General features: G+C 47.0%; 1 protein-coding gene across 13 annotated transcripts; it reads right to left on the bottom strand.

Annotated features, from left to right (window-relative positions):
- Positions 1-17,151: 17,151 nt before the first annotated feature.
- On the bottom strand, positions 17,152-80,168 carry JCAD (junctional cadherin 5 associated). 13 transcript variants are annotated; one of them, XM_052805231.1, is made up of 6 exons: positions 38,774-38,834; positions 37,458-37,652; positions 33,701-33,740; positions 33,382-33,603; positions 23,042-26,694; positions 17,152-19,010 (listed from the first exon to the last, which is right to left on the bottom strand). In XM_052805231.1, exons 2-6 carry the CDS (start codon positions 37,480-37,482, stop codon positions 18,976-18,978), a joined length of 3,975 nt encoding a protein of 1,324 aa, XP_052661191.1. In that variant the 5' UTR covers positions 37,483-37,652; positions 38,774-38,834; the 3' UTR covers positions 17,152-18,975. The 13 variants fall into 13 exon arrangements, with proteins under 13 accessions (XP_052661191.1, XP_052661203.1, XP_052661213.1 ...); XM_052805243.1 differs by lacking the exons at positions 37,458-37,652; positions 38,774-38,834 and adding an exon at positions 80,035-80,168; XM_052805253.1 differs by lacking the exons at positions 37,458-37,652; positions 38,774-38,834 and adding an exon at positions 46,468-46,560.
- Positions 80,169-124,835: the final 44,667 nt, after the last annotated feature.

Here is a 124,835-nt window from a genome sequence, read left to right as displayed (position 1 = left end):
GTGGAAGACCGAACACATAAATTAGTGGTTTCTTTTCTGATAATGTAAATATTCCCAAGAACACTGGAGATCCCAGCGAAGTCATCTGGACGGGGATATAATGCAGTGCAGATGTGAAAGTGCTTGAAGGGAAAGAGGGCATGTCCAAGCCTTTCCCGAGACTTTCCTAATACCCTTATGACAGTGATCTGCCTCAGTGTTGTTGTTGGCTTGGCTTGCTCAGCAGCCATCACAGCCCAGCTCCATAATTGAAGCTACAGGCCCAATTCATTAAAAGAAGATTTACTGGTGTTAAGAGGGTTTTGTTATAGATCTTGTTTTCATAAATGGGGCTCTACAGTGCATTATGCTTGTGATTTACAGAGGAAAGAAAAAACTCTGAATTATGGGGAGAAGTGCATACGAGCAAGGTTCTTGGAGTGAGAATAGTTTAGTATGGAAACAAGATGCGGATCTGGGGGAGAAGGAATTCAATCTCTTCCTATCTGCTGGTGTCCCAGGAGATGTCACAGCAAGATGCAACCGCACTGGGGTTGTTGTGGTGTTCTGTACACCACTCTGCTCCTGCTACTGTCCTGTGTGCTCCGGCAGCTCCAGGGTAGAGGTTGCAAGGTGCGGGGGGCCCAGCTCCCACTGCTCACTGCCTCCTAAGTGTAGCCTCTCCTGTCTCGGAGAACTGCACAGCTAAGTGCTAAGACCCTGTAGATGTCTTCTACACTTAGGGTGGCTTTCTAAGCAGACTTGCAAGTACAGCCCAGCATGGTTAGCAGGGGGAGCTGCAGCTATAGTGCAAGGGACTATGGGAGCTATAGTGCCAGAGATGTGCTAGACATCTGGGTATGGCATAATAAATAATGTTTAGCAAATAGAGACCTAGTCAATACGAGTAGTGGAGTCTTGGGCATGTCATGTCTCATCCTAAAATGGATGCCTAAAAACCCATGCTCCCCAGTTGCCCCCCTCTTTCCATTGACTACAAAGGGAGCCAGGGTGACTGGCCCCAGTCAAGATGAAGTCCCTCCACAGGTCCTGATTTAAGCCTAATTGCAATGTTCAAATCCTGGTTGCCTATGTGGCAGAATACAAACAGCATGGCTATGTACAGTGCTATCTACAAGGCAGGAGCAATACAACGCCTGGATCCAGATAGGGAAATCCTGAGGACAGACCAAAACTCTTCTAGTCCCCTTCCCCCTCCCCTTAAAAGAGTTTATGCCGATTAGCCTTTATGTCTAGAGTGTAAAACAATTGAGTAAATTATCCTGTTCTGTTACTGAACCCTTTAGGTTTCTGTTATTAAAAAAGCAGCTAAATTATTTTATCAAAAAACTGTGGAAGCTTCTAATTGTTATGGGTTTTGTCTCTCAAAATCAAAAAAAGGCTATCATGTAATTAACAAACCTAATGACTAATGCACAGCTTAGTATCAGCCCCTTCGGAGCTGCTCAAAATCCACAACAGCCAGGAGTTAACAGACCTATAGTAGTCAACAAGGGAAATTGCTGTATGTTTTGATTTATGATGCTATGTTATAATTATTTTGCTCTTGCAATACCTGATATGCTATAGTGACCTACAAGTGACACACAGCTCTTCCAGAGGGTGTCCTGTATGCAGCCAAGCGATTTCCCTGGCCAGATCTTGTGCATACAAACCATTTGCTGGAAACATTCAGTCACATCTTTACAAGTGATTCACTTACTATAGGGATATTATAAAGGCCAAAAAAGTTTGTAGGATTTTTAATAAAAAGGAAGTGTGAGGTGAAGCATTTACTGCCTTTAATTTAAGTTGTTCATGTTTCTCCAGCAATCAGGAGCTAGTTTCCAGGGGCCCTGCAGGTGTTTGAGTGCACAGTGGATTTGACAGGGTCTACTTTCGTGCCAAGCAGTAGATTTTTAAGCAACATTTGGAAATGTTCACAGAAAAGAGCAGTTTTGGATTTGTACAATGGGAATGGTCATGCACAAAACCTGAAGCTAAGTTTCACTTGCCCAATGGGAGAACAAGGAGCAAAATCATCCTTATGAGTCAGGAATTCAGTCAACTCAGTCACTGTCCAAATACTGCATACCAGATACAGGCTGCTCCCAAATTGCTTTTGACAAGGAAGTTATTTACAGAGTAATTTTGATTAAGCAAAGATGTTCTAAATGGTCATAATCTGCTTGTGGCCAATTCACAAAAGGAAAAAAAAGAGAACTCATCCAAATACAATCTTTATTCCAAGAAGTTTATTCTGTTCTAATCACATGGCAACAGTCAGGTATATGTACCCAGTCACACCCCACTGGCAAGCCATCAGCAATAGGACACCAGGAAAATCAGCCTTGATGCTTCGAACCCATGTCTTTCATTTGCAAACCTCTAAAGAACCATGTAGTGGAGGGGAAGATCCTGCATTTCAAATGCAAGCTGGCTGACAACAAGCAGTTAACTTGGACAATCCCCACAGGAATTGTTCCAGGGATGCACAGACGATGGCTGAAAACCATAGTTTTAGATCAATCATATTTGACAACCCAATTTCAGGGCTGGGCTTTTTCCGTGTTGGAACTGTAAAGTTAGAAACAGATTAACAAGCCTGCCTAATAATTGGCATTCCAGCCTGTCAGAGTCATATTATTGCACATAAAACTTCTGTTAGATAAACAATACAAAGGTTGCCAAGATGAGTATTCAAAAGCTAGGCAATACCAGAAATAAGGTCATTATGCTCTGTTTTAGCACTTTGAATGACACAGCCATGTTATCCTTCTGTGGCAGTCATCACTGTTGTGTCTGTCCTCCACAGAAAACAATTATTATTTTCAAGACAGTCTGTGAGATTAGCATTTCCATGAGTGAATATCCCATCTATACTCACCCATATAAATCATGACAGCCAGAGCTTGCCAGAAAATTGACTGCTCTGTTTGAAGTGTCTCTTACCTGATTTTTCAAGGTTTTTAAGCATGGCACCTGATCTGCCCAAAGCACAGCTCCCACTGGCTTTCAGTGGCACTGCCTACTTCTTCAAAGACTATTTGAATGATGTGCCCCATGTCACCCAGGGAGAGAGAGACAGGGACAATCCAGCTTTCTGGGTTGGTACTGTCCTTCCTGTTCCTGTGCTTCCTTGCCGCAATGTGCGCTCCCCTTGCATTTGTGCTCAGAGAGGATGGACTCTGGGAGGTACTAAAATCACAGTCTGTAAATGCACCTTGAAGACTGCTCTGGTGTTTCAAAGGCTGTTCTTTTGCTCCATGCTCTGCTCTATAGTCAGTTCTTTTGCAACACTGTGAGTCCTTTCCGGACTGTCACTCATCCTACCCTGCCCACCCCCCCAAAAAAGGGCACTCAAGAATTTCAGACCATGAGGAAAAAAGCATTTTCCATCCTTAACTTGGATCTTGGAAGTAGCTCAAGCTGGATGTCTGGCATGGAAAACCTCCTGCCCAAACATTTTTAAAAGTTTGGCAAAATCACAAACAAGGAAGAACCAGGGTCTTACGACAGGGAAAACTGTTCCACCCAAATAATGAGTAGAGCCGCTAGATCTCTTCAAAATAGCACTTGATATAAGAATCTATAAGAGTTTCTCCACATTGCGTTCAAAGCGAATAAGCTAAGGACTGGTGTTTTATAAAGACCTAGAAGGATCACAGAGAATCCTCTACATTTTCCTGTAGACGTTCACTGAGATTAGACTGACACCAAGAGTTGTACTGAACTAAATCCGCAGCCAAAAAGTGATAGTGTCTCTTGGTTAATGTGAGTAGCCAGTCTCTTCAGATTGAATCACTAGATCTCTGTTCTACACTAACAACCTGTAGGACTAATTAATGGACTATAATTGATCACTTATTAAATCAAGATGACAAAAAATATTCATACAAATCAGCTTCTTTCTTCCTGCAGATGGCTTCTTCAAAAATGCTACTGTTCATTTGCAGAAAGCCCTGGTCAGAAGAGAAAGGAAAAGCATTAGTTTGACACTGACTGTCTGTGTGAGCATTGTCTCTCTTCACCTGTTTGTCTGAGGGCTAAAATGTGGGAACTGAAACAGTGACTCAAAAAAGTTCTGATTTAGTTACCTAATGTTAGATATGCTTGAATTTTTATCATCCCAAATTCTGTTTCAGGTTCTTTGCTTTACACTCATCTCTATTCTTTTGGATTTAGTTTTCGCTGATACATGTTTTCCCTAAAGCCTCTTGCACTGCAGGAAAGAAGAGCTCCCTGAAGACGGTTTTTGTAGATCTTTAAAATAATACTGGCTTACACATTAAAAGACAGACACAGCTGCAGTGAAGGGTACTAGGCTTTTGATCTTGAAAAAATAAGAACCTGGGTTTAAAGAACGTTCATTTTATGCAAATAAATCTGTGCAGAAAAACAGTGTAAGAGAAATCTGTGCCCTTTAGACACCAGGGAAAGCAGCTGGCCTGGCTCGCACAGGAAGCAGCCTGCAGGTGCTGGGAACCGGCCAGAGGGTGAGATTCTCAGCTGCTGGACTCAAACCTGGCCTTTGCCACAGCAGGAGCAGGAGGACGTGCTTGAGGAAGCGGGGCTTTTGTGGTAGCTGTCCCTGGAGAGACGTTCACCCCCTCCTGGCTCCAAGTGCTTGAAGGGAGCTCCTTGGCTCTTTGCATCTATCAGTCAAATGCAGATACCTATCAGGCTGGATGTTGTGTTTGTCTTTTCTTGTGAAGTAAAACTTAATTTGAGAAAGGTTTGTTCAGAGGTGATGGCTCGCAGGTATTTCCCTGTAGGGCAGCTTGTGTTCTGACTTTGGTCAGCTCAGAAAGAAGTCAGGTAAATGCTTCTGGAGAGCTGCAGAGGAGAGTCTGATATATTACTCATTTGAAACAAGAGGAGTTTCTATTTGCAGGACTTGAAACCTTTTCTGTTTATTTCTCTTTTTTTTTTTTGTCCTACTGTCATGACTATGGATTTTCTCCCTCTTCAGTGTCTTTTATATGAATATCCTGCCTTATCATAGGCAGTATTAGAAGGTAAGGAGAGATGAAAGGAGTGCAACTCCCACGTGTTTCTTCCCACCCAGGCACATCTGAAGTGCTTGGCCTTCATCTCCCTCCTATAGTCTGTAAAACCAAAGGGATCAGTATAGGTAAAAAACGTTATGCTCTGTTGGGTGACTTGCAAAGGGCTGGCAATTCCAATAAGTGTGTAACGAGCCGAGGCTGACACAGCACAGGTAATGTGATGGCACTGTCTGCCTTTTGTGTCACTGCAGAGGAGGAGATGGACCGAGGCATCTGCCCATCTCCCAGCTAAGACGGGAAAGACAATATGTGTAGAGAGCTGGAAAACCAAACATTTTAAGAAAAACAGATGAGAAAGAATGGAAAACACACTCATAAAGATGTAGTGCTAGTACAACCTTTTCCTACCTTCAGATCTCAAAATGCTTCACCATTTTATGAGATGGAAAGCACACAAAGCCCATTGCAAAGTTCATCAAACCTGTTTACATCAGAATCGATGGTGAAAAATTACCTTCATGCTACTGCACTCTTGAAATGTTCCTCTTTCTTCCTCCCAGCTCATCTTGTGACATGTTTCAATATAAATGTCCCCTTCCCCACAACAGAGGTTCACTGAGTTCAAAGGTTGGAGGAAAACTAAGGTAAATTTGGGATGGAGATGGGTTTCAGGAAAAATGGGGTTAATTTGGCAACAACTCTTTCAAACTTTGAGAAAAATGTGTAAGTGATGGGTGAGGTTACAGAGCAGCTGGACAATTAATTGTTCAGTCCAGTGGGTGTTCCCAGTCATCCTGGGACCCAGCTCCCCATGAAAGAAATGCCAAGACACAGCTTTCCTCCTCCAGCATCAAGCTAACATGCCTAATCCCTTCCCAGCTATTCTTTAGCCATCTCGACACAATCAACAATCAAAAACAAAGCCAACCTCCACAGACTTTCATTTTACTCACTGCCTTCAAGCTATTTTCCACACAAGTGTGAAATGTCAAATTTGCCTACACTGGGTCTGAAACCACAGGACTGGGATCAGACAATTCAGTTGTGGTATCAAAGTCAGATGGGATTACGGGTTACATATTTGGGACCGGGGTATAGGATGGCTGGCATGAAAAGAGCTATGGAGCTCTGGCTGCTAGGGTTTGGCAAGTGGGAAGAAACTGTGGTTAATCCAATTTTGAAAACAGCCTCTTATTGCTTTGCCTCCATGAGAACCATCACTGGAATAAATGCCAGGTCTTTTGAAATATTCATTAAAAATAAAAGATTCTCCCTTGCCAGAAGCAGCCTGGAGTATGTAAATCCAACCTCATAATCTGGGTATGTACCAGGCAGAGCAGAGAGTCTGGCTGCCATGCATTGGCTTTTATTCTTTTTTGAGATTCTAGGTTATGTTTCAGTCTCTCCTTCTAAAAGTATCTTATTTTGTATAAATAATTTGATATTCAGTAAGAGTTGGAGAAACGTTGTCTATATAGGGCATTAGTTAGAGTAAACTGATTACTAATTACTGGCATCCCAGTTTAGAAAGAGGGAGTAATTAAAAACAGAGGGTTTTGGCCAGAGTGCAAGGTGTAAATGAGAACAAGCCAGGCATGACACCAAGGGCAGGGAGGAAGGATGGCTACAGGAGGAAAACAGGATGCTCTGAAGGGGTTTACTGAAGGGTCAAATGTTGATGATGTTTTGGCCAAAGCGGAACTAGAGGTGTTGTGTTCAGAACCAAGAGCAGATGTCAGTGGAGACAGATGTTTTAAAAGGTCAGTGGTAGCCGGTGAATGTGGTGACACTGCTGAGTAATTTCACGTATGTTTTGTTGATCGCTTCCTAGTCCTGGGAAATCCTCTCACAGTGTAGTTGTGGGTCCCCCACGCACCCACATGTCTCAGGGATGCTAGAAGGGCAAACTGGTTGATGGTAGTAGACGGACTGGCCACCAAGAAGAGCAATGCTGGGCCAGGTGCTGTATTGGGTGCCTCTACAGACCTGAAGGGAGCTGCTGAGGTCAGGTAAATGCTCCCAGGTAGGACTATCCTAAGGAAAGTCACAGTGAAAGTGGTTTCAGGACAGACGTGTATTGATACATGCCTCATAGGTAAATCCAAGGAGGCATGAGCTCCAGTGGAAGGTTTTTGGAATTTTTTGTCTCTTTCCGGGTCTGCCAAACGACGCTTCTAACAGTGTGTCACAGCACCGGCTAGAGCAGCAAGCCACCACACCGAATCTACCTGGCCTCCCCACCCTCATCTGCCACTGGCACTTTCTGCCCCCTGTCCAGGCTCCAGTTTAACAGGACTTGGAGCCCACCAGCTCCCACCTATCCCATCTGTCTCCCACCCAACCTCAACCTATCTCTGAATGCTCCTGCCAAATCCTATCGCCCCATCACAGCCTGTTTGCTTTTCAGCTGGCTCACAACCACCTTTAACCTTTGCTAAAAGGTGCCTGGCCAGCACACAACCCCCTCCCCGCTGCACTCTTCCCCGTCCCCCACACTGCTCAGTAACCCCAAGGCCAGGATGACGATGAGCAGGGTCAGGGTGGCGAATGGTCTCCCTGCCAGCTCGGCCTGTCGGGGCTGAGCCGCTTGGGTGGGCTGGTCATGACGGGCCCGGCAGCAGCTTTTCAAGGACCACCCCGCTCTGCCGCAGGGCCAAGGTCTCTCCTCCGCCTGGTAGTAGGTGAGCTCCCCAGGGACCCTCAGGACTACCACTCCTCCTGCACCCCCTGCCTCAGCTCTCCGCTGTGTCTGGGGCGAGGGGGGGGTGGATCCCCAGCACCCCGACCACGGTGTCCCCGCGTGCCCCAGGACCCTCCCTTCGCGCCTGCCGGCACCTCGCGGGGCCGGGGCCCTCTCCTTGGCCCTGCCCATGAGCCCCGGCCCGCGGCAGCCCCTCAGGCGCTGAGCCGCCCCCGGCAGCGCCCTCACCGCCGCCGCCGCGGCGCGCCCCGCAGGTGGCGCTGTTGCAAAGGCTGCCGCCGCCGGCGCGGCGGGAGGGTCGGTCCCCGCGGCGGGGCGCGGCTCCGGAGAGCCGGCGGGGGGGAGAGCGGCGAGGTCCGCTGGCCCGCCGCCTGCTCGGGGAAGCGCGGCCGGCGGCAGCGGGGACGGCGGGGTCTGCGGCTCTGCCCGCCGGGACTGCAGCGCGGTTTTTCGCAAGGCTGCGAGGAAGGCCTGAATTTACCTGTGTTTCCCCCGTTCTGACAAAGCCTCGCGATCCCGAGGGACGCTGGGGGGATCCCTGAGGAGGCTGTGCAGAGCAGGGGTGCCACAAGATGGGCAGTATTCTCAAAGACTTGGCAAACTGTGGCCTCTTCTCGTCATGTTTTCCCTTACATAAAGAACACCAATAAAACCAAAACAAAAAGCAGAGTAATTTTTCACTGACAGACTTTCTTCTGCGGAAAACAACGAACCAACCCTGGTGGCAAGCCCGAGGGCAGCCTTACCCCACATGAGAGACCTGCAGCCCCCTGGACACAGTGTTGACACGAAATGGCACCCTCCCCGGCAGTGGTGCCGCGGCTCCGGGTGTGGGAAACCCTGGTGTCTCCTCACAGATTTTGGCTTAGGGTCGGGGCTCGTCTCGAGAGGGATCAGGGCAGCAGGGCAGCCCTGTGTGGGGCAGCGATGGCTGCCAGCTCTGCGGGGTTGCAGTGGCGTTGGGGCCGTGGCCCAGCGGCCGTGCCTCTGAGAGGATTTGTGAGGAAGGGGCGGCAGTGCCTCGTTGTCTCCGCTTGGCTGCTCTGCGTGAGGGAGAGATGGGGAAGCGAGATCTGAGTCCTGCTGAAGGGGTGCTGCGAGCTGGCGGAACGGGAGGGGAAAGGGCCGACTCCCTGATGGGCTGCTGAGGCCCGTGAACGGTTGTCATGCCCTGCTGTGTAAAACAGGGTGGACACCGAAAGGGTCCCGAAGTTCAGGGAGACACACTTCGCAGCCCTGATTTTTGTCTCTGCTAATGTGTTCACCCTCAAGGGTGAAGAGTCCTTGAGGAGGACGTAGGGGAAAGAGGTCTGCCACTGCATTCCCAGGGGTTTCCACTGAAGAGCACAGTCAAACCCAACTGTCAGAGCAAGAGCAGTGGTTACAAACCACCTGTAAAGGGGACACGCAAACTAACAACCACACTCCAGTGAGGTTTGTGGGCTGACAGGAGGTCAGAGGTCAGCTGCCACCATTTTAAACAAGTTACTCTCCTGAAAGGAGCTTGGCTTTTTTACTGCCCTGCCTGCACATAATTGAGTTTTTTGTTTCCCTTCTCAGCTCGATCTCTTCGCTTCACTGCTCCACAGCTATTATGAATTCCTTCAGCTATTTATATGGTTCAAATGTACCTATGCTGCCTAAAAAAATCCTTAAGGCAGAGTTTTAGGAAATTGGTCAGAAGTCTTAGAAACTGAGTCATTGGGGATGGGTTGAACTTTGCTTTTTTCTTCCAGCTGCCTGCTGTGTGTTTGTCAGATAGGGATTGAACTGAGAAAGGGTCTTGGAGTTCAAACGCCTTCCCTGCTGCAGCAAGGTGGAGCATGGCACAGGATGCAGCTTATCACAGATAACAGCTGTGTGTATCAGGGGTCTTCACTTCCCTCTCCCATGCTGCTTGCTCAGTTCCCTGCCCCTCCCGCGCATGCTGCGTGGAGGGAGGCTGGGGTAGGATACGGTTTTCAGACCCATTAACAGCATTTCAGCCAGCTAAAGTCTGTGTCACAGGGCATATCCTGCTGATTCAGCAGTAGAGGGTAGTTCCTATCTCAGGGGGAAGGAGAATAAAAGAGAAATAAATCTCCTTTGCCTTAGGAAGCATGAGTTACACCTTTCAACCCTGTCTGGGTAAAATGTGGACCTATATTACAAAACTCTACTGCTTCACTCACATAGCTACAGAAGTGTAATTTCTAAGCAGTAAACAAAGCTGTACAGATATGTATGTAGTCACCAACATTTACCAACCACTGAATTATAACTTCAGCTGGAATAAATACTCTGCTCTGTAGATCTGTGTGCACACCAGGCTTTGGTTGTTGTGGTATGAAAGATTGGGGGTGGGGGGAATATGGAGGTGATCAGATCAAAAAAATAATAAAATTACTTTTTGGGGGGAGGAAGGGGGTTTTCAAAGAGCATTTCAGGAGGTTTGAAATGTATCCACAATTGTTTCATTATTCCCACTCCCCCCAAATCCTCTTTCTAAATCTGTTACCAAAAACATTATCCAGGGGTTATTAAAACACCAACACCATAGCCAATAATCATTTGCAATAATAAAAATGCAAAGTATGCAGCAATAAAAGGCACAATGTTCTCCATGAACATCCCCTTATTACAAGAGTTGACAGCATTCATGAATTTTGTTTTTCACTTCTCCAGGGGAATAAAGGATGATTTTTATATAAGGAATGTTTCTGTTTAAAATCTGGCCCAGGAGCTTGGTGGCCTCTGTTTGACTGTCCTGACTCACCTCCCCACAGTGAATGTGATTCTTGGGGGCAGGGGAAAGGGCCCTGTATTTTTGGCATGGTGCTGATATCCTTCAGGGGACCTTTGGCTGAAGTGACCGAATTATATGAGAGCTGCTTAGGGTAAGGAGGGTGTTACAGGAACATGGACATGTGTCTGCACTGAGAGGGAGAACGAGCTGAAAAGTAATGCAGAAAGAATAAAAAGTTTTGTGGGTATTTTTTAGCCTTGGGCACTCAAGAGGAGGCTGAGAAGGGAAGGAAGTAAGAAAAGCAGCATATCATGAAGCGAAGAGAGCAGTGACATTTTACAGCAGCCGAAGATCTCCTCCACAGTGTTTGTACTCCTTTCATGTGGTGTTATCAGAGTTCTTTGCAAGAGTTTATTATCGTGTTCTCCCAGACAGAAAGCAGACAGCCATCCTGTGACCCACATCCTGAGTTTTACAGCCCTCGTTGTCCTGTGCCATCTGGGGTATTTATAGTGTGACCCACCACTGGGAGAGCAGAGGACTTCCTTTATGCTCTAAACATTATGCTACAATAATAATGAGAAACTGGGACAAATGACAAGCCTTCCTGCCCACAAAATGTCATAACCCTGCCACTTCAAATGGCATGAGCTGGCTAGGTCACCATGCTGTTTGCTCAGCGGGTTTCAGGTTACTGGCTGTTGTTGCTGCTATAGCCAAACTGAGGCTAAAGGCTGTACCTGGGGCAGTACATGGAAAGAGAGTCTAAATACTCTGCAGGCTAAATGGAGGAGGGAAGGTGTAAGAGGAGAAGCTGAAGCTCCCGGGTTAGGGCAACATCTGTCCACCCAGCCCTTCCCAAGGACTGTCTGTTAAATCAACGGCAAAGGCAGCTACAGCTAGCCTTTGAAGTACACTGCTACAGAGCAGCAGTATAGCACCCCAAACAAATTTAAGGGTTTTTTTCCTATTGTTTTTTGCAAACATTTGCCATGATCTCGGTTATCGTTACAAGAAGTGTTCTTATTTTAAGGGGTAAAAGGAGGGAGTTGGCTTCCTTTCTTTCTGCATCACCCCCCTGAGGTAAGACACTTCTGCAGGCTGGCGTTAGCACCTCACTGCATAAATGGTGCAAAGGGATTCCCGGGGGCTGTTTTTCTCTCCCTCAAGAAAGGGAAGATTCCGAGCAGAACAGGCAGAGCTCATAGAGCTTTAGCTGAACTGGGGCATGCATACCATTGTTACCCAGAAAAGGTCAAACATGCTCTAGGGCTGTAAGAGGTCAGTGGGAGAGATAAAGAAGATGAGGTGTGTGTAGAGTAAGATAAGAGCTAAGGGTCTTCCACAATTAGCCCAGGGTCAGGCATGTGTGGGCTAGTGTGGCAAAGGGTGAGGGAGCTGGTGGCTCTCCAACTAGTGCTGGAGAGGTGGTGAAGGAAAGCCCTGCAGCTGGGAGGGGTTTTGGTTAACTTCACATAAACCTCCTGAGTGAGGGCTGAGCAGCATCCGCTCACCCTTAGCCGCTCCTCCGTGTTCCCACTGACTTGCTTTGCAGGCCAGGGTGGGCCTGAGCACTTACAGATTTGTCTGGAGGGAGCATAGACTATGTCGGCCAGCCCCTGTCCCTGTCTGGTGGCAGACAGCAGAACATCTGCCTGCCTGAAGTACGTCATGGGAGTGCTGGCCAGGTAACATCCAAGAGCAAAAGCGAGAGATGGCTCCCTGCTGGTGTATCCCAAGGGCCAGCATCAGCCTCGGTACAGCTGCCTACCTCTTTGCAGAGAGAGTGCGTGTGGGTGGGTGGGAGCACTTGCAGAAAGGTCTCTGCCCTCATGCCTTCACCTTTCCTACTGGGCTGTGTGTGTAGGTTCCCCAACACATGTCCAGCCCCTTGCTTTGAAGCATCAGGTCTAGGAGTAACAGGACAATTTGTCCTAGGCACCCTGGGGACTTCCTCCTTTTGAGGCTGATAGCAAATGGGCCAATTCTGTTATATGTATGGCTACTTCTGGAAAAAGTAATGAACAATACGTGTGAATTGATGCAGGGACCAAAACTAAGGTGAAGAGTAGAAACAAAAAAACCCCACCCATCAGCAATTGGAAGGAACTGAATGCCTGCCTTCTCCTACCAGCAGAAAAAAGTAGGAAAATTGTTTTCTAGACTCAAATTGAGTGGAGGATGGGATTATGCTGGATTAGAGATTTTTATACTTCAAGCAGGTGGGGAAGGAGAGGGTATAGTGAGATCAGATTGGCTGCATGATGAAAAGAAAAGGAGAGCAGAACTGCCACAATGATTTCCATCTTCAGCCTCCCGAGATCTGTTGGGTCTTTTGTTCCACAGGTTTGTTGTTGTTTGACAGGTGAGGAGTGCCAGGGTGAATCCATTGCTTCTACACAGCAATGTATGTGAGCATGACAGTAAGGTCTAACCTGCTTGTGAGCCAGTGACAAAAGACAGAGCTGCACATTCTAGCCATGAGCAGCAGCCTACAATTTGCCTGAAAAAAAAAGATTTTTTTTTTAATATTAACTTGATAACTTAGCTCTCTTGAAGTCCTATCAGCACAGATACAGAGCATGCCATTCTTTACTGCAATGTAGCCAAAGTAAACTGTCCCAGTGCCATATCAACCTGTGCAAAGGGAGTGGAAAATACTCATATGAAGTGGAAAATGCTCTGACACCATAGGTTTACCCAGTGCAAATGGCTGGTTGCCAGGCAGTAAAGGAGGAATGGACTCTTGCACAAAGGCAGAACGTACTCTAAAAGTAGCAAACAAACAGAACATAACTTGGAAATGAGTAACCTACAGTTTGTGCCTATCTGAGAAACTGTGGATGTGGAAAGTAATTTTTTCAAGTAAACACAGTTTCTGTACCTGATAGTGTAACAGGCCAGTCACAATGTCAGGTTTTGAAGTAGCAATCCCCTGGAGAATACTGCAGCCTTTTAACACTTCACCAATACGTTTATCTTTCTGATAACAACATCACAGAGGAGCGTATCCATGCAAAATCTTTATTTGGAGAATGTCTCCTCTTTACTAACAGCACCCCTGCAGTTTACATGTAAGCAAGCCCAGAAACACAGTATTTGCATTGTGCAGAAAAAAATACAAAGAAAATTCTTAAAACACACTCATCTTCTGATATCATATAAATTGTATTGTAATTGCTTACCCCTATTTCCTCTCTTGTTATCCCTCTAAATATGCCCTTGGGCTAGTTAGAGCAGAAAACCATGGCAATGACATAGTATTAGTTTTGGAGATAGGCCACAGTATCTTGAAAGTCAGTGTGGAGAATTATCTGCATTGTGTAAGGACAAAGACACAAGGATACTGACATACTGTCTAGCACATATATCTTTTTGTTTTCCTTCCAGGTTAGGAATGGCTTTGGAATTGTTCTGATTATTTTCTCTGCTGGTCCAGAGCTCGGAAGAAGGCTGAGATTGCTGCTGTTGAGGGTAGAAGGTTCCTCCTTCATTTTATAATCTGCATGTTATTGCGGTTTCTCTTGGCTGGGAAATTTCATTTTTATTTCTAATCTCAGCCATGTGTCTGTCAATTCTGACTTGAGTTCCCTTCACCCTCTCCCTGCTGTGCAGCTCTGCAAGCCATATTGCAAACATATTTTTCAGCATGGGTGGGAGGTACCATTGTGGGTTTGGGCTTTGCTATTGATATCAGAATTTCCCTTTTTCTTTGTTTGAAACATTTTTTTCTTCAAAAATAGAGTTGATGGTAAACAGCTTTCATTTAGTCCCCAGGGAGAGGTGCAGTGAACATTTTCATGCAAGTTTGAATAAGCGAATTAAATCACAATTTCCCAACTTTTCTAATGAATTCAATGATATAGTCATCATCTCATTAAATCTTCAGCTTGATCCTTTATTGGGATTATGCAGAAGAATAGAAGCTTAAACTTTGTAGACTCCACTTGTAATTAAATCTCACTCCAGTAAATTAGGACTGCAGCATCCTGGCTTATTGCCAGTGGAGGGAAATTAGGGGATCGTTTGATCATCGACCAAGAAAATACCAATGTTCACCAAAAGGACAGCTTTACAGAAAACATTCAAAAGGCTGACAAGCTGTCAATCCTTTCCATTCCTTTTAACACTGTTTTGTCTCTCTTCTTTGAGCTGATGGCTCCTGCCAAGTAAGATTCACTTCTCACATATACTTGCCTCTATCAGATCTTGAACCTGAACAAAAGTGCCCACTTTGCAATCGCAAGAACTTCTGCCATTTAAAATGCAAGAACATTTCACTTCTACTTTTCTCCCAATCACTCCGCTAGTTTTTCCTTTGAAAAGGGGCAGTGAAGAAAATACCAACATTTTAACCCAAAGAGAAGATCGAGCACCATAAAACTAACATTCAGCTGGCTGTCCATGTGGCAAAGGCAACAGAATGTTGACCCTAGATATTAATATTGATTTATGATATTAAACCAAAATATTTTGCCAAATTCTAATATTTATATGTAAGTAAGCTTGATGGGACTGGTTATTTTCGAAGGGTGACAGATCAATTCTGTTACTTGACCACTTGAAGCATATGCTGTCATTCACGCTTTTCAAGAGTTATTGGATGTTTCAGTATATAGACCATTTGCTCCCAACATCAGGAGCTGAGTCAAGGAAACTCGGATGGTTTCGATATGTGATACAGTTGTTTGCAGTAACAACTAACCTGCTGTAAAACCTGTGATATGAAATACAACAGTCTTTCTTAGGCCTAGGGAAGGTTTCTTGAGTTAGTAGCTGACAAGTGATGCTTAGCCAGGCATATTGCCGGGCATTTCAATTACCAGCGATCTCGAGTCATTCAGAGGGATGTCCCTCCTTTGCCTCCCCCATCCCACCCAGTTTAGCTGTGATGGCAGTGGGATTTGAAACACAGACTTAAGAGCTCTTCTCAGACCACGCTTCTGTCTAGTTCAAAATGCCTCTCGCAAGGAGACCGGAGTGGGGTCCGAAAGCAGCGATTCTTCGTGGAAACAAACTTCCAGTTCGTGCTCAGGGGAACCGCACGAGGGAGCGCTTTCACCTTCAAAACCTGGCGTGTGCCCCCCGGGCATCCCCCGAACACCTCCTCCCTCCGCAGCCCTCCGCTGCTGCGCCGGCGGGACTTGCCTTTCTTTGTCCGCATGGGCGGGCGAGTAAAGCTGGGCTGGGACGATTCAGTAGCCCCCGAAGCTCACAGGTGACTCTTCTTTCTCAGACAGAAGATAAGAGCCTGAAACTCTGGCTTCGCTGTGTACCTTCCTGGCACTTTAGCACTGCCACCAACTGCTGTTACTGTCACTAACCCCTTACGCTGACTCTCCATTCTGGATTTCAGCAGGCTAAATGGAAGGAGATGGCAGGTCCTATTTAGCTATGCATCTCCTGAGGAGTCTCCCCATTAAACTTGTTTGAAATGCATAAACCAGGCATGGGGTTTTTGCATGAATTTCTGAGAATGCTCGTGAAACCAGTATCTTCCCAACCAAGCACTTCGATAACCCGTCATCCAGCCTCAGCTTCCCTAGCTGCAGTAGTACAGCAACAGCACAAGCTGGATACATGACAGCTTGGAACAACATGATTTCTGACGTTCTAGCTCTGCTCTTCCTCCTGAGAATAAAGATAAATGCACAGTTCTTCACTGCTGCTCTGCAGTCACACAACTGCATTGCAGGAGGCACTGGAAACAGACTGCCACAACCTCCTCCTCTGCAGCCGCTCAGCCCTGAGCTCCTGCCCTTGCCATTACCAGTGACAGTTGTTGCCATGACAGTTTAATGCACCCATTGAGACAGGCACTGAAAGTCACCATTTACTGTTTTTTAACTACATCTGGTGTAAAAGGAGCTTGCTGTTGACTGCTGTTTGCAACTGGCAAAAGGCTTCTGGAAAAGTGTTCAGCTATGGTACCATCCAGCCCAATCCGATAGCTGACATTTTAATTATGGCATGGGTACTGTAGAAACACAGAGGCACAACCATTCATAAAACTGTACTCCATGTTTTTCTTAGTTGTCTGTATCATAGTATCAAATGGAACAACCAGTGCTGTTAAACACCATTTTTAAAGCAGTACTAACTGTAGTAACTCCAGTCTTTTATCCACTGGTTACTCACATACTACTGGAAAACAAAGCTTACTAATTTTCTAGGTTTTCATTTCTCATTCTTAGCCAATAAAACCTTCCCTGCAATATTGCTGCTTCCTATTTCTTTCTTTCTTTCTTTCTTTTTTTTTAAGATCTTGGCTGTTTATGTGCTTTGGAAAAGTAATTACTTGACATGACTGATGAAACAGACATGTTGCAGAATCAATTAATGCCCCCCCCCCCCATCAGAAGAAAATAAAATGCACAGAAAACTCTTGTTCCACAGAAGCATGAACTGAAGGTAGCAGGCCTGGTTATATGGGACAATTTACAGTTCTCCAGAAATCAAGGATAAATTAAAACTTACAAGCTATTGCTAGGCATTTCAGCTTTTCTAGTAAGTGGGATGATGAGAGTTGAAGCAGTTCTTTTTAAGAACTGTTTTTTTATGGGCAGAATTGGGGTGGGGGGAAGGGGTGAAACATGTTTTGTAGCTGTTTACTAGCTCCCAGATGTCCTAGATGGTGATGAAGAAAGGTGGATATAGTAAGAGTAGTGGGAACAGTTTGTCAACAAGTATTGCTACACAACATGCACAAGAGTTAATAAAATAAATTATACAACACATTTTCTTTTCAAACAAGCTTTAAATAGTCCATATGTAACAGAATCATGTGTTACAGACAAGAAATTCTTGCTGCCAAAACACAGGATGAGTGTTTTTCCCCATCGTTCTTTCCAAATTACAGACTTAGGAAAAAATATTTCAAGAAATTAGAAGATTTTAAAAAATAAAATTATGCTAAAACCCAGAAAGGTCAGTAGAATAGACCAGTGAAGTACATGAAAAAGTCATCAGAAGAATGTTAGTACACAGGTACTTACAAAAAACACACAGGAGTGGACATAAAGGCTTTAAAGACAAAGATACTATGCAGGCTAATTCAGTAGCAAAGAGCAGAATGCACAGGCTTTATTATGAACTCTGTAATTCATGCATTTGTGTGTGCAGATAAAATATACTTAAAGCCATGTATTTAAATGCCATCAAGAAGACACCTGAACTCCTCCCCAGCAACATCAGTTGACTTCAGGGAAGAATTAAACCCAGTTTTGTTTATTTGTATACACTGCCCTAATCCAAACCCATAATCTGTAAAAGGGGACAAAGTAAAAGAAAGAAACCAGGTATTTTATCTGAGCCATTCAGACACACCGGGACAAAGATCCAAACCCACTTTTTGGTAATCATGGTCACTGGAGTATAATGGCAGTGACACCAGCCTGGACTGTTCTCAGCTGTGTTTCAGAAAGTGGCTCCAAGAAGAACGATCCAAGGGTTGAGTGGGGAAAAATAGAAATTCACCCTGTAGTACATACATACATACATGGCTCTTTTCAGAACAAAATAAGGTGGCACTACTGAGTATGTGGCAATATGGAGTGTGCATTAAGATATACAAGTGAAATCTGCTTGGGGCACCTTCACTCAAAGGGATAAGTCTTCTTAAAATATAATAATAATAATAATAATAATAATAATAACACTTCTTTATACTTGCCACTTGTTAGCAATTGTTTACATCGTAGAAAAATAGATAGTATTCTGTAACAAGAAATATAGTTACTTTGTTAAAATGGGCTATTTTAAACCAGCTACTATTCTTTCATATAAAGAATTTCTAAACAGCAAAACAAAAATAGGTAATACTGAGTGCAAAACAGCCAGTGGTATACTTTGCATTGGTTTGAAACACTAGTTGCCAGCTACTATAATAATTACACGTTCTGTACACGGTACTACAAAAGTCTTCCATCTCTTAGAAGCTTTGGGGTTTTTGCTTTTCTTCTCTCTAGGTGGCAAGTAAGTATTTAATCCGAGAAAATTCAGACTCTGGAAGTCAAAAATAATTTCACAATCAGTCTTCGCTACCATTCTCTCGCATTCCTTCCCCCACGTAGTGCAGCAGCACTTTGTACTTATGGCCAAAAATCCCTTAAGTTAAACAAAGTTTAGACTGTAGATAGTTAGAAGTTTAGCTTATAAATTCACATTCTTTTAAAAATCATTTCACTAATCTCCCACGTTTACATTTACACCAAAGAGAAAGCTCAAAAGCCTCACTTCATGCATTTCATCATCCCCGCTGAAGACTGAAATAGTGTTCAGATAAAAACTCTTTGCCAACGGTAGGTATTAAGTCTTAACGCTACAAAGCCAGATGGTTCCAATGTAGAAGTCAGATTTTTCTGTGGTCTCCGCAACAGTTCCAGATACAAATAGCTAATTCCTAGTGGCAGTGGTAAAGGCATTATCAGTACACCATGAACACCACAAATGGAGGCAATTTCCAAGCATCAAAGAACAAAAAACCAAAAAAAAGCACCCAGAAAAAAAATCAGTGAAACATTCTTAGTAGAGCTGAAATCTTTGTATTCTCTTCGTTCATCTCACACCTTTTCAACTTTGGTGGGGTCATATGTATCTGAAAAAAAACCAAGAAAACACTATTAATAATGTATTGTGAAATCTATTCAACATCATTGCTAGCTGCAGAAATGAGACATCTTTTCCCTAGCTTTCATTAAAAAAAGAAGCTAATACTGGACTTACAGCCTTAAAGATACATACTACAGTCCTGACCCAAATTCTGTATTTACACCAGTGTAATTTGGGAGCAACTTGGATCAAATGCATGGAGATAGAATTTGGGAAGCCTTGGGTAGGTAGGAACAAGCACACTGAATGCTAAGTGATTACTTCTGGTTTTCAGATGCTTTGACAGGGAGAGAAAGACATAAGATTTGCTCCCCCTTGTACTGAACACTAAGGACAAGTAAATGCTTTAAGCATCCTAGCAGGGTGTTTAAGGCTGGCTGAAGAAGTGATGATGCCATCCAGTCATTAGGGTCTTTTCATTTGATTGCACATCCTTGGTTTCAGATAATTCAACAGAATGCAGAAAAGCACAGCTGTGTTGCATCACTATGGTCAGACTGTCTCGCTTCAGTCAGCAAAACTGCAGCTCACGTTTTGAACATTATTCACTAAAGCACTGGACTGCCTTACTAACATTGGTCTTCATTTTCAGCCTACCTCTTGTCAGTTCACAGAACAGGCCACACTTTTTCTTTTCCTGAATCCCCAAGGACACTCTTCTATCAGATTTTTTTATTGGATTTATCCCAGCATTGGCCATGAAGTGAGCAGATAAGAGCCTTTTCCTTCACCCTTGTGACTCTGGGATAGGACTGCGATGAAAGGGCTTTGCCTTGTGAGATCTGCCTGCCCTGTACCATCATGCACATGTCTGACTTACTTACCCTAGGCTCCTTGGGATGCACGGTCATGGCATGGAGGAACCAGGGCTATCTACAGAGGCGTCTGTAGGCACACAGAGGCCTGGACAAACCGGCACTGCAGCCTGTGCTATCATGTGCTACTTGCTGCTCTTATGCAACCTGGGTATTTGTGCTAACCTTAAACATCCCTCCTGTAGGCTGTACTCCCACAGCATCACATTTAAACAGTTGAGCATGAAAATAGTTGCACACATAAATATCACACTTTGGAGTAAAATGTTCACCCTCAGGACTTTCATGTTGATATGAGTGAATGTCTTCATTCAAACAAGCATAAAAATCCTCAGAGGGAAATTTTTATTCCCGTGTGCAAGTGTCCATCTCTAGCATCCAGACTCACATCAAGGGGGGACTGGCTAAGAAAGAACTTCTGCATTTGGACCCAGTGGGTGGATTCCTGGTGCAGGATCCTTTATCGCTTCTCTTGCCCACTCTTCTCAAATTGCTAGGCCAGCCAAGAAAGGAGTCTGTGCCAGCAACACCTGTGTTTTCAGAACTGTTCATCACTATTCAACCTCTTCTGATATTTCCAAACTTCAAGAACAGACACCACATGAATGCAAAAAAATCAAGAGGAAAAAAGTTTTTGAGGGCTAGTGCACTCCAGGATAACGCTGCATCTTTCTAAGCTTAATGCACTGATGGTGTGGGAAGATGCCTCTAAAGCAGTAACATTTTTTCAATTGTAAATAATTTGCCATCTAAACTGCTAGAACGTACAAAAATTCTGAACTCTTCTGTGTGAGGTCTACCTAAGGATAAAAATGGATTCACATTTCAGAAGCCTGATTTTCCTAAGACCAGACTCATTCACACTAACAGAACTCTCCACAAAATTGCAGGTACTCACTGTTTCAAGGAGTGGCAGGGGGGAGAAAATCAGGCCACAAGACATGGAGCCTCTGCATGGCTCAGTTTATTCCTTGAAAGCTTACCCACACCCTCAGCACCTAAACCAAGGACACAAAAGGGCAGACTGCCAGGCTATATAACAATTCTGGGGGGACAAACTTTGGAGTTCTAGCACTAATACAGAAATGTTTATTCAACATTTGGTTAAGCTTATTTGAATTGCTCTCTACAGAAACAAAGCCAGATCAGCAGCCTCATGGAAGCAGTCTTCAAACAGCAAAGGAGAAAAGACATCCAGTGCATTTGGGAACATTTGGCGATGTTCTTCTAATGGCAGTATTTGCATAGTAAGATCAGCTTCTTGCACTGAGTTTCGGCAGAGCTCTCCCTCTGAGAGATGACTGTTCATCTGCCAAGCTGCATTATACATGTGAAAACCTGCTTCTGCTAAGGCCTCTAGCCTCTACGACAGGCCCAGTCTGCAATTATAAGATTAACATCACCCTACCTCGCTCCAAATAGAATGACCTTTAGCAATATTTATGTTTTAAAAGCAACAAATACAATGGTTTTCCAGGATTCTTGTTTTGGCTTTCAATGGTACCAGTGAGCTAATCTGGAAGTTGGAGTGAGTTAACAGAGGAAGACACAACATTGGGTCTTCCTACAAACATGAATCTTCAGTCCTGCCCCATTAAAGTAAGGTGAAGATCTTGTGGCCGTCAACAAATCAGGGGTTTTTTTGGATGGGAAGAAGCCAGTGGAGGAGATGCCTTCCCGCCCCATGTGAGTGTGTGTTACCCTGCAGTACTGGATGTACACAGCAGGAAGGGACGTCTACGCTATCCAGTCGTGGGGAGGGCTGCTACATCTGCGCAGGAACTGCTGCAATGGGAACACACTGCAGAATACAAGCCTGGCATTGTCAGCAAGAGGGATAAATTTAGACCTAATTTACTGCAGAGTAACTCTCCAATGAAACACACACAATCTCTTTTGATACATCCCTGAAGTCATGTCACCACAACAGTTATTTTCTTCACTCCAGCAGAAACCCCAAGGGAGGAAAGCATATGAAATGCATGTGGGGCGTACTAGACCTGATGGGTACAAGAAAGCTGAATTAGCCTGTTTGGAAAATCTGGTCTAGAGAAATACAGTTCAGAGCAGCAAGAGACACAGAGCTGTGGGATACAGAAAAAGACATGAAAGGAAAGGCTGCAAGACTGCAGGAGTCAATACTTAGAACTCAGACAAATATTTCTCTTCGGATGGAAATACATAAATCCACTTTAAAGTATGGTCCATTTAATTTCACTCCCTCTGTACTGGAAAACTGTGAATAGATTTATATCAATGAGGTTTAATGAACAACCTGTAAAGATTTCAAGGTAGAGTGTCAGCTGTTACAGAGAGGATGGAAAAAGGAAGGAGGAAATTAATATTAATTTAACAACTTTCACACCATACATTTGCTCACTCCAATTAATTTAATGGACTAGACAGGTGGCCTGGGAGATTTATCCCTTTACACAAATCTATGGCAACAACTGATTTTCAGTTGTTCAACACAATGCCGTATGAAAACTGTTTCAGAGAGAGAACAGCTCATGTTACTTTGGGGATGCATATGGACTACACAAGTTTATATGCTTCTGAAAGATGAGGAACACCAAAAAAAAAAAAAAAAAAAAAAAAAGGTGTTCACTGAAAAAGTCAACTTTCCATTTGACCTGGGGATAACAGTTATTCTCAACATCTGATCTGGAAAATATTCATGAGAGAGAGAGAGAATTTTCCAGGCCCCTTAATGCAGCCATTTCCCAGAGGTTTCGCAGAAGAACATCAGATTTTTATTTTTAGTTTCTTCTTAACTCTGATATAGTATGTGTCTACTTAAGTATTAGAGAGGGAAAAAAATGGGTATTCAAGGAGAGGCTATGATTAAATCACATGTTCCCAAACACTGGCACTAGAGTGACTATCTTTGAACTCTGCTGTTTGAAGCTGGCCATTCCCTGAAACAATTAGACAGAGATAAGACCTCAGGGAGTGCTTCAGTCTCTGTGAATGAGTTTCAGTATCACAAGCGAGTTTTACAGTAACTTTTCCTAAAATGGGATCAGAGAACACTCACGCTATCTCTTCCACAAGGAGAGCAAAGGGGGTGGCAACCAGACGGAGGTAGTACCACCCACAGCTTGTTACTATTTGAGCAGCATTATGTGGGCATAAGCAAACTGATCATGGCCATTACATAAGGAAGCAGTACTCATTTGGATCCCCCATAATTGGGTCTTACCTAAAGAAAAATCTCTGTCGATCTTCTTCTTGTCCATTCCACCTAAATATCCATTTTCACTGAGAGAGATAACACGCTTGGAAACAGCCCCTGAGCTTGCCAGTTTGCTTCCTCTCTCCTCCTGTACCCTCAACAGCTTCTCCTCATCCACCTCCTCTCCCGAGTCTGCGCTCTTAATGCTCAGACGTCTCATCCGGGACACAGAGTCAACTTCTTTCATTCGCACTAAGCGATCCATGGCAGTCCGGCTAGGTGGAGAAGTGAGCTTGCCTTGGAGTGTCTCTATCACCTTTGAGGTGTTTCTCACTCTCTTTTCTGAATGCTGATACACAGCTGACTTGCAAACAAAGTTTTGGTCCTCACCTTGGCTGGGACTCGCAGGTTGTTCAAGAACTTGCTCAGTTACCAGTGTTTTAGTGCTGGCTTCCTGGTGAGTGGTCTGGCATTCATCAGGATATAAAGATTGGCCTCCCGCTCCCACAAAGAAAGCACTCTCTGTCCAGCCACACTTCCGTCTGCCTTCATAAGAACCCTCTTTTTTTCCTTCTTTGTCACTTACTGTGCTCCCCACTGATGACTTGAAGTCCTGGGCACTGTTTGCAGGGCGAGTGCCTGGCTGGGGCCCAACGTGGTCATCTGGAAGGAGAGACTCTACTGCTATATCTATACCTAAAATTCTTGCAGCTCTTGCCTGCAATGACTCATTCACAGGGATTTCCACTGCATTTACATTTGAAGAGTGATCAGAATTGTTAGCACCAGGTCCTGGGGCTACATCAAGTCCCACTGACCTCAAATCCGGCTCAGAGCGCCCTTGGTTCCTCTTTGTTAGTGACAAGCGTACTACCGAGCTTCTCTCTAATACCGTATCATTTGTGGGAGTTGCACCTTTGCTCAGTTTAACAAAGTCTAGGTAATTTTGGTCTTCACTCATCTTCTGCAAGACAGGGTTATTGAAAGGATTACTGTGACATGAACTGCTTGGGCTACTGGACAAAACTCTGTTGAGAGGGCCCACAGGAACTGGCTGCTTGCTTGTTCTGCTCTTGGCTTCCCCTGTCCTCATTTCTGTTATCAGACTTCCATCTGCTGGCCCGACTCCTTCACTGCTCCCTCCTGGCTGCGAGGAGCCTTGAGAGCCAATGCAGCCTGGCTCACCACCATGCTCCGTCCCCACACTCCAACTTTCAGACTTACTTTTAACTCTTCCTGACTTAAACACAGGCACCTCTGGCACAACCATTGCCGATTTCCCACCATGTTTTGGCTCCTGGTTTGACTTCTCATTTCTGGACACCTTCTTCTGCGTAAGGGCACCTGCCTGCGGAGAAGCCGCAGCACTTTCCAAATCTTCTTCACTGCTTGTGCTCTCCTCCTGCCCTTGCAGCTCTTTGTTAAAACTTTCCAGCTCACTTATTGCGTCCCAGGGACGGCGACTTACAGGCTTCAACAGGAACTGCCCAAACAGCTCTTTACTGTTGCAGGGAGCGCCTGCTTCTCCCTTAACTACATCCACCTTGGAAAGAATGCCAGTTTCCCTCTCCTGGAGGGGCATGGGCTGGCTCTGGTGGGCTTTTAAGGAGGGGGCCTGAAGGACTGAGGTGGCAGTCCTGGAAAAAGCACTGTTGCTAGACTGGCTGAGGTACATCTGACCCTTCATACCGTAAGCGCTCTGTCTGCAGCTTCTCTCATCAGAAGGTAACCCTGTCTGTTTTGACCCTGTCATGGATGCTGTACATCCTAGAAGCTTTGGAGACAGCAGTTTGTTACTATTGGGCTGCCCAGGCTTTGTACCATGTAAAAATTGTGGGCTTTTAGGTTCTTCGGCAAAAGTGGTCTGTGTCTGTTGGTCTTTGTACTGATCACCTGGCCAGGAGCCAGAGTATTTGAGCTCTCTGTGTTTTGTAGGCTGAATAAATCTGAGGTCATTCATTTGTTTGAACTCCTCTGGTCTCCACAGCTCTTGTTTTTGTAACTCATTTTTATTGGTCATGCTTCCTGTAAGTGCTTGTAACTCCAAGTCCGTTGAAGACATACTTAAGAGACTTTGTTCTTGCAAAGCCCCATTGTTATCAAACCCATTCTTATCAGGGCTCTGGGTTATGTTGTTGTTCCTATCTGTATCTGGCAGATTGGATTCTGATTTAACTGGGATAGAGACCAAACAAAATATAGTTTCATTCATTTTTTTCTTTGAACTCTTTTTGCTCTGCATCCCAGTTCCAGGTTCAAACTTTTTCACTTTTGTAACAGTCTCACAGGTGCTGTCCATATGTGAATTTCTTACAGAAAGTTTGCCTTTTGTGTACTCCGCGCTGGCTTCATTACGGGGGCTGTGATTAGTTGTGCTACAACTGTCTCTTTGGTCCGGCAAGGCACAGTTTTCCTGATCTCGGATGGATGGTGCCAACCATCTGTTGCTATGGGTGGAGCTATCGGAAGTTCTTTCTCCCTTTGCAGATTTGGACAAGTTTGATGCATCCAAAAAGGCACTGTTGTACTGTACTTCAAGATCTCTCTCTTGCAAAGCACCAGAACTGGGACTACATGCATTTTCAGTGTATTTAGCGCTGTCCTGCAGACCTTCCGGTGGTGCAATTTTAATATGTCGTATCCGAGGATCGTCAAAGGGAATATACTGAACAGAACGCAGGTAGTCAGCAGGGCGCCTTGCATGGCTTTGCTTCCCGTGAGGAAGATGGTTGTCTTTGCAAGGGTCACCCCCCGCTTCAAAAGTATTCACGGCTCGTCGTTGGCAGGGGACAACCCACTCTGCAGGACTCTGCTGATCGCTGCTGGCGTACGTGTCGGTGTTAGGCACTTCATTGAGGGGATGTGGGGTCATGTTTTGGTGAGGTGGGGATTTGTAAGAAGGAGGAGGTACGTAGACCGGGGGCTCCAAACCAGAGTCTTGAATGCAAGCATCTTGCCTTGGCTCATTAACTTTGGCTAAGTAGGAGATGGGTTCATCTTTGTGGTAGTGGTCCTGGAAACCCGTGGTTTCCGCAGGTGCCCTGGTCTGCCGCTGCAGTTCGTAGGATGGAGGCTTGAGAGGTCTCCCATACTTGGGTTTCACCAGGGGAAGGAAATGGCCTCCCGTTTCGTGGTGCTTGGCTGGTTCCACACTCAGTCTGTTTGGGAGATAGGAGGGGTTTTTAGTTACGCTGAGCGAGTTGTTACTGTTGGTCAGGGAGGGCATTTCCACGCACCTCAGGCTCTCGGGTGAAAGGACCCTCGGCAACGACTGCGATTTCCCCTTGTTGTGGGTGCTCAGTACACTGTCTCCCAGGGTCAGTGAATACAGCTCTTGAAGCAGCTTCTCCCTGTCACCCTCAGACATTTGCCTCCCCACCTTTTTTGGCTGGTTCCAGCTTTCCATTCCCAGGCTTTGCCATGTGCAGTCGCTGGGCACTTTGCAGCTCTCCTGCAAGCCGCTTCTTCTGCTGTACCCTGCGCCCGTCCCCACCTTCAGCTGACTCTCCTTGGGGTGCCGGGGTGCCCCCGGGGCTGCAGCCAGGCCTTTCATTTCCACACCGGCTTTCTGGGAATAGCCTAGGAGCACACTGAAGTCCTGTCCTTGTCTTCTCCAGTAGGCAAGATCTTTATCAGTCTTGGGCTGGGAAGACCATGCTAATTGAGGCCTGTCATAAACCCTGAAAAAGAAACGCAGTGTCACAGGCAGTTTGCACAGATGCCCTTTCTTTCTCTTATGGTAACGCCATTAGGAGGTCAAATGTTGAGTTATGCCAATGGGGTTTGTGTAACCTATTTGCAACCAGATGACTTTATGATTTTAATGAGAGGATTTAAAAGTCAGTCATTAACATGAGTAAAGGAAGGGACTGATGCTCTGCTGGCATGTTGTTAGCTATGCAAAGCTGTTAGAAAGAGAAACAAATGCACACAGTTACATGCTGTGTAAACATGCACAGCACTTCTCAATGGACACCAGAAAACCAGAAATTATTGTGTTGAACTTATTTCTGCGCTCTGCTACATCAAAATGTATAGATGTCAAGGGGACTACTGTGGTACGCAAGTTTAATAGGAATCCAAAAAGCAGAGGTAGGGAGAACAGGTAGAGGGCTATTTCATAAAATATATTCCATGAGGAACATGATTTGCATCCTAGTATAAAAGCCAAAATTAAACATGTAATTTCCAGCGTTGATTCCTGTTCATCTTTCCAAGGGAACAAATTTCTTCAAAAAGTGCTTTGGATGAAATGACATATGCCACAATAACGGTAATGTATCTGCACAGTTCTGATTAAGAAGGAACCAATATTTAAAATCTAAAATACCTCAAAAGAAGTATAAAATTCTTAAATAAAAGAGAGATTAACTCCGGCAATCTATTACTGAAATAGGAAAGACATTAGACATTTTATTGCGGATTAGAAATTCAGAACACAGATTTACATGAACAGAATAGGTTCTTTGTGTGTTCTGAACATTGTGTAAACTGGTTTATGTATTACTGCGGAACAAAATTGCTACCCTTCTATATAAATAATTAATCTTCTACTTGAACTGTGGTCTGCTATTCTTGTACCTAAGGTGTCCAACAATATAACTGCCTTTACACTGTGGCAGCCACCAGCATAAGACTGGAAAGAAAAATCAAAATTGACAGAAATAGGACAAGTATGTAGACAGAACCCAAGAATTTCTTTCTCTTCCCTTCTTCTCTCCACCCCAAGGTATATAAACAGTGTCATCTAGCTCTTTTTTACTAAAAACTATTTAAACAGTAGTTTGTGAAAACATAATACAATTCAAAATTTGGAATGAAAATTAAGCAATCCAGATCCACAGCAAATTTCTTTTATGTATATTAACTTCATCCTATGACTATAAAAGTTTAAAAACCAAACTGGGATATGGAGCATCTTGTTCATATTAATTCAACTGGATTAAGACTTAACATCTGAACAAAATGTTCTGCCTCTGAAGCACAAAGTACAGTTTGATTACTGAACCCCAGAAGGTAACAGACATCTTCAGTAATCAGTGAGATATAACAGGACACCTCCTATATTGGAAAGTTGATTGCAGTAACAACGAACACTTCCATGTCTCACTGCATGTGGAAACGTGCAGCTGAACATATGCTGCCTTCTTCTGAGATTATCAAATCTACCTTTTCACCTCATCCCCATGCGGCTATTGCACTATTGGCATCTGCGTTTACAAAACAAGGTGAGAAACAGGGTCTAGCAATAGTAAGGAGGGAATGGACAGATTGCTCTTTCTGTTTGATTTTATCCATCATTGTAAAAGGGTCTACAGAAATTGCAGGAGGTACAAAGTCATAGATTCCAAGATCAGAAGAGACCGTTACGATTATTTAGTTTGACATCTTGCTCAATGCAGGCCGTCAGACTTCCCTGAAATGATTCCTGCTTCAGTGGTAGCATGTCTTTTAGAAAAGCATCTAAAAATCTTGATCTTTAAATTTCCAGAGATAAAATATTGGGGCAAGGAGGTATGGTAGACAATAATACTGTTGCAACAGTTGCAACTAACAGCATGGGAATGGAATGGACTGGCTGTTTAAAGGATTTAATAGGAAATCAGGAATAGGGAAGGAAGCATTACTCAACTCTTTCCTAGGAAACCACTAAAACAGAAGAGTTTTGGTTAGTTTGCTTTTTTAAAAACAAACCAACCCCAAGCTCAGACATTCATTAAAGTAAATTAGCCCTAAGTTAGGACAGCTCCAGTTACAGCAAGGATGTTCCTCCATTTATTAAAAGCTGTTTAAAAGATTAAATATATTTTTAAAGATTAAAAGATTAATAGCTAGGCTCCAGTAATGAACTTCGGAACATGATACAAACCACCATGTAATCTGTACTATGTCATCATTGCAATGCGAGTGTAGAAAAGACATTTAAAAGGAGGTATTTAGAGGATTTTAAACCTGATCTTTCCTACAATCTGTTCACAAGACGGACAGTATCAGTCTCTCTAGCTCCTGGCTCAGGTGCTAGAGGTGGTTACACAGACAGCCTGTACTGTGGGCCCCGTAAATCTCTGGAGAGGATGGCACTGCACTGCACAGTGGGAAAGAGATGCTCCACAGTCTCCCCAAGGACCCTTGCAGCTTAGCTCCAGCCTGAAGACTCCTCTGCCCCCAAGGATAGCGAGCAGCTCCTGCACACCTGCACACAGCAGGTATGGCAGGCAGGCAGTGGGGCAGCACAGCACAACCACACTGCTTGTGGCCACAACTGCAGCAAAGAGTGCCTCCTTCCGGGATATATGACACTTTTGGGTCTTGCAGTCAATGAAGTGGTGGGAAGGGGAAGCATCCAAGAGCCACCCCAAGTTCAAAATGCTTCACTACAGCCTCAGCAATGCTACATCTCTAAATGGCGAATGACAGTCATGCTGCAGTCTTTGCATCCATTACATATTATCAATTAAGAGACCGCACAGTCCCTCTTAGCAGCAGCTGGTCTCTGTGCCACTACGCAATTCTGTCTCACTCCATGATGCACTGGTACTGGCGCACAAAGAAATGCACACAGCAGCTTGCAAGTGCTTCACAGCTGGGAGAGGTGCCACGGATGGAGTGGTCCCATGGGACCAACTGGGAAGATTTAAGTGCCAGGGACAGAGCAGTCCCATGGGACCAAGGAGGTAGATTTTAACATTATGAACTCCTTTCTAACAAACAGGCCTGCTTCTACTGAATATCACATTTGCTGTCATAAAGTGCTTTGAATTGATTCTATATAAAATTAACCTAATTAAAACTGTTTAAAATACCCCCAAACTGTTGCTAGCTTTATATGAATTTTAGGCCTTTGCAAGAAATGAGGCCATCAGTCCACCCTGCACTGGCTGCATGACCGCATTTCATTGAGCTGCCGCTCTCAGAGCAATGGGTTGAAGCTGCCCACTTCCCCTAGGGTGACGCTGGACCAGCAGGACCTCGCGTGATGCACATAATGGGGCCAGAAGTGAAGGAGTGTGGCACAGGCTTTGAAGTCAAAACCCTGCAGAATGAGACCACTGCAGGGCTATTTAGGGAGTTTCTGTCCCTGTTTCTGGCTGCCAGCATGCAAGCGGTAGGCGTTAGGCACCCAGTAGCTCAGGGTATGTGAGCTGCAGGCACTGGGGCAGACTGTGCCCAACGAGGAGGCGCTGTTAAGAAATTTCCAGGATTTGGCAGCAAGGGGGAAAAATTTTCAGAGGGCTGTTCTGGACACTGGCAGCTTCTGTTCTATTTTGAGATCCTATCCTCACATACGCTCTTCCGAGCCCCAACACTGGGAAACACCAGTACGTTTTTCTAATTTTTCCAGCAGGTGATCTTGTTAATGATGTTATCTATTTATCTCTAAATTTGCTGGCTACCAACATAGTTCCTCCCACACAAATAGCTAAGCAAAGTGCCTCTTCTTTCCACTCAGAAGAGAAGCAGGAGGGAGTTCTCCTTCTGTGAACTCTCTCATCTCTACCCATAAGGTCAGCTTTCCCATTTTCTTTGCCTCGTCTCCTCTTCCAAACATTTACTGTGTGGCCTCCTAATGTTCAGTTAAGCAAGGGCAGCCAGGACAGCCCTCCCACCATCTGCTCCTTCATGCTTTGCCTGAAGAATAGCAGGATGGAGCAAAACATCACTTCCCCGGCGCATCTCTCCCCCCTTGCAAGCAGCAGCAACGGGAGGTGAGATGTGCCCACATGCAGTTGCTATGAAGCCTCTCTCCTTCTCCTCAGCAAGGTTTGATCAGCAGAACAACCCTAATGAGTGGAGACAATACCATCATCCCCTGCCGTCATGAAACACCCTGAGCCCTGCAAACCTGTCTGCAAAGGCAGCAATGAGGTGGGCAACATCACTCACTACTATGGTGTTTGGAAGGTGATCTTCTACAGCAGTGGTCTGAGCAAGAGTGTGGTGTAGATAATTCCCTGGCTGAGGAGCCTGAGTCATCCTCCAAATTGCCGTAGAGCTGGTCAATGTCTGTGAAGGTAGTTGGGACACACTGCTTCTTCTGGCCCTCTCCTGCTACTGTGCTGCACTGAGAAGGCAGTGTCAGGAGATGGCTGCAGGAAGCCTGCGATGCCCAAAGAGCAGTGACTTCGTGCTGGACCTTGCTGGCTGGTTGTCCTCTCTTCTAGCCCAAATGGTCCCCAAGTCTCTGCAGTGTGCAGTTCTTTCGCAGGCTGAGAACTAGGACCCTATTTCCCACGACAGTCCAGAAACCAGACAGCGAGATTAAAATCCCTGGTGGAGTTCCTGTGGCCCACCTCTAACAGGCCAAAACACTCCAAAGTGGGCCATCACAAAAATCTTCTCTTCAGTTTTAAAACAGCTCGCACTTCCATGGCAGCCCTGTGCCTCACATGCTTCCCCAGGGCAGGTGAGTGGGTCTGGAGGGGGACTGTCACCCTGGAGCTCAGCAACTGAAACACAGGTGCTGCAGCACTGAAGCTGCAGACAGCTTTCCTGGATCTGGCCCAGGGAGCTCGCTCCTCCCTTCCTGTACCAGCAAGGCAGCGGCAGTCTCACGCTCTGCACCAGAGGTACCCTGCACACCCAGGGATGGCAAGAAAGTGATGGGTCACACAAAGGTTTTCCCTTGTTCATAGCTGCTACTGCCTTGCAAGAGTTACTGATAGGCTCACTGGGAATCAGTTTGCTGTGACCATAATAGTAGGAAAAGATTTCTATTTTTATGAAAGTGTGACAAAGCCATTTCCAGGGCTGTGTTCCCTTTTTCATGTGGAAAAGCCACTTTTTAAAATCAGGATATAATATTTAACTACGCTGTAGACTGACAAATTCCACCCCTTGCATTTTGAGATGTTAGAAAGAGACATTTAAACTGTCAGAGAGCATTATTTTGTGTTTAGCCAACACCAGCAGTTACAGATACCTCTACCATGCCTGAGACGTGGGGCAGACGTGCGAGCCCCTGCAGATGCACCCGGAGAAGTGGGAGGCAGGGAGGCAGCAGTCCTCCCACACCGCCATCCACCCACACAGGCTCTGCCTTACAGGGCGTGGGAGCACCAGCGCTGCGGCAGCTTCCAGCCTTGCACAGCCATGTCTTCTTCACGCCAGCGTTTCTCCACACTGTAAACTCAGCTCCAAGGCCAAGCGCCACCACCTTCCTTGGCATGCCTGCACACTCTCTTCCCCTGCTTCAAAACCTTTTTCCCTTTCATTCTTTTTCAGTATCTTTCCTCACTTTATTGCCACCCAGTTTACTTCACCCAACGCACACCACGAAGGATCCTCCTTATTACCTTTAAGCCTGTGTCCCCTCCTTCCTTCTCCAGAAGGGGTGGTTCCACCTTCACCACGGCTGGGACTTGCTGCCCTGGGATTGCTTTACAGGGCTCACATCTCTTCCTGCCCATTATCCTAGCTGGCAGCCAGGAGCCATTCCTGCTCCAGGCAGACTTGCAAGGGGAAGAGATATGAAGGGAAAGAGCAGACGAGCCCAGTAGTCAGGGGACACGTGCCTTTGCCACGTGTTACTGAAGGTCTTCATAAGAGGACAAGCTCCCAAGGTGACAGCGTTTTGCCCTGCTTTCGGTTTCAAGCCCACTGGGCAGGAGGAAGGGGCTTTTCCTTGTAAACCATCGTCACACTTGGGCTGGCTTCCAGTCCTGCTCTAGCCCCTTTCCTTTGTTCATCTGCAGCACTCAAATAGCTGCAGAACAATGGCCGAGCGGCAGCGTGTACACACAGCTCTTCCTGCCCAGCCTGCCCCAGCCCCAGCGCGCACGTACTCCGTTTTAAGCAAGCCACAGTTGTACAAGCACGTTTTATGGAGTGACGACAAGAGCTTGGAGATCTTTTAAAAAGAAACGCACAGGCACCTTCTCATGTTTACTCCACGAGAGCGGCCTTAAAAAACCAAGAAAGTCCTTGGTGCATGTAGGAACATCTACCAAGAGCTGCACATGGTTGAATCTACAGCAAAAAACAGGATGTGTATGTGGCAGATGAAGCTGGGTTCAGTTTTTTTAAAATGAAGAAAAGGAAGAGCTTTTGCCCCCTTTTTTACTGTACTTGGACTGAGCTTTTCTAAGCCCATCAGAAAGGCCTTTCTGATAGAGACCACAGTAGTAAATGAAATTTTCCCACACTCGGACACTTCCCATCACCCCAGTGTTCCCAAAGGCCTCAGTCTAGCAGAAGGTGAATGGATGTGCCACTGCTTCATGTGGACTTGCAGTGCATGGAAATGGTCACTAGTATGGGAGCAGGAAAGGATCACAGGAAGATGCTGTCAAGGGTTAGGGTCATGCTTAGTTATCTGTCAGGACCAAAAGGAAGAGAAAGCAAAGCCATGGCATGATGCTGAAACTTACCCCCCTTCTGAAGTATGAAAAGTGGACAAACCCTGAAGGTCATGGTGATAACCAGGACCAGCTTGCCTCCCTTGGCTCCCATGGCTGCTCTCAGTGCTGTTCGAGTTGGTTTTCACCAGAGGTTTCTTGCTGTAAGCCCCAGCTCTCGATTCTGCCTCAAACCCATTCAGCGTTCTCTGAGCAGATCTGTTCCCCGCGATTTCATGCCGGTATCCATCATACCTGTTCTCATATGAAACAGGGGGATTTTTTGACAATTTGTATCCATGAGAAATCAGGAGGTCCTCAACACTGAACATGTTGTGCTGGTTTCACTCACAGCTGTGCCATCAGAAAGCTCTTTCCAGCAGGACCCATCACTGGAAAACAAAACCAAAAACAAGCAGAAGGCCGCTTAAACAAGGAAAGATATCTTTGATCAGCTGGTAGGCTGCTGAAGATAAAGTCTCATCCCCTGGCCTCAGTCTCCTACCCTTATAATAAAATAGACGAAGCAACATGCATGCAGATGCTTATGAATCACGTGCTGACCTTCCCCAGACAATACACCTCCATGCACTCAGCCAAGCAGCAGATGTTGCGCTGCTGCTGACTCAGTCCGTTTCACTGAAGAATTCACTGGTGATTGCAGCTTTCAGATTTCACTAAGTGATCTCAAAAAAATCTTTGCACCAGAGGTAAGCCCACAATTTGAGCCAGGCATTTCCTTAAAAAACAGTTTTTCTCCAGTCACGGAGAGGTGTGCTCAGTATTACATTTTAAGTTGCTGGAGGAGGAGGGGGTGGATTACAGGGCAATATGCCTCTCCCTACAGCTCTGCATATTCCAATTAAGAAAAAATGTTCACATGAACAAGGACAAAATATGCATGAGAACAAAATGAATTATGCAACCACATGAGAAACCCAGGTAATATCATGCAATACCTCAGCTAAACAGTCCTTTTTACAGCTTACTTTCTTTTTGGCCTGCGTTGGCCTGCTGGAAATCAGTAATCCTCAATGAGAATAATACAAAACCTAAGATTTCAAGTACGCTTTATTTTTACAGTATACTTCCACCACGTAAAATGACTGGAAACAACCTGAGATGCCCGTGTCTATTGTGTCTCAGTGATTTCCAAGATACAGGACAGTCAAGATTTTTCTTCCCAGTGACAGCCCTCAATTCTGCACTGACTAGAGCAAAGATCCAGCAAACTCAATTAGTTGGTCAGAAACAATCTCTATTGTCTATGCCACTCTCACAGCTTATTATGGCAATTACAGAATACCCATTCTTCCAGAGTTTTAAAATGAGTGGAAGGTAATGGTCTATTCTGTACGTTGTGTATAACAACAGACCCATTCTGATACATTCCTTCTTGCTTGAACTGTGTTACCAGAAGAAAGAAATAAAAACAAGGTGGATAAAGAAGTGAAACACACAGAAATAGATTTGTTATGTAAAACATAAAACACTCAAGACCATTTTCCCTGCATGAAGAGTTCATTTAACATGCCTGGTGAGTACTGTGTCCCCTTAGTAGTAGCAGGTCTACCTGAGGGACAGGAGCCCAGCATTGGCAGCTACTCAAAAGGAGATTGTCTCTGCAAATATCATGACAAGCAAGTGCATTTTATACACTGGTTTCTAATGCTCTTCTTGGGCAAGAAGAAAGGGAGAACTCTCTTCACTGCTGTGTACAATAATTTACTTAAGATGGAGCAACTACTGAGATGGCTGCTGTGAGTTTATTAGTACCAAATCTCTCAGGCTAGGTATACACAGAAGTTGATGGGTTGGCTTAGAATATAAACTAGTTTCTGTGGTGCAGCACTCCATTTATTATGGCCACTTTTTGCCCACCCAGCACCCCATCCATTTTCTGCTCCCGCCCTGTCTCCTGGATGCTCTGCAGACTGCGGAGCCGGTCTGGCCGGCCGCTCCGGGCCAGCGTGGTCTGCGGCTCCCAGGCACACAGGGACCCTCCAGCCGCCTCTGCTCTGCACTGCCCACAGCAGCCACGGCGCTCGCCCGAGGACAGCCCACAGTGTGGAAAAACATGCACAATTTTTATGCAGAGCCACAGTTTAACTGGTAACCTGGAATGCTGCAGAAGTGGCTTTTCAGCCTGAGAGCCTGCTGAGGGCTTAAACCGGTTTGTCTCTAGAGCTTAATGAATCTCTTCCCTTTTCACACATGTAACACTACACACCCTTTAAAAACAGTGAAATAAAGCTCTGTGCTGAAGATATTTTAGGAGTATCCCTTGCTAGAACAGGACTCCAAATTCCCAGTAAGTACTCTGAGTAAGCAAGCCAGCAGTAAGTACAAGCAGGCAGAAAGCAGGGAGGAGCGGGACCCTTTCCTCTTGGAAGGAAGGGAAGGCTTTGTGGGTTATTTTTGAATGCTGACCTAAAAGGCTGATTTTCCATCCACCTGCTGCCCTGGACTGTGCAAGGAGCCAGGTACGAGCAGAGCAAGGGGAACAGCTGGCTGCTAGAGCTGTTCAGCTTCTAACAAAAGAAAGATCCAATGTGACTACCATAAACAGCAGAAAGCCCATCGGAGTGCTCGCAGGTGCAAGGAAGAAGCGTGCTTTTCCTCCTATTATTGTCAGGCTGGCTTGGAGCACAGCTTAACTCCCTCTCTGCCGCCTGCAGCAGCCATGGTGCCATCAGAGAGGCAAAGGCAAGTGGGCAAGAAACCTCCAGCCCGTGGGGTTTACTCTGGTCCTCCTTTTGGCACCAGTGGGGAGGAGCAATGGGTTGGAACTGCACCATGAGGAACTGGTGCAACCGTCTCCTCCTGCTCTGCAAACCTACCACCCGTGGAAGGGAAAAACCCTGTGGTGCTACGGGTGGTGGGAAGGCCCAGCTAGGAGCGGGATGCTATCGCTGTGCTCATCACAGCTCTGCAACGGGAACGAACAAGGCAGAGGAGCCTGCACCCCTCTGCCTGCCGTGGTGCCCTCAGCACCAACCCCCCCGACGAGCTCTCCGCAGACCCACCACATCGAGAAATGCTCCATGCCCATGGCACAAGCTCCCAGGAGCCGGTAGCAGAGCGGGTGGCCGCTAGCCTGGACACTGTCAGGACACATGCCTCGAAGGGCTGCACAGAAGTCATGGGGAGGTGCCGTCCCCCAGCATCGGACCTGGCCAGAGGCAGGGGAGCCGGAGGTCCTGCCCCAGGAAAGCCCACAGGACATCAACCGTGTCAGCACCCAGTGTCCGCAAGGACGCTGGCCAGCTTTCCAAACCTAGCTGCGGTGCTGGGATGCTCTTCCCACCCTCCCTTAGATAAATAAATCCAAAAAATAAAATCAAAGGCATTGGATTGGAAGGAGTAACAAAACCGCTGCTGCAGCGCTGTCTTGTAAATAATCTGTCAGACTGGGCCAAAGAGTAAAGGCTGTGCAGAGCTTCTAATTTGAGGGAAGATCAACAACATTGGAAAACAGTTTGTTTTTCCAGTGCTCATTTGTTTTGTTTGCCAATGACATCAGTGCTTTCTGATAGGCTTTGCTTCCTGAGGATGCCTGCTATCTTGCCAGCGTTTCCGACTTGTCCCCGTCAGCCGGTACAACTCTGCATTACACTGGAAACAGGGGCCAAGCTTTTCTCTGGAAACTTCTCAGCAGCATTCTCAGATGCAAAGAAACAAGTGCTGGCTAAGTGGTGGAAATTGGCATCAGCCCCCCTGTACATGGACACAATGGGGACCTGCAACCTCGGCGAGGGGACACAATGGGACCACCAGATGGAAATGTCATCAGAGCACCTCGTCTCGGGGTGCTCTGTCCAAGAGTGGGGATCTCATCGCTGGGCCTGAGAAAAGCCCACAGCACTCCTGAAAGACGCCCTGAAGAAATCTGGTGCTAGAGTTTCCTCTGAGCTACTTCTGGAGCCCATTCTTGGTGGGGGAAATGCACTGGTTTCTGTTGATGGTCTGCCTTTATCTGCAGGTTTTTTCAGTGGCAGGGGTTCCCAAGCCTTATTGTTTTGAGGGGGGTACCACCACCACCTGTACGATGACCAGTACCGGCGATAATGAATGCTAACAGTTGCAGCAGTGGCAGAAGCAGCTCTTACCTCCATGCTCTGAAATGGCTTGCATGCCGTTGAATCCTCCCTGCACGGTGTTTCGAGCAGCCCATCAGCATGCTCCTTCCTTCAGCCCTGGTTCCAGAGAGCACCCTGGCACAGCACCCACATATTGGGTGGGAGACCAGAAGTGACAGAGAATTTGGCCCTGGCTGCCCCCTGTTACATCTCTGCCGCCCTCTGCTACTTGAAAAAAAGTGGAAGGTGGCAACCCTTTAACTGTTTGAATATGACGACTGAAGTCCTTCTTGTGCATGATTCACCCTGCCCACCTCTGCAGAACCATTTATAACATTTTTGTAAGCAATTCTGTACAACTTTACAGAGAAGAAAACATTGAAGGAACATGATTCATATTGCAAAATGAAGCATATAAACATCATGAATTGCCAAAATCAAGGCACCCTGCATGGATGCATGAGTTATTGCAGCCTGTGATTACATGACTTCAGGCTACTGAATTCTGCAGGACTCCTGCCTCGGTTGATGTGCAGGCTAGGTGATGCTAATCTTCCTGGGCTTTATCTACAGCAGCTATCCAAATACTGTTCTGAAGACAGAGTACTAACAGGCATCTGAATTACAAAGCGTATTATCTAGATGGGTCACACATTAAACTGGCTTATCTTCACTCACATCTGGGTGACATTATTCCCATTTCATATCAGACGTATGCCAGACAGAAGTATTTATGCAGACAGACTAAAGTGAAAACTACCCTCTCCATTCCAGGCGCCCAGCCTGAAGCACCTACAGCCTGATTTTTTAAAGCACGTAGCCTTAAAAGTGAACTAGGTACGTTCAAAGCAACTGCTGCAAGAACCTGGTGCCTCTGCGTATCAACCCACGTGTGGCAAGTCAGGTGTCCACACAATGAAGACATGGACTGAGCCAAAAAATTGGTTGCAGTAATTTGACTACCACGCTCTCCTCCATCCCTCTGCCCATCTAATCCAGCACCAACACTTTTGTCCAGGCAGCCCCATATCCCTCCCACCTCACCACATGTACCCACTTCCCACACCCACCTGTCCTTCTTGCCACCCCCCAGCATCCCTTCCCTGCCTTCCTGTCTCCTGGTCCCACCAGTCCGGCCACTCTTCCCACACAGCCCACCACCATGCTAGCCAGCCCACCCTGTCCTCCTGCACCCCTTACAGCTTCTCCTGACCAGTCCTCAGATCGTGTCCATCACCACAACCCCCTCCTTCCCCTCCTGATGACCAGCTTCTGTCCCATCTCCATTTCCAGCAAAAGCACCTCTGTGCCTGCTCTCCGCTCCCATGTCCGAGACCCCGTCTCACCTGTACCTAGAAAAAGCAGGAGCCGTCATTACGGGGACAATCCAGCTCCACCGCTGCAGCCCTGGGCAGGGGCACCGCACCGGGGCTACGCAGGCACGCTCTGCTCGCACATCCGTTGGAGCGGTTCGGGCACGAGCGCAGGGCTGGGGCACGAGTGGGCTGCTCAGCACCAGAGGCTGGGGGGGTGCTGATGGATGGGAGGGAAAAATCTTCGGAAAGTGGAGCAGCTAGAAACAGAGGCAAATCTGCTGAGAACATGCGCAGACGTCTCCAAGCCTTGTCACCATAGATCCTGTTCCTGAACACGATGGCACCGCAGCTCTCAAATCAAACAGCTGGAGGATTTCTTTTCTTTCCCCTTTTTAATGTGGGCAAAACAACATTCCTTCTCTCCTCCCTATTCCCCCCTAGTTTTTCTTGGAAATGGTTGAATTGGTTTAGCTGACAATATTAAAATAAATTTAGTTGAGAGAGAGACACTACCTGAAAGTCTCAGATCAAGTGATAAAAGCCTGACAGACTACAGCAATGGAAAACAGGTTCTTGTAGTAGAAGTTTTAATACTAGATGGTACCACTTGCTCAGTCTAAATATAACCCTGAGCTACATCCCAGGAGAATATCTAAGTCTTTGGCCATTGTAATTGCTCCTGTTTTCTCACTCTGATTTTGCATGTGTGCATATGAGACAGCTTATCAAAAATAAACACATTAAATGAGGCTTTTACCTTGATCATTTCATCTTTTTTGGGACAATGAAGTCAGATGGGACTGTAAACGGCGGGCTGCCATGCGTGCAGCCGAGCCGGCATGCTGTGCCCCTGCCCTCTGCTGCAGAAACAACCACCACCACATTCACCGGCTTGCAGACACACACTCCATCAGGAAAGATAAAATTCATGTGCTTGAAGAGCCTTCAACAATAATGTTCACTATGATCAAATATTAGATATTTAACACAAAGATAGTCTAGAACACAAGAAAAAGAGATTAGAGAATATTAATGTAAGTTGGATGTATTTAACTCAGCAGGGCTTAATTAAGCATAGGCTAGGAGTAAGGAAGGAGTAGGGAACTAGCCAGGGCAGCCTCCAAGCCATGAGTAAATACCTCCTAGAAATTCTCAAAGGATGGGCGAAGGGCAAACGTATTATCTAACTTCAAACAAAAGGGGGAAGGAGACAGATCTGAGGTATCATAGACCAAACAGCCTGGCTTTGATATCAACTCAGACAAATTATTATTCAACCCACTTGTAAATACTTATAACAGGTGTTGATTTATCGCGGAGCGGGAGGGAGCGAGCATGCGATCCAGGAGGAGCAGCGGCATTTCCAGCTCCCTGCTTCCCACCCTGCACTGCAGCTGCATCCACTCCCACATGATAAAGTCATGAGAAAACAGAAAACACAGACTTGTCAAGGACAAATTAAGTCTAATCAATTTAATTTTCTTCTTTGACGGAGTTGGGAGCATAGTGACTAGGGAGGAGAAAACAGTAGAAGTCGCACATTGGAACGAGGAAAGCTTTTGATGGATGCATGTGATAGCCTTATATGCAAACCAGATGAATACAATTTAGGTATAATTTACTCTAGGTGGGTATACAAATGTTTTGAATCTGTACTCAAGGAACAGTTAGTAAATTCAATGTCAACCTGAAAGAGACACATAAAGGCTGTGCCTGGGGTCTTGCTCTATTCAGTATTTCCATTAATGACTTGTAAATTAGAATAAAGATTACAATTACAAATCTGTAGGGAGTGCTGCGAGCATTTTCAGGGACTACAATTAGAATAAAATCTTAATAAATTAGAGACACAGTCTGAAATGAATGACTGAGATTCAATACAGGCAGGTGTAAAGTACCCTGTTGAAGAAGAAGGTTGCAATCCAAAATTGCAAAATGGAGCAGTATGGCAAAAGAGTCTCTGGGGCTAGAGCCACAAAGAGAGAAGACATCAAGAGTAGTGCAGGGCTTGGTACACACAGGCAAATATGCTTGGAGAAATACTAAGAGGAGCATCACACGTCAGGCTCTACTCCTCTCAGCCCTACATCCAGTTTTGAGCCCTACCTCAAGCAAGATGCTGCTCCCTGCCACTTGCTCATAAGAATGATAAAAAGTTTAGGAAGTGTGACCCCTGGAGAAGACTGTACAAGAAGTGGGCGTGTTTAGTTGAAAGAAAAGGGAGGAGGAATGAAGGTGAGAGAATGAGAGATGGTAACAACTTTTAAGTATGTCAGACTGCTAAAAGGCAGTGATAATCTTGGCCTGCTCCCTGTGAATGTGGAAAACAGAAGGGACTGGCTTAGCATGCAGCAAGGGAGATTTAGGTTAGGTATCAGGAGGAGCTGTCTAGCCATGATGACAGTTAACCACTGGTTATGCTGGGAAGCTGTGAATCTCCATCGATACAGGTTTTCAAGAGTAGGCTAAATGAAGATCTATGAGGAAGCAGATGAAGCAGATCCTGCCTCAGAACAAAGGGATTTGGGATGGCAACTAAATATTTTGACATTCCTCCCCAAAAAAGGTACTGTTTTGTTGGCATGCCCCACACATTACCAAGAAAATCAAAACTCTTCTGTACAAGACTCCCAGTCTTATAAATAGCCACCTCACCTGAATTACAATGTGACTTTCCCGCCTGCTATAACTGTCCAAAAAGTAGAACGGCCACTTTATCACAAAATGCCACCAATGACCTACCTTGCACCCCCCTTTCCTGACATCCAGGAGGCAGGCAGGCCTGGCAAGGTTGCAAGCACCACTTAGTAGGAACAGAAACTTTGCCTCTCCTCCAGGGATGGGAGAGATAGGGAGGCTGAGACACAAGAGACGCACTACATGTTGAAGGATCCTGAGCAGAGAAGAGGCAGTAGAGGAGCTGAGTGGAGGCACAAGAATGGGGTCCTGACCAAAGGATTCATATCAGATCACGGACATGCACCAGGCAAAGCTTCAAGAAAGTTCCCATTGCAGCCAACACCATACTGAGGGCTTCAAAGCCGCTAGTGCTAAATGCATAATCATCTCTGCTGACTACATGGGAAGAAGACGTGCCAAAGTCATTGCTGGAAGATAAGCCAACTTTATGTTGGCTCTGCATGTCTTCCCAGGCAAGTCTCTCCCAGAAATTTAAAAGAAATCTGTGAATTTTTGTGTTTAACCCTCATTACCTGTGGGCAGGAGAGTTCACATTTTTTCTCTAACAGAGATTCACAGACAGTGAAAATTACAGCTCACATCCTCTTTGCATTCTTTGAGCAAAAAGTCCTCACTGAAATCACCGAGGAACTGTGCCAGAGAATGAATTAATGATACGACGTGTCTCCAATAAAATTAGGAAGTGGGGAGGAGAAGAGGAGCGAGTCTTAAAGAGTTTATTTAACTCTCAGAAGGTAGTTATTCCTGTCTTGTGTCTCACCGGTGCAGATGCATCAGCAAACCTACTGTGGCATGAGAGAGAGCACAGAGCGTCTCCTGGGGGAGACCTTGACGAGTGACAGCTGCTCTCCAGGGGTTGCCAGCCCCATTTGTTAGGAGGTTTCAGGTCATATTTCAAAGTTTGCCTTTTCAGATTTGCCAATAAAAAATGGTAGAGAGCTAGATTTTTTTTTTTAAGTAATGTGGGTGTTTGAGTACTGGGTTCACACAATGCTGAAATACACGTCTGACAGTGCATGGATGGGAGTTTGTATCCGAAATAAGGTTGTTTTTTAAATTTGCCATGGACCAATCCAGCCCCAGCTGAGCACTGATTCGCTGAGGCTCGTAAGCATCCAAATAGAAGTAAACGCATAAAACGGAGAGATGAAACGTCCAAGCATGCACAGATACCGCTGTTCATATTATCTGGTTTTCAAAATGTCAACAGCTTGCTTCCACCGATGACAGAGCAGCACATTAGTCCACTGAAACCAGTCCAGATTTTTTTCAGAGAAGGAGCAATTGTTAAAGAGCACTCACTGCTACTCTGTGCTCCAGATATAACCAGTCCTTAGACCAACTGGCAGCATATGGTGTATTTCCTCAAATGACAGCTTTTGTTTGTCACAACAGGAGAACAAAATACTACATTTATTAAACAAAGTGTAATTAGGAAACTCTTTCCCTCCCAAAAAGGAACTGCAGAAGAGGATATTTTTTAGGATTCGGACGAATGTTTCCATGCTGTTTATGACACTTTTGTACAGAGCAATCCACTCTGGTGGAACAAATCACATGGAATCACATTTGTTGCTCACATCTTAAAATCAAGATGTTAAGGGCTAATCACCCCACCTAAAATATCTATGGGCAAAGTGCTAATAAGCTACTCCCACACTAGGACTACATGGGTCATTATTATTGTTTGTATTTTTTTTAGCAGAAAAGCTGTCCATCCGTACAAACAAAAAAAAAAGGGGGGGGGGATCTCAATAACTGTGTTAAAACTTTCAAAGTACAAATTTTTAATAAGGGATCTATCACATAGTTGAACTTCTTCGAGGTGACAGTGACATGACTTATAGACCCTGGGCTCTGTGATCAAAAGGATTACACACATTAGCATCCTACTAATCACAGCAGGACAGGCCGGCCCATCAGGCCAGGACTCATGGAGGAGAGATCCGTAAACAAACATTTTCTCCCGCTCACAAACGTGGCTGGGAGCGGAGGCGTTCCAAGGTTGGTGTGGTCTTCTCCTCTTTCAAAGAGATAAGGATTGTGTCTGCTGGAGTAAATAAATTCTCAGCATAGTCTTACACATCTGTTTGTTTACTCATTTTTAGACATTACCATCCTCTCCTGTGTTGTTATCCCTTTTATATTACCCTTGTATGTATAATCAAATGCCCTTTCTTCTGGATTGACCCTCTGCTTCTTCCTGTATTATAGACGCCTTTGATCTTTCTTTTTTGCATCTGCGTGTCCTGCCTTGTAGTCTCAGCAGGATTTCCCCCCGACCCCTTGCTCTACCAGCAAATAAATGCCAAAGTAGCATTTGTATGCATTAGCTTAGAAAAAAATAAAGACAGGCGCTTGAGAAGCCCATACGCAAGTGCCGCCGTGCTGCTGAGGCACTGCGTGTGCTGGGCAGGGCTGCCTACCAGTAAGGTAAACCCAGGCTGGTGAAGGGTGGCCCAACTCCTGAGCATGGATGAGCCCCCTGGACCAACAAGGTGAGCATCCAATGTCACAAGGGGGGAAGAAGGACCATCCTAACATTTCAGAAATGGCTGTTTTTCCCCCTTTGTCACACACTTGATGACTTGCAGGGTGCCCTCTGCACTTCCAAAAAGCAGAACTCAGCCTTTAACTTTTTTTTTTTTTTGACTAGCTCAGATTTCAAAACCCCTTCCCCTGCCGCACCATTTGAAATGGTCCAAGTTATGGTTGACAAATTCTATTAATATCCTAACTGTAATACACTTGGTCGATGAAGAGGCTGCTGCTGATTTTTGTTCTCTGTGGGAACTGCCAGTACCAGAAGAAGTGAGGGTTATCTCTAGGTAGATGTGAAAAGATGCCATCAGTTCACATGGAGACCTTAACGATAGCATCATTCAGACTGCTGAAAGGCTGACCAACCCCTTCCTTCATAGCTGGAACTGGTGAGTAAGCTTCCCCAGCAAGCCCAAATCCACCGGCTCTTGAAACAAAGCACAATAACAAGGTTGCAGAAAGCAAGATAACCCTTTCCACTCAAGAAGTGGAAAACAACATCTGTTAAAAAACAAATAAACCGGTGTAATGGCTTCAGCAAGAGACCCAGAGGATTTTAGAGATGCAGCTCGTGGCTTGGTCAACACATTGTGAACAGCAAATTACAAGAGAACAATTGTTTCATACCAAGCTCTCCCACCCCTGAACTCCCTCAAGGTTAATTAGGATGGCCTCCAGCCAAATTAATTAGAAGAGAAGATTTAGGCAGGACTTTGCTGTGCACTCGGAACTAGTTCCAAGGTGGCCGAGAAGTTCAGAAATGCCTCACCTTCCAAATAAAGCCTGCTTGGCAAAAAACAAGCTCACATGTGCCATGCCATTTCTCCGACAATCAGGAGAAACACTTAAAAGTAATCTTTCCCTAACTAACGGCTAAGGCAGAAGAATTTTCTGCATCCTTCCCACCGAACAATATGCCCTTGTTTATTTTCTGTGTGCTTTTTAGGTCATAAGAGGCCAGTGAAATTATGCATCTAAAGAACAATATACTACTGTAATATGCCACTTGACACACACAGCCCGGCAGACTCTGAAAGATCCGCTTTTTCCAAGAGCTGGCAAATATATGTTGCAGCATGGAGAAATCCTGAACATCACGGTAGGAAAGAAGGGCCCAGCCTTCAAAACAACAGACTAAACTGGTATTTTAGTTGGTACTGTAACATGCCCCAGTGACACAGCTTAGGAGAGCATCCTGCCTCGAGGGGGACAGCCCTGCCCAGCTTCTCTACCCTAGGGCAGCAACCTGCCTTGACTTCCTCCGGACTCTTGCTGCCCTCAGCATCCTTGGCAAAGAGAATAGCTGGCAGGACCACACTTTTTTCCTCCAAGTGGTACCATGGTGAGTGGTAGAACTGCAAGAACATAGTAGGGTAGGGCAGATCTAGCCTCTGTGATTACGAACTAAGCGCTGGCACAAATTGAGGCTCTCGCAGTGGCTGCATCTCAGAACTGCAGAGCCCTTCTCTGTCATTAACCTGATATTCTTTAGTTTGAAGCTGGAAGGTTGCTATTTTCCACGTGCCTGTTACCCACAGACAGCAACGGCGTTTCTGGGCAGAATTGGAACTTCTAAAGTAACAAAGAGCAAACGCTTCAGCTCATGCAAAGCAGCGTAGCTGAATACTTTTCGGCAAGACACAATTCTCATTGTCACTAGCCAAGATTTAATGTCTTGACTGTGTGGATCAGACTGACTACTCAAAACAGTTACATCGTATTTTCACTTGAAGACATGGGCTGGAGTAACTTAACATGTAGGGTCCATGCCACAAAAAAGCCATTATTCTCAACTCTTGACCAAAAAAAAAAAAAAAGCCTTAATAGATGCAAGAGTCCTTTGGCACAGATCCAGCGGCAGACTAAGGCCATAATTTGTAATTCCGAGGCAATTATGAAATGACATAACAGCACAGATCTCCTTCTGACATAACCGCTTTTTTTTTGTCTCCTTTGCAACAGTCCACGGTTTAAAACGACCACCAAAAGGGAAGTGACCCAAAAGAACCATTTGACTGCCGCGTAAATATCGGAACAAGAATAAACACCAAGAGGGGTGGCAGTTGCTGTTTCAGACCCTGATGCCACGTCCTGGCCGGTGTCAATGGGAGCCGGCACCGAGTCCCAGCCGGTGCCCAGGTCCCGGGCGCAGGGGACCGCAGCGACAGGCGCTAAATAAAGGTGAGCGGCTGCAGCCAGCGGCACCGGCTAACTTCCCGGGGGGGAGCCGGGCCCTATGCAGGGCTCGGGATGTCGGCGGAGACCCCCCTGGAGAGACGGGGGGCGATGGCGGGGCGGGGAGGGGCGAAGAGAAGAACAAGCAGGTGCAAAGCGGCCGGAGCGGGCATGGGCGAACCCGGGGATGCACCCCCCGACGCCGCGCATCGCCTCCCGCCCTGGGACACCTCCGAACTCCCCCCACCACCCCACCCCGGTCCTTCGCCCTCCCCGCTCCCCCCTCTCCACGACCTGTCGGGACTCACCTCTCCGGGCGACCGCCGCAAGACCCTGGGCTGGCGGCTGGGGCCGCCGCGTTCAGCGGCCGCGGCAGCCGGGAGGCGCCGAGCCCGGGGCGGGGGGGGGCGGGACGGGGCGGGGGGGGGGGCGGGCGGGGCGGTACCGCCCCGCCCGCCCCCCCCCCCGCCCCGCCCCCCCCCCCCGCCAATCCGCGGAGCCACGCTTACGGCCCGGGGGAACATCGCTTTGCCCGTAGCAAGCAGCAGGCACCGGCCCTTGCGAGCGTTACACGCCGGTTTTCCAGCTGGGGATCCAGCGATCCTCCCTTTAATCCATCCTTGTGCATGGGGGAGCCGATGTCCCGCACCGGTGGTGAAACGCGTGTGAGGCGCTTGCAAGATAAAAAAAAAAAAAAAAAAAAAAATGCCGAGCCCTGGAAGGTCTGGTTAGCTTCAAGCACCAAAGCCTGTCTCCGTCACAGGCCTGCTCCGTGGGCGCTTAGCTGTGAAGCCGGGTCGGGGACGTGTCCAACAGCGGTGCGTCCTTCCAGAGAGAAAACCTGACCCAGGAGCCTGCCCCGGCAGCGGCAGCCCTGCCAGGAACACGCTTTTACGTGGGGCAGCTTGTTTTCTCTGAAAAGTTGAACAGGCACCTCCTGCCCCCTCCGCTGCTGAGCTCGGCCCATGGCTCAGCTGAGAAGAAAGACATCAACTTTCTCAGCCCAAGGAAAATCTGCAGAAGGGAAATCTGGGGTCTGTCAAGGATGGAGAGGGACCAGAGGAGACCCCTTTCAAAGCTCACTGCGCCTGCTGGCAGCCGGCCGTGCGCCCAAAGGGCTTGTCCTCGCCACGGTTTTCACTGTGACATCCACAAGCGTTTTTGAAGCATTGCTGGTCGCCTGCTCCCCCACCTCTCCCCTCCCCGTCATTTATTCAACCTCTAGAAACAGGTGAATAATTTGCAAATCTGTTTTGGTTTATTGACACTCTTGAAAGGCTATGTTTGTGAATCATTTACTCAGCAATTGCTTGGGCCCATCAACTGCTTGCCATGTCTTAATTGACTTTTACCCTAGGCTGTCGAAGTGCTTTACACATGTTCATAAATTGAGTCCTATTCAATACGTGCTCTAGTTAATAGTGAGAAAACAAGGGCAGTGAAGTTACACGATGAGTCCAAGGTCAGGGGAGAACTCTGCAGGAGAGCCCAGAACTGAGTACAGGTTTCCCGGTGCCCTGGTTTCGTAGGGCGCTTGGAGTAATTGTCATTGACCTGCTTTTCTGCAGACATCTCCTTTTGTCTTCCAGCAGTGAGGCTCTGAGCCTGCAGCCCCTGACACATGAAGCATCCACCAAGGGTGATGCCACCAGTGGCAGGGGGACCTCTGGCAGGACCCTGCACAGGCACCTTACATCCCGTGCCTGCAGGGTACCTGTGGAGTTCTCCATGGCTTTGCTGGTTGGGAAACCCCTGTATTTTCCCATGGTAAAGCCTTGTAGCTGACACAGTCAATCAGTGGAACGTTTAGGTTTCGTCACGGAGCAGCTTCTTGTGGGTGTGACGATAGCATGGGTTTCCATCAAGGAAGCCGTGCTGGCACAAGTTACGGTTTATTATTTAAATATCTTGACTCTGACAGGCAAATTGGGAGTTGTGGGTTTTTTTAAATACCCGTCTCTACTGTCTTGTATGAAAAAAATTTTGGGATGATTTGCTCATCTGCATGGCTGCAGCTCTGAGCTGTTTGCTCTCCTTGGTTGTAGGAGACAGTCCTGTTCACATCCCTTTTCCCGAGCCAAAAAGCTTTTGCTCCCTGTTGGGTAGTTACAATGCACTGCACAGAGCAGGTTCTTGCTGCCGGAGCTCTCGGCTCTCCATTGGGAAAGCTGCTGCAGCACTGGCTTTAGGGGGTGGGAAGGAGGGGGGCACAGGCTGGAGCTGCCACTCCAGCGAAGGAAATCTGGATCATTCACTGAACAATGTCAAGGTGAAGAGAAGGGACATCTTTTCATCTTCAGGACGTCACAGCCTGCAGAGAGTATGGTAAAAGCGCAGAGGACAGCACACCTCAGAGCTGCCTCTCTGCACCTGGGGGTATTTTTTGTTACACCTCTTCTGAGAACACTTCGTGGGCTGCAAAGGGAGGCACAGCCCTTGGAAGGAGGCACTTCTGCAGGTTTGTTTGGAGTCCTGCAGTCACTGAAGATTTCCCCTGAGTGAAGTCAAAGGGCCTCGAGCTGAGAAACAGCACTTTCCTCCTAAAAAAAGAAAACAGCCGCCCATGCTTCTAGCTCTCCTGTTACAGAGAAAAGCCTGAAAACCTGAGCTGAACGTAGCTCCACGGTCAGACACCAGAAAGCAAACTGCGTGATTTTTGAGACAATATCTGAGGTATCTCTCAGGCTAGAGTCACAACAAACAATCGATGATGGCTGGCAGCCCCAAGTCGTGTCCAAGCGGGATTGCCCAGAGTGCTGGTGTAACGCATGAAGCCATTAATCAGTCTGTGGTTTGGGAAGTCTGAGTGCTGTGCTCCTCAGTGGCAGCACAGCTTTCAGGGACTCCCTTTGCTCCTGCTGCATCTTGCCCTCTGCCTGTTAGAGAGCAAACTCTTAGGGCAGATGTTGCTTCTGGCTTTGCCTTAGCTCAGTGCCCCGATCGATGGGGTTGTGGTCTCAGGTGGCTGCTGCAATGCAGACTGTGACTGCCAGGAGAAGGGCAAAGATGAAGAAAAGCAGAGGAGACAGGAAAGCGATTCTGCTTTTTGATGGTCAGAGTAAATGTGCACAACTGATGGAGCATTGCTTCCCTGCAAAGCCCACGGTCCTGTGGCCACCTGGGGAGATGTCCCTCTCCTGGCTTTTTCCGGAGAAGGGGACCAACTGGACATTCTTCAGTTTAGAGCTTCAGCCTCAAAAAGACTGGAAGAACTAAATATGCCTGCGAGAGAAGCGTACAAATGGGATTTGCAGAAGAGAAAAGAGGGCTAAAGCATCTGCCCTGCCATGGAGGACTCCTGAAAGGGGTGGAAATCAGTGTGATGAGGCAGGGTGACACAATGTGTCAACAGAGAAGAGAGCTGTTATTGCCCTTCTGCTTTGCATGGCTTGCAGGGGGAAAGGAGAAGGGCAAAGCAACCATGAATCAGAAGCTGACGGTGGCTGTGTGCAGCAAAGGCAGGTATCTGGACAGGAGCATGGAAGGGCTGCACAAACCCAGCAAGTGGTAAAGCCGTCCCCTGTGTCGCAGCGGTCAGGTTCAGATCAGCATCCCGCGGGACACAGTAGAGCAGGTCCGCGTGCCTGGGCAAGCAGGGAACGCCAGGGCTTGGCTCCTCGTGAGACGAAGAGCAGCGCCTGCAAGTCTGAGTGAGTGGCCATTATGGACAGAAATCATGGAAAACAGAAACACACAAACATGAGAGAGACAGGCCAGATGGGGGAAATACAGATGAATTAATGCACAGCGAAGGGAAAAGGAAAAACACACAGGCATGCTGCACATCAGCCAGCTCTTCAGCAACAGCACTGCTGCGTGCCATTGCTGTGATGAGTGAATGGGAAGTCCTGCTCTGCTCGGTGCAAGTTATTGCTGCTTTATGCCTTTATAATTCTCTCTGGCCTCAAAACCTCCCTGATCGGGAGTCCTCTGTTTATGTTTTATGTCCCATCATCAGCATTGCTGCTCAGGGCCAGAGCTTTCCTGCCCTTCCTACCGAGCTCGTTGCAGGCTTGGACCCTCATTTCTGGAGGTGATCCTGCATTAGTGGTTTTTACATTGAAATCAAGCAGATTTCTTTATAATTGGGTGTGGTTTGAAGTGACTAGGTGCATTAATTATTCCCTGAAAGACTGTTACAGTTTTTGTCTTAGATCCAGTTGCCAGGAATGTATTTAGGAACATACGCTGAAATCACCACATACCTGAAGTTTACCATAACTAACTAGCCACAGATGTGCTATTAAACCCGTGCTTATTTTTTCCTCTTGTCTGTCCTATATGGCATGTTACAGCCATGATATATTAAACCTTTTGAGAACAGATGCTAGCCATAAACAAAACAGCTATTACCCTTTTGCAAGAAAACATGTCACATTACCCATCCCGCCAGTAATCACCTGTTTATAGAATTGGCACCTCTTTTCAGTTTGGAACAGAGGAGCTTCAGATATTTTATTGCTACATCAAGGGAAACACTAAGCATTGCCACGGAGAGGGGATGTTTTAATTTGCCAGTTCTTTGGTGCTTCTTTAGCTGTATTTTGACCTGGTATTCGGGGATTCAGTTCTTGAACTACTTTATCACTTCCTAAGCATCCCAAAGAAGCAGATGAGATGGGGGTGTGTTGAGTAGAGTGAAACAGTTCACGATGCTGGGTGGTGACCATTCTGCAAGGATGATTTAATACACAGCAGTCGGTGTCTGTGCAAGGTGTTGGGCCACAGGCTGCTGGGTAGGAGTAATAGTGCACTGATGGAGAATATTTTCCTTTAGATGTAAGGACTCAGCTATCATGTCTGTTAGATATACCTCAGAGTCCTAAAGTATGACACAGGAATGTGTGCTGGAGGGAGGAAAAAATGGGGGGAAAAATGCTAAAAAATAAAAGACTAGTTAACGCAGAGGAAATGTACACCCATACTGTGTGTGTTTCTGAACATTGTGAAGACTGCCGAAAAGGCCTAGAGGTGTGGCACACAAATTACCCCTCAGAATTTAGCTGGTTTACATTTGGGAAAATTAGGCAGTGCTTCCAAAACTTTTGAAGTGCTAAATATTGTTAAAATAATCCTTACAGCTCTTTCATTCAAGGACTTGGCTTAGGGTACTCAGCAAATATTAATGAGTTTCTCATCATAACACCCAGGAGAGATGGGAAGTTGTCACAGTAATTACCCCTGTCGCCCAGCTGAGGAACAGAACAGTTAGGCCTCATTTTTCAGGAGAGTTTCCTGACCAAAATATTTGTACAGTCATTCAGCTGAAAAGCTCTCGAGAAGGGTTAGGAGCTCCAGCTGGCCTCCAGCAAGGTGTTGAGATTGGGGAGGGAAAGAGTGGTCCCCAAAGGCAGGGGAAGATGAAAGGGGAATAGTTATGCAGTAGCAAAGCATATTGGTGTTGGATCTATCCTATTTTTCCTAGTTTAAAATTTGGATGCTTACTACTCTAGAGAAGGCTAATCCGTGCATTCGCTTAATAAAGTAATATAGATTTGATACATTATGTATGAGGGTACACGAACGGTACAATACAGATGTTATCGCAGCTCCATTGATCTCCATGAAGGTATGTGTGGAGGCTGAGCTGTGACTGCTACATCGTCATTCCTGGTAGTGATGTGAGCTTCACTTGTTAAGGAGTGAAGTCTCACGGACACTGGGAAGTGAGGTCACGGCTGAGAGGGGTGCAGCCGGGAAGTGTTTTTTTTCCAAGCACAGGCAAGGTTTTAGCTTGATTTCTCTAATCGACAAGAACATCACTGTGTGGACTAGTGCTGATAGAAAACACGCTTCAAATAAGGTAAAAGAAGAGCAGGCCCTGGTCAGAGCTCATGTATTATTACAAGATGTTGATGATCTGCAGGGAAATGCCTACTTTACCATCACTTGTGAGTGCTCAGCAGATCCCAGCCAACACTCAGCAGCCCATCGGGTAGTGCCTGCTATCCAGCGTAGGTCTAGTCAAACAGTAGGATCCACCCTGTCCTCCCACCAAATTCCTAGCTACACCTCAGCACTGTCCAGCTGTGACTGCGGATTTACTGTGGCAAGTTCAGATACTGACCTGTTGGAGTTACAGTGAAGGATGAGAGCAAACTCAGGTTGCCCACAGGCGTGAGCTAAAAATTCTTTGCCTTTTTCATGAAACTAATTGCAAATCTACTTTGAAAAAAAAAAAAAGCAACTACATCTTCTAAACAGCTGCAAACATCTTCTTAGCAATATAGATAATTTAACTTGCAAACACATAGTGTGTGCTGAGCAGCTCTTTATCTGGGAGAATAGTCTGAAATAGCGGGGCACCTGTGGGAGGAGATGCACAAAGGGGCAGGGTGATAAAAGCATGTGAAGTAATGTAGAAACAGGAAACGTGGTTTGGGAATGCTTCCTCCCTTTCCTGAACATATATGTATAAACAATTAGCTGGAAGATGGCAAATACAGTACTGATAAAAGGATTCTTATTTATTTCCACTGACACAGCTAGGCTGTGAAAATCACTGCTGTAAGATACAGCTGAAGCCCTGAGGTTTATAAGGAATAACAAAAATATATACTGATGGCTAAACAGCCTATAGCTACAGCAGTAAATATCAAGAAATAAAGTCTGGAGGGGTTACACTCTTCAAAGCTTTGGCCAGACTGGAATTATAGGGAAAATAAAGGAAACCTGCCCTGGAGCAGGTTACCCCCTTCCCCCAGCCCCGGTCATTGCTATTTAGAAAGGCATGGAGGTGCTGAGGGACCGGTGCACAGCCAGGCAGGGGCATGCAGCGGGATGGTGAGTCAGACAGGCAGCTCTAGGCTCTGGGCCAGCTATCGGCATGGTAGTCTTCCTGCTTGCCTCTTAAAGGCAGGAGACAAACACAGCTTCAAAACTGAGAGACCACCCTTCCCACAGCACTTGCTGTGCTTTGAGCAGCGTGGCTTTGGGTACTGCTCGCTCGGAGCCTCTGCAGCAAGCCCTTCCCCGGGGGAGCGCAGGTTCACGCTGAGGAGAGGGGAGCATCGCTGAAATGGCACACTTTAATACAAAACCACAGCACACAATAAAAAGGCTCTTTTAGTTCCTATTAGTTCCATAAGGACTTAAGTAATAGCTATTTAACTCACCAATTTCAGCTTTTAGCTGTGGTGACATTAATTTTTAAATCTTATGTTTCGAAAGGCAGCACTGTCCTTTCTGAAATACTGCCTCCCTCCTGTAGAGCTACATGAGCTGGTTTTATGAGATCAAGGGGAGAAAACTATCTATAGAAGGTTGTTTGGGTTTTTTTCCTAAGAGAAGTTGAGCACAGTAGCAAGGGCAGAGCACGAAGAAAGGCTTTTCTGTAATGGGGGTACTTGAAAAGTTCAACAAGAGTTTGCAAGACCCCTTCATGCCAGTGCATTCCCACAAAAAGCCTCACCCAAAAAGCTGAAATTACAGTCCTTCTCCATTAAAGAGAAAAAATGTGAGAATGGCTTGTAAGTTTCAAACCAGGAAAGCTATGTTTGTCTTCCAAAGAACAGCTCCTTGAAGATGTGACTGTCGTCCAGGGTGAAAGAGCAGGCAGAAAGCCCGCAGAGGGACGGGCCCTCAGCGGCTCAACACCCAGCACCAGGCATCTGTCTCCTCGGGCGAGGGGATGCTCCTGTTATCTAGCTGATATATACCAGAGTGTCACGGCTTTCCATATCCAAACACATCTTGACACTGGAGATTACACAGATCCCAGAGCTCTGGAGTGAGGCCAGGGACGTGCATCCGCCCGGAGCAGCTCACCGCCACAGGAGCAGGCAGAGGCAGCGTGGAGAATCATTATCAGAGAGCAATGACATGTCACGGCCGTCTCAAACAGGCCAGGGGGTCAAAGAATTATGGCTCAAATCCATTCTTCATAGAAAAATCTTTTCCAAATGCCTGACTTAAAGCTATGAAATCACACAGGGAGTGTGCTGGTATCTGTGGGGGTGGTACAGACCCACCTCTGCTTCAAGCAGGAATCCAAAAAAAGAAAAATATAGCTGTGTGGAGCATCCCCGTTGCACAGAGTCATGCTCGCCAAGCTGCTTTCCTTCCCCCTCACACCCGCTGGTGGACAGGTTTAGAGGAGCGAGTGGGGATGTGTCGTTAGCCCCACAGTAATAAACTTGCCTCAGGCGTGTATATTTTAGTCTTGAATTTAACTCTTATTTGCTCTCATATTATTTTACAGCAGGGTACGCACTTCTGCAGATACTGCTGTCATGCCCATTTCTTACCGGCTCTCCACTGGAGTTGCTTTTGGAGGGACTGCAGAGGAGACACCTTTTTGGAAAAGTACTTTTGCCAAGAACTTATCCGAGCAGCATTACGGAAACATGGTTTTGCTCAATAACCTTTTAAGTTACAGCAACTGTGCAAAGGATTGCAGCACAAACACCAGAATGTCAGCCTGCACCATAAAGGTTTGCAGGTCTGTAGGGACTGTATTTGGGCTTGAAAGTCATTGAAATCTATTAATTATCTTGTACAAGTTGATGCTGATATTGCAAAGGAATCTTGCTTGGAAGGTAGAGAAATCCAAGCTCTCATACCAAAATGCTTTTCTTGTCAAGCTGAATTCTTCCATTTCCCTCCTTCTATCCAGGACCAGAGGGAAAATGGAACCGAGCACCAAAATAACAGAAGACTTTTATTAGGCAAAGCCTCATTCAGATTAATCAGAAGGCATCCATGTGCATTTTACTAAGTTATTTTTTTCTGAGGCCACCTTCTGAACAATTTATGCAGCCTCCAATTCACTAGGGGGCTTCCAGACTCATCAGTGGAAATCACACCTCTACCTCACCATATTTTCTGTGCTTCAGATCAGAAACAGCCACCATGGAAGCCTTAATTTATCACATCCTTTCTTTCACTGGCTCAAGGCTCACCCCTGATATTTGGGCTTATTGCAGCACTGTTATACAGAAGTGTCATGCAGGCTGTCCTTAGGAGGCAGGCTGTTTAAAGACCAGGGTGCTATGGAACATTTATACCATGCACACTCTTAAATCGCATCACCACCCTGCCCAAATCCAGTCATCCCCACAGGCAAGTCCCTACTCTGGGGGTCCCACATCCCCCTGCCCAGATGGGGTGGGACCTCACAAGACCTCCCTTCACCTCACAAAGACTTGAACCTAGAAGGGGATCCTTCCTTCAAGCTGTTTTGGAGTCCTTTGTCTGTCCTCAGGAAGGCTCTGTGAGAAAAGCAGCCAGCCAGCCTCTGAATGAACTGCTGTTTGAAAGGAGATTAAACCCTCCCCTGCACGTGCAACTTATAGTCAGGCAGGCAACATCAGAGAAGTCAAGCTGCATCGACTCCAAGGAGAAAGTTAAAATAGAAATGAGACTTCTTACTTCAGCTCTGCCTTTTGTTGTGCCCTGCAGGCAGTGTGCACCTGCGACCGTGTATCCTCCAAAGTCAGAGAACACTTGCCTAAAGTGAAAAACGGCATATGCAGCCTTACCTTTTAATTCCCATCGTTTCTAGAAGAGCCTCTGTTCTCCTTCTGTTCAACATGAACCTCGTGGTCGTGAGCAGCACCACAAACCATGTAGGTACTTGACACATCTCAGAAGGGAAGCTGAAGAGCGAGCTGCGAAACTCAGTGCATAGCTCAGGTCCTTACAAGTGCCTACTCCATGTTTAAGGGAAGAGGCAAACAGTCACTACAGAAATAACAGTGCTACTTTAAGATGCTGTCCTCCGCTACCTGCCAGGAGCCACCTTCCTCTCTAACAGTGTCAGATGCATGGATAGTGGGAGCTGCAATTCCATTTCAGCGCCAAGTCAGTGGTAGTAGCCTGGCTAAGTTTCTGGCGTGCACTAAGCTGATGGTTTTGCAGCGAAGCCAGTGAGGAGAACTCTGCTGAGGGGTGTTTCCTTGTAGAAGTGATGAAGGAAACAGCCTGGGGCAATGACACCATAACCCAGTACAGCTGTCTCTGCAGTGATCATTTGTTCACATCCTAGGATGCATTAAAAAAGCAGCTTGGAGCATTTCTGTTGCTGCTTATCCTCTGACTGGGCTGTTGTTAATGCAACACTCATTCAATGAAGTGTTTGGGATGAGGTCCAAAAAAGCACTTAGGTGCCTAAATCCAAGACAGCCATTCACAGCTGCCTAAGGGCTTAGGTTCCCCCTTTTGTATGCCCCTTCCCAGAACCTCTTTAAAAACCTGGACTTCTGCCATGGGGTGACTCTAGGTGCTGCCATCTTAGCTGGGCTTGGCCACTGGAGCCTGCCTCCTGCCTCTCTGCCATCCAGCCCTGCAGACGAGGTGGCCGTGTTTGGGTCACTCAGATGCTCTGCGGCTGTGCCCTGAGCTCTGAATTCAGCAACCACAGCTGCTCTTGCTCAAACTGTGGCTGGTGCTGCTCTTCCCCATTGGTATAGCCACCATGGCGGGGTGGTGGTGGTGGTGCTGGCTGGCTCTTTGCAGCCAGACAGTCATGATGAGCATGGCATAAGGGTGACTTTATGCTGATGAGGGAAGAGGCTGCCACTAGCCTGGCTTGAGTGCATTTTCCCCCATGTAGCTTTCCCTTTCTCCCACTCCTTAAGAGGGGTCCAGGATAGAAGTAATGAACATACCCATCGCAGAAAACAGATGTTCCCTCTTCCGCTGCCCTTGCTACTGATGGACTGACAGGGAACCGTGGAGCCAGGTTGACTCTGCAGTCTGGCAGCTGCTGCAGGGGTGGAAGCTGGATGGGTCATGGGACACCAGGCTCAAAGCCACTCATACTGCCACCTGTCAATAAAGCTGTACAAGAACAGCTTAAAGTCATTCTTACCATAGTATAAAATACCTCCATTAACCAACTCTTCTACGACATTGCAGAATATTTCTGTCTATGTGCCTCTTTCCTCAAGATAGAGCTCAAAATAGTTACAGAAATCTGGTTATTGAACTCCAGTGACTTACAGGGAGCAAGAGAGAGCATAGTTGCTCTTCTGTTACAGCTTATTCACCCTGCTCCTGAAAAAGCCAATTGCCTCCCAGGAAGCTCCTGGGGTAGATGATGAGCTGAGGCGTGCGTGCTGGGAACTCGTTAGTTGGGTTGGCAGCACTTCTTCCCACAGCCTGAGCATCTGTTTGGGTGATCTGACAGCCATCTTCCACGTGTCTCGCCATGAGATCATTAAGCTTTGCCAGGTTTCTCCTCTTGCCTGATAAAGCAGTTAGGGGTCTGTGTAACAGACACTTGCACTTTTCAAATATATGTCTCAGGTAGGGCTCTACATGCGCAAGCTGTTTTTCTCATTAAGCCCTTCAGTTACTGCAGTTTACCTAAATCCATGCTGGACTGTAAAAGGCTTAATTGATGTAACACATTCACTCCTGGTGATGTCAGGGAGCTGCTATACCAATCTAACAGATGAGCTGATCTGATAGCCAGTAAATTTGGGATGACAAGCAAGGTTTATCATGTTAAACCAGATGCCATCAGCACCCTTCAGTCCTGCAAAAATGCTCTAATTCTTCATAAAGATATTACTGAGACATGTAAGGAAAACATGAAATCTGAGCTCCTTCCTGCTCCAGCCTTCTGCCACTGGCTCCTCTTCCTACAATCAGGACCAGAGCCCGATGTGGAGGCGTGTTTCTGAAAGGATTTCAAAGGTGAGATTTGGTGGCTTCTCTGCCTACATGTGTCCTCAGCAGAAAAACTGCAGAGCAGCAGAAGAGGGAGGATGAAGGCTACTGTGGGACAGAAAATGAATCTTCTGTAGATCTGTCCATGCATGTGTATCTGGCTGGGCCCCGTCCTCCAGCCATGCTGCGATCTGTATTTCAAAGGGACCATGATTCCTTCTCAAATTACTGGTGCTGGCAGAGCAGCAGAGCTGGCCAGTGAGCATTCAGGAATGTCTTTATCCTTCACAATCCATATGAAATAGGTCCAAGTAGTAATATTCTTGGAGAGCCAGATACAGAAAGTTTGAAAAGTTTGGGAGCAGCAAAGCACACTATTAATAAAACAGTCACAGTGCTCTTGGTTTTGTTCTGATTGTGATAATTATAAGCAGAAGTGTTCTTCTGTCTAGGTCAAAGTCTCTGTTGCTTCAAGTTTAGAACTGTCAGAGGCAGCTGAGCAAGACAGCTTCATTCAATGGACAGCAGTATCTAATCCAGCAAGTGCCATCAGTCTACTTTGGTAAGTTCAGTGGAAGAGTGAAGAGGACAGCTTGCCTGAGGACCCACTCCCCCATCCACTGTTAACACTATTGCATCCACTGTTAACACTATTGCAGTTCAGAGTAGCTTACCAAAGGTGTCTTGGCTTAGAGAAAAAAAAGGATTTTTTTTTGATGTATACCAGCATATCCATGACTGTATACAAAGGTAAAAGCTAGTATTACATCAATTGTCATATTTGTTATTCTATTAATGCTGGCTTATTTTAACGGGGTATCTTCAACTTGGAGAAATAAAGAACACATTCTCAAAATACTGGGAACCAGATACTAAAAAGAAGCTGCTCATAAGTATCTTTTTTATGCTCAGCTAAACATTGTGAAACAAAGTTGGTGCCTTCTGGCAGTATGAGCCTGCTTAGGAGGGGAGATTTTGTTCTGATAGTCAATAAATTTTCCCTACACGTTTTCAATAGGTAAGTCTCAACAGCTACTATTAAGAATCAAAGTCTTTGTGCTCCAGAGGCCAAAGAACCCACCATTTCACCTCATTTGCAATTTAACAGGTTTATCATTTACACTATGGTGTCTCTTTTAAAGGAAATCCCGGCGGAATTAACCAATATTAGATTTCAGGTGCAGCAGGAAAATGTACAACGGAGCATATTTATGCTAGAGACAGACTTTTGTGCCTAGGTATGCTGCAGTGGATACTGCTGGAAAGGGCAGCTTTTCTGCAAAGTTCTGTTAGATCCCCTCAGCAGGAAACAATTATCTGTAATACCAATTTCCCGCAGAATTTCGCAAATCCTTCCCTACAGGGATTTCACCTTTCATTGTTTCCCCTGCACAGGACAGAAAATCTAACTGCAGTGGTACAAAAGCAGATCTGAGTCATATTTTTTTCAGCCGCTGGCAGCTGAAGGGTATAATCTCATCTTTGACCAGAAGTAGATGGGCAAACAGGGTAAGGGCTGGTGACCCGAGTCCCAAGCTAACCTCCGGAGATCCCTTCCCACTGCACCCATTTCATGGTGTGATGCCCAAAAGGAGAGGGGTGGAGGATGCAGTGGTGGGGTCCCTGCTTTGAGGGCACTCATGCCTTGGCAGCAGAAGGGATCCAAATACAGGCACGTTGGGGCCCCAGAACATCTGTGGGAAGGAGCACTGCCGTAACTGGTACCTGCCAGGAGGAGTGCCTCACAACACCTGCCGTCCCCCCATGTCCTCTGAAGGCCACGGCACCTCCATGGCAGAGCCCCTGGCTGCCTTGAACCACCCTCTCTTTTTCTTTCTCCTGCGGCGGTGCAGGGTTACGAGGAGGATTACAGCCATGGCAACCGGGAGTCACATTTTCAGCGCGTTTTCTGCATTTTTCACCTTTGTCCCTGTCCCCTCTTCCAAAGCGAGGTATCTCACCGTGCCGCTTCCTGACAGCATGGGCACAGCCCTGCCTGTGCAGGCAGTCCCACAACCAACCCACGGTGCATGTAGGGGTCTGCCGCCTTCTCCCACGTTGGAAGGAAACTCTGAGCTTAGCATCGGGATGCTCAGACCCCGTACTGGGCAGCACATGCCCAGGGAAAGAGGATGTGTGGGATTCTCTGGGGAGGTGGGCGTACAGCCCGAGTGGGGAATTCTCTCTTTGAGCAGTTCGGCATATTCAGAGCTACCATATACCAAGGTTTCCTTGCAGAATCCACCTTTTTCCACTTCTACATACATTTCGGCAGTGGGGGAACAAGGACTTTGGCTATGTGGTTAGGGATGCAGGTAGGATGACCCCAGGAACACAAGACAGTCCGTTCTGCTGTCCCCAGTACCTGGCAGCCCAGCAGCAGCAGGACCTGGCCTGCTGGGTGACAGGTACAAATGACTGGTTAGATGTTTTTGCTGCATTTCCCACCAAGAGGAGGCCTGTGAGGTTGTGCTGTCTGTCCATCTGCTCCTGGCAGCATGTGGCTCTGCCAGCCAGTTTCACCCAGTCCTGATGGGGGAGGCGTTTCAAGGCCGTGAAGTCCCCATGGATTTGTGACATGTAATGAGCTGGGTCTGTCCCCAGCACCAGCTGCCCTCTGCCCAGGCAAGCGCTGGCCACTGAGGAGGGCAGTGGGAGGGTAAGGCAGCGGCCAAGGCAGCGTGGAGAGCCAGACCCTGCAGGAAACCAACCTCAGAGTCTCCTACGAGCAACTCCATCACCGTTTGTCCCCGTCCATCCTGTGCTGTTTATTAACTCCAGCCCAGATGACCTGACATTTGGGTAAACCGAACCTGATTTTCCAGCTGAGGGAGCCCTCAGATCTTTACTGTTTCCAACCAGATTTCATTGTGGAAAGCACATTGCCCTCTGAGGTCTGAACTTCAATGCCAGCAGCAGAAAGCACCGAGAACGCCCAGCTGCTGGCTAAGGGAAACTCAGACCTTTGCTAAGCTCTGGCTGTGAAACAGGGAGGAGAAGGAGCACAGGAGCAGCCCCTGGACGCAGCACCCAACCAAGGGTCTGACCTGGGGTGTCCCATCAGTGCCCGTGGGTGACCCAGGGTGTAGGTCCTCCGCTGCACGGCTCGCACATGGGGGATGCTCACCCCTCTCCAAAATGCAGGCTGTGCCAGAGGGACATTGGTGGTCAGATCCTGGTGTCACTCAGGTGAACGGATTTTGCAAGGAATGTGGGAAAGGCAGGAGGCACCCGGTCAGCTGCAGAGGCTTTGGGGGTAAAAGAAAGAGGGACAAACAAGGGGAAAAAAACAAATAGAAAGAACTCTCTTTGATACTTTTCAAGTTGTTAGGTACCTGGTACCAGAGATGGACAAATGAAATTCAAATTTCTCAAGGCTTTTTTTTTTTTCAAAAATTAGAAACTTAAATTTTTAAATCCACTGGAAAAAATTTGTTCAAAAGCAACATTTTCCTGCAACAAGTGACTTAAAAAAGCAATGACAGAACGCCTTATTTTGGGAAGAACATTTTAAAGTCACAAAAATCTGAGTAGCTCTGCTTCCCACTGTGGATGCTGTCAGACATGCCCAAAGCATGTGCAGGTGTATATGGAGCTGTGATTTGCTCTTCTTTGGGATGTATTCGTTGTTGGCCTTTAAGCTGCAGGAGAGCTGCCTTGTTTCCCCCTCAGCAGAAGGGGATACAAAGTATAATGCTACCACCAAGAAGTGCTAGTACAACTGTGGAGGCACATAGACCCGCAACACTGAAATTTAAAGCTATGGAGCAATTCTGCACGGCTGTTAATATTGTTTGATGTTCATCCCCAATCATCCATTTGTATTCATGGTCTTTTTACTTGCTAGAATTCTCTAGCAGTCTTTAATCCAAAAAAAATTCATTTCCCACTTGAGATCTCAGAGGAATGGGGTAAAAATGTAATTTGCATGATAATCAAGGTCTCCTTCAAGGAAAGTGTAGGATCTGGATAAATTAGCCACAAGCCAGCAAGAGTGGGAATATCCATCAAAAGTTTGTCTGCTTAATTCCAGAGTCCAGGTGATCACAAAATGTTTGTTTTGTAGAAGCCAGGAGAGCAACAGCCAAAGGGAAAAGATGTGTTATGGTGAGATCTGTACACTGGAAAGCCCTGCTCAAGTGGTCGCAGGGGGAAAATGAGAATAATCACAGGCTGCCCTCCTTGCCTGTGGCAGGCAGGAGGTGAAGCGCAGCAATAAGGCAGTCAAGGGAGGTTGTGGGGGATTGCTAACAGGTTTGACAAGCACCCAGGGTTGGGGTGGGGGGGGAGCATGTGGAGCTGAGCCTCCCTGGGAGATGGGGAGAAGCTGGAGAGCCTGCCTGGGAGCTGGTGAGCCTCCCCAGGCTGCTGCTCTCCAAGGGGACATGCTCCACCCTGCCCTTGCCTTCACCCCACCGGAGGCTGGGAAGGGGGTTTGCAGCACCAGGTCTCAGTACCTTTATAGAGGATTTCTATTTTTCAGTCTCAGTGTTTAGTTCTTATAATAAGAAGTTGGACATTTTTGATTCAGTTGCAGCGTAGCCATGATGTCCCATGACATGCCACAACATTTACAAAAAGCAAAACCAGTCCAAGTCCTTTGTTGACTAGGAGCACTCCTGGTTATTTCCAAGTGCAATAGGAGAAGCAGGGATCCTGGCCTTCCTCCGCAATACGTCCTTGAGGAGGATGTAATTACTGAATTGGGTTTTGTAGTCTTTCTGCTGGGCGCGCTCTGACTGACAGCCCGGGCCAACCCGCGCTTCTCTCCTTCATAATAGTGGAAGCTTGTTTGCCTGCAGTGCCAATAAAAATAAATCATCTGGTTGCCTTATGCTCTGTGCAGATGAAAACAGAGTCATCAGTGGTCTGTGTACTTCTGTGCTAACTTTACGCCCACAGCATTCTTTTTTTTAAATCAAATTGCAGAATTTTGAAGAGGCTACTATGCACTGGAGAAGAACGGAGGGCTGAGGCTCAGTGTGTGTGAATGATGAGGTTACAATATGTTCATTGTTCAGTTTAAATAATGGTTTTTCAAATTAGGTTTGCATGTATGAATGTAATGTTCTCATTGACTAGAGCAATGCACAATAGACCACCCACAATTTGGGAGAGTGCTATGGGTTTGTCCCTCTGTGGGCAGGCATCACTTAGTTTTCCATCCCCATTCTGTCAATATATCTTCAGCCTGGCCTTAATCATTCCTTCTAGATGAGTATATCTGGATCATATAATTTTCCGTGGTGGCCTCATATGCAGTTAAAAGATGATTTCAAGTTGAGAGTCCTCAAAGCCTGGAAAGTTGAGACCTGTACCACTGATCCAAAATCCAACTTCAGCATTTTCCACACATTTGGTGTGGGAGTAAATCAGGATTTATTCTTCTGAAGTCAGAGATTTACATCACTTTGAAGCAGGAATAAGCAAACATGCCTCATCTGTCAAGGGGGGCCAGGTAGCAGGTTAATGTTTTTTACGATATACTGGGTGTCTCAGCTGCTTTGCAGTAGTCTTGTTGTTATTTCTATTATTACCAGCCCCCCCTACTTTCATAAAAAAGTAAGTGTGTAAGCAGCCAAATACAATGCAGTGTGTGGAGGAATCACTCCCACTCAGGTCGCATTGAGATAAAATTATATAACTCAAAGCCCCAGTTGTATTTCCATCTGGAACATATGGCCTTCCCCCAGCACTTGTAGGGGAGATGCTTGGACAGGTTGTTATTTATGTCTGTGCAAACTGGTGGTACCAGGCATGTCTCCGCGGTAGTGAAGGCAAGTATTAGTGCCGGCATCATAGCGCAGCATATGTATGTGATGAGATAATAGACATCTGGCACTGAGCGGCTACTGGGGCTCCGTAAATCCCTTGTTTTGTAGTTTTGTGCAGAAAAGCTACCTCCAGCACAGTATATGACTGTATAGTCTGGGGTAATAAGCTTGGTCCTTACAAAGCAGTGTGCTGTGTAACGCTGCTTTTGGGTCCCCAGCTTAGCACTTGTGCCCGGATGCCCCCAAGGACATTGGTGCCTGAAGAGGGACTCAGGGAGCTCTCAGGTGTCTGTGGGCTTGCTTGTAAATCCCTAAGGTTTGCTTTGCTTCCTCACATCCCAGCATTTTGGCCAGGCCAAGCAGCTCAGCATCTGCCCTCAGGCTGGATGTCTCCCACCTGAGAACCCGCACATGACGCATGCTGCCTGGCTGAGTCTTACCAGACAAGCACCCACAATCACAGCCCAGGCACCCCACATCACTTCCCTGTCCCACATCACTGCTGGCCAGGATGCAGGCAGCTCACTGTCCAGGATGTGGATGTGCTCACCGTTTTCTGGGCCCGAATAGACGTGAATGCCACATCTCCCACTTCTGGGACAGGAGAGGTGAGAGTTCAGGTCCCTGCTCCACGTGCAGTTTGTGCCCTGCATCCAGCTGTTGTTTAGGATACACACCCTAAAAACTTGTGTTATTAACTAAAGGTTAACATATAGTTAATCTTTTTCCAAATCAAGGAGGTTACAAATGCCATTAATACTCACCACTGTTGAGAAGCATGAGAGTAAACAACTCATTAGAGAGCACTGTGACCATGGTGAACCCGCCGCAGAACATACAGCGTGTTCAATTCTGTGGTGGGGCATTGCCAGCTCAAAATCCCTCGGGATGGGTACGGGACCAAATTCAACTCTCTTGCACCGCCCTGCAGCTACACTGACTTCAGTTTGCACCCCTGTGGCTTTATGTGGTAAACTAGTGGGATATTTGATCTCCAGTACCAAGAATAGGAACAAAGTGTCTGATTCCAGTGCATGATATTCTGCAAATATCTATTTGAGTAGCCAGGTCGGAGTAAAAAAAGAAATCAAATAGAGGGATGTGGAAAAATCTCTTTATGCCTATAAAAGGATCACTTCAAAACCACAAGATTTTGTATAGGAACCTTTTTCCTTAAATAGTAGAAACAGTCACCGGGTGCATTCCATCAGTGTAAAAAATGGGGGTTAGAGGAGAGCTGCTGTGTCCAGCGGCAGTTTCCTCTCCTTCCATCTCTCCCTTTCCTCCCCCCACCACATGTGTACATTGTCTTAGCCCCAGAAACTGTGCTTGTAGGAAGCATGAAAACAGTATAATTGCAATATATATATTTACACACACAGATATAAGCAAACCCATATATATATATATATATATATACACACACACTGTGCGGTTAAAGAGGAACTGCATGGTGGGATTTTTCTGCATTCTTCAGGAAACACCTTTCTGTCCCATTTTCCCACCAAGATAAACAAAACTTGGCAGTGGATTTTGCTGGGTGGCTAAAACCCCAGTGCAGGCTCCTCCCGCAGTCTCACACCTGCAGCCTCCTCCTGCCTGCCACCGGCCAGAAGGGAGAGGAATAAAACCCAAAGCTCTTTGGCAGTGCCTGTACAAAGGCAGTGGGCCAAATCCTGCCATGCAAAACCCTGCTGACATCACGGGGATTAGACGGGCTGCTAATCAGGACAGTGGGATTTGCGTCAATCTTTTAGTTAGGATGCGCTGCTGAGTCCTCCTGTGGTCAGTGTGAGGTGGCTGGGGCTGCGAAGGGACCGGGTCTCCCCGAGGGGCGAGCAGCTGTGGGGGGGTGGTGCTGGGCTTTGGGGTGCCCTGCATCTGCTCCAGGGTGCCCTGTGGCTGCTGCCGTGAGGAGGAGCAGGAATGTGGGACCGGCTCTCCCAGGGCACAGGACCTCAGTGCATGTCGGGGCAAGGGTCCTGCCACTGCCCTTTCCAGCTTGGGCCTCCCAGGACAGCAGAGGACAGGAGGGGGGAGAAGATTTCTGTGACTTTGGGGTTCAGTGGCCCCTTTGCAGCAGGTTTGTCTGAGGGTGGGATGGGGAAAGGAGTCAAAATGTTTCCATCTTCAAATGGGAAATGGGCTCAGTCGAGACTGAAACCTTTTCTGGGGGTTGTTTAGAAACCAGGGTGATTTTTTTAGTACTTTATAAGAAGAGTCTCATGAGTTCACATTAATATGTTGAAAATGTCATGCAGAAGTCTCTTCAGGGAATCAGGCTAGCTCTAGTCCATCCCTTTACCCCATGCCTAGGTCATTCCTTACAGATGTCTGGATAACCTATTCTTAAAAACCTCTAATAACAGAACCTCCACAGTCTCCTGAGACAAAGTATTTCAGTGTTCTACTACGCTTACTATTAGGATCATTTCTTAAATCTGTCTTAAACCTTTCTTAACTCACTCCCAGCCAGACCCAGCACACACCCTCATTGAAATTTTAGCATGTGGCAGGGACAGAGAGCAGTTTATTTAATTTCTTTTTGCTCAGCCCCTCATGTGCCTGAAAGCCATTATTTCTCCCTTCAGATATCTGCTCTTTAGTCAAACCCAGTTTCTATAGCCTACCTTCCTGCACATACCTGTAGGCACCTTTCTTGAGGAACAGCATCCCAATCCATAAAAAAATCTCTAGGTGAAGTCTCACACTAACAGGGGGAGCTGAACAGAGGGAGGGGAGATGTCTTGCATGCTATGTTTCTATTTATGTACTTCACAATGGAGTTTGGGGTTTTTTTTGCAACAGTATGACATTATAGGTACTCAGTCAGCCTGTGACCCTTCACAACCTGCAGGTCCTCGGAGTCGACCAGCAGCCCAGGCAGTCAGCCCCAGCCTGGCTCAGGGACACTGGGGAGAGGTGTGCATTCAATCCCTCTCTCCAGTTTGTCATTCTTGCAACCTACAGCCAGTGCAACACCTGCCATAGCTGCAACAAGTGTATTGCTCTATTTTTCCATTGCCCAAGCTGTCAGTGAAAGTGTTGGTCAATTCTGGGACAAAGAGAGACCGCCAGGGTCCCATTCAAGGCACTCCCCTAGTCAACAGGGAAGTATTGACACCTTCCACACGCAGCTTTCTAACAGCTTCACCCTTCCCGCAACAGTTTCACTCCAACCCCATTTCTGCTGCTTGCTCATAAAAGGGACGACACTGTCAGGGTTGGCAGAGACCAGGAGGAAAGGGTGCTGGGGTGAGAATGCACCCACCTACACTGCAGGCAAAGCCTGGGGCGGCACAGCAGGTAGCACCCGCAGGGTGGGGGCCGTAGGAGCTGCAGGCTGCGCTGCACCGCACCACATCGAGCAGAGACAGGGGGGAGAAGCCACTTGGAGCATGGGCCCTGCTGTGGGAAAGCTTTGTAGACCCCAATCTTGGGGTCCCACAAGGCCACCCACGGGCTGGCACAGACAGGGTGTCAAACGGGGCAGGGGCTCTGCGGCAGCAGGGCAAAACGTGTGAGGGGCTGGGAAGCACGGGTTAGGAGCAAGGTGCTGCCCTTTCGGTGCATGCAACTCAATTCTGCTACTGTAATAAATATTTGCAACCTCACAGTGGTTAAGAGCTGTGCATATGGGTGGCCACCTCCAGAATGGCTGTTTCTACTTCACGGACCCTTGCACCTTTTGCCAAGTCCTACCCTCCGCAGAGGACACAGGCCTTGTGCTGCACATGCACAAGTTTCTAGTAAAGTTGTTTTAGCATAATTAGAAAAGGATAAAAAGTACCTCTCATGCAATTGCTCAATCTCCTTTTCAAGAGCAACACATCATACAGCTGGAGACACACTGCTGGAGAAAGCACGCTCCATGTACTGGGCTAGCAAACACCTCCTGAACATTTTTTAATGTGACCTGGCAGCAGACCAGGGTAAATGGCATGTTCTTTTTCCAGTGCTTTGGCCCAAAGTGTGCATTTCAGAGGCTTAAAAGAACAGTCAGTCAATTAAATGTGATAAACGAGGCCATTTGTCACCAGCATTTTAGCTTTTCTTTTAAAGTATAAAACGAGATAATGAGCAGGGCTTGAAGAAATCCTTTGTGGTGTTGGGAGCCAAGGGCACATGATATAGAGAACGGATTTTCTGCCTCTCCCATCATGAGAATGTGATCTGACAATACTCCCCCTCACAACACAGAAATCAGAGACAATGTTAAGACGGAGAAAAAAATCACTAATGGATGAAAAATCAGTAACATGTTGCAATGAAGATAAGAAAAGAAATGCACTTAGTTAAGGGCAAATCTACCCCCACTGGAAACTTCCCATTGTAGGTGCTAGTCAATAGGAACACTAACACAGAGATGGCTGCAGAGTACCTTTAGCTTACAAAAAAGCCTCAAGTAGCATAGTTACCAACACATCACCTGCTCAGAAAGAAGCCAGCAAGGTATGCATGCAGGGGCAGGCAGTGGTTGATGGAAAAATGGAACAACCCTTCCCCCAGCATGGGAGAGGGGACATGACTGTGATGGGCTATGTGAGCTGCAGGGTCCTGCACAGTATGGGAGTCCCGGGGCTTTGGGGCACACTGGGACACCCCATTCACTGACAGTCACATAGGCAATGCAGTACAGGTATGTAGCCCATAAGAGTGGTGGCACTTAGGTAGTGCCCACATTCATGTGGGTTATTATCCGTGGCTGGAGGCTAGAGCTGGATCTGGATCCAGAACTGGAGTCCTTTCAAGCTCTCTTAAAAAATAGCACTCTTCTTTCTGGCAGGTTCCCTGAATATGTTTCCTTCTGTGCACTGTGCTTGTCTATCATATGTGTCTAGGAATTAGGAAACATTTACTCCAATGTGTGAAACCTCTCTGCACCTCAGGGACATGAACATATTGACTGTATTGACTGCATTTCACATTGGCATGTGCGCCACTGGGTCAGTGTTACTTCTGCACCCTTTTTCCATCTCCCCTCTGCATCTACCCACTTGTGCGACCACAGTAAGAAATTACTCTTTTTTTTTTTTAAAACTTGTTTTCTTAATCAATCATCAGTTTATACTGAATACATTGAGGCAGGAGTGCCAGTAAGTACGGTTGTGCACAAACACAAACATATTTAAGGAGATGAGAACCACTGACAGTTTGCCTCTACAACCTATGTTTTATTTATGTCTGTGCTGTGCTGTCTTGGCAGCATTTGATTTAGTCCTGGGATGAAAACCCTGCCTTCCTGCAAACATGGACAGCCTCACACATGCCTCTGACATTAAATAAGTAATATACACCATGCATGGAAACATATATTTTAAGAAAACAACCCAGATGCACCAGCAATAGGAAGTATCACAGTAACTCAAAAGACAAAGAATTAAATCTTATTAAAGGAATTGCATTAGAGGAGGTCCCAGTCAAGTACCAAATGTGTAAATGCCAAACACGCAGTTGAGCCAATGACTCAGCATCAGGTTAGCCTCAAGTCAATGAGTTTTCAGCTGATAACGAACTTTGTGCATGGCCTTCAATGGGGCTCTCCATGGAGGACCGCCCTCCTCAGCACCCCAATGCCAGCAGCGTGCAGGCAGCTGCACCCACGCAAAGGTTTCCAACCCTCATAGCGGCTACCACAGTAGTGAGGTCTGTGCCCAAGGTGATTTTTCAGATGAGGTTTCAAACAACAGGACCAGAGCCCGTGCTGTACAAAACTGCTGGTAAGAGTGGTCTGTCTGTCCCTGCCTCCCCTGGAAGCGGGCTCAGCCCCAGCCCATGGGTTGCCCCAGCTATGGCTTGCTGAAAGGGTGGGATAATCCTGCTGAAGCCCTTGGTGGGCTGCCCATTTCCTCTCCTTCCGACTCGCTTGCTTCCAAAACAAATTCCTGCTGCGAAGGCTCAGGCCCTTTCAACTCTGCATTCCTGCCTGTAACACGATCCCTTTTAAAAAGGAGGTGAACTGGTACAACTCAGTGAACTCAAAAGGAAAAAGTTCCCAAATAATTGTTGGAAATGATTGGAAAGAAATAGCTCATAAAACAACATCCTAAACCAAACAGAGCGCTGAATGTTTCAGAAGCAGTTAGCTGTGAAATGGTGTGTTTCAAAAGCATGGTGACTTACCACGGGCAGGCAATGGAGGTGTGGGTGTCGATGCCAAGGCTTTTCCCTTCCTCACATGCAAAGCCCGTGGGACTGCTGCCTGCACCACGAGGTGGTTGTGTAAAGGTGCTATCACCATCCATTTCTTCAACAGCATGAGACCCACCACTGCCATCTCTAGCTATGGCCCAAGGAGTGAATGCTCCATCCTTTCTGCAGCAGAGGTTTGCTGGCACCCACCTCGTTTGTCTGGGTTAAGCGAGGAGGACGTGGAGAAGGAGGGGGAGGCTCTGACTCCCAAAACCTCCAATTTACAGCTTCAGGAAGATAGTTTCTCTGCAAACACTTTCCATGGTTTTCTTCCTCCTGTTATCTACAGAAAGTTGAGAATTTTTAAAACTGCAGTAGCCTCCCTTAGGGATGCTTGTTTTCAGATCCTGTCTCAACCCAATTCAGAGCAGGGACATCAAAGGCAAGGAAATCTGGTACCCTGTTAACTTGGATCCATTTGGAGCTGGTCTGGGCAGTTGGAGCTTGCCATGGTGTCCACAGTCCTTTGAAATATTTACTTATCTGACTGACAAGAGAGTTATTTAATAAGTTATGATGTCTGCAGTTTTGTGTAAACAATTTACAGTGCCATGATGGATGCTGAGTGCTGTTTGGAGAGAGGCAAAACTGATTGTATACACTGGGCTTCAGTTTGGAAAGTTCAGCCCCAGGACTGGGCAGTATTATACCTAATAAATAACAACAGTTAATCATTTGGACTCTTGCTGTTTCCATCCTCATAAAGCCACACAAACATGGGCGAATTAAGGCCATGTTTCAGCAGACCTTGGCCAGGCAAACATCAGGGACCTCTGCAGGGGTGCCCAGTACAGCGGTCACAGTGCCTGGCTCTGCTCTTGCCTATGCTGTCCACAGTCCTCCAGCACTTACTGGGCAGAAGGAAACAGCTGGTGTTGTGGGTAGGACAGCCATTGCAGATGTGGGACATCACACTTCAAGCGCCTTCTCCAAATCTAGGAGGGTGGAGGTTGGGAAGTAAGTCTCACCATGTTCAGGAGGCAGCTCCAGCCCCTGCAAGAGTACAGTGAAATGAGTGGTTTTGCTTCTTCTGGTACAGCTTCAGGTCATGGTACATGGATGGGTTTGCTTCTTCTGGCACAGCTTCAGGTCATGGTACATGGGTGGGTTTCCTCAGTCTTGCATTTTTCAGTGCCTTACCTCAGGTCTCCAGGGGCTTCCAGGAGGAGACGGGATTTCTGCTGCAGTGCTTTGGGTCACATCAGCAGTCCTTTTTCTGGGTGAATAAATTCCATCACGGGTGTGCAGAATCACAAGAAAAGCCTATTCCTTGGTGGAAGAGGTGTTCCCACCTCCAGTGGCGTGACACAGGAGTGTCATTGCTGTGGCTCATGGGTGCATGCAGACCAACTGGTGAGCTGTAGCTACTGTAGATAAGAACAAGCCCCCATGAGACACCAGAGCAGAAAAGAGAGGGCATGGACTAATGTCAGACTGAGAGGAAGTCAGAGATTTTGGTTCAGTTCAAACTGGAAACAAGGTGTTTCAGTTCTGAACCGTCAAAATGTTTTGTATCTGGAATTACGTGACCTGGACATGTCTGAAACAACATTTCCAGGACCATGCAGCTCCCTCAAATTTTCTGCAATTTGACTTTCTGACCTGATTGTGCACAAAGACAAGGGTATGTCTCTCAGAAGTTCCCATGTAATGGAAATGCTGGGCCCAGTGCAGCCATGTGCAATGCAGGAGCTATGCAACAGCTACTGCTGAAAGGAAAAAGCTTGGAAGGAGAGGAAGAAAGAGCCCTTTCTTGCTACCAAGCAGCTGTTCAGATTGACTAGTACAGGCAAGAAATAAATTAAAAAAAAAAGATTTAAGAATTTTATTCTGGAAATACTCTTTCAGACACATTCACCGTCAAAGGTCTACGCCAGATGCTGTGAATAAAGAATGGGAGGAAATTAAAAGGAGGGAATTGACCCTAACACTGACACAAGGTGGCTGGGTGGATGTGAGCTAGATAAAGGCTCCACATACCCATGCAGAGAAAAATGTGCTTCCTCTGAACAAAGCAAAGTAATGAAGTATTGATTTGAAGTTATTGAACTGTGATACTACATCCATGTTGCTGATGATGGCGTTGTCTGATGGAGAGAAAAGTACAAGGGGGTCTTTCCAGTTCAGACTGGAAAAGGGAAAAGGATGTCTGAGGCAGACTTTCCACATATTGCATTCACCATGGGAGGAAAGTAATACTCAATGCCCTCCTGATGTTCAAAACTGTTTCTGCAATCATCCTCAGCTACCAGAAAAGGCTGATTGATCCCCCAGCTTCACCAATAGCATTCGCTCTAGAAAGGATATGTCTTTTCATTTAGTCTGTTGAAGTTTGCACTCAGAACAAGAAGGATCTTGAACAAAACACAGCCTGCTTCTTGCTCCCAAGGGACCCTCCAGAGATACGCTGCACTTAGCAAAGCAAGTGAAGGTTTCAGGGGGACCTGAGGGACAGCAGGCTGATGCCACCACTCTTGGTCTCCATGGAAATTTGCCTTGATGTAATTAATGATAAAGAACTGGGACAAGAGTAAAAATGATTCAGAGAAGCTCTGGTACTTCTCCCCTGTTTAGCTCCCGTGATTAAACCCACACAGGGCCTAGATCGGGGAGTTGAGTCTCAATTATAGCTAAGGAACAGCATAATGAATTATCTCCTTTGCACTTACTTTAGCTGGTGAGTAATCCAATTTCTACCCAAACCCATGTTGACTATGGAGATTTTGCCAGTATCTGATTCATCAAGATGCTGGAAGAATGTGGAATTAGAAATGCAGAAGAAGGACTGTAGCTCTCCACCACTTATTCTTAAACACTGATAATTTCGGGTAAACTTTTTAACAGATAACATTAATACAACCAATACTTTGGTGAAAGTCCACCTTTAGCTAAAATTAAATACAAACAAATGGCCTGCTAAGTGAAGAGTTTGAATCCTCTCTTTTATGTACAATATAAAAATCTTTTTATTTTGGATGGTGGGTCCTTCTTAGATTTGCGGACTCCAACTGAATAGTACAGAGTGTGTTTTATGTGTCTTGAAGGTCTTTTGCTCAGAAAATGCCTGGAACTGCAGGTTCTGAGGTTATAATTTAAATACTGTTGAAAGGTATCAGCAGCCTCAGCTTCCCCCCCCGGCTGTCGAGAGCCGCAGAGGGTTGGCATCCTTGTGTTTCCAGCCTCAGCCATTCTGTGTGGGTACCAGTAGGAAAAGACAGCTCTCGGAGCAGCTTTCCTGCATCTGAAAGGAGCCTATTCCTGGAAGTTACAGACTTGTTGAGTTCCTGGGACAGAAACAATATGACTGCTGAAACTCTGCCCTGCGACTCTGGGAGCTGCTGGCATGATTTGAGGGCTGGGTTTCTAAGTCCTGTGGAGCACGCACCAGCTTTCTGAGCTGTGGGTCTGCAACCCCGGCAGAAGGAGGTGCTGGCCCACAGCATGGCGGTGGAGAAGGAAAGCAGTTCAAATAAATTAAAAAAAAAAAAGTTTGGGGTCTTTTATGAAAGGCAATCTTGTACAGCAATTTATAAAGAGCTCAAGGGATGTTATTGTTTAAATAAATATTTAAGGGAGATTCCTCTCAATTTAAACACAGTGAGCTGTAGCATGTGGAAAGCAGCAGCGTTTGATTACATATATGCAAGAGGCCAAAGCAAACCATTATGAACAAAGGCAGCAGAGGAGGAGGAAGCAATTTCATTTGATTCTGTTTCTCTGAGATAGGTTATTGACAACACTATTTCTGCCTAGTGCCGAAGTACAGCAGGGGTACAAATCCTGGCAGTCCCAGCAGTGGATGCACTGTGCAGGAAAGCCATTCTGCAAGCCCTGCTGGCATTTTGTCCATTGAGATGGCTAGGGACAGAAATAAGTGCAGGGTTTAGCTCCGGAGGTGGTACCATGCCTGGTGGCTAGCGACCAGACATGCAGCAGCAGGACTGTGTGCCCGAGGACAAGGGGACAAAGGTGGGTATGGCTGATCATGCACGACCCATCACGTGTGTCGGCCGGTCTTTGACAGACACACAGTCACAGCCTTGATACTAGAGGGCTGCACATTGCAGCACAGGTTCACTTTAAAACCCTGCTTGATTTGTCTGGGGGTCAGGGATGGCAACTCAACTGAGAGTTTCTTGTGCTCAGTGCCTACAGAACTGGAGTGACCTTGTGCGGTGAGCTTGGCACAGCCAAAGCTCAACACCGTGCACTGTCAGAGGCTTGATACAAGGACGTGCTTTCTGCCCTGCAGGTAGAAAATGCCAAGGGCATAGACATCAACCGGTAGTAGTAGAAAAGAAGAGAAAACAAGAGAAATTCACTGTTGAGGGACAAGACCTCTAAATAAAAGTGAAAATATGCTAAAAGGCTGTAAGCAGTTAAAAAACCCTCAGTGAGCTTGGGGTTATTAGGAACCCGTGTATGTCATAAGTCTCATACGTAGATTTGGACTATGGGATTCACAAGGGTGTTATAAATGAATTGATAGAAAAGGACTTAGGGGAACTCACGACACTTGCCACAGGGTGCAAAACCTGAATTTATGTCTGGGTAGGGGTTTCCCAAATTGTCTTCACCAGTGCAAAATGCTGAAATGCTCATCTTCCTCACCTTGTGCTAGTCTCCTTTTGAAAAAGGCAAGGCCTTTGCCTTATCAGAAATTAGTTTTTCTTTTCTGATATAACTGTGTATTCACTCCCCTTCTGAATTTAAGTCACAAGCCAATAGAGCACCAAATAAATCATTTTTCCAAAGTGTCCCTGAAATTGGAGAATTCTGTAAAGGTCATGCAGCCCAGCTGACACATATTTCATGGATGCATCTGAAGACATGGCAGATCCCCTGTATGAAGTAGGACATGATTTATATGGGAGAACACTCTTTGGATTATCAAGATGGTTGCTACAAGAGTACTCAGCCAGGGCTGTATCTTGGTAGCAGACAAAATCTGTGCACCCATTCACAAACAAACTTGTTTGATGTTTCGCCCTATCCCACGTCACTGGACAGCAGAATAACATGAAGACAAATTTATGTCTGGATGCAACTGCAGGAAGGTAGCAGGCTTCTCTCAAGGCTGCGATCAATCTGGTTATCTCCAGCCACGGGTTCTAGGGACCTCAGTGTTACTGTACAGCCACTTCAGAAACCCAAGACCCTGCCATGGCTCAGGACAGAAGACCTGGCCCACATAATACGTGGAGACACTGGGGTCTGAAGAGTAGGTCAAAGCAGATCATTTGGAAAAAAAAAGCATTAATTTCTGTAAACAAAATAGTTCATGATTCATGACTACTTGGAAACAAATGAGAAATAGGAATTACACAAAGGCCCCATTTTGTTCATTGAGGAACCACAGAATTAATTGCATGTACTTTAGTTTCCAGCAAAGGCTAAGTCCCAAGGCACAGTGTTGTGATTGTTGAACTAGTCATGTCACACATACTGGTTTAATTCAGACCAAAACTGTAGGAAGAGCATGATGGGATATAGGCAGTAGCTAGCTTGGAATAGAGGTCGGATAGGAGCAGGGTCTGTCTCAAGTAGGTCAAGCAATTCATCAAGCAAGGAAGGTTTTGGGTTAGCACCGATGAGGTGACCTCACTCTTTCCCTGGGCGGTGTGCAGTGAAAGGAGCTGGCTGGACCAGCCATGGTTGCAGATTAGGAGGTGGCAGCTCTTCCAGAGCTGTGCAAGAAACCTTATGCACAGACCTGTCTGCTTCATTCATGATGTTGCTCCCCACTTTTAATCGTCACATCAAAGTTGTAACAGCAACAGCTTCCCAGATTTATTTCTTTTGTGACACCTTCTACAGGGACATCCCCAATAAGCATCTCCGGTCCTTTGACTGCTAGTCTCCACTCCACCCAACTGCTCTCATTCAGCATCAAAGTCTAGGGCACCGTTTTCCACAATGTCCTGACAAGCACTTTCTTGTTTTCTTCCATGATACTTGGATCAGAAGCCCGTAAGCGTCCACCACTCCTTTTCCTTTTCTGTTTCAGTTCTCCTGCAAATACCTCCTTAAAACTCCTTCTTGTGACATCCTTGACAAAGGTGAGGCTATCTGTTTGCAGCAAGCACTGCCTGCCATGCTGACCAACGCCGTCTCACAGCTTCTTAGAACTCCTTCATCTCTCAGTAGCTGTCTGTAGGCAGCCCTGGTCTTCTCACATGTCATCTCCTGTTCTTTTGGTCTTTCTTTCTACACCGTTTCACACAGCTGAGTCTTGGTGTTTCCGTGGAGCTCCCAGGAGCTGATGAAGATGATGAAACTTCACTGCCTGGCTTTGTGGAAGGAGAGGCTGTACAGGATGCTCTGTAACCCATAGCCATAAAAGAAGTGAAGGAAACAACCTCTCCCTGCCAGTCCAGCAGGAACAGAAACAAGCAGACTGCAGCTCCCTACCTTTCAATGTGGAAATCACGTCAAGAGGCAAAATGGAAACACTGAGATTTCACCATCTGTCTGCAAATGCTGCATATGTATTGCATAAAAAAAATGGGCTATAAGAATACTCTTAAGATTGAAAAACGCATGAGGCAACAGATGCCAGATTTAGGCCTCCCTTGTGCTATGTTTTATGATACACTTGTTAGTTAGATGATCACACAGTATTTTGCCAGAGGTCGCAGCTTTATCCCATGGTGCAGGATGGACTGTCTTCACCGTAGAAGGTGTTATATAGAATTTTGTTTTTTCCTTAGTGTTCAGTGTGGTCCTAGGCTTTATTTGCTACCCAAGCCCTCCTCTGAATAAAAATTACCGATTTTCCCAAGACTGGGAAAATTTCAGTGGCACACTTCCCTATAGTATCTGGGTGCTTCACAAGTGTCTCTGAACTGTGGTACCTCTGTCAGAGGGTGGTGGTGCACTAGCCACTTGAACAAAATGAAACCGAGGGAAGAGATGGGCATCCAAGCAACCAGCTTCATCGCATCAGGCACCAGTTCATCAGGGGTCTGGCTTGGTTGCCCACCCCAGCTGCCCCCCACCACAGTAGTGGGCCTTCCCTGCAGCAAGACCCACGCCCACATCCACCCTTGCAGGCTTCACGGGTCCCACAGGCCAGTGCTTCAAGGTCATGAGCTGAGACCAAGGGGTGACCAACAGACATAGCTGGGGGTGAGGCTGGGGCTGTGCAAGAGTGTTCAGCATCAGGCGGCACTGGAAAGGCTTGAGGCAGAGCTCCCGTCAACTCCCATCCCAGGAGCAGACATTCAGTACCAGGGTCTTATGGCATGACCTCACGGCTACCGAGTGCAGACTGGGGAAAGCCTCAGTGAGACCCAGCACAAAAGACCCTGCAGGGAGAGCAGGACTGAAGCCAGTTCTGCAAGGCAGCACTCATATACCTGAAAAGGGACCATGGATGGGGCAGCTCAGCTTTCATGTCAGGCTCTGGCATGTCCAGACTCTCCCTATGGCTCATGCCTTGATACACACCTCCCTGCCCCGCTCCCGAGCCCCCTGAACCCCTGACTCCTCACTTGTACCATGTACTCCCCATCCCCGTCCCATGCCATCCTTCAGCTTCAGCATCCCAGTACCAGACCTTCCCTTAGCCCAGCATCCTCAGGGGCCCTGGCTGCCTCCTGGTTGTGCGGGGAAGGTGTCAAAAGAAGAGTGTTTTTCCCTGCCTGCTTTTCCATTGTCCAACCCCTTTGCCCTGAGTAGCATTACAGAGAGAGCCCAACTTCATCCTGCTCCTAGATCTAGGGATGGCTCTTGGGCTGCAGAGAGGGGACATGGGTAGCCTGGTCTGTGCAGAGCTGTGAGGAAGCAGCAGGAACTTGGTAGTACTGATTGGGTGCACAGGAGCATTGGGGTCAGCACTGGGAGCTGCCAGGATGATGGGCTGAGCTTGCTCACATGGGAAGGAATCTCAGCAGATTTTGACTACTCAGCCCTAGCACGCTCCTAATAAGTTGCTATTTTTTCCCTTCAAAGGCTGTCACTAAGCCAAATTGGAGGAGATTTACAAAGTAAAAAAAAAAAAAAAAAAAAATCACAGTCCTAACACAAAGCTGCCAAATTTCAGATCTCTACTCCAATGCACAGAGGGATAAGAACTGTCCAAGGAAAGGATCACCAGGTTCCCCCCTCCTGTTTCTTCCTTTCATTTTTTTTCCAGTTGGACAACAATACATTTTTCCCTATGCTCATTCTTGGAAACGGCTGGACAGTTTTGGCTGAAATTTTCCAGAAAAGAACTTAGCCCAAGGCAGACAATCAAGTTGGAAGAACTCAGTCTAAACAGTTCAAGTCTGGCAGTTATAAGCAACTGCGAATGCGGTCTTATAGCAGGACACATATGAGTAACCTTAATCATAGGAGCTGTATGCCATCCCACCTTTGACGCATTTGAAGTTATAATAGCTGATGATGCTGTTCCATTCAGGTGCATTTTATCACGATTCAGATATGTCACCAGTAAAAGAGCTTTACATCAGTCATCCCACTGAGCCTTCCCACACCCCTTCCTACTCGAACAGCTCTTCCCATCTAACTACTGGTCGTACAAAAAAACACAGTTCCCTCGCCTCCAGTATTTGCATTTGAGCTTCGGCTTCTTGGATAGAGGCAGCTGATGCTAAAATAGGATTGCTCTCTGAACTAATGTATTCAAAATTAATAAAAGAAATAAAGCAACACACTCCTCTGGCAGGTTCCCATGCATATTTTCCATAAAAGTTCATTTTTCCACAAGAACAAATTGTGAGTATGTGGGGCATTTGCACTGAATCTTGATACGGAGCTTAGAATTCTTGGCACTGCTTGGGACGTTAAAATGACATCAGCTCCACTTTCTATATTGAAATTTTATAGTTGCTGCCTGACCGCATTTCTTTGTTCTGCGCATATTCTCTCTCCTCCAAGCTGCCTCTCTGCCACAATGTACTGTACATGAGTATCATGAAAAGCTGTGTGTTTGTATTCCTTATAGCCCTGCTTGCCTCTCCCTGTGCCGGGCACCCAAGTGATGAAGCTGCATTTCTTCCTCCAGGACAAAGCAGCATTGTTGGCTTAAGGGACGAGGGCACCTTTGCCAGCTGAGAGGCTTCCCTGCAGCGCAGTGGCTCTGTGCTGCGAGGGAGCTGGTGTGCCAAGCAGGGTCCTCCTCTTTTCTCCGGAGGAGCAGAGGAGTGGAGTGCATGCTGCCGGGGGTGACAGGGCTGTGGGACAGCGGGGACCGGGGGAGGCCAGTTATTGCAGGCAGAACACTGTGAAACTATCCTGTCTGGCTCAGGGAAGGGAAAGGGGAGTGGAAAGAGGGGGAAGAGGAAAGGGTGCATCTCTGGGTGGGAGACAAGGCTTTCTCCAGCACTGGCAAGGTAGCACCTAGAGCAGCGTTTGTGCAGTGCTACCTCGATGGAGGGAGAGGATAAGTGCCCCCCAACACACAAACACTGCCCCATGCCTCTGTGCAGGGAGGGGCAGCTTTTTTTTAAATTAAGCAATAGTGTGAGTAATGGTGTTTCTCTATTATTCAGCAGCGTGACCCACTGTGTTTGAACACTGTGGGGCAGGAGGACAGATTTGGTGCTTGGGATCCCCTGTGGATCACAGCATGGGGAGAAGCAAGAGTGTCGGGGCTGGGAGAGTTAACAGACTCCAGTAACTGCGAGTACAGTTCCACGGGCATAAGCACAGACATCACACTCGTTTCCTGGATTTCAAATAAAATAAGGATTCAAGGAAAAGATGATGCTTTCCTACATCCCCTGTGACTTGGAAAGCAATAAGAGCAAATAAAGGCAGTTAATTATCTGGCACGCCACATCCAAACATTTCTGAAAGCACCGCTCTGCCGTTACTGTAAGAGTCACGCTGGAACAGCATTAGCATATACTCTGTAAACAGACTCAGTGCCATCCTCCGGCACAGCCTCAGCCTCCCACATGGGGATTACAGCAGCTGGACAAACCCAGGAGGGACTATACCTGACAGTCAACAAAATGCTAGTTTTGCTTTAGTCTGGCTTGATCGCAGTAGTACCTGGCTTTGTTATTTCCTACATTGCCTACATGCTCACCGTCTCTACCATGTGATGGAGAATTGCTGCTGCTTGCTTCTCCATGCAAGACTATAATTTCATCATTTCACTGTCATATGGAAATAGCCACAAGATCAGATTAACTGTTAAAGATTGTGAAGCCATTTGCCAAATATTTCTTGCTCTATAAGCAACAACATTTTTACAATTGTGTTTGCAACAGCATTTTTGCAATCACATTTATACACTCCTTTGCAAGCACATGCAACCATATACAGAATGCAGAAAATCTTTACCTTGCGTGCCCAGAGGAGAGAGTCTGGTTTCCTCTCATGGATCAGAAGTAGGATGAAAAACAAACCCGAGAAAGACCCTTGAACAGACTCATCTGCTGAGAGTTGTCTAAATCCCAAGCCAGCTCCCGCTAGCAGCTCTAAGTTTGTGCTCTGAATAGAGGCTGTGTTATTTTAACCACAGGATTTCTAGTCATGGGGGAGGAGAGATGGATTAGGTACGTTTGCAATCTAATGCTTCACATTCACCTCAACTGAAATGAACTCCTTTAAGCCTGATGTAAATAAGTACTGCTAAGATATAAATTTCAAGAGCCCACTAACCAATTATGCTTAAACTAACATTCTAAATAACTGTGGAAAATTCCAGAGGAATAAGATAACATACTTTTGTGTTCTTTCCTAAATAAAAGGCATGTGTGGAATTTCATGCTAGATACTACGACAAGTGAGGGGCAGCAGATGAACTGTGCAAACTAACCTATGTAAGGTGCCATACCTCATAAAACAATATTCCTAACACCTGTTAGCATGGATTTCAGCAGGCATCCCAGCAATTTGGGTTTTCATGGCTTGTAAAAAGTACAGATATGAGGGATTTGAATCTAAGATTTCAAAAGAGCAAATAAAGCTCTTTAAGGTAATAAGGCAAGATTTTAAAAGGCCACGAGGTCTGTAGTTCTGCAGGAGCACAGACATTAGCCCGCTGAACAAGTGCCATCTCCAACAGGGATGTAAGCTTGATACCCTCCCTGCAGCTTATGGATCGCTACGGAGATTGTTAAATGCAGGCAAAATATTGTGCCCAGGACACTGGTTTGGGGTTTTTGTTGTTTAATCCAGCTCAGACTCTGCCTTCATTTCCTGGTTTATGACACTTTGGTGCTGCAGCTGCTGTGGTTGCAAAGCATGGCTACAGTCCAGGCTTCCAGGGCCACCTCACAGATGATGGAAAAGAGATCTATTAACTTTCTGAGAAGTATGATTTATAAATAAAACATGTTCTTAAACCTCGGGCTGAACTGAGGAAAATTATTCGGATGCAACACGCTAGAGGAAAGGGGACAAATTCAAATTCATCTCTGACAGCACAGGCTTCAGGAACACAAGTTTAATTCCATTTCGAATAAAACCTGGCTCTATAAATAACATTATCTTACGCTTACATAATGCTCTTCATCCCAAAGCATTCCCGAGTGCTTTGCAGATGTAATCATCCTGTCCGAAAACCGCGGGCGGACCTCCCGCCTCGGCGTGGAGGACAGCGCTGGCCGGCAGTGCTGCGTGCTCTGGGCAGGAGGGAGGCAGCGGAGCATCCAGCGGCAGCTTGGCCGGATCCCGTCTGTCGGCAGGAGCTGGCAGCTGGCTGGGGCACCACAGCCGGTGCCCTGCTCTTGGGGAGCTGGCCGGGAGCACGGGGCATTAGCTTGTTGGGTCACCCGGGTACCGCTGGCTGCAGGAGAGCTCGCTCTGATGTACACGTCTGGTATCTTTAACGACCAGCAGTGGTTAAGAGCCTGTCGCCCGGCTCAGCCCGCAGGTTCCCAGAACGGCCTGGGGTATCTCCGGGGATGCCAGCCTGCTTCCTAGAGCTCAGGCTGAGCTCTCTGAGCTCCCCCTGATGCTTGGCTCAGGCTGGCTCACCTGAGCTTGGGTTTTTGCAGGGTAGGCAACTGGTATCCCAAGCATCTGTGCCACAGGCAGGGATGTGCACCTGAGCTAGAAGCAAAATGTCCCCAAACCTCCCATCAACATGCCTCTGGCCCATCAACCAGCTTCTCCTTTCACCAGTCAAGCAGCTCACTCCACCCCAGCTGGCTTTCTTTGGCATTACTGTAATTGCCATAAGATCAACTCCACTGATGTGTCCCAGCTATAGGTTCTACCTCATCCTTGCATGGGACCCCACAAGGAAAGCAGGCATGAGAAATGCTCTTGGGGCAGGTATTGCTACAGCCCTCCTGGGGGGAGCTCCAGCTGGAAGAGCCCCGGTCTCCCAGTTTGCAGGGATACTTGTATGACAGGCACCAAAGCTGTGCACCAACATTGCAAGCTGCCAGAGAGGACTTTAGGAAGAAAACAACCTGTCTCCTTTTCTTGTGCTCCCTGCTCCACCTGGATGGAGGATCTTTGCATGCACAGAGGAAGTTTCTGTGCTGCAGAGGGGTATATTTTTGCTTAGCTGGCTTGATAGGAAACAGCAGGAGGAAGAGAGGCCAGCAGAAGTTGCTCTGCAGGTTGACCTGAAAAGAGTCCATTTTTCCAGAGACACTAAAAAAAAAAAGTGGGAGGGGGAAAGCAAAAATAGTTTTGAATTAAGTGAAAGCATTTGATCCTAACACATGGTTTGGTTTTTCCAGTTTATCTCTTAGGTCAGACTGTACTCAATTTACAAAGAAACAGCACTTTAAAAATGTACATAAAGGAAATGAGGAGTTTCATTTCTAAAATGTCAAGGCAAGACATTTCAACGTTCCATATTGCTCCTGTTTCTTTGGGATGTGGAGAAAAGTAGTAACAGAGGGATGGGTTTAGTGTTCGTTTCCTTTCTCCTCCCAGACAAGTCAACAAATTGGACCCTAATTCACAAACCAGTTCCTTCAAGTTCATATTTTTTATCCAAAAAAAAGAAAATCATACTGTCTGAAACCTTTGCCAGATTTAGGCTCTGACACAGCAGCCAGCATTTGGAAGTCGAACACCTGCCTATTGATGAAGTTGTTATTTTTCTCTCGTGCCTTGAGGCAGCTCAGACCTGCTCCCTGCCTGACGTGTCCTCCTGCTGCAGTGCAGACCACAAACGTGCCCGCTGCCTCCAAAACAAAGTCGGCTCCACATAGTTTCCTAGAGCTCTTTCCTTCTTCATCCAACCCTAACATTACAGATCTTAGCTGGAATGGCTGTTTCCCAAGTGTAAACAGCAACACATTATTCCCCGTCTGTGAGAGGAACATTCCCTTTCAGCACCCTCTGTGCGATGCTGGATACTTCTGCACTCCAATCATGCCGGGTTGAGGTCTGTAACTTGCGGTGCTCACCTGCCTTCCATTAAAGTCTGCAGAGTAAACCATGGCCCATGCTAGAACTATTTTGGGATTCAGTTTTGCATTTCAGTCAGTGCTTAGATGAATCGAGCAACAAATGAAAGCAAACGTGAAGCACGATGAACTGTTCAATGAAGTAAAATTTTGCAGCAGCAAGAACTCCCACAGTGGCCTCCCCTTCTGAGATAATGGGATGAAGAATTCATAATAGATGTTGTCAATGGGAAATTACATGCTAAAGGAACCTGAATAGTTGTCCATCTATTTTGCATGCTTTCTCCCTTTTTTATAAAGTGAACTGAGAATTAGAGATAAAAAGTTTCTATTTCTTTTGATTAGGGAACTGCTTCTAGAAGTGATATTGCCAATCCCCACCATTAAAAGATCTGTTAGGATCCACACAAAACCACGACTGATCTAGAAAACACAAACTTTTGGGGAAAAAAGCCCATTGGGGAGGGTAGCAGACCACATTTTCACACTTCTGCTCTGCAGTTTTGACATCTGGTACTTACTTCTGTTGTAAAAGAAAGCAAATGTTTTCTTTAATCAAAGTACTCCAGGAACTGAGGCCCTGAACCAGCCCCTCCCACTATCAAGTATCATAAGACACAAAATTGTGATAGTTGTCAGAAATGAAAAAAATTACAAGAAAAAAAGAGAATTTAAGCTGATGTGTTTTGAGTTATCTTCTTTCTGGATTGCAGTGCTTGTTTCTGTTCTACTTATTTCTAGAATTATGTTGATCGCAATCATCGGTGAACATAAAACACCAAATGACGTGACAAGCTAAAACTGAACGAGCTTACAGTTAATTGCAAGTTAACTCAGGGAATTCCACCAAAGAGTTTCCCCTTAAATGAAGTGTGTGCAGCCCTCCGTTACAAGCCCAAGATAAAACAGGTGGGTGCCCAGTTCGGGGGAACCAGGCCCTGTTGGCTGGCACAGGAGGGGCGGTGGCAGCCATTGACCCTACGTGGGCATTGCTTCCCCTCTCCAAACCCAGTAGGTCTTGCCCATACCATGAGGAAGTTGCACCCAACCTAGCAAGAAGCATCTCCCAGTTAATGGCATTAGGAATCTGACCCCCGTTCAGGGTTATGTGGGACACTGCTCGATGCAGGCAGCCCAGGCACCCATGGGGAGGTGGCAGGTCCAGGGGACATGGAGGGGGGGCACCCCCCACCCTGGCCCCAGGAGATCCAGGTCTGCTGAGCAAGAGCAGGGACATGCTGGGGTGGGCTGAGCACCGTAGCCAGGCCCTGCAGGCTTTGCCGTGGCTCTGGCATGATGAACAAATTTAAATCAATCTCCTTCTGGAACGAGTACTTGTTTAAGTTTCACAGATCACCACTGCCCCAAGTCAACTTCGTTTCACATGGTGGAAACCTCTGAAGTTGTGTTGAATGTTAGTACATGAGTACTGGGCAAAACCTAAAGTATAATATAACTATAATCGTGCAGGCTCTTCTTACCCTGCAGTGGTGGATCTCGAGGAACTGCAGGACTCTGCAAAGGATTAAATGACTGAATCACCAGGGACCAGGCGTGAGCCAAGGACCTACTGGGACTTCAGCAGAGGTGACCTGCTGTGCTCAGCATGCATAAGGAAAGCTGTGGTCACCTTCAAGCCTGGGGTACCTCACAGTTGTTCCAGGAAAGGTTCAGTGGCAGTGCCCAGGGCTGCCTCAGGATGAGGCTCACTTTTAATTATTTGAATTGCCAATAACAGAATTGTAAGCCTGGCCTGTATCTGTAATCGCTCAGAGTAGGGTGGGAATTTGTGTTGCTTAACAAGTTCTTTTGGTTAAATTAACAAATTTAGAGAAAATAAGGATAATTAACTCTTCTCCATGGACACTTAAGAGTGCATCATGACGGTAGCTAAGCTGGCCTCTCTATTGGGTGTATCCCTAACGCTCCTCCCATTCATACGAGAATGCCTGCATTTGGTGATGCTTTAAATCTGGGCTAACTGGCCCAGTGCAGGTATAGACTTGAGTTCAGGGGTTGCTTTTGCAAAGGAACACCCTGCTTGCAAAGATGATGAAGCTGAAATCATTCAGCTGCTGGTAGTCTTCCCATATCTCCCTGCATGCCTAGAAGGCACTGGGAAGCATGCTGTCCCTAGCGTGCCTAGAAGGATGGTTTTTAAATGACTTACTAGGCAGGTACCATAGAATAGCTCACCTTCTGGCAAGGCGATGGGTTTTGGGGGACCCACACAGGTGAGAGCAGCAGTATGACAGCACAGTAAGGTTAGTACAGTTTCCGGGGTGACTGCTGACATCGAAGCCAGACTGGCCCAGGAGTGCTGCCCTTGATGCAGTGCCCTTAATGCCCATCACTGGCATTAACGCTCTGATGAAGATATAACCAAACTGTCAATTGTATTGAGCAGATTTTTGTCCTAATTTTCTGGATAGAAAATGTTATTATATTGCCCTTATGGTGATTTGCTTCAGAATGGGCTTCCTTCTGGTGGGAGGATTTCAGTTAATAGATCTGATTGGAAAATTCCTGTCTAGTTAGAAGTATTTTATTATAATGTTAGAAAGAGGTATTATGACCTGATTATGTCTTATTTAAGCTTTCTTACCCTGTCTATCTATCTGTACCTCTTCTACATCCCATCTCCCAGCCTTTTTTGGCTTGCTGTGGGTATGAGACAGAACGAAAAAATCCATGTAGATCTCTGAAGGAAGAACATGCATTTCCTGAAGGGAGCTTTTGGATGAGATAGCTGAAAACCAGGCTGTATAGACAGCTAAATTTCACTGAGGACAACACTGAAAATACTCCTAGAGAAGAGCTGGGTTTGTTCAGCAATAGAGAAGTGCTAGTAGCAGTGCCCAGTGAGACCTTCCACTCTAGAAGATGTTATCTTCTCCCCCAGTCCCACCAGATGGGCAGATGCGATTGCTACTACTGAATATGCCTTTGTTATGAGGTGCCTTCTGAGGTCCTCAAGTGTATTAAATCCCAACAGGCAGGCTCATCTGTCAGCAGGAAACATTTGCGCTAGATATGTGACTGCTATAAACTGGAATTTCTGCCTTGGAGAACTTGTGTTATTAAAAAGCTCTGCTGTTGCAGGAGGACCTCTTTGCATCTCCTGCAATGTTTATATGCTCATCTTTATTGTGGAAAGGAAGATTACCTATTGTGACATTCAGGATCAGAAATGAAGGCAACTGAGTTCTGATTTATGAGATGAAGGGTTATCTCTGTCTTAACAAAGCATTTATGTTCTTGCAGTCAGATATGTGTATCTTTAAAACTGTGTTACATTATGATACCCAAAACAAAACAGTTTTCAGGTACAGCAGGTAGTTTTAGGAGTGGCAGCTCTTGCTTTACTTTGTGAGCAATGCCTCTTTGAACTGCCCTGTCTTATCTTGTACCCTCCATAGCATGAGCTGCTCTGCACATGCAGTAGAAGCCACCATCGCAGTGCTTGTCGTGGTTTAACCCCAGCCAGCAACTAAACACCACGCAGCCGCTCACTCACTCCCCCCCACCCAGTGGGATGGGGGAGAAAATCGGGAAAAGAAGCAAAACCCGTGGGTTGAGATAAGAACGGTTTAATAGAACAGAAAAGAAGAAACTAATAATGATAATGATAACACTAATAAAATGACAACAGCAATAATGAAAGGATTGGAATGTACAAATGATGCGCAGTGCAATTGCTCACCACCCGCCGACCGACACCCAGCCAGTCCCCGAGCGGCGAATCCCTGCCTCCCACTTCCCCGTTCCTATACTGGATGGGACGTCACATGGTATGGAATACACCGTTGGCCAGTTTGGGTCAGGTGCCCTGGCTGTGTCCTGTGCCAACTTCTTGTGCGCCTCCAGCTTTCTCGCTGGCTGGGCATGAGAAGCTGAAAAATCCTTGACATTAGTCTAAACACTACTGAGCAACAACTGAAAACATCAGTGTTATCAACATGCTTCGCTCTGAACTCAAAACATAGCACTGTACCAGCTACTAGGAAGACAGTTAACTCTATCCCAGCTGAAACCAGGACAGTATCCACCCCTTATTCTATACCATTGACATCATGCACAGTTCCCATACCTTTAGTTACATCCTGATCAATCATCACCTTTCCATTCCTTTAAGACATATGAGCAATGATATATATATATGTATACACACACAGACATATCATTCCTTTAGTTCATGGGTCATGTTCATAAAATGTTCATTGAGTTCATTTAGTTTCCGACTCTGGGCTCCATCTGTCATACCAGTCTTTCTGGGCAGGAGGGATGGTGCAAAGTCCTCTCAGTCGGTAGAGCAGAATTGGGCTTCAGTGCAGTGTGACAAGCAGGTGACATTTGGCGCAGCAGGAGGATGGTGTGCACCGTTGGATTGTTGCATGCTGGAGTCAGTTCTGGTTCCATCACTACTGCGCTTTGCTCAGTTTTATCACAGTTCTTTTCTTGCTTGATCTAAGTGATTCTTACTATAGTACTATGGATATAGCACATAATTATAGTAAGGATAACATACAGTAGCAGGGTTATATAGCAACTAATATACAGTTTAATTCTGGCTGTTCTCACCTAAAATTAAATCCCCTTGAGGCACACATCGGACTTCCCCATCTTTTCGCATCACCCACCAAGTGCACCCAGGCCCTTGAGCAAAAGCAATCCCACGAATGGGTTTACCTTTGCCTGAGGCAGGAGTAACCCAGACTGTCTTCCCTAACATATTTTTTATGTGCACTACAGGGACTTTATCCCCTTCTACAGTATGTAAAAATTCTGACTGGGCAGGGCCACCCCGATTGGCAGATCCTCTGGTGTTGACTAACCAGGTGGCTTTTGCTAAATGTGTATCCCAATGTTTGAAAGTTCCACCCCCCCTTGCTTTCAATGTAGTCTTTAACAGTCCATTGTATCGCTCAATTTTCCCAGAGGCTGGTGCATGATAGGGGATATGATACACCCACTCAATGCCATGCTCTTTGGCCCAGGTGTCTATGAGGTTGTTTTGGAAATGAGTCCCGTTGTCTGACTCAATTCGTTCTGGGGTGCCATGTCGCCACAAGACTTGCTTTTCTAGGCCCAGGATAGTGTTCCGGGTGGTGGCATGGGGCACAGAATATGTTTCCAGCCATCCAGTGGTTGCTTCCACCATCGTGAGCACATAGCGCTTGCCTTGGCGAGTTTGTGGGAGTGTGATAGTCAATCTGCCAGGCTTCTCCATATTTATATTTCAGCCATCGCCCTCCATACCACAGGGGCTTTAACCGCTTGGCTTGCTTAATTGCAGCACATGTTTCACATTCATGGATAACCTGTGCAATAGTGTCCATGGTCAAGTCCATCCCTCGGTCACGAGCCCATCTATATGTTGCATCTCTTCCCTGATGGCCTGAAGCATCATGGGCCCACCGAGCCATAAATAGCTCACCCTTATGTTGCCAGTCCAGGTCCACCTGAGCCACTTCAATCTTGGCAGCCTGATCCACCTGTTGGTTGTTTTGATGTTCTTCAGTGGCCCGACTCTTGGGTATGTGAGCATCTACATGACGTACTTTTACAACCAGATTCTCTAGCCGGGATGCAATATCTTGCCACAGTGCGGCAGCCCAGATGGGTTTACCTCTGCGCTGCCAGTTGCTCTGCTTCCATTGCTGTAGCCACCCCCACAGGGCATTTGCCACCATCCATGAGTCAGTATAGAGATAGAGCACTGGCCACTTTTCTCTTTCAGCAATATCTAATGCTAGCTGGATGGCTTTCACCTCTGCAAACTGACTCGATTCACCTTCTCCTTCAGCAGTTTCTGCAACTTGTCGTGTAGGACTCCATACGGCAGCTTTCCACCTCCGATGCTTTCCCACGATGCGACAGGATCCGTCAGTGAACAGGGCATATTGCCTCTCATTTTCTGGCAGTTTATTATACAGCGGGGCCTCTTCAGCACGTGCCACCTCCTCCTCTGGTGACATTCCAAAATCTTTGCCTTCTGGCCAGTCCGTGATCACTTCCAAAATTCCTGGGCGACTGGGGTTTCCTATGCGAGCCCGTTGTGTAATCAGCGCGACCCACTTACTCCACGTGGCATCAGTCGCGTGATGTGTAGAGGAGACCCTCCCTTTGAACATCCAGGCCAGCACTGGCAGTCGGGGTGCTAAGAGGAGCTGTGTTTCAGTACCAATCACTTCTGAGGCAGCTTGAACTCCTTCATATGCTGCCAATATCTCTTTTTCAGTTGGAGTATAGCGAGCTTCGGATCCCCGATATCCTCGACTCCAAAACCCCAGGGGTCGGCCTCAGGTCTCCCCAGGTGCTTTCTGCCAGAGGCTCCAGGTAGGGCCATTCTCCCCAGCTGCAGTATAGAGCACATTTTTAACATCTTGTCCTGTCCGGACTGGTCCAAGGGCTACTGCGTGAACAATCTCCCGTTTAATTTGTTCAAAGGCTTGTTGTTGCTCAGGGCCCCATTGAAAATCATTCTTCTTTCGGGTCACTTGATAGAGAGGGCTTACAATCAGACTGTAATTTGGAATATGCATTCTCCAAAACCCCACGACACCTAAGAAGGCCTGTGTTTCCTTTTTATTAGTTGGTGGAGACATAGCTGCTATTTTGTTAATCACATCCATTGGGATCTGACGACGCCCACCTTGCCATTTTATTCCTAAAAACTGGATCTCCCGTGCAGGTCCCTGGACCTTACTTTCTTTTATGGCAAAACCGGCTTTCAGAAGGATTTGGATTATTTTCTTCCCTTTCTCAAAGACTTCTTCTGCCGTGTTGCCCCATACAATGATGTCATCAATGTATTGCAGGTGTTCCGGAGCTTCACCTTTTTCCAGTGCAGTCTGGATTAGTCCATGGCAAATGGTGGGGCTGTGTTTCCACCCCTGGGGCAATCGATTCCAAGTGTACTGGACACCCCTCCAAGTAAAGGCAAATTGTGGACGACACTCTGCTGCCAGAGGGATTGAGAAAAACGCATTAGCAATGTCAATTGTAGCATACCACTTGGCTGCCTTTGACTCTAGTTCGTATTGAAGTTCTAGCATATCTGGAACGGCAGCACTCAGCGGTGGCGTAACTTCATTCAGGCCGCGATAGTCAACTGTTAGTCTCCACTCCCCATTAGACTTTCGCACGGGCCATATGGGACTATTAAAAGGTGAGCGAGTTTTGCTGATCACTCCTTGGCTCTCCAGTTGGCGAATCAACTTGTGGATGGGAATCAGAGAGTCTCGGTTGGTGCGATATTGCCGCCGGTGCACCGTCGTGGTAGCAATTGGTACTTGTTGTTCTTCAACCCTCAGCAACCCCACAATCGAAGGGTCTTGAGAGAGACCAGGCAGGGTAGACAGCTGTTCCGTGCCCTCCGTCTCCAAGGCAGCTATACCAAAAGCCCATCGATACCTTTTTGGGTCCTTAAAATACCCTCTCCTGAGATAGTCTATGCCAAGGATGCACGGAGCCTCTGGACCAGTCACAATGGGGTGTTTCTGCCATTCATTCCCAGTTAGGCTTACTTCAGCTTCCAATACAGTTAACTCTTGGGACCCCCCTGTCACACCAGAAATAGAAATGGGTTCTGCCCCTTCATAACTTGATGGCATTGAAGTACACTGTGCGCCGGTGTCTACTAGAGCCTTATACTCCTGTGGGTCTAATGTGCCAGGCCATCGAATCCACACAGTCCAATAGACCCGGTTATCCCTTTCCTCCACCTGGCTGGAGGCAGGGCCCCTCTAATTCTGGTCAGAGTATCCAGTATTCACTTCTCGTAAAATTGGCTCAGAAGTCCCTTCAAGAGGATCAGAAATAAGATCAGCCCTTCTACTCTGTTTGGAAACCGGAGCGGCATTTTTCCTGGTAGAATCCCCTTTTGTGGTGTTTTTTCCTCGCAGCTCACGTACCCGTGCATTTAGGACCGAGGTAGGTTTTCCATCCCATTTCCTCATGTCCTCTCCATGATCACATAAGTAAAACCACAGGGCACCTCGCGGTGTGTACCTTCTATATTCTCTCTCTTGGGCAGAGGAGCGCTCACTCCTAATAGCTGAGACATTGGTCCTTACAGGTGGGCAACAGGACATCTCCTCTTTGAATTGCTGGAAATCCTCGGACAGCTTCTCCACAGCCGAAATGCAGGCTTGTAGGGAGGAGGAGAGATTTTCTTCGTATTGACGGAGTTGGCGAGCCACTTCATCCACTGTCGGTGCCTCTTCGTCTTTCCAGGTCATTATTGCCAGTGAGTTGGCATAGGACGATGGTGCGCTCCATACAAACTTCCGCCACATGGGTCATGTGCATTGGACTTCGTCTGGATCTTTGGGTAATTGTGGGTTGTCCGGATCATGATGAATTGTCTCTAGCACAGCTAATTCCCTCAGATATTGGATACCTTTTTCCATGGTTGTCCACTTGCTTGATTGACATATAACATCTTCCTTAAAGGGGTACCTTTCCTTCACACTTGACAGGAGTCGCCTCCAGAGGCTGATGGCTTGTGTCCCTCTTCCAATTGCCTTGTCAATGCCACCTTCCCTGGCAAGCGATCCCAGCTGCTTGGCTTCCCTACCTTCTAATTCCAAGCTATTAGCCCCATTGTCCCAGCATCGGAGGAGCCAGGTGATAATATGCTCACCTATACGGCGGCCAAAATCTTTTCGCATATCCCGCAGCTCACTCAAGGATAGGGACCGGGTTATTACCTCTGGTTCTGCCTCTTCCTCCTGTTCCCGTGATGACCCTGGTTCGCCTTCATCCTTCGCTAAGCGAACTGATTTTTTTGTATATTTCTTTTTCTGTACGGGGGCAACTGATACTGGTGCAGGTTGGTCCGCTGGTTCAGTTGCAGTACCGCTCGCCGGGTCTTGGATAACCGCAGTGTCTGTTGCCAAGGTTTGGGTAGCTGCTGTGCTCGTTGCTGGGGCTGGAGGGACCTCAGTGCCCGTTGCCGAGGTTTGGGTAGCTGCTGTGCCCATTGCCGAGGCTGGAGGGGCTGCAGTGCCTGTCGCTGAGGTTTGGGTAGCCACAGTGCTCGTCGCCGGGGCTGGAGGGGCCGCAGTGCCCGTTGCCGAGGTTTGAGTGACCGCAGTGCTCATCGTTTTGTTGTTAGGTCCAGAGACCTTCTCTTCCCCTTGAGGGTACTGAGTGGTGTCGAACAGGGCTCGATAGGCATGGGCCAGGCCCCAGCACGTTGCAGTAATTTGTATCTCTCTGGAGCTGCCGGGGTGACAGCATACCTTTTCCAAATATTTTACTAGTTCTTCTGGATTCTGCACTTGTTCAGGGGTGAATTTCCAAAACATTGGAGGTGCCCACTTTTCTAGGTACTTGCCCATACTACCCCACACACCCTGCCACTCATAATTATCCAGCCTTGGGGCAGATCTCTGGGTGATTTTCTTAAATAGTTGTTTAACCTTAAACGAGAGCTGAACCACATATTGAGAAACATGCTAATTCCTAGCAGTAGGGCTAGGACCGTGCTGGTCCCAACATCCCAAGAGTATTCAAATTTTTCAAAATTCTCAAACACCATTGTAACTGGACTGAAGGAGAAAGGAGAGGGGAAGAAAGGTATCCCACCCATAGACTGGTTTTCCAAGGAGGAAAGGTAAATGGTATAATTATTAATACTTTCCCACAGATGGCTTCCACAGTATAAAGGTGACAATGCTGGGTGCAAGTACCGGATTAATCCCACAGCTGACGACTTTATCATACCATAAACCAGTGTTATACAATACATCAAAGCGAAAACCTTAATCCACCTCCCACGGATGATAAGCAGCAGAAGAGGGACTACATACAGTAAGCGAGGTGATACATAACAGAACTTTAAAAACCAGAGCAACAACTCTAAGAACACATAAATCAACATAATGACCAGCGACTATTAGACCGATATAATGAATGCTTATAACAAATTTGTTTTAACAAGCTCTGGTCAGGTTTGTCGTTATCTCAACCCTTCGTGCCCCACGTTGGGCGCCAAAAAGGACTGTCGTGGTTTAACCCCAGCCAGCAACTAAACACCACGCAGCCGCTCACTCACTCCCCCCCACCCAGTGGGATGGGGGAGAAAATCGGGAAAAGAAGCAAAACCCGTGGGTTGAGATAAGAACGGTTTAATAGAACAGAAAAGAAGAAACTAATAATGATAATGATAACACTAATAAAATGACAACAGCAATAATGAAAGGATTGGAATGTACAAATGATGCGCAGTGCAATTGCTCACCACCCGCCGACCGACACCCAGCCAGTCCCCGAGCGGCGAATCCCTGCCTCCCACTTCCCCGTTCCTATACTGGATGGGACGTCACATGGTATGGAATACACCGTTGGCCAGTTTGGGTCAGGTGCCCTGGCTGTGTCCTGTGCCAACTTCTTGTGCGCCTCCAGCTTTCTCGCTGGCTGGGCATGAGAAGCTGAAAAATCCTTGACATTAGTCTAAACACTACTGAGCAACAACTGAAAACATCAGTGTTATCAACATGCTTCGCTCTGAACTCAAAACATAGCACTGTACCAGCTACTAGGAAGACAGTTAACTCTATCCCAGCTGAAACCAGGACAGTGCTCATCCAGAACCAGGAAGGACCAAGCCAAACTGGGGCAGCTGGAGGCCTCTCCCGCTCTTGTGCACCTTTCTGAATTGCTTCACAATACGGGCTGTATTGGGTTTGTGTGGCAAGGTTGTGGTAGCGGGGGGGTTACAGGGATGGCTTCTGTGAGAAGCTGCTCGAAGCTTCCCCTACATCCTACAGAGCCAATGCCAGCCGGCTCCAAGACGGACCCGCTGCTGGCCAAGGCTGAGCCCATCAGCGACAGTGGTAGCACCTCTGGGATCACATATTTAAGAAGGGAAAAAAAGTTGCTGGGGCACAGAAACTGCAGCCAGAGAGGAGTGAGAACGTGTAAGAGAAACAGCCCTGCAGACCCCAAGGTCAGTGAAGAAGGAGGGGGAGGAGGTGCTCCAGGTGCCGGAGCAGAGATTCCCCTGCAGCCCATGGTGGGGAAGACCATGGTGAGGCAGGCTGTCCCCCTGCAGCCCAGGGAGGTCCACGGTGGAGCAGATAGCCACCTGCAGCCCGGGGAGGACCCCACACCGGAGCAGGTGGATGCCCGAAGGAGGCTGTGACCCTGTGGGAAGACCGCGCTGGAGCAGGCTCCTGGCAGGACCTGTGGCCCCATGGAGAGAGGAGTCCATGCTGGAGCAGGTTTTCTGGCAGGACTCGTGACCCCGCGGGGGACCCACGCTGGAGCAGTGTGCTCCTGAAGGACTGCACCCCGTGGAAGGGACCCACGCTGGAGCAGTTCATGAAGAACTGCAGCCTGTGGGAAGGACCCACGTTGGAGAAGTTCATGGAGGACTGTCTCCTGTGGGAGGGACCCCACGCTGGAGCAGGGGACGAGTGAGGAGTCCTGCCCCTGAGGAGGAGGGAGCGGCAGAGACAACGTGTGATGAACTGACCGTAACCCCCATTCCCCATCCCCCTACGCCGCTGGGAGGGGGTAGGTAGAGAATTCAAGAGTGAACGTGTGCCTGGGAAGAAGGGAGAGGTGGGGGAAGGTGTTTTAAGATTTGGTTTTATTTCTCATTACCCTGCTCTGGTTTGATTGGCAATAAATTAAGTTAATTTTCCCCAAGTCAAGCCTGTTTTGCCTGTGACGATAATCGGTGAATGATCTCTCCCTGTCCTTATCTCGACCCACAAGCTCTTTGTTATATTTTCTCTCCCCTGTCCAGCTGAGGAGGGGAGTGATAGAGCAGCTTTGGTGGGCACCTGGTGTCCAGCCAGGGTCAACCCACCACACAGGCGAGGGCTGTATGTGCTCCCACAGCAGCGATGCCCCACATCTGCACGGACTGCACCATCGTGCACACAGTGATAGCGTGTATATTTAGGATGCTGATTGTTAATCCAGACTTGGAGCAAGATGTTGCCAAGGTGTCCTTTAAATAACAAAAATGTGAGCAGAAGTAGCACAAGAGCCGCAGGAGGCCAGTGTGCAGCACTTCTGGTGACTCAAAAGAAAAGTATGGTCACAACAATGCTCCCCACAGACTTCTTTCCCACAAACTTGTCCAGCTGCAAGGTAGCAGGATAAGGTCCCTGGTTTAGAGGGTGCATTCAATGAGATGGGACCAAATAACAGAGGTCCTTGTTCAGCTGGAGGTGTCAGGGCACATTGTGGAGAAAATGGAGAAACAGGAGGCTGAGAGGAAAGGAACCCGGGGTTTTGGAGCAGGAACCTCAGAGGTCCTGAAAATAGAGGCTGATGAGGAAAACAGGGTTAGCAGAGCTCTTTGTTGAACGTAAGAAAATGTTGATATTCAGACAAAGCGTGTGATAGTTCTTGTTAGGTAGTAACAGTGGTTCCTCCTTTCTCTCACACCTCTGATCACAGGAGTCCAGGGGCCTCTGGCAGGTCCCTGTATCACGGACCACGAAATGAGTCACATTAGTGGAAGATGCCATCACACCGCCGATGTCTGGTGGTGGTTGCAGCTTGTTGCTCTATGCCGTGAAAGCAAAATGCAGAGCCAGCCACCGGGAAGGGAGCGGGTCCACCCTGATGGCTGCTCCTCCAGGAAAAGGAGTAATTGCTGCTAATGAAAGTAAGGGTGCGTCTGACATGAATTGGAGTCTTGCCCTGTGGCCTCTGTGGCTCCTTGGCTATTTCTGTTTTCATGTGACAGTTCTTGATGATTTCAGCAAGGCAGGAGGCATCCAGGCTCCTGGGAGGGGATTAAGTCTCTTTTTAATGCATCCAGAACTGCAACCTGCATCTCTAAGAAAGCCTCTGTTCCCATGCCTTGCCTTCAGCTACTTACCTGTAATTATTCCTGTTACAATTAGCCAAGTGGCTGTCCAGGCTGTGGTGTGAAAGCCTGTCTGAAGGAAATGCTGAGCTAGAGATCCTACTGAATAAAAAGGTAGGTCATGAATAAAAAGCAGAAAGTGTGGCACCACACAAATGCTTACCCCTCGCACTGCTTGCAGAACAGCGTTTAAGTTTTGCCTTTGTTTTTTGCAAGAAAAGTTATCCTGCATATGATATTATGAGACTCGGGGAAAGATGCTTCATCAACCTGCTCTCAGGCATTTTTCAAGCCTTCATCATACCTAGCAGCCCTGGAGGAATTTGTTCAAAAATTATGAAGTGTGCATGGAAGATCTAAAATGCTACTGAGCCCTGAAGCCCTTTGCACTGCTTAGGGCAGGCAGGATGAGGTGGGGCTGTCTCTACCTCATCACAGTCATACCAGCCCTGAGGACATTTCCTCACAGAGAGGTCAGGTCCTTCTCCAGAGCTCCCCAGGGAAATGTGCAGAAGGCTCCTAAGGATTTGCAAGCTCTGTTTTGAGGTCTTTTTTTTTTTTTTTTTGTCTAAAGCAAGACAGCTAAGCCAAGGCCAAATCTTGTGCTTTCCAGACAATTAAGAGGCCTGAATAATGAACTTTGTCTCAGAGATCAGGATTTGATCCCCAGATATATCACAGACTCCCCGTATCACTTTGGCAAGTCACTTTGTGATGGATTTTCATACATTTGGCACTAAAGCCAAGTTGTTATAGTGACTATATAAGGCAAGAACCCCAGAAGAGCTCATTTCTCCTTGTCTGGAGTTCCTTGGAAGAATTAGCCCATTATTTTACTTATAAAATGGGAGGTCAGCTCTTCTGAAAACCTGCCCGTGCTCGGCAGCCCCGAGTTCTTAAGAAACTGTCCCCACACGTCTCTGCCTCCATTCCCATCTGTATGTTGAAAGAAACCATCTTTCCTTGGAGCACTTTGTCTGGCTTTTCTGTTCCAACCATGAGTTCCTGGAGGTAAGACCTCTCTCATGTGAGGTGTCCCAACCTCTCCGGCATGGCAGGGCACAAACCTCTGACACACACCCACCTGCCCCTGTTACACGAATATACACCATTGGTAACAGGAATCAAACTTAAAGGAGCAAACTGCCAGGAGGAAGGACACTAAAAACAGAAGAAAAACATCATGTTATATTTCTCTTTGATGCACTTTAATCTATTTTCTCTTGTAAGATCCTGGGTGTTCGGGACCTATTTCTACTTTGCACACTTGGAGGATTAGAAGGCACATTCTCTAGGAAAGGCATTGTAAATCCTCTTCGGGTTTTTAATGATGAAGATGAATAAGGATGAACATGCTCTGTCTAGAGTGAGCATCAGAAGGAGAAAACACCAGGATTTCCCAGGAAGTATAAAGAAACTGAGCTTAAGGTCAGAGCAAATGGAACTTTCCTCAATTTTATGGCCACAGTAATTCTGCTTGATTTTTTTCTGAAACTGGTGTTTAGCATAGGATTTCTCAGATGCTGGAACTGCTCCTTTGAGCTATGGAAACTTACTCACAAGCAAAGCTACAAATGTAGTTGTACTCAAATTATACACTGCCCCTAGCAGATCAAAACTCATTCCTACCTGTTCATATTCCAGAAAACCAAGCCTCTCACTGTCAATGTGGGTCACTCACTGATTAACAGTGCACAAATGTTTAGAGGCGATGGAGAAAAACAAGCACATTTTTGGTAAAGTTCTGATAATCAGACTCAGATTTGCACTAAGACCGAAGAGCTCACAGCAACCTTTCCCACCAAAAATTGCAAGAAAGCATGGTAAAATTAAGGAGAATAACGCAGAGGCTGGCAGATGAGCTCCCAGCTCCATCCTTCACAGACACAACTTGCAGGACTGACAGGACGGTATTTTTGAATTCTTGAGTGCCTTGTAGAAAGCTGTAAGTGCCAGTGGCTCCTTCTAAAGCCAGGGCATTTGGCACTTTATGGGCCAAACCCTGCTCTGAGGGCAGCTCTGCCTGCCCTGCAGACCGTGCTGTGGATGTACCTGCGCTCGCTAGCTGCCGGGGAGCTTACAACGAAGCAGCTGCTGATGGAGTCAGGGTCAGCCCTGTCTCATGGCCTGCTGTTCCCACCTGCTCACAGCAAGCCAGAAAACTCACAGGAGGCCACAAGTCTTATTCTGGGCACTGGTCAGTTCGATACGGAGAAAGCATCCCCAAAAGATTAGCAACTGCATCTACATAACACGTCTTCATACACCACGGAGCCGCACTCCTGTGCTTGCTCCCTTGCTGCCATTGCAATGCAAGTTTTCAGTGCTTAATTGCCGTTCAAGACATGGTCAGGGAGGAGTCCTGGACAGTGACAGTGATGCAGTGAAATTTCCCACTAAATAAAAGGGTTTGTGAAGGCAGGAGTGGGAACATTTACCTGAGCAAAAGCAAGGTGCAAACATCTTAGTTGCATGCCTTATGGATGCTCCTGAGTTTGCAGCTGGTTTTGTAACACTTCAAGTAACAAAATGAGTGGGTGTCTTTCCTTACCACCCCCTTTACAATGCATTTCAGATCTCTACGAGAAAGCAATGTCAGACCGTGCTGGGCTGTACGCAGGGAGTGGCCTGGATATGGAGTCTTTTGCTTTTAGCTAATCTCTTCAAATCTGTTTAAGACAGGAGCAGTTTGAAGCTCTTACCCTCTGAGCACTACTTGGCAGCTCAAATTAAATGAATTAGGCTAGGCTCCAGAAGATGTGATGTTGTCACAGCGGGGTCGCCAGCATCCTGATCCCTGCTTGCAGATGGGGCAAAAAGAAACATTACACCCTGTCCACAGCCACACAAGCAGATGAGTGAGATATCACAGGCGTTTTCCTCTCAGAGCATGACTGGCTCTCTGGGCTCAAAGCCAGGCTGCTGTGCCCCACCGCTGCTTGGTGGCTCCCCTGCCCAGATGTGAGCGAGCCGGGGCCCGAGGGCGGCAGGGGAGAGGAAAGAAAGGTGGTGTGCTGCTGCAATTCAGGCCCACTCAGCATTTTCCATTATTGTTCAGGTTTGTCTCCTTTATCTCGTTAGAATTTTTCTTTTCCTTTTTGTTTATGTCTTCATTTGAAGGAGATATGGTTGCACTTGTTATCAATACTCAGAGGCAAAGCAGTTAACCAGTGATTATTCCAATGCATGTGTGTGTGTTGGTATTCCAGAGTGACAGAAGGTCTATAAACAGGGGTTTTTTAAAGGTTCTTATTTGAGGCAGGGCAGAAAAACAATCTTCCACTCTCGGAAAACTCATGAGATTTGAAAAAGTCGAGGAAAGCTCTGCCGTGAGGAAGCAGACGTGCCTGCCTGGTTTGCCTGCACAAGCCCAGCTCCCCTAGGAGGGCTGCTCAGAGGAAAACGGGGAGTGGGCCCTTAGGCAAAATCAGCTTCTGTTCTCAGCCCTGCAACTGCGCAAGCTGCTGTGGAGATCTGGGGCCCTGGGGTGCGGAGGGGTTTTGTGCTGAGAGCCCCCATGGCAAAACTAATGGGTTTTAACTCCCCTGGCTGCTGCAATCTGTCAAAATCAACACATTCCTGTAGAAAATTCCCATTTTGACCAACTGGCATTTTCAAATGGAAAAAACACTCAGCTGGAAAACATCCAACCGGATCTAGTCCTCACGATGCACTGCATTGACATGCTATTTACGCACTGGAGGTTGGCATAGCTTTCACAAGGAAATGAATCCAAGAGAAGCCTTAACAACAAACCGCAGCCAGCGTCAGTATATTAAGATAGCAAAAATCTGTGCATTAGCAAACGCAGGCAGTGCCATGAATATGACTGAGGCAAGTCCACATCAGCTGTTGTGGTAATGATGTTAACTGATCGATAACTCAAAGTCCCATGGAAACCAAGCTGCCTGAAAACAAATCCGCTCCTTCTCCTCCCATTTAGACTCAACTGCTAAGCAAAACAGCAGAGAAAAAATTGCATAAATTAGATACTCAAAGTCCCAACCTACTTTTTTACTGCCCCTTCATGACTCCTAAAGAAAGGCAACACAGTGTTGCATGCATCAATCTGAAGATAAAAATGATTTCTGAATTTAGGAAACTAAAGACCAGAGCATTTTGTTTATCTTCATTTCCTATGCATCTGCAGATAGGAAATGAATCGTAACACTGCTTTTCAATATGTCACACAAACATGAGTTTCAGGCTTTTTGAGTGAAATACTTAATTTGCTCCATTTTACACATAAAGAAACAGAAACATGGGAGGTTAAATTGCTGGCTTTAAGACACGCTGTGGGTCATTGTCAGATTGATGACTCAGAGAGCAACTCTTGACCTGTGCCTGATTCATCTGACTCTGCTACCCCAGAAGTTCACAGCAGAATAATTCAGGTGATCTGTCTGGTGTTGGTGGTCTTACCAATGCCTGCCAAAATCACTGGCAAAAACCAAGCTCACAGAAACTTGATTTCATCAAACTAAAGAGAGTCCCTGCCACAACCAGGATCCAAGCACTGTCCTTCCAGTGACCCTGCTCTTTTCACAGCTTCCCTTCTCCATCTGCTGCAGTCTCATGCTGTCGTGGTGTGTTGTCCTCCTCCTGCATTGCTCTCCTACCACTGGTCCCTTGAGGCTCTGAGAAAATTTGGGAGGGGCTGCTAAATTTTCAAGAAGATAACTGGATCAAAATGCAAATCTTAAAAATGAAGGATAACCCTTCCCCTGCAAAACTGTGCCTCCCATTTATCCAAGTGACAGCACTGTAATGCCTGGGGGATTCTGTGTTCGCACCTCGTGTAACAGGCTCTGGCTTTTCTTTAAGGCTCCAGTTCCTGGAATAATCTGATTATGTGAAAATGCCTAAATTTATTTAAGGAAAATGTTAGTAGCTCTCTTGTTTGAGGAGAAAAGCTCAAAAATATGAAACTGAGGGGATCAAAATCCAGGTGGCAAATTTAAAAGCTGTTGGGTGATTTCTTTTAGCTCACCCCTCTTCTTGCCCTTGCTCATGAGATGCTCTCTCACTTGTGAGATCTTCCTCTGCCTGTCGGGAAGCTCTCTGAACCACAGGCCACGTGCACTTCTTCCATGAACTACAATTAACACAATATATTAATCATAAGTAAGCATCAGGCTAGACTGGCACCCCGCCGCTGGACCGGCTGTGCTGGAAGTGGCATGCACAGGCTGAGCCGAGGGGAGATGTCTGCTCCGGGAGTGAAGTATGAGGTGTAAGGCATGCAGCAGGAGCACTGCTTCGAACTTGGCAGGACCCTACTTGTTGAGGGTGGAGGGCATGGCACAGGAGTGTGCTGAAGCACAAGCTGCCCCGGAGAGACAGCGAGGTTGCACTCGCCTGAGTACCCTGCGGAGATGTCTCCTGAATACCAGTCCTGCCTTAGGCACAGCCAAAGTCCCATCCTTTCACCTGTGAGAGGAGTCTCTGATACAGGAGCAGGTATGCTGGATCCTCTCCTTCCCATTTCAGTCAGACAAAACCAAATTGCTCTTTAATTTTCCCCTGGAGCATTTGCTTCTGCATGCTCAGCCAGTGGTCGCTGTAAAGAAGGGCCAGCAGTAGATGCGGTGTAAGCAGATATTGCCACTAATGTGGCGTTCATCTTCAGAGCAGCGTGGTGCTTATGGTGCACTGGTGGCATCTTGTGTTTCTCATCAGGCTCCCTGCTGGGTATCTCTGTTGAACGGTGCCTGGTGGGCTGCCAGCCACATGGCATGATGGCAATTCTGCCTTGTGAGCTAGTGGCCACACTGGGGAGGCTGTGCTGGGCGCAGGGAGGGGCTCAGCCAGGGAGCACGGAGGTTTCATACCACCAGCTCCCGCTCAGGCTGTGCTGGCAAGGGGACATCACCGCGTCACTCTCAGCTTCTACAGTTTCAGCATCCCCCAGCAAGGCTGGTCTCATCAGCCAGCAAGAAGTACCTCACTGCAGAGAAGATGAAAACCGTTAATCATTTCCTTGCACAGATGCTTTTTTGCATGAGGTTTCCTTGTCTAAAGCTTAGCCCTCTGCTCTGGTCCCGCAGGGGCAGGATTAGCTGACCCACAGGGCATGCTGCAAGGCACGTTTGCTTCCAGGGCTTTTCCTGGGACGGTAGAGAGGGACATAACGGAGGCAATCTGCAGCGTGCCCAGCTAGGGAATGCAGCACTAATAAACAACACTAATTAGTTGCTGTGGGAGTTCTTGAAGCTGTGGATGGAGACAGCTGCTCCACTGCACTGGGATGCTGCGCCTTCACCGCGCCTCTCCCTGGCCGAGCAGCTCAAATCCAGCTGCAGCACCACTGCTCCCCAGCATCTCCCAGTGCTCACAGAGATCCCCAGAGCCCTCTGGGGGAGGAAAGGCTGGAGCCAGTGCCCCTAAAGCCAGAACTGGGAAGTGCTATGTCCCCTTTCAGCCTCCATTCATTAGTGGTGTTTGTTACCCCAACCTCTGAGCAATTCCTGAACACTGATGAACATGGCCTCACCAGCTTGCAGGTGAGGAGCTGATGAGAGGAGAGCAAATGGCAGGTGCATTGGCCATAAAGCTGTCCTTACTCTCTCCTGCATACTTGGAGCATTATTGATTTAAATCCTTTAACTGCCCCATCCCCTAAAGCAGTCAATTAGCAGTGATTAAAAAAACCCAGAAATTTGACCCAAGAAGTTCTGCCAGTTTAGAAACAGACATGGTGTTAAAACATAGCACTACACCAGCTACTAGGAAGACAATTAACTCTATCCCAGCTGAAACCAGGACACATGGCAAGGCTGATCAGCCAGAAGAGGGGGGTCCAGAATAACAAGTTGTCCCACTGGTCACATCTGTAGCTGATGAACAAAAGGGTGTTAGGCACCCCTGGGGCATCCCCTCCTGTGGGTCCCCAGCCCTTCGGGGAGTGGGTCCTCGCTGGTTTCTGCTGCTGCAGCCATACTGTGGGGTGACTGTTTCTGTTTTGATGGCTATTGTCCCTCATTGACAAACTGATGTGTTTCCCTGAGTGTTTTATTTATTGATCTTTAATAGAGAGTAGTATTTTTGAAAAATGTATTTCCTCTTACCAATATCAGCTTTTTTAACTACCAATATATTTCAACATATGATTGGAAAATATCAATATAGTGGAAATACTGTGTTTGAAAGCTTATAACCACCACCATAACTTTCCTGAAATAGGAGCAGGTAAATATTTTTGGCCTGGCAGTTAGATTCATGGGACTGCCTTGCAAGCCTGTATCTCAGATTTGCAGTGTGACAGTACCTTTTATAGGCAAGGTACTTGTGCCAGAATGGCAAAGGGACTTACCACCACCAAACACAGTTTTTACTTGCTCATATTGGAGGGCCGACAGCAAAGCAAGAAAGATTTTCTTTTCCCTTTTTTCTCCTCCTAATTTAAACAGGAGGAAGCCGTCTTAAAATGACTTCACTTCAATGTGAGACTGGAAATTGTTTAAATTACTGCAGTGAGGAAAAAGAACAAAATAACAGAGAAAGGACACCAGGGGAAAATGGTGCAGAAAGCAAGCAACATTTTCTTTTTGCTGTTGGTGAAATGGCCAAATTACACATGTACGCTCTTGATAGGGCTTTTGGAGATAGAAAAGCTCTGTCCAGCCAGGCTGGTAATCTCACCCCCTGGAGAGGCAGTTTTGGAATTAGGGCTGATGTCACGAAGGTGGGACGTCCCCACGGGAGCAGGGTCACCTACTCCTCTGTGGCATGTGGAAGGGACTGCAGCAAGCCCAGAAATGCAGGAGACACCAGAGAGGGGCTGTCTCCTGTGCTTTACAGGGGTCCTTCCCGCCACAAGGAGGCTCTACATCTGCATGTTGGCAGACACTCCCCCAAAAGTAATGTGCTTTAATTCGCCATTATTCATTATCTGAAGGACAGCAGTGGAGTGCAGGTGCCCTTAGTGCTCCTCTGTCCAGACATGCTACAGCTCTCCTGGGGTCCGAGTCCTGCTGGCAGCAATGGGAGGGATGGTGGTAACCTGGATGCTTGTAGCTCATTTGTCCCCTTTGCCTGGACATGAGGAGATTGGTACAGCTGGTTGTCACCATGGTTAACCCCTGCCAATGAGAGGTGGGAGGTGCTTGATCTCAGCGTCAGAAAGCCAGTCCTGTGGGACAAAGAGCCATCTCCTCCTGGTGCATGTCCTTGTTTGGGTGGACATCAGACCCTGCCAAAGCTTGGTGGGGTTGAAGGTGGGTTTGGTGGAGGGCAGCCCAGCAGCCAGACGTTCAGGCAGCCAAAATGTACTGCCAACCCCATGGCAGGTGAGCACCCACCTGCCTCCATTCCTTTCCTCACAATGCTTGTGTCCTTGCTGTAGATGAACCTGGAGTGTAACCCTAAGGTTTAGGGACTGACCCCAGATTGCCCATGTTGACCTCTGGATAGGACTCTGCCCTGGCACCTGCTGGGGACCCTTCAGATCCTGGAAGGGACCCAACATGCAAGAGGTCCTTAAGTCTTTCAGACGGTGATTGAAAGTTCATTTGTGAAGTGTTCAGAAGATGTCAGATAGTAAAAGCAACTTTGTTAATCACTTACTTACACTTTCAATATGTCTTTCTGAACCTATCAGTTAGGAGCTGCGCTTGCTGAAGGTTTGGTTCTCATGTGGCATGCAGCACCGCACTGTTAGAGGCACTGGACGCTATAACAGAGCAGAGACTTATTTTGGTAATTGTCTTCAGGCACTCAAAGAGTCTGAAATAGTTTGGTGGTTTTTTTTTTTAATAAACTTTCTGGAGCACAAGAGCAAGATGGGGCATGTGTCAGGAGGGACCTCAGGGTGCCCCTGGCTGGGCTGGGCAGGGTGGCCATGGTGGGCTATCCCTGGCAGCCCCGTGGGGGCTTCACTGCCTGCCTGTGAGAAGGGACTGCAGAGATCAGTGCAACGGCTCACTTGCAGCATGGGATTCATTATTTCAACTGGGAACTGGGAGTTTCACCAGGATAAGGACTGAAGGGACAAGGGACTGTTTTGACAAGGGTGGTATTTAATGACTGTCAAGTGTACTGACATGGAGGAGAAAAAGCTACTTACGTAAAGCCGTTACAAAAACTGAAAACAATTTAGCACTAATGCCTAGATTTCACTTCACTCTCTGCAGGGAAGAAGGAGAAAAAAAACTGTGTGCTCTCAGTTTTCTGTTTAAATGGGCAGGTTTCCTTAGGAAAAGCCTTTGACCTGCTAATAGCTAATACAGAAATGCTCTACTTTCTCCCAGCTTTTAAAGCTGTTCTTCATCTCTCCTTTCTAGTTAGATATGCAGGGGGAATTGAGGAATATCCATCTACAAAATGATTGCTTAAACCTGTTGTATTTCAGGACACTACAGCCTTGCCTGAAGGAGATTTTGCAAAAATTTTGGCTCTGGCAAACAGATATGCAGGAGCTCACTCATTGATAGAGAGGATGCAAGTAGTATTTCACTGGAGAGGAAATTTAAAGTCCTTTTTTTCTCTATAAAATAAGAATTCAGCTAATCAAATCTGAGAAATATAGGAAATCTCAGTTGGAAAAAACCCACAAATATACCTTTACAGTTAATCATCCTTGAATCCTTGCAGGGTAACAGGCTTCCTAGAGTTCTTGCCATCATTACACAAACTCAACAAAACCCATAATACCTACATGAGGGAGGGCGATATTGAGTGCTACAGAAATGGTGTACAAGGTGTCAGGCAACCCTTTGCCAAGTGTCTCTGCTTACACTGCACAAGTGGATGGAGCGAAGAGGTTCTCATAAAGCCACCCTCCGCTTGTGGCTCAGGATGAATATAAACACTAACTGGAGAGGTGTTGCAAGACACATACCTGAAGATACACAACAAATTCATACAAAAGAGCCAGGGAAAGAGTGAAGAGGTTGCAGAAAGAAAGCGGATCTTGAAATAAAATGCGGGGGGGAGGTAGGATGGAGAATCAATGCTACCACAGTACAAGGGACCATGAAAGAAAAAATGTATGCATTGGTTTGTGTTTGGGTAGTGGTACAAGGCACACACAGAGAAAAGAGAAGAGAGAGAAAGAAGTGAAGTTTATTTCAAAATAGGAAACATTCCTCGGAAGGCCTTTGAACCATCCAGAGAGCTGGGTTTGCTCAGTGTACTGCAATGAGAGACAGTTCATCAGCTGCCCTGGAGGAAAACCTTATCTAGTAGCTGATTTTCAGTGTGACCTTGAACTGAAGTGTGTGAACCCTGGCCCGGAAGTGGTTTCCTCCAGTTTCTGGAAGTGCTGCAATGGGAAGGGCATTGAAGCAGTCATGGACACTCAGGAAATCCCATTAGGGGACCTGGCAGCTTTAGTATGGACCAAGGCTTGGAAAACTGAGCTTTTATTCCCAGATCTGCCAGTAAACTGATGTGTGACATTGGGGAAGGCAATCCACCCATCTCTGCTTCACTTTCACCATATGTAAAATGGGAATAATCACCTTTTCTGTATTGTGATTTCAGTTCTACTAATGAAAAGAATAGATAAGAGTTCAGTATTAATTATTATCGTTATTAAATAGGCAATTAATTAGAGAACAGCCCAGATCTTGAGAGCCTTAAATCAAAGTTACTGACTTACTTTCCCTAAGCCACCTGGCACCAGTGCTGCATGTATGCAATGCTGCAGAAATCCTGCTTTCCTTGTCAATGTGGCCACGGGCCTCATGGACCTGCTGCCTGCGAGCTGGGAACCACCATCTTGAGCTGGTCATGTCAGGCATGGGGTCTCCTGGGGAGTGTGCCACTGTTGGCCACTCTGGACAGAGGAAGATAAAGGCTGGTGTGCAGGGAACAGCCACAAGCCCTAATGAAGGGCCAGTGTCTAATGAGCTCTACCTACCCCACCAGGTGGGTGTCCGTTGCAGGGACAGAGTAATGATGTGCTCTCGCACTCTCCCTGCTGATGGGATTTCTAGATCATCCATGTAGCTGGCCATGAAAATCCTTTCTCACGAATCAGCATGTATTGTCAGCTACAAGCTACTATAGATACAGTCATCTTATTATATGAAGGACTTACGAGGACAATCATAAACTGAAGTAATATAACTGACCTGACTGTGCTCTCGGTTTGCATTCAGCCTAAAGCTGCTGCATTATATTAGCTTGGGTTATCTGAAAAGAAAATGCCATTGACAGTTGGGATGGATTTGAATGGCCCTTCAATATATGCAGTTCAATGGAAAAATGAAAGAGCATTTCCTTCACTTCTGTGGACTCTGCCTTAGAGACAGGCAGAGACACTTCTTGCAAAGGAACATTACCCATACTGATAATTGAGGTTTGCTCTTAATTCACCCGACCCACCCTTTTCTGTCTGTGCCACTCTTTACAGCCCTCACCAAAAACATCTGCCTTTTCTCAGGGTCACAGTGCCTGCAATGAGCATGTTCATGCTCACTCCATGTATCAGAGCAAAAATGGATTTTTTTTTTTTAAATAGGTTGTCTTGCAGTAACAGCTTCACTACCAATACTCTCCACAGTTATTCGAGGAGGTATGATGTCTTCATACAAACATACATGAAGCCTTAAGGTTTATCTTTGAGAAAGGCATGCATAATAGACTTGTATATAACAATGTAATTTACTTAGCAGTTATAATCCTTCTTAAGGACTGCTTTATATTTCAGGATCAATGTTAATTACACACACAAGGAAATGATTGGAAGACTAAAGGCTCAAACCTACCAGATCTGTATTATGAGAAGATGACTGGGGGAATGCGTTTCCCCAGACTTGTGTTCAACAGCTGTTGCACTCGTGGAGTCTTCTTTAGCAAGGGAAGGAGCATCACTGGTTGGGAACCCGTCATTGCTGTCAAGAGTTTTGTCCAGTAGGTTGTTTGATTTCCTTTTAGCTTTAACTTAATAGACATGTTTTTAAAACAAAACAACCCACCTTCCCATGGATCAGGGATGAAGAATATACAGAAAAAAATAGCAACAAATACTGCAGATAATGAAGGTTTTGTTCTCCTCTTAAGGGAATTCTCTGCTATTGATGAACTGTGTAAAAGCAAAAGCTAAGACACAACTGAGGGAAAGTCAGTATGGGATGAAAAGGTGGTTAAACTAATGGGGAAGAAGTTCAACAGAAGCATAGGGATCTCTGTCACAAAGAGGCCAGGAAGAAAAAAAAATCAGCAGTTCTATGACAGTAATATTCTTTTATATTAATATTCATATAATCCACTACTACTTTTGAAGCAATACAAATGTGCAAGCAGATCGAAGTTTCTCCTCGCCCACGTAGGCATGGGAGGGAGGACAGCAGGGCTATGCACGCCACATCCCCATGGCAGTGCTATGGGTCTGGAGGCTGGGTGGGCCAGCCCAGTCAAGGTCCTTGGTACAGCAGATGCCCTCAGCCTGTCATCTGCTGGGCTGCAGAGCATGAGCTGGGTGTGGGTCAGGCTCAGCCAAGCCCCCTTTCCCCAGGGGTGGATGCTAAGTCCCAGCAGTTAATAGGGCAGAAACTGGCAATGCCAACCCATCGTCACCCCATCGTGCAGGTGAAAGGGAGACTTTGGTTCCCAACTGTTTGTCCTCCATCTTTCAGCAGGCTCGCTTTACCTCCAGCTCAGGTAGCTAAAATGAGCCCAGCTGACAACCTGTGGCTGTACATCACATTTTGTGTATTTAAATGGGAAAACCTAACAGCCATCAGAGATGGGTTTTCTGAATATCAAGGGTAATGGCTGTGGTGGAGGTTAGGTCTGGAGGGGACAGGGCTGATGGTACAGGTCTGGAAGGGACAGGGCTGGAGGGGACGGGGCTGGAGGGGACAGGACTGGCAGCAATAGGGCTGGCTTTCCAGGAAGGTAGCTATCTCTCAGCTGGATCTGTGCTGTTTGCTCTGAAGCACCTGAAGCTGACTGGAGAGCTGGGGTGTCAGGAATCTCTCCAGGTGATCTTCCAAGTATGCAAACCATCTACTTACAGAGCATTTATTGTCTGTTTTGTGCTCCCTCCTGCTCTGCATCTTGCTCAGCTGCTTTGCAATGGTGGCAATTCCAGTCCCTCATTTAGGGACTGTATGTTTGCATGCAGGCTGGGCTAAGGTGTAGGCAGGTAGTCCTGCCTGGGAAAGAAGAGGAAAACTTCTCTTCTTCCCTTTGGCTGCCAGGGGAACACCAGGCGCTCTGGGGACCAAGCAGAGACCCAGACACAGCCCCACAGTAAGCAAGGATTGCTCTGAATTTGCAGAAGCAGCAAAATGTCCCAAGAGCTGATGAGGGGAAGGAAAATGGGACCCTCTTGTTTTGGCCTCAGTCAGTCTGTTAGATTGCTTCTTGTCTGCAGTGTCCTGGAGAAATGCCTGGGAGGGAACAGGCATTTTCGGATGAGCTGAAAGTACACATAAATGGTGCAGGCGAAGGGCATCCAGGAAAAAGCCTCTCCAAAAGGAAGACCTGGAATAGAGCGGAGAGGGGAAATGGCAATCCAGGGGAAGCAGGGAGGGAGGGATGCACCACCACTGCCCAGCAGCTCCAGTGCCTGTCCCCGGGGCAGGAGCAGCACGGCCGGAGCTGGCGCTGGTGTTGCTGCAGCTGCGGAGCCACCTGCCTCTGCCGTGGGGCACGGAGGAAGCCAGATGTGCACCCGCTCTGCCGGCAGGAAGGTGACGTTTTCCTGCAGAAACCGTCTTTCACACCGGTTAATCTCTGCTCAGGGCTCACCCCGCCAAACCGAGAAGCTTTTCCTTTAGTGACTATTCTTTCTGAGAGCTGAGGAAACTCCACTCTGGCCTTGAGTCAACAACGTCTCCCTTTCTATTTCATGTCTTTGGTGCGTCACAATGTTTTGGACAAGGCGGCTGGGGTAGCATAGCAGAGCTGTCTTGCAAAGGAAGAGGAGACATGCCATGCCCTGGGAGAGGTCGTGCTTATTTAGGTGGCAGCCTCATTGCAAACATGGAGCTGCTAAATGGACCCTGGAGCTCTCCATGGACACAAGCAAGGCAGTAAAAATAAACCCCAAAAGAATGACGATGATGCCGCACCCTTGTCATGGGTAGGGAGCTTACTCCCTAGCTTGGGGTGCTGGGCTAGTGGGATGTGGTGAGATCTTGTGAATCATAGTAGCAACCACTGCAGGAAGGATTTGGGAAACTGTAAAGGCTTGAGGAAGGACAATGCGTGTAACTGGAAGGAGTGATAACTCTGCTTTGTTAAACAGTGTTTGAGGCTCTCAGTGTGGTTTTGGAGTTTGTCAGAGATGAGTTCAGAGGGCTGGGATCACCGCTTGCTTGCGTGGGTCTCATCTGACTAAGCACAGATATATTTAAGCTTATTCTTTAGACTCCCTTTGAAATCAATGCAGAGAAATAAGCACTTCAGGGGTGCAATTCTCCTTCTGCTGAAGGAGAGGTCTAAAACAGGTGACAAAGATTGTATCCTCAAAATACCTGTTCCCTCAACTGAGTATAAAGAGCCTGTGGTGACTTGCTCTGCTGGAGACATCCCCACTGCAGCTATCCAAAGGAAGGCAAGGTGAACCCCACCCTAAGCAATGCTAAAGAGAATAAAAATGTGATCAAGGAGCTCATCAATCTGGAACACAAAATGCAGCAAAATCTGGAGTTGGATGTCAGAGCACAGGGGTTTTAGATCAAAAGGAAGATGTTTTAGGAATGACATTAACCAAATAAGGGAATGGTTTAGCATAGGCTGGGGTGGATTTTCAAAACCCAGAAATTTTCCTATAATGCATTTTTAAACAGAAATACTCTGGTTCAAAGGCAAACTAATTCAGGGAAGTTCTGGCCTGAGCTGCCTGGGAAGTCAGAGTAAATGTTTATAACAGTATCTTCTGATTCTGTATTCGGCAAATCTAAATGGCAAACCGAGGACAGGTTTCACCAGCTTTAGTACATTTTCTTTCAAGGTTTGCAAGTTGCCTTACTACAGTGATGAAAACTAGATCTGATAGGCATTAGTAATGCTGAGCTCACCACAGCTTCATTTGCAGTATCTGCCACTCCTTCACTGAGGCTGCTAGAAAGAAAAATATTTCTTTGCTTGGGCTGTCCAAGCCTGCTTCAGGAAAGCATTTATTTTGAAAGGGAAATGACTGAAATCAGTCAGGGTTTTGCTCCACAGAATAAAATGGGACACAATTGAAACTGGGATGTTGTGGAAAGGCTGGGGAATGCTTATTTTCTTGACTGAGCTCCCACCACCTTTTTCCCATGTGGGTAGTTACTGCTCATTCAGACACAAGAATGGCACAGAGCTGTACTGGGAAAAAGGCTGAAATCAACTTCACAGAAGGTCAGACAAGCATTTTTTTCCAGGCCAAACACTATAGGTGCGTTGGTTAGGAAAGACTGAAATGAAAAAGGTGCTTGAGCCAGGGCCATGTTTGGCTGGTCTCTGGCAAGGCAGGGCTCTGTGTTGTACCTCGTGCCGCTGCCACATCACGTTAGTTAAGCCCTCCTGGAGAGGTTTAAAGAAACAAACTGCCAGCTCTAACATGAGCTGTCTTCATCTCACAGTTTTCTTGCTTAAAAGCAGAAAAAGAGAAGGGTTTGTGGCAGCAGAGGCATCCATCTGTTTCAACCCTTAATTTTAACAAACCATGCATGAAGGATTTTTGTTGTGATTTTCCCTTTCTTCTGTCTTTTGAAATATTTTTTTTGGTCTGCTTGAGAAACCCATTTCACAAACCTTCTTTTTTAAGTAAGTTGCATGCACGTGTGTATACAAATATATGTACCTATGGCATAAAGTCTTCTGTTTGGATACACTACCTGGGGCAGGAGCTGTGGTTTTGATCCAGTGTCTAGCAGCAGGGACTCCTCAGAGTCCTTTGGGAAGACTCCTAGGCTTCATTGTGTACAGAGAGGTACTACAGTAGTGTAATAGGATGGGTTGTTCACTTGATGGCCAACTGGGAAAGTATTGGGCCACCACACCAGAACGCTACACAACCCTTCCTCATGTGTGTGGTCACTTTTTTCCTGTCCCTCACCTTTTGGCTGTCAGTGTTTGTCCAGCCTTGTGTCACCTCCTCCCAGGTATCTCCATTTCTCCCCCAGTGACACCCTCAATATGACACAGCATGCCCAGACCTGTGCTCTGTCCCTGATGTCTAATCACTGTGCCTAATCCCCCACATGCAAATTCTTCAGTCACTGTTCCTTGCATTGTTATTTTTGAGTCACTGAAGCTGGATATTAAAAAGATCTGTTTAATCTTTAAGTCTCATTCCTTCTTCATATGTAAAGATCAAATCCCTTTTGAGAGGACACACTAAATATTTAATGTTATACTACACTTGATCTTCACCAAAAGCCTCCAAGAAGGTATTTGTGAAATCCTAGGCTTAATTAAGTGTTGCCCTTTTTTTTTCCCTTTCTCCTCCCGCCCCGCTCCAAGAAACAGCAAGTCGGTGCTTAGGAGGAAACAAGAAAAGGGAAACACCATGGCGTATGAAGAATGGAAAATATCCTGCAGGGTATCGGGTATCTTCAGCATACATGAGGTGTTGCAGTGTTGCTGTTCACCATCCCCTTGTGGGGTCTGCGACCTGGTGCCTGGTACAACACTGGCACCCAGTGGGTGAGGGTCCCCAGCAGACCCCCTGCCTGTGGGTGGCCATGGGACATCAAAAGAGGCAGCAAGGAAACTGAAAAATCAACTAAAAAGAAGCAACAGGGTTCAGTCTTAGTCTGGAAAGAAGAGCACAGTTGTAGACATGCTGGGAATAGCGCTGTCCCAGAGATGGGATACAACCTCCACTGCCTGCTAGCTGCTGGGAGAGGGAGTTTCATGGTAACCTCAGCCTCATTTCTTATCTCGTTGACGCTAGGGCATTCACTCCCTTGCAGAGAGATAGCAGGATCCCTACGCTGCTTCTCCTCCCCACGTAAGCCTGGAAAGACTGCGATGGCTTGTTTGGGATGGCTGGGGAGAAGGGCTCTGCGCGGCGGCTGGAGGAAACGCTGCCCGCTCCCTCCGCAGCTGCACAGCCTCACCCGAGCTGGTGTGAAGGAGCCTGGAAAGCATCGCCACCATCGATAGTGAGGGTGGGGTGACAGAAAAACACCCCAGAGCCCCTGTGCTATCACATACATCAGTAAGACCTCCACTGCTAACCTGAGAGAGGCAGCTCCACTGCCCAAAAGTGCAACAAGAGATGAAATAGTAGTTCAGGGCTATGCTCTTAGAGAACCAGCCTGACTAAAGAAATCCTGAGTTTGAGCAGATTACATAAAAAATAAGATGTCAACACAGGGAGAATATTCTGTGTGAATATTGTAGGTCTTATTCCAGTTTTCTTGGCTGCATCTTTCTTAGGGAAAAGTGGTGAAGCAGGAACCTGCTTCTCCACGGACTGCAGCCCTGACCTGTGCAGAAGGATACTCTTCTGGAAGATTTTTCTGTATGTTCTGTGCTGAGTGAACAAGAGCATAAAAATACTTTCTAGCCGCTAATGAGAAACCCAGCAATCCCTGTAGTCAATGAACCACAGAGGTTATAGATGAGAAAGATCAGTAAAATTAGGTCAGTTGGAGCATCCCTGTGCCAGTGCCAGAAAATCTTAAAGCTTAAAGGGCTGGCTTTAAAGCAGAGCAGGCATACACATTTCAAAATGCACAGAGGTTGTAAGGGCTCTAAGTCACCCTGAGCATCCCAGTTCTAACATGCACTTCTGCTGAGGTCTTGCAGTGTCTTTGGTGGCAATCAGGAACTCAGGAGACCCCATTTTGCTGCAAACATTCATTTGACCTCAGCAAGTCACTTCCCCTTATGATTTTTCCACTCTTGTCTGTAGAAGGGACCTCACGTGAGAACCGCTTTCAGCATTGCGAGATGTTCCAGTCTTACAGTTAATATAACTACCTGAGTAGTTAAGATACCTACTCTACTGACCTAGGTAGTAGATGCAGATCACCACAAAACTAGAGCTTTGTGTGAGGCAGGCCTGGGATATGACTTCTCAAATTATTGTATCTTTTGGTCTTTAACTCATGGTAACCATTGGCTGCACTGGAAAATCTCATCTTTGGAAAAAAACCTTCAGGGATCCTGTTCTCTGTAGCCCTGGAGAAGACAAGGATATGAGGTTGTGGGCATAGGGGATGCAAAGGGAATGAATCCTTCACTGTCTCTCCTGCTGTTTCAAGTGTCGGAGGAAGCAGGACTGGGAGTAAAACAAGCATTTTCCAGCTCACCAGCTACTTCACCTCAAACCCCAGGGTTTTCAGGGTTTCCTAAGCCTGTTAAATTCAGAAGGAAGTAGACCCCTTAATGCTCTTGCTGTTGTGACAGCCCAGTAGCCCTACTGAAAGGCAGCAGATAGAAATTTAGCAAGGATCAGCTGGACCTGTGTGGCACCAAAATTCAGGATGGTGTTTCTGGGGCCCCACAGCAGCCTATTCCAACAATGACCATCCCAACAGGCTTTAGAGAAAAAAATTCAAAAGCAGGAGAGCCCCCAGCTGTAGCACAACCCCAAACAGCTGTGAGGAGACGCTTTCAGCTCTCCCAGTCTCCTGATTTTGATGAGCTTCAGGTGATTTTCAGATTTTGTTTTGTTTTTTAGGAAATAAGATCCCAGATAATCTGAGAAATGACAAGGGAAGGAAAGGTCTGGATGTATTATCCTTGTGTTGCTGCACTGTTGCACCAAGCTCAGAGCCAACAGCTTCCTTGCAGCCATCTGGTGGAGGGAGAATTGATGTCTCCAGAGACAAATGAATTAATTTGGATGTGCTGCCTGCCTTTTCTATGTACAGGGTGTCCCTGTGTTCCTTATGGGTTAAGGACACAGTGTTTAGGAGAGGAAACTTGCATGTGCGCTGAAAAGAACCCAGTAAGATTAGACCATGCACCCTCCCTCAGACCTAAACCAGTTGTTTTTCATGGCCCTGTCCTGTGAGATGCTGAAGGACAGGCCAAGCCCAACCTGTGGACATTGGCTTGGCCCTTCCTACTGCATTGCTATTGGATCAGTGCATCTGGAGTGAAGCCATGAAGAGAAGTCATAAGATTTTGTTCACAGGCCCCTTTTTTTTGAGCTTTCCTTCTAAACTCCTTTCCTTTCCTTTTCTTCCCACCTTCTGCCATATCTCCATGTGCTAGAAAAGCCTCAGACTGGCAGTGCCTGGGGTGATGTTACCCAGGCACAGAGCTGGCAGATGCTTCTGATGGTGGCAGTCCAGCCTTCCTCCTCTCTCAGTATTCTCAGGGGACCCTTTTGCCATCTGCTCCCTCCAAAGTACAGGTTTCTACACATACTGCTGGTGCTAATAAGAAATATCAGGGGCGCTCCAGCAGAAATGATAATTATCCCCTGCAGCTGGGTGGTGATTTTAGTACCTTCCCAGTGGGAAACGTGTCACTGGTTACTGAAGAGCAAACCTAACAAGCATCAGAAATAACATCAGACAAGCCAGTATCCTCAGCTGTTAATGGGGGAGAAATGCCAGTTTTTCTCCTGTATAAAGCCCATGTATGGTCCCTAGTCTTTCAGGGACAGCTTCAGAAAAGCATCCACCTGGGTGGCCATAAAAAAAGTGTGCTCATGGTCCATGCCTTCCCCTGCCTGGCTGCTGCGGGGCAGCCTGCTCAGCACCCACCCATCGAACACGTACAGGCATACACTAAAGGAGTCCGTGTTTCTGCATCTCGCTGCCACTCAGTGCAAGGCAGCAACACTGGGGTGGAAGGTGCCCTTGGGTACCTCCAGTGGGGACCAGTGGCCAGAGGTAATGTTCCTACAAGCCCATTGCTAGACTTCTTTGAATGGGGGCAAGGCTGGTGTGCAAGGAACATCCCTGAGAATTAGTCTGTCCAGCACGGCACAAAGGTAAAAAACATTATGTCTCCATCAAATAAAAGATGAAATTGCTAGACTCAAGCTTGCTGACGTTTTCCACTCTTATGGGGGCAGAAATGTTAGCTGCATACCAGTCTGGTGCTTAGCGGGGAAAAAATGAATTTTTATTTCGGATGACAACATCAGAAAGCCCAAAGCAAAACAAACAGATGAAAAGAAACATGATAGACTGTAAAGAACCATGCTTGGCTGTTTCTTTCAGATTTTTAACACTTGCCCATCACATATATTTAGATACCTGCCCTGTGTATATTTTGGATGCTTTCAGTGCTCACATGCTAGCAGCTCATTTGCAGGGGAGCCAAGCCAGCGTGCCTGGCCAGGTGTGTGCCGTGGTTTCCCAGGGCCGTGTGGTGCCCAGATGCACTGTGAAGCCTCTCGCTGCCCTGCACACACGTGGCATGCTGAGGCAGCTCCTGCCAGCCCTGCTGTCCATCACAGAGCGGTGACAGCCAGCACTGAGCATCCCTGTCACCAAACGGGCTCTGCTCACAGAGACTTGTGGCTTTGGGCTGCGTAGTTGGTTGTGCCTTGTGTCTACTAAAGCAGACAGCCTTGGCTGGTTTTAGAAACACACCGCTGCCCGTGCCGGGGCTAGCAGATGCTGGCTGCAACATGCAGGTGTCCTCTGGGCAGGACAGGCCATGAGGAAGGTCACTGCAGGGGGGCAAGCGTTCCCAAGCAGGGTTGGGGCTGCATACAAAGAGCAGAAGCAAGGCTGCGGCTCTGGGTCCCTCTCTGATTGAAATTTGGCTTTACTGCCAGCCGAGAGCCCCAGGCACAGGGCGACCACATGGAGCTGCAGGCAGAAAATGAAGGGGCGGGTCAGCCCAGCTGGTTTCTCCTGTTGGCGGTAGCTTTGCCACGCAGCTCAGTGGCACCCTCTGCCCCTGTCAATGGTGCAGGCACCTGCAGACCACAGGGCTGCCACTGCCAAAGTGGCCTTTGTGGTGTTAAAGGTGGGATTACTTCAGGATGCTTCGGTTAACAAAGGAAAATTAGCAAGAGGAGGCTTTTCCCAGCTGGGAGGGAGCGTGGGAGGAAGTGTGGCGGGTGACTCACACAATGCCAGCCCAACAATGGCAGGAACTTGCTGGAGGAAATGACTAAAATAGCCACGCGGGGCAGCCCTGGAGAGCCGGCTTCACATAAATAACCAGGACACGAAAGCTGAACTGCAAAAGGTGATGGAGAGTGAGTGGGGAGGGGGAGAGGGGAGGTCTTAGAAGGGGGTGGTGGAGGGAACGGCTGCCATCCTCCGTGGGACCTGCTCTGAAGGACCCTCCGTGGCAATGGCTGGAAGGTCAGCAGCAGTGCCGAGGGGTGCAGGAGGACCATGGCCTTCCTCGGGCTTCCCTAGGACAGGCATCGCAGGTCACCTTTGGTTCCTATTGAGCTGGGACTAGGCAACTGGTCATTAGCTGTGCCAGAAACCAGCCAAGCAAAGTTTTTCTTCTCCCTCTTCCCCTTTTGGAAAAAACATGGCCAGAGGCAGTTATATCAGCAGGACTACACCAGGAGAAAAGTATTTTCCATGTTGCTGCCTGAGAAGAAAGGTGCAGCCCCCATCCTTTCCCTGGCAGGGGAAGCAGAGCTGCCGCTCCCGGCGCCATGCGTCCGGAGAGCCCAGCTCCGTCTGCTGCCACGCGCCTCGTCCTCGGCCCCGAGAGCACAAGCGCCTTCGTGCAAAGTACACAAGACTTTGCAGAGTTTATATTAAAATGGTGGCTCTAATAAACACTCCCTGCAAAACAAGCAAACAGAGGAACATCACTGTGCCAGCCTTTGTTTTTGAATGAGGTTGTCCCTGTTGGCTATTGCTGAGATGAATTTGTTTCTTCATCACAGATATTCCCTATATAAAATATATAGTTTATTAGCTTTGATCTCCCCACATGCAGTACTTGAAGCTGGATCCAAGTTTTATACAGTTAAATACTACCACATGCTTCAAGAGCTCGGTACAGCCTTTTCTATAAACTAGCGTAAATCAGAGTAAGAATTTGAACTGCTTCTTGCCAAAATAGAGGGTGTGCCTCTTGCCCAAGCTAAACTCTTTTATTCATCTCTGCTCACAGTTAACCTGCAGTGTAGCGGTCTGGGTTTATACAATACCCATTATGTCCCATCCAGGAACACTGCAGCCTTCCAGTGACTCTGGGAAATGCAAAAGAAATATAACAGCCAAAATCACCAACAGTCATGAAAGTCTTTCTGATCCTGGTTCATCCCTCAGCATCCTGGTGACATTTGTTTGTCAAAACACATGAAACCTTGGGAAAAAATATGAAGGGGTGGGGGGAATCATCTGTAGGATATAAAAGACAGCCAGCCTCTGGAAACTCATCCAGTCCTTCCCAGTCTCATGATCCACAAGGCCATTTCAAGCACAGGAATATCATTCATCACCATGACAGCCCAGTTCAGTCCCAGAGCATCAAAGGTCCTTCTCTTTGTGGGGAACCGCACCTTGCAGTGTCTTTGGGAGGGGCTGAAGGAGAGGGCTGGCTGGGGCAGCGGGGATTCCTTCCTGCTGAACGCAGCCAGTCTGCTAGAAATCAGATTGAAGCAGAGCCCAGTTTGGCCCTCAGTTACTTGAAGACATGTTCCTGAAGGACGTGTGCCAGGGCTAAAATAAACAGCACGTTTCCAGGAGGGCAAGCAGGGAGCAGTTAAAAATCCCACAGGAGGGGAAATTCCTGGGCAGTCTGGGGGTGTCAAGGAAGACATGTAAATGTGTGGGCAGCCAGGAGCCCAGCCTGTGGCTTTATTTCTGATGAGGGCTTTTTCCAAAATGGGTGATGCTTTCCATGGTGCTCAGCTGCTGCAGACGGCAAGAGCAGCAGGCGCTGGTTTGTGGTGCAAACTGTGTGCTTTTCCTCCATCCAGACACCCCTGTGGAGCCTGGCTGGCATCAGGACCAGGGCACATGGAGCATGGCTGACGTTGAAAATGGAGCGAGGGTCTTGGGAAACCCTCTTTTTTCTTTGCTTTGGGTGAAGCCCACCTGCTTTGGAAAGTATAGCATAGGAGACCACACTTCCCCAGGGCAAGCACGAAACACACACTCACTGGAAATGAGGCATCAGTAGCTCCTGTGTTCACCAAAGAGCTTGTTTTTGCATGAGTTTATTTTCCTCCTGCAGCCTGCAAGGGCTGTCAGGGGGTCAGAGCCCTGTGCCGTGGTCCCTCGATGTTGCCAACAGCCACAAAGGCAGGACTAGGCTTTCTGGGCTGATCATGCAGTTGCATTGCCCTGCTGCACTCAGAACGTGACCCAGAAGGATTTTGCGACATTTCTCCAGACCTGACCCAGTTTGGGGCTGGATACCACCCTTTTGATCCACTGAGAAGTGGGTTTCTTGCAGTCCTGTCCCTCATAGAGGCCCAGAGCACTGGATTTGCTTGTCCACACCTTGGACCGATGACAAGAGAAACAACTTGTCCTCACCTGAAGAGAGGAGGAGGACATGGATTAATCTGATTTCAGTCTGTGCTGCTCACACACACTGATGGCTCTTTGGAGCAGTCTGAAAAATCCACTTGATTAAAAAATACAGAAACAATTAAGCACTTACTGCTGTTTACTTTTACAATAGGAACAATTGATCCTTCTTCCTTCTGACTTCCACCTCTGACCCTAATTCCTCACTCTGCACACAGCCAAGCATAGTTCAGAGAGGGGAAACGGTAGGAGAGATTAAGATTCTGGACTTCAGTTAGAAATATAAATCGGCTTTGAAATAGTCACATTTTTTGGCCTAACTAAAGGAAGTCATCTGTACAAATCAGGCTACGGCCACTTTTTTTTTATAACTAGAAATATGCCAGCTTTCTGGCTGCTGGAAATTATAATATTTTTTGTTTTTTTCATGACAGTGGGATCATGTAGCTGATAATGTTTGAAGAGAAGCTTAGAGCAGGAGAAAGAAAGAGGGAACATAAAGGCACTGCTGTGACAGTGGCTGACGGCATGGTCAGGCACAGCACCCCTTGGTGACACACGAGAAAGAAGCTGAGCAGAGGATATAGGACAGGGTCCCAGGCTGTAAATGGAGCATGTTGGAAGGAACTGTGAAACCCCATGATGTCCCTGCTCCTTTGGAGTATTTATTTTCATGACTTTATTCTGTATTTTGCCACACTGTTGGTGACACATTTCACAACACTCTGTTGCTGGTAGGTTTCCTGGTGCTGGTGACCTTGAAACCCATCCTTGTTAGCTGGCACGCTGGTTCCAGCATCTCCCGGGACACCAGCTCATTATGCGTGTGGAGCAAAGGGGTAACCTACCATGTCAGCACAACCAGTTTCTGTCCCAAGACCTGCCCAGGGGTCCCAGTGGCTTCCAGCATGAAGCCCCCATGCCCAAGGCTGCACAGCCGCCAGCCACAGCTAGCCCAGTGTCTCGCCTCGCTTGCCAGCAGGCAGTTACTTCACGTTGGTAAAATGAGTAAGAAAAGTAAACTATTTGCTCTGCTTGAACATGTATTAAGCAGATGCAGCTTTCCCCCTTTGCTTGCTATTTCTTAATCCAAATCATTTCACTGACATAGTTTATGCTACAGCCCAAAAAAGCAGTTGCATTGGCACAACTGAAGTGGACAGTAGGAATGACCACAGTCTCTGCTGTCAGAAAAAATTTTGGCACCAAGCTTCCATCTCATGCATGATAGACCAAGAGAGAGCCCAGAACAGCCTTTGGGATAATAACTTTGTGTGTGAGAGGCAGATAGGAGAGAGAGTAGAGGGTGATGGGATACAAATAATACATTTTCTTATTCCACTTCTACAAAATGAAGCTTTAATTTAAATGTTTCAGCACTATAGCAATGGGAGGGGAAGTGCATTGGGGTATAAAACATATGAAATGTGTCATGGCAAAGAATAGCTGAGAAATGCCCAGCAATAACAGAACTTCAGCTTCACATCTGTTCTTAAGTATGTAAAACAGCTAAAACTCCACTGGGCAGTTTCCACTGCCAAATCTGGGTGTGCTGGACCTTATATTAAAACTGTTTTCTCTCCATAACCAGCTACTGAAGTTTCAAAGCAAAATGTGCTGTCCTTCACTTTGGTTTCCCACTGTCCTTTTGCTGCTCAGTGTCCCATATGGCACTGATGCTAGATGAGAAGCTGTTTCACTGAAAGCTCTCTCCCCCTAAACAGAGAGAGCATCTCCTGCAAACACAGTGCCTATACAGCTCAGTGTCTTTGAAGACAGGAAAATGGCATCTTTTGTTTTTTGAAGCCTGGAATACAACCACCTTCCCGCTGGCCATGGTCTGAGACTAAGGCTTTGTAAACAAAACCCAAAGACGTCAGGAAGTTGCCTTTCTGCTGCCAGCATGAACATCACCTGCGGTGGGTTACCTCAGTCCGAATACCACTGTGCTGACAGCACTGCTGGGACACCTTCATTCACCTTGCAGCAGCACGTGCCTGGTCTCCAGCCAGCACTCTGACAGCAGGCACGCCAGCATGCCCACAGCATCCTTCGCAAAGCGTTCAAACATGTGCAGACTCTGATTTTGCAACTGTTTGTAGGCTTCTATGCTTTCATTGCATTTCTGAATGGTTTGTGATTATTTCCCACTGGGCTCCAGAAGAATGGTGTGTGATCATGATTTGTGCTGTATCATTAGGTAAGTGAAGGGATTGCACGGATAGAAGATCTGGGAGGGCAGAGCTGGGGGGATGTGAGTTACCATGGGGCGGTTTGGCTCTGGTGGCATTTGGAGGGTGACATGGGTCTGAAGAGAGAGTGCATCACAGAGCCAAGTGCAGCCAAGTAAGGTGTCCACTCTGACCTTTCCTCCACCTCCCCAAAGCAGACAGCCAATCTGTCACATCTCCTTGGAGAAATATGGATAAAAATACTGATATCTGTGTCTATGGATCCACACAAATGTTCTGCTTTTCCAGGCACCTTTCAATGCGATTCTTATTTCTCTTATATGGCAGGGAGGATGTTCAGGGCCAAAAGCCTCCCAGAACCCGGTTGCAAGAAGCGGCATGTACCGCCACGTCTCTGCCCTTACCTCTCCAATATCCACCACAGAAAAGGACAGCAGTCATGCCACTGTCACTGCTTATCAGCATCCCAGCACTGGGGAGAGCCAAAGAGCACTGGAATTTACTCTAATCATCTCTAGCCATTGAGTGTGGTTGCAGAAAGTCAGACGTGATAAACCTCAGAGCACAAGTGATTGCTGTGATGCTTCTCCTTCGTCACATCAGAGGCAAAACAGAGGCTGTGTGTAGATCTGGCCAGTTCCTCTGGAAGCAGCGCTGCCGAGCAGCCTGGCTCACCATGGTGGGGCTTTCCTGCCTACAGCTCTTCCAGGAGCAGGCACTTGCATAGTCGGTTTGGTTTCCGCCCTACCAGTGTCCTCCACAACAGTTTTTGGTGCCCCACTGGGCAGTCCGTATAGTGGGGCAGGCCTTGGAAATGGGATTAACCCACTGGGTTCTGTAGAAATCACTCTTTAGTCATATGCAAATTAATAGAGACTGACACCATGTAATTAATTTTCTGTTACATGCAGAAAAAAAAATACCTTATGGGATGCATTCCATTTTCTAGCCAAGCCTATAGGTCTAGCCTACCTATAGGTATGACCTTCTCTCTCCGCAAGTTAAAACTATATGCTCCAGAACATGGAATTTAATTGAAATCTTTTAAGAAGAATCTCAAACTGGCAGGGGCATAGGCTTGAAATCAGAGACCTGCACTTCTGCCTGTTTAGGGGATTCAGTGTGCCCATGGTGTTGACTGTGTACTTGGCTTTAGACATCTGGTTTATGCCAAATGCAACCTGCTCTGAGCTCGCAAACGTGGTCTGGGTGTGTAGGAACAAGCTAGAGATGAAGTCTGCCTTTCCATGCTCGCTGTCAACACATCTCCCAGGGTGGTATAAGTTGCTAAATTTTTTCTCCTTTTTTTTGTCCTGGAGCAGTGGGTAATGTTTTCTTGGATAGAAAATCTTTCCAGCTAGCAGTGTCCAAAATCCAACTGTCACACCATGGCTGAAACTATGGAAGGATCCGGTCTCAATGAAAGAGCTGAGAAGGAAAAAAGTGTCAGCATGGGGCAGAGAGGCAGCTTTTGGCACCCACACCAGACGGGAAGATGGGGAGCAGTCTGGGACCGAGGAGGGTTGCTGGGGTGATGTGGGCACATGCAGAGAGAAACAGAGAGGGGGGCTCATCCTTTCCACCAGCTGGCTGAGGGGCTCTGCAGACGGACAGGCGAACGACAGGCCGATATTTGCGAAAAAGCTGCAGTGGTGTATTAATGCAGAGGGTGTTCTTCTGCTTGAGGAGGCAAACATAAAAGGCAGACGAGCACTTTGGAAAAAAACCCTGTCATTTCAGAGTACGCCTGCTCCGCGGAAGCACCGGCATGCTTGACAGCAACTGACGGGAACGCTTCCCCGAGCCTGCCCAAGGCTTGTTGGGAGCATGATCAACTCATGCTGGGCTCGCCATGGTGGGGCAGGTGGGCTCCCATGCCATGCTGTGCCACCCCAAGCATGGGGCAGCAGGGGCGAGGGTCCCCAGCCCCAGCAAGGAGCAGCACGGGGGAGCAGCTCGGCAGCCTGTGCCACCTCTGACGGCCCTACAGCTAAAAGCTGCTCTCGCCTGCCGTTAGCACTTTTTAACATCATTAATCTTTTAGGAAAAATTTGCAGTATTCTAAAGCACACCCTGGGTAGCAAGTTAAATTTGTATGTTTAAACAGAATCATTTCACCTTTTCACTGCGAAGAGGCAGCAATGGTATTCTTTGCTGGGGATTTGATGATGTCAGCGCTGGGGCTAGGATGACGTTAATGGAAAACCTTCACCAGACGTCTTTTCCTCTGCAAAATGAAGCTGAAATTTTCAAGTATAGACCACAGGGGTTTAGGTGTGCAACCCTTGTGCCCCTCAGAGCAGGAAATGTGAGTCCACAGACATGCCACAAAGCCCATCTCCTCCTGTAGGCACTGAGGAAGGGGGATGATTTAGAAATAAGGTGCTGGAGGTGAGTGGGAGGAAAAGGGAGGGAAGGAAGGTAGATATATAGAGGTTATAATTACATGGAAATATTGCTGTTGAGGTAGTTTTTTTCTGGAGAATACTATAGAACTGGACGGGGAAAAAACCAATATGTTGTAAGCACTGCAGAGAATTAACAGAAAATTGCATCCTTGCTATAGGATGTTATAGACTCCTCTGAGACCAGGAAGAAAATCTGGAGCAAGATGGACTTACCCTCAGTGGAAGTGGTCAGGTTAGGGAGCATTTAAACAAATTGGACATACACAGGCCCGTGGGACCTCATGGGATGTACCCACAAGTGCTGAGGGGCTGGCCAATGTCATTGTGAGGCTACTCTCTATAATCTTTGAAAGGTCATGGCAATCAGGAGAGATTCCTGAAGACTGGAGGAAAGCAAATGTTCCTCCTTCTTCAGGAAGGGCAACAAAAAGATTTGGGGAACTTTGGCAAAGAAGACCAACAGTATCCCGGGCTGCATTAGACAAAGTATTGCCAGGAGGTCAAGGGAGGTGATCCTTCCCCTCTACTCAGCATTGGTGAGGCCAGACCTGGAGTGCTGTGTCCAGTTCTGGGCTCCCCAGTGCAAAAGAGACATGGACATACTGGAGAGAGTACAATGAAGGGCCATGAAGATGATTAAGGGACTGGAGCATCTCTTAAAGAAGAGAAAGCTGAGAGAGCTGGGACTATTCAGCCTGGAGAAGAGAAGGCTCAGGGAGGATCTCACCATTATGTATAAATATCTGATGGGAGAATTTAAGGAATATGGAGCCAAGCTCTTTACAGTGGTTCCCAGTGACGGGACAAGAGGCAATGGGCACAAGCTGACATGCAAGAAATTCTATAGAAACACAAGAAAAAACTGCTTTACTGGGAGGGTGGTCAAACACTGGAGCAGGTTGCCCAGAGAGTTAGTGAAGTCTCCATCCCTGGAGACATTCAACATCAACTGGACACGGTCCTGGGCAACCTGCTTTAGTTGACCCTGCTTTGAGCAGGAGGTTGGACTGGATGAT

This window comes from Harpia harpyja, chromosome 1 (genome assembly GCF_026419915.1).
Source record: "Harpia harpyja isolate bHarHar1 chromosome 1, bHarHar1 primary haplotype, whole genome shotgun sequence".
Classification (NCBI taxonomy): domain Eukaryota; kingdom Metazoa; phylum Chordata; class Aves; order Accipitriformes; family Accipitridae; genus Harpia; species Harpia harpyja.
The sequence above is the reverse complement of the archived record's forward strand: the minus strand, read 5'-3'. Positions and strand labels throughout refer to the sequence as shown.

What these genes read in the sequence shown, in the direction of transcription:
- JCAD (XM_052805213.1), bottom strand. Translation starts at nt 33,680, where the DNA reads ATGTTCAGTGTTGAGGACCTCCTGATTTCTCATGGATACAAATTGTCA. An exon ending in TTTCATACTTCAGAAGGGGG is followed by an intron (nt 26,695 to 33,381) that starts GTAAGTTTCAGC and finishes TTTCTTTTTCAG; the next exon opens with GGTTTATGACAGGCCTCAAT.